The following is a 144,179-nucleotide window of genomic DNA, read 5'->3' on the forward strand; positions in this document are numbered from 1 at the left end:
TTTCCACTTTTATTTTAGAAAGGCGGCCTATGCAACTAACCATAACCCGCGTAAAAGGTCCGTCGAACGCAGGAATTGGCAACAAAGATTCTGGTTTTAGTCCTGCCTGGGGCTTACCGACATTTGGCAAGTATGACACATACACCAAAAAATAACCACGTCCTTGTGCATTCCAGGTCGTAAAAATGCTGTTGTACCTTAGCCTGAGTCTTCCAGGTGACCTCCTGCAGGTAGTTTATGTGATACCCGTAACACTTCCTGTCTGTATGCGTCCTCAAAAACAATCTGGGAAACTTTGGCCCATTTTTCCTCTTCACGAACCTGCCGTGGTCTCCATTTTCATTTAGGATTCTATCTTTAAATTGCTAACGCTCTACAATACATTCTGATTCCTTTTCTGATTATGCATCAATTTAGATAAATGTCTGTTGTAAGGCATAGTCTCTCAGGACTAAACACCTCTGCCTGTTCTGGTTTCTCCCTCAGTGTTACATGAAACAACAGGCCAGCTTATAAATCTTCCGCTCCTTTGCCTTTCTCTTTACTTTTTGCCTCTTACTGTAACTTATGACAGTGAGATCTTGATATTACACAGTCTGGACATTTGTTCTGGGTATTTATCTTTTAACACCTCAATTTCCTAGTCTTCCTTTGACTACAAAAGGTGTCACTCCCACCTGGGATCCTGCTAAATTGTTCTCAAGAATAAACCTGTATTTCTGAAACTGACGGTCTGTCACTCACTCCGACTGTCACGTCCCCAATCTTGATTTGGATCTCCAACCTGATCTTACACAGGGGAGCACTACATTTCTGTTCCCATTTCACAAATGATCAATCTCTCAGGTACCATGTCCGAAAGAGTGCAAATACTTTTATCACTAACTTTTAGAGGCTGAGAGAATGTGAGGATTACAGATGCTGAAGATCACAGGTGAAAGGTGTGACACTGGAAACGCACAGCAGGTTAGGCAGCAACCGAGGAGCAGGAGAATGCACATTTCAGGAATAACACTTTCATAAGGAAACTGGGGAATGGGGGAAAGGGTTATGAGAGATACATAGGTGGGTAGGGGTGGAGCAGGGCGGAAGATAACTTAGAATGCGATAGGTAGATGCAGATTGGGGGTGATGGTGAAAGGTCAGAGGGCAGGGTGAAGCGGATAGGTGGTAGGACAGCTGGGACCCTCCAACCACATGGCATCAACGTCTACGTCACCAGTTTTCAATTCACCCCTCTCCCAAACTCATCCCAGATCCAACCCTTCAACTCAGCATCGCCTTATTCAACTCTCCTGACTGTCCACCGTCCTTCCCACATGTCCACTCCACCTTCCTCTCTGACCAATCACGATCACTCACATCTTCATTTCTCTATCGCCTTACCACTGATCTGTCCCCAGCCCCACCTCTACCTTCCTATTTACTTTTTACCCCATTCCCTACGCCTCCACACCACTTTCCAGATGAAAGTCTTGTGCCTGATATGTCGATGTTCAGACCTGTTGTGACCTGCCTGACCTGTTGTGCTTTGCAAACGCCGCACTTTTCGAAAATTAGAGGCTGAGCAGATCCCGTATCTCGAAAAATTATACCTTGTTGTCCTTCTCCCCTGTTCTTCCTGAGTAAACTTTACCCATATTGATGAATTCCTTATGGAGATCAGTTACTAACTCCATCCCCAGACCCTGCCAAAGCTGTGCACTCTCCTGCAGCTCCTCAACTTTTCTTGGGGTTTCCTTTCCTACTTCCACTAACGCCACGCACTTAACCTCTTTTAGACAATAGATGCAGGAGTAGGCCATTCTGCCCTTCGAGCCTGCACCGCCATTCAATATGATCATGGCTGATCATTCCTAATTAGTATCCTGTTCCAGCCTTATCTCCATACCCCTTGACTCCACTATCTTTAAGAGCTCTATCCAATTCTTTCTTAAAAGAATCCAGAGACTGGGCCTCCACTGCCCTCTGGGGCAGAGCATTCCACACAGCCACCACTCTCTGTGTGAAGTAGTTTCTCCTCATCTCTGTCCTAAATGGTCTACCCCGTATTTTTAATTTGTGTCCTCTGGTTCGGCACTCCCCCATCAACGGAAATATGTTCCCTCCTGCCAGAGTGTCCAGTCCTTTCATAAGCCTATACGTTTCAAACAGATCCCCTCTCAGTCTTCTAAACTCAAGGGTATACAAGCCCAGTCGCTTCAGTCTTTCCGTGTAAGGCAATCCTGCCATTCCAGGAATTGACCTCGTGAACCTACGCTGCACTCCACCGTCCTTTACCACATCTTTTCCCACAGTGCCTTTTTACAATGACTAGCATTGTTGCTTTGTGAGCCCCACTTATGTCAGTGAAGACATCTTTTCTCGCTGCGATTCTTACATCACTGGCACTGTAATTCTGTGTGTTCCACTCGGTATTGTGAAAACACCTGAGGACTTTCACCTCCCTTCAAACCTCTTGTGCTTTTTTATTAACCTAAAGCAAACTATTCCCAGTGTGCTTAAATCTTTGTTTTGTAGAGTAAGATTTCCCCTTCTTCCAATTTCTATCCCTCACAGGAGGGAGATCCTACCAAAAGCAAAATTGCAGCTGATGCACCAATGCGTATATACCTGCCATCTCTGTAACTCTTCTCACTTCTTGAACTTCCTGTTCATTCGCAGGAACTCTGATCATCTCTGGAAGTGAGTGTTTAAATTCCTCCAGGAGATTGCTCTGTCTCAGAGCCTTACATGTCTTGTTTATTTTTCAGGCCCATGCCCATCTATCAAAATTACTATGCTTGACTCATTCAAACTCAATATAATTCTGATCTGGTTCCATCATTACGTTTCTGAACCCCTCTCTATATATTTCTGGTACCAATTCATTGGCACTTAAAGTAGCCAGTTTGACATCGACATAATCCTTCACCCCTCATCTGACAGCGCCATATATACCTCACTAGCTCTGCCTACCAGCTTTGTCTGAACTAGCATTACCCACATGTTCACTGACCACTCCATCTTTCTATCCAATTTTTCAAATGAAATGATAAAGGCAGACACATTTTTCTTATCAAAATATGGCAATATTTTAGCATATTTATGTATATACATATACATATATATGCCTACATTCTATTTTAATCTCTATCCTGTTAACTTGACTTGACTGCACAACTTTTCAAGTTCAAATTCTCTCTCTCTCTTTCCTCATCTCGCTTTCTCTTTCTCTTCTACCTCTCTTTCTCTTCTCTCTTTCTTTTAGTCTCACGTTTTAATCTTCTAACTCCATTACTGCATTTGCAATAAATTTTTTCTAACACGACTGCACTCACTGTCAGTTTCTCAAATACACTGAAGTGCTTGACCAACTTCATTCCAATTTCAGCTTTCCTTTTGTCCCTGGTTAAACCCAATTATAACCTATTTGCTAATACTAACTGGACGCCCTTCCTCTGTCTTTCTAAACTTTCTTGGAAAATTGGGAATCATTTTGAAACCCCAGAACCTCTTTAGTAATGTAAAGACACATTTCTCTCACTTCTCATTTGATCGTCCATAAATAACAAAAACGAAACAAATTTTCCGATCTAAGCTTTATTTAAAGATCTCGGAAAATAATTGCCAAGTGTTGGAATCTGCTGGGACCTTTTATACCCCTAATCTGTTCACATCTGTCCAAATCCTGAATGACAAGCCCCAAACTGTTACGACATCGATGTCGAACGCCTCTGTGAATAAAAACCAAACACCAAAAAAAGCTCACCTCGCCTCGTGATCTGTTAAAATATAAGTGACAGAGAACACCCAAATTCCACCATTCAAAGAAACATAACAATACATTTTAGTTACATTCGAAAGGAAATTTTTGCATTGCAAGTAAGAGTCCCAGCTATCTCGAATGGATGTGGTATATTAGGGGCATTCTTCTTTCTGGCCAGGTATGTTAGATATCGACCTCGTTTATCACCATCCTTAAATAATCTCTGTTTCGGAAAGGAGATTTCCCTCTTTGCTGTCTGGGTAATCGTAGCATTCAAAGTTGTTCTGAGCTGTAATCTGCTGCAACTTGGTTACAGATGGTCTGTCAAAGTATGCTGTCTGAGCTGCCTTCAGGCAAGCCTCGATCACACTGCTCTGCTCTGCTTTCTCCCGCCTCTGGGTCGCTGAGTAAGAAATAATCGAACCCCTTGCATTGGCCTTGTCAGTCTCCCAGAGCACCGATGGATTACTGGCAATAACCAAATTAATATCCCCACATTTTTAAATTCCCCTGAAAAATACTCAATAAAATAGCTCTCCTTCAGGAAGAAAGGAGGCATGCGGCAGTAGTGCGAGCCTGTCCCATCTCCACTGACCTTAACCTCCATGTGCACTGCTGCATGATCAGAAATGGCTATCTTCGCAATTCTTCAGCACAGTGCAGAATTAAAAATAACGTCAACAGGGCAAAAAAATGCCAATACCCTTACAGCACTTACGTGGTTGTGAGAAAGGTGAAGTCCCTCCCCTCAGGATGGAGACAACTCCACATACCCACAAACCCCACCTCCCTGTTCAGGTACACCAACTGGTTGGATTGCAGGGACATACCCACAAGACCCCAAGGCATCCTGTCCACTTTGCGGTTAATAAGTCGGTGAAAGTCTCCCGTTATTACTATATGACGGGCCCCAAGTGCCATCAACCTGGAAAGCACATCTGTAAAAAATTTGAGGGAATGTGCCAGGCGCAGCATACATTCAAATTCCTGTACATATCTCCATGTATTAATGCTTTAGGAATCAAAAACCGCCCATATTCATTCTTGATTTGGTCTCACAGTTGAAAGGGAAGATTCTTCTTGATGAGTTAGTAACCCCTCTGCATTGCGAATTAAAGGATGTGAAAAAACAAATGTCTGAACACTGAGACAGAGAGGCGAGGAGAGAAGGTGGAGGTAAGCAAGGGCTGCCGGGAAGGTAAGGGCTTAATTTATATTTAGGCAGTGGCTAAACCCGAGATAAAGCTAATGTAGTATTACCCTCCCGACGCGTCCGCTACACAGAAGCAGAAGACAGAGTAAGCTAAGAGTTCTATTTTTTTCTTTATGGTTCTTTCTCATTTATTTAAATGCGTTGTTTGGGTTCAGTTAATTCATATCAATCAAAGCTTACAATGGCAGCGGACTTCAGACACGTGACATGTGCCTCTTGCTTGATGTAGGAGCTTAGGAACGTGTGTAACATTCCGGACGCTTTCACTTGGAAGACGTGTGTCCAGCTGAAGCTCTTGATGACTGCATGATGGCTCTGGAGCTGCGGATGAACTCAATGCGGAGCATCCGGGATAATGGGGAGGTTGTAGATAGCACGTTTAGTGAACTGGTCACACCGCAGTTAGTGCTGCTGAGGGAGACAGCGAATGGGTGACCAAAAGATGGAAAAAGAGGAGGAAGGCAGTGCAGATGTGCCCTGCGGTCATCTCCCACCAAAACAGGTATACCGTTTTGGATACTGTTGGGGGAGATGGCTCACCAGGGGAGGGCAGCAGTTGCCAGGATCATGGCACCGTGGCAGGCACTGCTGTTCAGAAGGGTGGGAACAAGTCTCGTAGAGGCATAGTCAGAGGGGATTCTATTGTGAGGAAAGGAGATAGGCGTTTCTGTGGCCGAAAACGGGACTCCCGGATAGCATGTTGCCTCCCAGGTGCTCCAGTCAGGAATGTCACCGATTGGCTGCAGAGCATTCTGAAAGAGGAGGATGAACAGCCAGTTGTCTTGGAGCATATAGACACCAATGATATAAGTAGGAAAAGAGATGTGGTCCTGAAAGAAGAATTCAGGGAGCTTGGGGAGAAGTTAAAGAGGAGGACCTCAAAGGTAGTGATCACGGGATTACTACCAGTGCCATGTGCTGAGCAGTATAGAAATGAAAATTAGGCAGGATGAGCACGTGGCTTGAGAGATGGTGTCAGAGGGAGGGGTTCAGATTTGTTGGACAATGGGACCGGTTCTGGGGAAGGTTGGACTATTATAAAATGGACATTCTACATCTGAACCAGAACAGAACCAATATCCTTGGGGAGCTTTTGCTACTGCTGTTGAGGTGGTTTTAAACTAATGTTGCAGTGGACTCGGAACCAGAAGGGAAAACAAGTAGGCAGCGAGGTCGAGACTGGAGACTGTAGGAATTATGAGGATAGCATTAATAATGGAAAGAGTCGGCAGACAGCAGATGAACGCGAAAAATAAAACTGGTGGCATGAAATGCATCTACTTTCATGCAAGGTTTATAGTGTGTATGGAAGATGAAGTTAAGTCTTCGATTGGTACCTGGGAGTATGATGTTATTGCAATCATAGAGACTTGATTGCGGTGGGGGATTTCTTTGGGAACAGTGACCACAATTCTGTAAGTTTTAGAATGCTCGTAGATAAAGGAGAGAGTGGTCCTAAGGGAAGAGTATTAAACTGGATCAAGGCCAATTATATCAAAATTAGGCAGGAGCTTGGAAATGTGAATTGGACACAGCTATTTGAAGAAAAGTCCACATTTGGAATGTCGGAACTTTCAAAGATAGGTTAAAGGTAGTGCAGGATTGGCATGTCCCGTTGAAGGCAAAGGATAGGAAGGGCAAGTTTCGTGAACCGTGGGTGACAGGAGAAATTGTACGACTAGCCAAAACAAAAAGGGAAACATACATAAGGTCTAGGGAGCTGAGAACAGAATGGGCCCTGGAGGAATATCAGAAGAATCGAATAAATCTGAAAAGTGGAATCAAGCGGGAGAAAAGGGGTCATGAATTAGCTTTAGCAAGCAGAATTAAGGTGAATCCAAAAGCATTTTATTCTTATATAAGAAGCAAGCGGGTAACTCGAGAAAGGATTGGTCCACTAAAGGATAACCATCTGAGAGAATGGGTGAAATTCTGAATGATTACTTTGCATCCGTATTCACTGACGAGAGGAGCATGATGAATGTTGAGATTAGAGATAGAAGTTTGATTAGTCTGGATCATGTTGACATAAGAAGCGAAGATGTGTTGGGTCGGTTCGATGTTATGAAGGTGGACAAAACCCTATGACCACATGGAATCTATCCCATGTTCCAGAGGGAGGTCAGAGAGGAAATAGCTGGGGCCATGACAGATATCTTTGTGGCATCCTTAAATACAGGTGAGGTGCCAGAGGACCGGGGTGTTGCTCATCTTGTCTCCCTGTACAAGAAGGGTAGTAGGGATATTCCAGGTAATTACAGATCAGTGAGCCTGACATCGGTGGTGGGGAAGATGCTGAAGAAGGTACTAAGGGATAAGATCTATTTATATTGAGAAAAAAATGGGCTTATCAGTGATAGGCAACATGGTTTTGTGCGGGGAAATCGTGACTTACCAACTTGATAGACTTATTCGAGGAAGTGATCAATTTGATCGAAGGAGGAAGGGCTGTTGATGTCATATGCATGGACTTTAGTAAGGCATTTGATAAAGTTCCCCATGGTAATTAATGGAGAATGTGAAGTTACATGGTGTGCAGGGTGTTCGAACCAGGTGGATAAAGAATGGTTGAGCAGCAGAAGACAGAGAGTCGTAGTTGAAGGGAGTTCCTCAAAATGGTGAAAGGTGACTAGCGGTGTTCCACAGGGGTCAGTGTTGGTGCCACTGTTGTTTGTAATATACATAAATGATCTGGAAGACGGCACTGTTTGTATGATCAGCAGGTGTGCAGATGACAGGAAGATTGGTGGAGTAGCAGAAAGCATAAGGTACTACCAAAGAATAAATTAGGAGGTAGATAGACTGGGGAGTTGGGAGGAAAAAGTGGCAGATGGATTTATATCCAGATAAATGTGAGGTGATGCATTTAGGCAAGACTAATTCCCGAGCAAATTACAGAATGAACGGAAAAGCCTTGGGAAAAGCTGATGAGCAGAGACATCTGGGATTGAAGCTCTATTGTTCCCTGAATGTTGTTGCACAGGGAGATAGAGTGGTAAAGAAGGAATATACTATGCTTGCATTCCTTGGACGGGGCATTGAATATAAGAGCTGGCAAGTTATCTTAACATTGTGCAAGACATTGGTTCGGCCACATTTAAAATTCTTTGTGCAGGTCTGGTCGCCACATTACCAAAAGGATGTGGAAGCTTTGGAGAGGGTGCAGAGAAGATATACAAGGATGCTGCCTGGTATGGAAGGTGCTAGCTGGGAAGAAAGGTTGAGCAGGTTAGATTTATTTCACTAGAAATATGGAGATTGAGGGAGCACCTGATTGCAGTTTATAAAATCATGAAGGGTATAGACAGGGTGAATAGAGACAAGCTTTTTCCCACGGTGAAGGATTCAATAAAGAGAGGTCATGCTTTCAAAGTGAGAGGTGGAAAGTTTAAGGGGGAGACACGCAGCAAGTACTTCTCACAGAGGGTAGTCGGCATTTGGAATGCGTTGCCAGCAGAGGTGTTCGAGGCAGGCACGGCAGATTCATTAAAGATGCATCTGGACAAATGCATGAGTAAGTTGGGAGTATAGGGATACAGATGCTTTGGAATTCACCGACAGGTTTAGACAGTCCAGTTGCTTTGGTTCAGGCTTGGAGTGCCAAAGAACCTATTCCTGGGCTGTACATTTCCTTGACTCTTTGTTCTTCTTTGTACTGCCTGCTGCAAACTGAATTGCTCCATACTGGTTAGATGTGTTTCTTGCAGCAAGGCAGCATCGACCATCTTTTTTCTCAGGCTTGACAGCATCTTTTTACTCTTAATTGGTGAATGACTTCCCTTTACATTCCAGGTGCACCATTGAAATGAACTGTTAGCCATAGCCGTCTGAAATAGCCCGTGACCCCCTGGCAGGAAGAACTCCACTCATAGCGTGCCGAGTGAAAACAGCAAACAGTTCGTAGAAATATAAAAATACGACTTTCAAAACTACCAGATCAAAACTTCGACCACATATATCTACAACACACCAACATCTAACACAAATGAAAGGATACTGTGCCCCCTTACCCACAGGGGGCGCTCAGACTACCAACTAACCCCTTCATGGCTCCATCCAGCTGAAGCTGTACCCCAAACGCAGACAGTATCCTATAACAAGTAAATTAAAAGTGGGCGCTCAACCCGTCTTATCCATGCTTTAACCTTCTGTACTCCTTGTCAAAAAAATCAAAAAAAAAACACATCGCACTTCCACGAACCATATCCCCATCCCATATCAAGGGAGAGAAATGAAAAGGAAATGATAAAAATAAAAGCAAAGGACAACGGTAGGAGAGAGAGAGAAGGGAAAATATAGAGGAAAAAGAAAAAAAAAACGTAGGACACCCAGAAATATATATATATATATAAAGGATGTACAGGTAAACCACAGAGAAACAATAAAGCAAACATTATTGTCCACATTAATTGAGCCAGCCAGTCTCTTAAAAGGTGTCCAAGAAGTCCTTTGCCTTTTATGTTGAGTCAAAATTAAACATGGACCCTCCATGGCTGAAATGTAATATTGCCAGATATCTTACAGAGTACTGGATATTCAAGTCCCTCAGCCGCCTTTTTAAACTCACCAAACGCCTTTCTTTTGCAATCACGATTGCAGAAAAGTCTTGGAAAAGTATAATTGGCGATCCAGTGAATGCCAGGGCCTGTGGCTCCTTCCCCATCGCTCGAGAAACTTCCAGCACCGTTTACATCCATCTATATCTGCTGGTGTCACACTGCGACCGGGTGAGGGCGCGGGACCTTTTAGAGCCTGTGCACTGCGACGGTGGGCCCACTCGCCCGAACCCGGCATGACCCAACTCCCAGCTTCAATAACTGCGGAGCCATTGCTCCAAGAAGCTGACCAGCTGGCATCCATCTTCCTGTTCCTGCAGCCAGATCAGATAGATGTTGTTCCGACAGTCTTTCCTCTTCCAAAGCCTGTGCCTGCTATTCTGTTCCAGGGCCTGGACCTGACACGACAAGGATTCCACCGCAGTTTCAGAGGCTGCAGTCCGTGGCTCCTCCTCCATACTGTGCTTGCTGAGATGCTGGACCTCCTGGCCATGCTCCTGCAGCATGACCGAGATCGTTTCAAGCTTGGCCCCAGTCTCCTCCACCGCTGAATCGATCTTCTCTCAGTTTCACACACTCCAAGGCCAGGCTCTGCTCCACAGCTGAGTCCCTGGGAGCGCATGATGAGGTCGATGATGCGTTCGCATACATGTTCCTTGCTGCCAGGGAGTTCCCTGCTTGTTGCACACCTCGCAGTCCCCTTTAGTGATTTTTCTAACAATTTTAAACTCACACACAGCAATTCTGGGCGTCAAAAACTAATGATTTCGACCGCAATGGGTAATGAAGGGAGAGTAAGTGTCCCATTTTATCTGGGTTCTGGTGCAGAGCTCAGCAGGTGAGTCCAACGAAATCGCCACCATCTTGAAACCCACCGTATGCCTTCTTAAAAACCCTCTCAACCTGGGTGACAGCTTTCAGGGATCTATGCATATAGACACAGGGAGCTCTCTGCTCGTCCTCATGACCATGAATCTTTCCATTAGCCCAGTACTCTTTATTCCTGTTGCTCCTTCTGAAATGCATCACCTCTCACTTTTATGCATTAATCTCCAATTGCCATCTGTCAGCCCAGCTGTGCGTAATATCTATGCATCTGTGTAACCGGCAGTATTTTTCAGTACGATCCACAACTCCAACAACCTTAGTGTCACCTGCAAATTCACTTAGCCATCCTCCTCCTCCATCATCTAGGAAATTTATAAAAATGACAAACCAGTCACCACCAGTAACTGAACATCAGGATGAAAATTTCCCATCAACCTCCACCCTCTGTCTTCTTTTAACTAGCCAATTTCTGATCCAAACCCCTAATTCGCCCTCAATCCCATGCCTCTGTATTTTCTGCAATAGCCTCCCGTGGATAAACTTATCAAACGCATTCCTGAAATTCATATACATCACATCAGCCACTTTATCCTCATCCACTTGTTTGCTCATCTTCTCAAAGAATTTATAAAGGTTTGTGAGGCACAACCTACAGTTTACAAAACCGTGTTGACTATCCCTAATCAACTTAATCCTCTCGAGATTTTAATAAGTACTATCTCTTGTAACCTTGCCCAATACTATACCCACAAACTAAGTAAGGGTCACTGGTCTATAATTTCCAGGGATGTATCTACTCCTCTTCTTGAGCAAGGGGACATTTGCTCTCCTCAAGTCTGCTGGCACTACCGCCGTTCCTTTGCAGTCATTGGGTCAAAATCCTAAAATTCCCTCCTTACTGGCATAATGTGTCAACCCACAGCAAGTGGACTGCAGTGATTGAAGAAGGCAGTTCACGACCACCTTCCCAAAGGTAAATCGGGATCGGGTATTAATGCTGGACAGCCATCGATTACAAGTCCCACAAATATATTTTAAAATGCTCTTGAATAGATATGATCTGCAGTCAGATGAAGGAAACGGAGTTTGTCACCGTAGCAGAAGGCAGTGACGCCCATGCTCCCAATATATAAGTAGCAAGGGCAGTGGGGTAATAGTTCACTACTGAAACTCAGTTGGTTAGCATGGAGACCCACGAGCAACACTGCCAGAAGCAACGAGGGAGACAGTAATTGAACAAGTTCACTGGTGCAGTTTGTAATAGTCTGCAAAGTAAATATCTGAATTCAGAGTCTCAACAGGAACAATAATGGTGGGAAGAAGTGAAGACTGTATGAAAGAACAGTAATGCAGTCATAACTGGTTTATAGAAAAAAAATCGGGAGAGTGAGACTTACCAGGGTGACCAACTATAGAAAGACGAGGATAATAAATGTATTGAATAATGCAAAGAGCATAATCGATGCGCAATGGTAATGACAACCAATCATAATATGTAGAAAGAATAGAAAATCATAGGATATACTACGATCCATTGTTGGAACTTTCCAGTCGAATGTTCGCAGATCCTGATCCATTGTTGGAACACTCCATTCTAATGTTATCAGATACTGACCTCTCCTCCCCTTCTCTCTGGGGATGCTGATCTCTGTTGGTTCTGTCGGTGATACTGCAACGCATACAATGGAATAGCACATTGAACGGAGCCCATTTATCATTAAAAGACGGAAACTCTCCACTAGGATAATTAGAATCCATGAAGATTGGTATCCATCACAGTCACTGAACAAACAGGCTCAGTTACATCTTCGTTACATGTCTTTTCATTCCAAAACAAAAGTGAGCATTTACTTAGTTTGGATGGAATGGACGATCGTTACGGACGGATGAACCATTAATCTTTCAATTTATTGAAGAGTTTTCCTTGCATGTGGGTGTATTGCTGGAACACTGCAGGGTTGTATATGTCCCTCCCTGTTTATAAAAGGAGACAGGGATAACATAACAAAACAGCTACAAAAAAAGACTGGTCGGGGTATTTCTGGAGATTTTAACCAAAGGTACGATATTTATTGCCAATTGACGTTGTGTGAGGTTACTCTGGGGAATAGGTGCCCAGTTCTAAAAGCCGTTGATATATTTGAGACAAATCATTGGGACAGTTACTCAGGAACGGGGAAAGCAATTCTCTCCCAATGTTCCTGTAACAGAGGGATAGCCTGAGGCCATTCAGCCCACTCTAGCCTCGTCCCAATTGAAGCGGTGGAAAGATGGAATTTTGATAAGTTTTACAAAGGGAACTATTCAAAACAGAGAGAGTGTTACTGGAGCTGTATGAGGTGTTGCTGAGAGGGCACCTGGTACACTTAGTTGTTTGATTTTCTGTAACTGGGAGGGGAGGGGCCTTCATTCTATACAGTTTACCAGCCATTCATAATCTACAGGCTTCTGTGTCATTTCATGTCTCTGATCTATTACAGAGGGATAGGAGCAGGCCATGTAACATCTTGACCCTGTTTCAGAGGGACAGGTGATGATTTGACACCTGAATGCAGGCTGAGGTGACCAATTGTAGTCAGGGGCCACAATTTAACAGATGCTCTTCATAACCTAAGTGGCAACAAGTTAGCATCTTGGTGCAAATAACATGACAAAATGGCTTCTAGGCTGCAAACTGACAATTCTTCTAAAGCTGCAGAAAATGGCTTTCATGTTACTGACTGCTAATTCTGTATAAATGACAAACCACAGTCTGCTACAGCAGTGATTAGCAGACAATGAGCTATTTAAAGCATCTAAATATTTCAGCTAGATGAGATAGATTTATCCGGCTTTTAGGTGCAGGTGCAATGGTTCAGTTAGTGATACAAGAATGTCCTGAGTTTTGGAAAATAAAGTTGGTTACCAGAAGATATCTTTGGACAACGGAACTGTCACATAAAGCAATATCGAGCATTGATTGGTAATTGTCTGAATGTTCTATTCGATCATGGCCTGAACCTTCTTCAAGAAAAGTATTAAAAAAGTCTTTGTTTTCAGCTTTGTGCATTATTACACCAAGGAACACGGAAGAAACCTTTGTGTTTCTGCACGCTCTGTACTCGGCCGTATGAAAAATAAAGAGTGCAGTCCTAACAGTCAGACTAGTCCTGCATTTTCATTCTCAGCTTCCTGCTTCCTCTTCCCCTCAACCATGCTGACTTCATTATCTGGTTCCTTAGGCTTGAGTTAATAGCCCCTTTCTGTTCACCAACCTCCTCATTTGTTTCCCGATCCCCTGCCGCATTCGTTTAAACCTGCATCAACAGCGTTAGCAAAAGCACCCCCAGCACATTGGGTCCAGTCCAATCCAGAGGTAGACCATCCAATGTGTAATAGTCCCACCTCCCCCAGAACTGGTCCCAACGTCCCAAACATCTGAACCCTTCTCTCCTGCACCATCTCTCCAGCCACATATTCTTAGTGATTGTTCGAACATTCATACTCAACCGAGCAGTTGACACTGTTAGCAAACCTGAGATTACTACCTCTGAGTTCCTACTTTTTAAATTAGTTCCTAACTCCCAAGTTTCGTCTTGTAGGACCTCAACCGGACGGTACATTAATGTGGGGAGATTTCATTTAGGCATATAATGTATTAGGAATACTATATTAGACGAATGAATGAGCTATGTAACTCCAAATACTGTTGATCTTGTTCATGCTGATCGTGTTTTTGAGTGTCCTGCACATTGGAACTTCTACACCTTACTCTGTCCAAGTTTATTTTTCACCCTATGATCTGTGTGTCCTTGCTTACTGTCATCTGCTTGCAATGCACGCAAATGAAGCTTTCGCTGGACTTAGGCACATATGGCAATATATCTACTAAGGTAATTATATCTCACCCTAACTGTGTCGATTTTACAAATATGTGTTCGTCGCTAACCCTCACGTTCCAACGTAACCATTCCTCCTTAGAACATAGAACATAGAACAATACAGCACAGAACAGGCCCTTCTGCCCACGATGTTGTGCCGAACATTTGTCCGAGCTTAAGCACCTATCCATGTACCTATCCAATTGCCGCTTAACGGGCACCAATGATTCTGACTCTGCCACTCGCACAGGCAGCGCATTCCATGCCCCCACCACTCTCTGGGTAAAGAACCCACCCATGACATCCCCCTACTTTTCCACCCTTCACCTTAAATTATGTCCCCTTGTAACACTCTGTTGTACCCAGGGAAAAATTCTCTGACTGTCTACTGTATATATTCCCCTGATCATCTTATAAACCTCTATCAAGTCACACCTCATCCTTCGTCGTTCCAATGAGAAAAGGCCTAGCACTCTCAACCTATTCTCTAACGACATATTCTCCATTCCAGGCAACATCCTGGTAAATCTCCTCTGCACCCTCTCCAAAGCTTCCACATCTTTTCTAAAATGAGGCGAGCAGAACTGCACACAGTACTCCAAATGTGGCCTTACCAAGGTCCTGTACAGCTGCAACATCACCTCACGACTCTTGAATTCCATCCCTCTGCTAATGAACGATAATACTCCATAGGCCTTCTTACAAACTCTATCCACCTGAGTGGCAACCTTCAAAGATCTATGAACATTGACCCCAAGATCCCTCTGCTCCTCCACATTACTAAGAACCCTATTGTTCACCCTGTATTCCACATTCTTATTTGTCCTTCCAAAATGGACAACCTCACACTTGACAGGGTTGAACTCCATCTCCCACTCCTCAGCCCAGCTCTGCATCATATGTAAGTCCCTTTGCAGCTGACAACAGCCCTCCTCACTATCCACAACTTCACCAATCTTCGTATCATCTGCAAATTTACTGACCCACCCTTCGTCTCCCTCTTCCGAGTCACTAATAAAACATACAAACAGCAGAGGACCCATAACTGATCCCTGCGGAACTCCAATTGTAACTGGGCTCCAGGCCGAATATTTACCATCTACCACCACTCTCTGACTTCGACCGTTTAGCCAGTTTTCTATCCAACTGGCCAAACTTCCCACTATCCCTTGCCTCCTGACTTCCGCACAAGCCTACCATGGGGAAACTTATCAAATGCCTTACTAAAATCCATGTACACTACATCCACTGCTCTACCTTCATCCTCATGATTGGTCACCTCCTCAAAGAATTCAATAAGTCTTGTAAGGCAAGAACTACCCCTCACAAATCCGTGCTGGCTGTCTCAAATCAATCAGTGCCATTCCAGATACTCATAAATCCTATCCCTCAGAACCCTTTCCATTACTTTTCCTACCACCGAAGTAAGACTAACTGGCCTGGAATTCCCGGGGTTATCCCTCTTCCCTTTTTTGATTAGGGGCACAACATTCGCCACATCCAGTCCCTTGGCACTACCCCCATTGACCGTGAAGACGAAAATATCACTGCCAACGGTTCTGCAATTTCCTCTCTTGCTTCCCACATAATCTTAGGATATATCCCGTCAGGCCCGGGGGACTTGTCAATCCTCAAGTTGTTGAAAATGCCCAACACATCTTCCTTCCTAGCAAGTATCTCTTCTAGCTTACCAGTCTGTTTCATACTCTCCTCTGCAACAATACGGTCGCTCTCATTTGTAGATACTGAAGAAAAGTACTTTATTCACTTGTTAGCAACAATGTACAAAAAGTATTTAGCAAATTCAAAAACACCACTCCCACTGGTTGTCTTTTGTGGATGCATCAACTAACAGAAACTCCAAAGGTTTATCAACGATGATTTCCGGTTTCTAAATGTAAGCTGACTCTGTCAAGTCACATTGTGATTTCCCAAGTGTCGAGTTATAAAATTTCTCTCAGAAGGTTCTAATATTTTCCTCAGACGTGACATCAAAGTCCCTGGTTATTTTTTTTTGTTTCCCCTCTCACTCCGGTTTTAAATATTTAGGATTACAATAGCTACTTTCCAGTCTGCAGGAACCAGAATTTCCAGAGGCTAAGAATTTTGAAGGGTAATCAACACTCCGTTCTTGTCATTACAACATTTAAAAGACATTTGGAAAGGTACATGAAGAGGAAAAGTTTGCAGGGATATGGGCCAAGTGCCGACGGGTGGGACTAAGTTAGTTTAGAATTGGAATAGTCAGCATGGACTGGTTGGACTGTTTCGGTCCTGTATGACACCGTAGCTCTTTCACTCGCTGTAATGCCACTTCCCTGAAAACTCTGGATTGGAGCTCATTTGGTGCTTTAACTTGCCAACCTTCAATTTAATTAGTTTTTTGAGGATGTTCTCTTCATTGATTCTAATCAAGCACAGTTTCTTAATTTCACCAGTCAGTCTGTCCCACAGTATTTCTGGAAGATTTTCTTTACCTTCTGGTTGTGGAGACAGCACGAAGGTATTACCCTCAGCAGGAGGCAGAGATGGCTTCCGTCACTGTGTGAATACATTGGAGCAATGCAATTGTGAGATGATGGACGTGGCAACCACTACAGCTCAGAAAGTTCCAGAATCAAAACAGTTCAATGAAACTGTCACTTCCTGGTCACTGACAGAATAGTCCTCTCCCTCACGCGAGGTGACAGGTTGTGCTGAAACAGGTGATACAAAACTGTGACCACCTCATTTTAGAGTCAAACTATCTTCACACTTTTCACCTGTCCTAGGTCGAGGTCGAGGAAAGAAAAGGTTTGCGATCAAAATATGTGTAACGAGAAGAGTTGCCAGATGAGAATTCCATCTGGAAACGTGTGGATGATAGTTTATTGAGAAACTGCATTGTCACAGAAGTGAAGACTGGGGATATTGGGAAGGTGGTCGTGGACAGATTTTGTGGTAGACAGAATATTGAGATATAAATCAGTTCAGGACATAATGTGGTAATCGTGGTTATGGACACTTTTGGATATTTGTAAGTGAAGGATATGAAATTCATGGAATAGAAATTGAGCTGGTAATTGAAAGTGAAGACAATAATTTGGATCTTTGCCAAATATACATTACAGAGAAAATGATGATATTCACAACGGGTTAGATAATTAGTAAATGTGCAGAGATGTGTTCACCAGGAACACCAACAATAGCGAGGATGGGATAGTAACCTGCCTGAATAATCATCAGTACACAGAGACATTTGAGATGTTGTTACTTCACTTATGTTTCCCCCACCACAACAACTTCCAACATAAAAATTGTCTCTGTGCACAACTGCCCTGAACATACACAAGAAATGCCGATTTATCTGGATTTTACTCTCACAGCGCTTACCAATTAATTGTTTATTATTAATACAACGCAATTCGATAATCTGCTTGGAAAGATGCAAACATCTTATTGCACAGTTTGTATGCCTTTTCATTTTTAGATTTTTTTTGTAGCCTTAGCGCAAAAGTAAATGTTCTGTTTAAAATTGACCTGTTTAGCTGAGATATTCTGTTCCCCTTCTCTCAACAGACCCTCTGCCTCCTGGTCCTTTCTGGCTTTCCCTGATCTAATCTCTCATTCTCAACGTGATGTATGTTTTAAATTCCAACTTGTTTCAGTTAATCCATTTTTCCACCAGGAAACATATACATTGGCCTGCTGTGTTCTGTCAACAGTTGGTGCCTGTCATATTTATGGAGATAAATGTTCTGACATCAATCTCAGAATTTCAACATATTAATCTGTTGCACATACACTGTAAAAAGGACAAAGCACACAGGAAATATCAAACCAAATACAGAAGTACATCTACTTCCATCACTCATGTCGACTTCTCTATTTTTTTGCATTTCCAGGTCTATATTCTCTCTCTCTCTCGCTCTCTGTCTTTCCATCTAGTTAGTAAATCCTCCAATCGTTCTTCGTTTCTAATGTCTCAAACATACCTCTTTCAGTTTACATTTATTGCTTACTTTTCGATGAGATGGCTTATAATTGAGTAACGTAACTAACAAGACATGAAGGATTACTTGTCCAGAGATAATTGGAAGGGGAGCTGAGCATGAGAAGATGGTAAAGCAGCAATGGCAGTAGTTTCTGAAGCTAATTCAGCAGCACATCAGAAATTCATACCAAGTAAGAAGAAAGATATTCAGCGGAAGACAAGGCAGCCATGAGTGACAACGAACTCAGGGATAGCATAAAAACAAAAGAAAACGTGCGCAATGTGGTGAACATTATTGAGAATCTTCTTTGAGCAACTCATCTCGTATTCTTCTTATATCGTTGGTGCCGAAATGAACTGACTGTTCATCCTCACCTTTTAGGACGCTCTGAGGCCTTTCAATGACTTCCCTGAACAGAGCACCTGGGAGGCAACATACCATCTAGGAGCCCCGTTTACGGCCACAGAACCGCCTATCTTCTCCACTCACAACAGAATCGCCGATTAAAATGGTCATGCAAGACTTTTTCCCGCCCTTCTGAACAGCAGTGCCTGCCACGGTGCCATGATCTTGACAACTGCTGCCATCCCCTGGTGAGCCATCACCCCCAACAGTATCCAAAACAGTATGCCTGGTTTGGACGGAGATGATCGCAGGGGACATCTGCACTGCCTTCCGACTCTTTTTCTGCCTTTTGGTCACCCATTCGATTCCTCCCTGACCAACTCTAACTGCTGTGTGACCAGTTCACGAAACGTACTATCCACGACCTCCTCAGCATCGCAGATGCTCCACAGTGAGTCCATCCACAGCTCCAGAGTCGTCATGTGTTCAAACAAGAGCTGCGGCTGGACACACTTCTTGCTAGTGTAAGAGTCAGGAACGTCAGCCACGTTCCTGAGCACTCATATCAAACAAGATGCGCAGGTGACGGATCTGAGTCAACCATTGTAGTTTGCTGAAAGGTTGTCAAAGTACAATGGAAGTTTATAGTATCCATTTGCCGAACAGACATCTTACATTTCAAGATTTTCCCTTATCCATGGTGCGCGTGTGTGTGTGTGAGAGAGAGAGAGAGAGAGAGATCGAGGCTGACGAGAAAACTGTTGTTATTTTGGTATTCTCTAATTAGATTCAGGGGCTCAGAATTTTTTACATGATTGTTCGCGTTTACTTTGGTGTTTGTTTGGAACTCAGAATTAACCGGAGTTCAGAATTTTTAGATCATATAACTTGAGGCGCCATTTTAATCAAATCTGTATCTGCTCAAATTTTCCAAATATTGACCACACAGTCCATGACATACGAAGGAATGAATATAAATCTGACATGACAAGTAAAGGTTAAAAAATAACCACAGAGGACATTGGGGTGCGATAGATAAATATAGGTTATTTGAGTCGTCAAAGAGCTGTCAAATAGAGGTTTACGTTGTTAAATGTGAAGTTGTCCATTTTGTCTGGAAGAAAAGATTTTGTATTAAATAGAGGGAGACTCCATAACTCTGAGATGCAGTTGGATCAGAGTGCAACATGACCTAAATCACAAAGTGCTGGCATACAGGTACACTACGTATTTAGGAAAGTGAATAAATGTTTTCCTTTTATCATGGGGGAATTTAAACACAAAGTAGAGAGCACTGTTGAGCTTTTATCTTGAATGCTCTAATTCTTATTGGTCACCCTGATTATGGAAGGAAGTAAATACATTGCATGCAGTTCGGAGAATTCTTACGAGAATAATACCGACTGAATGACTTGTCATACAAAGGGAACTCGGATATTCTAGGCTTTTGTCAGTTTGTGTTTCGGAGAGAAAGAGGCAAATTCAAAAAGAAGATGTTTCATCTTACAGAAGAGATGAGAATGAAGAATTACTGTCTAAATGTCAGTGGTTGTCCATTTAAAACAGATCGAGATGATTTGTTTTATTTCAAAATGTAGAAGCTCTGACACGTTATCAAAGCAGAGCTATGGAATATTTTAAAGGCAGAGATAAATAGTTTATTGTTGAGAGAGGGGTGGTGAAAGGTTTTCAGGCTAGGCAAGATTGCGGATTAAAGTTACAATTAATGAGACATACTCATGTTGAATATCTAACTCATCCCTGTTTGTATGGGATGTGGCAGGTTGATTAAACTGCCAAATTGGAATTTCAATGTAAAGATTCAACAAACAAGTTTATAATGCTGAAATCCTCCATCTTCAGAGCTTTTTCAATGGTTGAATTTTCAAGCGTTTATTTGAAATCACTTAATTTGTGCTGTAACACCAATTGCAGATATGGAAACTGTGACACTCCCAAGGTAGAAGAGATTCCAGTAATGAATGCAGTGATCACAAGGAAAGTTTTAGCCCAATGTGTGAGTTAATTAAATTTTATCTAGAACACAACAATGTGAAAGAAAATTAGTACCACTTCCCGATAGTTCTATGGAGGGGCTTCTGTATGAGTACATGCCACAGGAATGCAACACACATCAGCCGACAGCAGTCACATTAACAAAGTTGCTTTAATATGTCTATAATGCTTGCATATTTCTGAGAGATTAGAGATTTTGTTTGCTTAAAAATAGTTGCATCAATACAAAACCTTCAAAAGTGGTCAGTCGAAAATTGCTTGCCCATTCAATATTCTGATCTCATTTTGTGGTCGGACATTTAGATAGTTGAGCTCTGAAGAAAGAATAGATGTATTGAACGACTGGGTTCCTATCTCCTCTGCTCCCCTTATTCTGCCTGTCGTCTCTTTCAAATCCCCTATGCATGTTTTAAAGAAAAGAAAACTACTGATTTCCATTGTCCCACTACCTCTGGAAGTTGACCTACTTAATAAATACAGTTGATCAAAGATTATAATACTGAATCCCTGAGCATCAGCAATTTTATAACAGCCATAAGCCAATTGTGCATACAAGACCGAACTTAAAGTGTCTTCTTTCATGACTAATTTCAGCTGCATATCCTGTGAAGAACCAGGAAATCTAATTTCTCCAGGAACAGTTACAGAAAATAAGTTTGCTCCAGTTTGAGTATAAATGTTCTCTGATTCAGAATTCAAAGACGTGAAAGGATATTGCTAGAGAGCTGCTGTTTAGATTGTTCAGGGGCTTCCTCTTGAAAGTATGTGACAGCAGTGCAACAAACACCTTTGCAGACCAGACCACAGCAATCGCACCAAATTTGCATCTCTAATGCTTGCTTTGTTCCTACAGATTGAAGATCTTATTTCACTATAACAACAGAAAGAATCAAAATAAAATCCGGAACAACTGCGAATGCTGTAAATCAGAAAGATAAACAGAGTTGCTGGAAAAACCATTGCTTTAAAACATCCAAATCTCTTCAGTGAAATTTTTCCCCATCATCAGCCCAGTCCTCCCAGTGACCTCTCTGGCCTATACTGCAAGGAAAAATTCCATCTCCCCGATATTCTCTGCCTCTCCCCCTTCCTGTGCTCTGATTTCTTGAAAACCAGTTTATGCAAGTTTGACAAAAAAATCACCAACTCATGCAGTCATCCTTCTGTCGTGTGAGCAGTTTTTTTTTAAAAAAGCAGCTGAATAAGTGCTACAATACTGAATCCAGATCCTTCAGCCATTCCAGCAGCTGGCACACAATTGTCTATGCAGGCGCATGCGGATTTCAGTGACTAAACTTGCCTGTTCAATTGCACGTCTGGTAAACCTGACAGCCTAAATGGTGATGGACATGAAATGCCGTGCCTTCCAAATCTAAGGCGGTCTCGAAAAAGTATGTTTGATATGATATGTGATGATGAGTTTGCTTCATTCACAGTACATGAAAGTGAAAGTAAATTGCCGGTGGGCAGACAAGTTGCGGTAAGATAACGTACAGACCCCTCATGAAAACACCACACAGCAGTGCAGAGATTATCATTCCTGACCATAGCAATCACATACTGCCTCTCCATTATCTACGTTGTTCTTTGGGTTGGAGAGTTTTGTCTAAACAGACAATTTTAAGAGAGGACTACAAGGAAGCTTGAATTCAAATTGCTTGCAAATTTGGATTACTTATCCCTGATCATTTTCTCACTTAAAATGAATATATTCAAGAAATACGTACCCCATCGCATTCTCACCCTTATTACCAATTATAGTGTCCATCAAACCTGTGAAAGTGGTTGAAGAATAAAATCAGTATTGATCGCAGTATTCGTCTGGATTGTAAGAAGTTGAACAAAAGAAGCTGAACTCAAGCTGAATCCAAAGTCTGCAGCCATTCAGTCAATACTAGCTGGCAGTCAATACTAGCTGGAGGCAAATGCTAACGTAAACTCTTAATTTATCTTGCCTGACCAGTTACCGTCATGGCAAGGTTGACAATCCAAACTGCATGGGATATGGAAAATATAGTTCTCCAGGATTGTTTGCAATAACTGGAAAATATGTTTGATGTTTTGTGTAATTCATACTTCATTGGATATTATATTCTCCAAGGCAATTACTGGAGAACAAGCGGTTCCTGTGAAGTTATGTAGATCCTTCCTTCTGCATCCAGGAATCATGTAGCAGGCCCTAGTTACCTCAGTAAGCTTAACCCACAAAATATGTATTGCAACCAGAAGTTGATAGATAGTGTTATTTCTTACACAAGACTTCTACAGTCATAATTTTATGAATTCTGGTGAAGCCCTGCTGGTGAACTGAGAGCTGGATTTTAACGCGATGGTTGGCAGTGCCAAGGGTGGCATGGTACTGACAGTAGTTAATACAGAAGTTGTTGCCTGGTCACAAACCATTATTAAAATGCCATGATCCCAGGAGACAACAGCAATAACAGAGTGAAGGCAGAGCAGTAACCTTTACTTTGCTGCCATTAGTGGTGGGTGTTGCTGAGCCTGCACAAAAGAGATTGGCAGGCCAAAGCCCACTGTGGTAGTTGAGGGGTTCTATTGCTCACAACACAGACAAACATGAGCGTCTCTCAATTGGTGCCTTCATTTGCCCACCACTGACAAGATAACATAATGGTGCAGAAAGGAATTGGGCTTTGCCCCTGAACTCCCCTCTACTTGGACTGACTCATGAGAATCTTGACAAGGGCCAGTTGACATGGAAAATTCAGCCCTGTACGTCGAGACAGTACCAAAGGTCCTCATTGGAGATATTGGAAAATTGGTTGCCTAGTCTCCATTTGGGACTGGAGCTCTTTATTTGAGATATTTTGAGACGTTGCAACAAGTATCAAGTATTAAAGCATGGTGTCTCCCTTTCTTTGCTACCACACTCCAGCCTCATTATCTTGTCTTGCAAATAACCAATGAGGGTTTTGGGTAATAAATCATCACCTACTGCAATTGTTTCTTGAACTAATTTACAAAACTAGCTGTCAATTTCTTGAAATACTTACTCACATTTTCAGGTTTATAATGATGATTTTATTATGGATGTAGATGTTCGCTTAAAATGACTGAATAGCACTTTTCTGACTATTTGCAGATCACCTGACAGTCCAAAGTACCAGGTCGATGGAAAACTGTACACTCCAAAATCTATCATGTAAACGTAAGTTTTAAAACAATATGTGATTAATGTTTGCTTCATTCAGAGTACACAAAATAGAAAGGAAATTATTTTCTAGGTACTTTCAGGAAACATCACACAAAAGCGCAGGGAGCATTACTCTAGGGAAGAGCATTTGCATTACTGTCTCTCTGTTATCTGCATTAGAATTAGGGCTTCAGAATTTTGGTTAAAAAATATTGTATTAGGAGAGGACATCAAAGACACTTCATTGTAAGTTTGCTTGCATTTTGTTATTAAAGTTTCTGAACGCTGAATATGAAAATATTCAAGAACTTGATATCCAATTTCTGTGTTGTGTTCGCCGAGCTGGGAATTTCTGGTGCAGACGTTTCGTCCCCTGTCTATGTGCCATCCTCAGTGCTTGGGAGCCTCCTGTGAAGCGATTCTGTGATCGTTCCTCCGGCATTTGTAGTCGTTTGAATTTGCCGCTTCCAGTTGTCAGTTCCAGCTGTCCGTTGCAGTGGTCGGTATATTGGGTCCAGATCAATGTGCTTATTGATTGAATCTGTGGATGAGTGCCAAGCCTCTCGTAATTCTCTGGCTGATCTCTGTTTGGCTTGGCCTATAATAGTAGTGTTGTCCCAGTCGAACGCATGTTGCTTGTCGTCTGCGTGTGTGGATACTCACGTTAGCTGGTTGTGTCGTTTCATGGCTAGTTGGTGTTCATGGATGCGGATCGTTAGCTGTCTTCCTGTTTGTCCTATGTAGTGTTTTGTACAGTCCTTGCATGGGATTTTGTACACTACATTGGTTTTGCTCATGCTGGGTATCTGGTCCTTTGGCCTGGTGAGTTGTTGTCTGAGTGTGGCTGTTGGTTTGTGTGCTGTTATGAGTCCTAGTGGTCGCAGTAGTCTGGCTGTCAGTTCGGAAATGCTCTTGATGTATGGTAGTGTGGCTAGTCCTTTGGGTTCTGGCATGAACTCGTTCAGTTTTCTTTCCCTTAGGCATCTGTTGATGAAATTGCGGGTGTATCCGTTTTTGGCGAATACATTGTGTAGGTTTTCTTCTTCCTCTTTTTGCAGTTCTGGTGTATTGGCAGCTAACTTTAAAAAGTAATACAAAAGTCATCATTAGTCACAAACAGTGAAAGGGTAGCAAAACAATGAGTGGGGCCAATTATCATAAATCCCCTGTTTAAACTTCATAGCGGCAGGGGCCTGGCTGAGGTAAAATGAAGAGGAAGTTGATGTCCAGTTCAGGGTTAAAAATATATAGTTGAGACTTGGGTGAGATGAAGATTGACAGAATTTTAGAAAGGCTAAAATAAAGCAAAATTGCACATGCTAGAAATCTGAAACAAAATGAAACTGCTCGTGAATCTCAGCAGGTTTGACAGCATATGTGGCAGGAAAGCAGAGTTAATGTTTTTGTGTCCTGTGACCTATTGAGCATCTACAGCTATTTCTGCTTCAAGTAGAAAGGCTGATTGTCATTGAGTGTTGGTAGCTGATAACAACTGATTTGGAGACGCCTGAGGATACAGATAAAAGTAACATTGAAGCTCCTGTGGTAATATCCACAACAACCTAATTCTGTTTCAAATGCAGACATGGAATCAGAGACAGGAGATTCACAACATTTAAAATACAATTGCTCAAAATTGTGTGGATAAATCCAACAACCAGATTCATCTCAGTGGTGGGAAAGCTTCTAATTAACTATGATCTCAGCCTCAAGCAATGATACCGGGAGATCATATGGACTAACTTGATATGCTGACTAAAACATCTAATGTGTAACCTGTTTGCCTAAATCATCCGATGAAGGTTTATAATTCTGATTCTTCAGTTTTCTTGCGCATTTAAGCCGGTTTAGAAACGTTGAAAATAGGAGCAGGAGGTGGCCATGCAATTTTTCGAGCCTGCTGTGCCATTCGTTACAATCCTGACTGATTGGATTATCACCTTGTTTCATTAAATCAGCTGATCAAGGCTTGAAATGCAGCATTGTGAGACTCCTGTTTTTTTTTTAAGTCTGGCAACAAATTATAGACCCAGACACCATTTTTGTTTGTTTTTCATTTTGTGGTTATTGATCAATTGCACGTTAACATTTAAAAAAAAATGATAATCTCAATTCTACAGAAACGAAAGCAGTGAAGAAGAAGTAAGTTTGATTTTTCATGTGGCTAAATTATATTTTTAATGTGGAATCTAACAACATGAGATAGATTGCTGGAGAGTCAGAATGTCCTGTAAAATAATGTAGAGTCTTTCTCATGAAGACATGCCCCGAAAACCAGTCTATAATGTTTGTCCTTAAATTTCTCCAAAAAACATGAATGGATTATGTTCAATATGTATGGTTGCCTGAGATACATTACTGGCAAATGTTGTAACGCCAATACCAAACTTACGGTCTCTTTCTCAACAGTCAAATGTTCCTGTTGATGAATGTTTAGCGTCCTGAGAAACAACTGATAAGTCTTTTTATTTTCTTGTTGTTTTCTTGTAAGAGTACAGCACCAACACTTTTATCACTTGCATCAATAACTACCTGGAATAGCTTTGCGTTATTAGTTCTCGCTAATATTGGGGCAGTAGTTAACACAACTTTCAGGCTGACAAATGCCTTCTGACAGTTTTCCATCCATTGAAACTTCCTGCATTTCTACAGCAATTCAGTGAGTGAAGCAGCCACACTGCTAGGATTCCGTACAACTTTCTGATAAAACCCAATGGTAGTACTACCAAATGCAGAACAACCTCAGTTATCTGAAGGTCAATTATCCTAATTTCAGATTATCTGAACCAGATCACAAGATCAATCAGATCAGTAATCTGAGCAATGAGTTATCTGAACAATCAGTTATCCAAACATTTAGTTATCACCACCCGTCTCATTTGGATAATCAAGATAGTTTTGCCGTCGTACTGCTCTTTTGTCGATGGGGCCACCTGTCCATGTTCAATAACATGGTCCAGGAGAGTGATTGGTGTTTTCTTGAATTCGCTGTTTGCCACCAAGCCTGCCTCCAAAAGTCGAATGAATAATTTTGAGAAATTCTGCAAATTTTCCTTCCATGTGTGACTAAAAATCAGGTATTCAATGTGTACCATGCAATTGGGTAACGAAGAAATTAGTTCATTGTTTAGTCTTTGAAATGTAGCTGGCACATTCTTCATACCACATGACATGACTGTAAACTGGTACAGTGCATTTTGGTTTCACGGAAGCCGGAATTATCTTCACCTTTTTGAATAAAAGGAAGTAGCTACCAGTATCCTTTGAGTAAGTTGTAGTGAGAAATATAAGTTTCTTGTCCCATTTTCTCAATATGGTCTTCCAAACTTGATTTAGGTCATGGATCAGATTTAGTAACTGCAAGGGATTTGCGTAGGTCAACACATAATCATTGGATATTTTCTGGCTTTGGTACCACTGATGTCGGTGATCTCAATTCACTCCGACTGATTTTGATTATATTGTCTTTCAGCATGTGTTCAGTCTCTTTCTGAACCTGTGCCAACCTTCAAAGGAAAAAATCTATAGGATGTTGTTTGATTGGAAAAGCATTTCCTCATTCCTGAAGAAGGGCTTATGCCTGAAACGTCGATTCTCCTGTTCGTTGGATGCTGGCTGACCTGCTGCGCTTTTCCAGCAACACATTTTCAGCACAGCATTTTCTCAATCAATATTATTAGATTAGATTACTTACAGTGTGGAAACAGGCCCTTCGGCCCAACAAGTCCACACCACCCCGCCGAAGCGTAACCCACTCATACCCCTACATCTACATTTACCCCTTACCTAACACTATGGGCAATTTAGCATGGCCAATTCACCTGGCCTGCACATCTTTGGACTGTGGGAGGAAACCGGAGCACCCGGAGGAAACCCACGCAGACACGGGGAGAACGTGCAAACTCCACACAGTCAGTCGCCTGAGGCTGACTGAATTGAACCCGGGTCTCAGGCGCTGTGAGGCAGCAGTGCTAAGCACTGTGCCACCGTGCCGCCGTGTAGCAAGATTAGTAATTCCCAGGTTATTCCCACATATCTCCCCATGTGATTATATTAATTCTTCCAGGTCATTTCGATTTTCAACTGGAAGGTAATTCAGCAGTTTATCCCAGTTTTCCAGAACTTCCTCATTGTTCAATTTCATTTGAGGAGACCAATTCACAATCATCTGAAATTGTTTCGTCACTCTGTGTTGTAACCAGTAACGCATTCTCTTCTGTTATCCTATCAAAATAGCTTTTGAATAAAACACATCTCTTCAAGCCACAGACTGTTCACAGAAATAGGTGGAGCAGTTAGCTATTCAGCCCTTTAAGCATGCGCTGCTGTTCAAAATGATGACGGCTGATTACCCAACTCAGTATCCTGTTCCATCATTCTTTCTGTAAGCTTTGATCCCTTTAGCCCGAAAAAAAAACTATTACGTTTTGGGCTCAATCAATTTCTATGACAGTGAATTCCAAAGACTCACTACTGTCAGGGTGAAGAAAGGTTTCCTCATCTCAGTCCAAAATGCCCGAGCCTGAGATCGTGAGCCCTGTTTCTGGACTCTCCAGCCGTGGAGAACATCCTTCCTGGTTATCCAATTCTGGACATAAACACTGACTTGTGCTGCATCTTGTGATCTTAGCCTGGGTCAATATGGAATGGTTGTTCTCAGTATTGCCACACTTTGACATTGTAAGTTAATCTCTTGCTGACCGCAGGCTGGAAGCAAGGTAGCCATTTGTTGCTAAAAGAGAGATAGGACTGAGTGCTCACTGCCCATATTCAAAAGGGAAGAAGACCCATTGAGGAGAGGTATTAGAGGTCTTTGTGTAGGTGTAACGGTGGACACTGATAGAAATTACTGACTCCCGTATAAGACAAACAGAATCAGCAAAGGTGACCCATTGTGCTGATTCCTAATTACACATGTTGCACTTTCCAAAAGATAACACACACACATTTTTTCATGCACCCATGCACACTCTCGGACACGTGCACTCTCTTTCTCTTACACACAGATCACTCTTTCTTGCACTCACGCACAGTCACACACATGCACTCTCTTTGACTTACACACACACTCCCGCTTTCTTGCACCCACGCACACTCTCATACACATGCACTCTTTTTCTCTTACATTCACTCTCACTCTTTCTTGCACCCATGCACACTCTCACACACATGCACTCTTTCTCTTACATGCACACACTCACACACTCTTTCTTGCACCCACGTGCACACTTACACACATGCACTCTCTTTCTCTTACATTCACTCTCACTCTTTCTTGCACACATGCACACTCTCACACACATGCACTCTCTTTCTCTTACACGCACACATGCACACACTCTTTCTTGCACCCATGCACACACTCACACACATGCACTCTCTTTCTCTTACACGCACACGCACACACTATTTTTTACACCCATGCACACTCTCATACACTCATTCACATGCACTCTCTTTCTCTTATGCGCACACACACACACACACACACGATTTCTAGCACCCACGCACACTCTCACGCACATCGAATCTCTTTCGCTTACACACACACAAACAAACACACACACACACTATTTCTTGCACCCATACACACTCTCGGACATGTGCATTATCTTTCTCTTACACAGACACATCCCTCTTTCTCGTACCCATGCACCCTCTCACACACATGGACTCTCTTCACTTACACACACATCACTCTTTCTTGCAACCATGCACACTACTTCACACATGCACTCTCTTTAACTTACATACACACTCCCTCTTTCTTGCACCCACGCACACACTCTGAGAGAAATGCACTCTATTTCTCTTACACACACACACTCACACAAATACACACACACAGACTATTCTTGCACTCACGCACACTCTCACGCACACAGACTCTCTTTCTCTCACACACACACTCTTTCTTGCACCCATGCGCACTCTCGAACACATGCACTCTCTTCCGTTACCCACGCACTCACTTCTCCTTCCACCCATGCACACCCTCACCCATGCACTCTCTCTCTTACACACACAGTCTTTATTGCACCCACACACACTCTTACACAGATGCACTCTCTTTCTATTACACACACACACTTTCTTGCACCCACACACACTCATGGATACGTGCACTCTCTTTCTCTTACACACACACTCTTTCTTGCACCAACGCCCACTCTCAGACACATGGACTCGCTTTGTCTTACACGCACACACGCACACACTCTTTCTTGCACCCACGCGGACACACACATGCACTCTCTTTCTCTTACATACCCTCTCACTCTTTCATGCACCAACGCACACACTCTCACATATATGCACTCTTTTTCTCTTACACACACACACTTTCTTGCACCCACGCACACTCATGGATACGTGCACTCTCTTTCTCTTACACACACACATTCTTTCTTGCACCCACGCACACTCGCGCACACATGCACTCTCTTTCTCTTATACACACTCACTCTTCCTTGCACCCACGCACACTCGCGCACACATGCACTCTCTTTCTCTTACACACACTCTCAGTCTTCCTTGCACCTGCGCACACTCTCACACACATGCACTCTCTTTCTCTTACACACAAACAAACACACACACTCTTTCTTGCAAACACACACACTCTCGGATACATGCACTATCTTTCTCTTACACACACGCACATTTTTTCTTGCACCCACGCACTCTGTTGCACACATGCAATCTCTTTCTCTTACACAAACACTCACTCTTTCTTGCACCGATGCACACTCATACACATGCTCTCTCTTTCCCTTACATACACATTCACTCCTTCTGGCACACACACACACAGAGTCTCACACACATGCACTCTCTTTCTCTTACACGCACACACTATTTCTTACACCCATGCACACTCTCACACGCTCATACACATGCACTCTCTTTCTCTGATGCGCACACACACACACAATTTCTTGCACCCACGCACACTCTCACGCACATCGAATCTCTTTCGCTTACACACACGCAAGCAAACACACACACATACTATTTCTTGCACCCATACACACTTTCAGACATGTGCATTATCTTTCTCTTACACAGACACATCCCTCTTTCTCGTACCCATGCACCCTCTCACACACATGTACTCTCTTCGCTTACACACACATCACTCTTTCTTGCAACCACGCACACTACTTCACACATGCACTCTCTTTAACTTACATACACACTCCCTCTTTCTTGCACCCACGCACACACTCTGAGAGAAATGCACTCTATTTCTCTTACACACACACACTCACACACACAGACTATTTCTTGCACCCACGCACACTCTCACGTACACGGACTCTCTTTCTCTTACACACACACACTCTTTCTTGCACCCATGCACACTCTCGCACACATGTGCTCTCTTCCTGTTCCCCATGCTCTCACTCCTCCTTGCACCCATGCACACCCTCACACATGCACTCTCTTTCTCTTTCGCACACACACATAGACGATTTCTTGCACCCACGCACACTCTCACACACTTCGACTCTCTTTCGCGTACACACACACACACACACACACACACAAACACACACACATACACACACACACACTATTTCTTGCACCCAAACACACTCTCGGACATGTGCATTATCTTTGTCTTTCACAGATACATCCCTCTTTCTGGTACCCATGCACCCTCTCACACATGTGCACTCTCTTTACTTACACACACATCACTCTTTTTTGCACCCAGGCACACTACCTAACACATGCAATTTCTTTCTCTTACATACACACTCACTCTTCCTTGCACCCACGCACACCCTCAAACACAGGCACTCTCTTTCTCTTACACACACACTCTTTCTTGCACCCACGCACACTCACGGACACGTGCACTCTCTTTCTCTTATACACACTCACGCTTCCTTGCACCATGCACAACCTCACACATGCACTCTCTTTCTCTTACACACACATTCTTTCTTGCACCCACGCACACTGTCACACACATGCACTCTCTTTCTCTTACACACAAACAAACACACACACACACTCTTTCTTGCAATCACACACACTCTCGGATACGTGCACTATCTTTCTCATATGCACACACACACACACGATTTCTTGCACCCACACACACTCTCACACACATCGACTCTCTTTCGCTTACACACACACACACAAACACACACACACACACTATTTCTTGCACTCATACACACTCTAGGACATGTGCATTATCTTTCTCTTACACAGACACATCCCTCTTTCTCGTACCCATGCACCCTCTCACACACATGTACTCTCTTCACTTACACACACATCACTCTTTCTTGCACCCACGCACACTACCTCATACATGCACTCTCTTTAACTTACATACACACTCCCTCTTTCTTGCACCCACGCACACACTCTCAGACAAATGCACTCTATTTCTCTTTCTCTTATGCACACACACACCTGATTTCTTGCACCCACGCTCATTCTCACGCACATTGACACTCTTTTGCTTACACACACACACAATATTTCTTGCACCCATGCACACTCTCACACACATGGACTCTTTTTCTCTTACACACAAACCCACACACACTCTTTCTTTCAGCCATGCGCACTCTTGCACACATGCGCTCTCTTCCTGTTATCCACGTACTCACTCCTCCTTGCACCCATGCACACCCTCACACATGCACTCTCTTTCTCGAATACACACATGCTTTATTGCACCCACGCACACTCTCACACACATCGAATCTCTTTCGCTTACACACACACAAGCAAACACACACACACACACTATTTCTTGCACCCATACACACTCTCGGACATGTGCATTATCTTTCTCTTACACAGACACATCTCTCTTTCTCGTACCCATCCACCCTCTCACACACATGCAATCTCTTCGCTAACACACACATCACTCTTTCTTGCAACCACGCACACTACCATACACATGCACTCTCTTTAACTTACATACACACTCCCTCGTTCTTGCACCCACGCACACACTCTGAGAGAAATGTACTCTATTTCTCTTACACACACACACACTCACACACATACACACACATAGACTATTTCTTGCACCCACGCACACTCTCACGTACACGGACTCTCTTTCTCTTACACACACACACTCTTTCTTGCACACATGCGCACTCTCGCACACATGTGCTCTCGTCCTGTTACCCACGCACTCAGTCCTCCTTGCACCCATGCACACCCTCACACATGCGCTCTCTTTCTCTTTCGCACACACACACTCTCACACACATCAACTCTCTTTAACTTACACACACTTACACACACACAAGCACACACACGTACACTCACACACTATTTCTTGCACCCATACACACTTTCGGACATGTGCATTATCTTTGTCTTTCACAGACACATCCCTCTTTCTCGTACCCATGCCCCCTCTCACACACGTGCATTCTCTTTACTTACACACTCATCACTCTTTTTTGCACCCAGGCACACTACCTCACACATGCAATTTCTTTCTCTTACATACACACTCCCTCTTCCTTGCACCCATGCACAACCTCAAACACAGGCACTCTCTTTCTCTTACACACACACTTTCTTGCGCCCACGCACACTCGCACATACATGCACTCTCTTTCTCTTATACACACTCACTCTTACTTGCACCCATGCACACCCTCACACATGCACTCTCTTTCTCTTACACACACTCTCACTCTTCCTTGCACCCACGCCCACTCTCACACACATGCACTCTCTTTCTCTTACACACACATTCTTTCTTGCACCCACGCACACTGTCACACACATGCACTCTCTTTCTCTTACACACAAACAAACACACACACACTCTTTCTTGTTAACACACACACTCTCGGATACGTTCACTATCTTTCTCATATGCACACACACACGATTTCTTGCACCCACGCACACTCATACACATGCTCTCTCTTTCTCTTACATGCACATTCACTCTTTCCAGCACCCACACACACAGTCTCATACACATGCACTCTCTTCCTCATACACACACATGCACACACCATTTCTTGCACCCACGCACACTCTCACGCACATGCACTCTCTTTCTCTTACATGCGCATGCACACACTATTTCTAGCACCCACGCACACTCTCACACACATCGACTCTGTTTCGCTTACACACACACAAGCACACACACACACACACTATTTCTTGCACCGATACATGTGCATTGCCTTTCTCTTACACAGACACATCCCTCTTTCTCGTACACATGCACCCTCTCACATACATGCACTCTCTTCATTTACACACAAATCACTCTTTCTTGCACACATGCACTCTCATTCTCTTACATACACACTCCCTCTTTCTTGTACCCACGCACATACTCTGAGAGAAATGCACTCTATTTCTCTTACACACACACTATTTTTAGCACCCACGCACACTCTCACACACATGGACTCTCTTTCTCTTACACACACACACACAGTCTTTCTTGCACCCATGAGCACTCTCGCACACATGCACTCTCTTCCTGCTACCCACGCACTCACTCCTCCTTGCACCCATGGACACCCTCACGCATGCACTCTCTTTCTCTTACAGACACACTTTTTATTGCACCCACGCACACACTCACACAGATGGACTCACTTTCTATTACACACACACACACTTACACACACACACACTTTCTTGCAAACACACACACGCTCGGATACATGCACGATCTTTCTCTTACACACACACATTTTTTCATGCACCCACAAACACTCTTGCAAACATGCACTCTCTTTCTCTTACACACACACGCACTCTTTCTTGCACCCACGCACACTCTCGGGCACGTGCACTCTCTTTCTCTTACACACACATCACTCTTTCTTGCACCCACGCACACTCACACACATGCGCTCACTTTCTCTTACACACACTCCGGCTTTCTTGCACCCACGCACATTATCATACATATACACTCTCTTTCTCTTACATACACTCTCACTCTTTCTTGCACCCATGCACATAGTGTCACACACATGCACTCTTTTTCTCTTACACACACACTCTTTCTTGCACCCACGAACACTCTCACACTCATGCACTCGCTTTCTCTTCTACGCACACAGGCACACTTTCTTGCACCCACACATGCACTCTCTTTCTCTTGCATATGCACTCACTCTTTCATGCACCAACGCACACACTCTCACACACAGGCGCTCCCTTTCTCTTACACATGCACTCACTCCTCCTTGCACCCTCGCATACCCTCACACACATGCACTCTCTTTCTCTTACCCACACACACACACTCTTCCTTGCACCCGCGCACACTCTCAGCTACGTGCACTATCTTTCTCTTACCCCAAACATTCTTTCTTGTACCCACGCACACATGCACTCTCTTCCTGTTACCCACGCACTCACTCCTCCTTGCACCCCATGAACACCCTCACACATGCACTCTCTTTCTCTTACACACACACTCTTTATTGCACCCATGCACACTCTTGGGCACGTGCACTCTCTTTCTCTTACGCGCACATCACTCTTTCTTGCAACCACGCATACTCCCAGACATGCACTCTCTTTGTCTTACACACACACTCCCGCTTTCTTGCACCCACGCACACTCTCATATACATGCCCTCTTTTTCTCTTACATACACTCTCACTCTTTCTTGCACCCACGCACATAGTGTCACACACATGCAGTCTCTTTCTCTTACACACACACTCTTTCTTGCATCCACGAACTCTCTCACATTCATGCACTCGCTTTCTTTGCCACGCACACAAACACACTTTCTTGCACCCACACATGCAATCTCTTTCTGTTGCATATGCATTCACTCTTTCATGCACCAACGCACACACTCTCACACACATGCACTCTCTTTCTCTTACCCGCACACACACACTCTTCATTGCACCCATGCTCACTCTCGGATCCGTGCACTATCTTTCTCTTACACACACACATTCTTTCTTGCACCCACGCACACTCTCGCACACATGCACCCTCTTTCTCTTACACACAGTCACTCTTCCTTGCAACCACGTAAACCCTCGCACACATGTACTCTTTGTCTCTTTCACACACACACTTTCTTGCACTCACACACAAGCACTCTCTTTCTCTTACACACACACTCACTCTTCCTTGGACACACACACACCCTGACACACATGCACTCTCTTTCTCTTACACACACATTCTTTCTTGCACCACGCACACTCTCACACACATGGACTCTCTTTCTTTTGCAAACACACACTCTCTTTTTTGCACCTATGCACACTCTCGCACACATGCACTCTCTTCCTGTTACCCAGGCACTCACTCCTCCTTGCACCCATGCACACCTCACACACATGAACTCTCTTTCTCTTACATACACACTCACTCTTACTTGCACCCATGCACACACTCGCACACACATGCACTCTCTTCCTCTTACACACACTCACTCTTCCTTGCACCTACGCACACCCTAACACTCATGCACTCTATTTCTCTTAAACACACACACTTTCTTGCACCCACGCACACACTCACACACGTGCACTCTGTTACACACACACACTGTTTCGTGCACCTACGCACACTTCACATACATGGACACTCTTTCTTTTACAGTCACACACACACACTTTCTTGCACCCATACACACTCTCACACACATGCACTCTCTTCCTGTTACCCACACACTCACTCCTCCTTGCACCCCATGAACACGCTCACACATGCCCTCTCTTTCTCTTACACACACACATTTTTTCATGCACCCACGCACACTCTCGCACACATGCACTCTCTTTCTCTTACACACACATTCTCTCTTTCTTGCACCCATGCACACTCTTGGGCACGTGCACTCTCTTTCTCTTACACACACATCACTCTTTCTTGCAACCACGCATACTCACACACATGCACTCTCTTTGTCTTACACACACACTCCCGCTTTCTTGCACCCACGCATACTCTCATACACATGCACTCTTCTTCTCTTACATGCACTCTCGCTCTTTCTTGCACCCACGCACATAGTGTCCCACACATGCACTCTCTTTCTCTTACACACACACTTTCTTGCACCCACGAACACACTCACACACGTGCACTCTCTGTTACACACACACACACTGTATCGTGCACCCACGCACACTCTCACATACATGGACTCTCTTTCTTTTACAGCCACACACACACACTTTCTTGCACCCATACACACTCTCACACACATGCACTGCCTTCCTATTAGCCACGCACTCACTATTCCTTGCACCCATGCACATCCTCACACATGCACTCTCTTTCTCTTACACACATCACTCTTTCTTTCACCCTCGCAGATACCCTTGCACACATGCTCTCTCTTTATCTTACACAAACACTCTCTCTGCCTTGCACCCCCGCACACCCTCAAACACATACACTGTCTTTCTCTTACACACACACACGTTCTTTCTTGTACCCACGCACACTCTCACACGCATGCACTCTCTTCCTGTTACCCATGCACTCACTCCTTCTTGCATCCCATGAACACCCTCACACATGCACTCTCGTTCTCTTACACACACACTCTTTATTGCACCCATGCACAATCTCGCAAAGATGCACTCTCCTTCTATTTCACACACACACACACACACACACACACACACACACACACACTTTCTTGCAAACACCCACACTCTCGGATACATGCACGATCTTTCTCTTACACACACACATTTTTTCATGCACCCACACACACTCTCGCACACATGCACTCTCTTTGTCTTACACACACTCCCGCTTTCTTGCACCCACGCACTCTCTCATACATATGCACTCTTCTTCTCTTACATACACTCTCGCTCTTTCTTGCACCCACGCACATAGTGTCACACACATGCACTCTCTTTCTCTTACACACACAGACTTTCTTGCACTCACGCACACTCTCAAATACATGGACTCTCTTTCTTTTACAGTCACACACACACTTTCTTGCACACATACACACTCTCACACACATGCACTGCCTTCCTATTACCCACGCACTCACTACTCCTTGCACCCATGCACATCCTCACACATGCACTCTCTTTCTTTTACACACACGTCACTCTTCCTTTCACCCTCGCAGATACCCTTGCACACATGCTCTCTTTTTATCTTACACCAACACTCTCTCTTCCTTGCACCAACGCACACCCTCAAATACATGCACTCTCTTTCTCTTACACACACACATTCACCCTTTCTTGCACCCACGCACACTCTCGGGCACGTGCACTATCTTTCTCTTACACACACATCTCTCTTTCTTGCACCCACGCACACTCATCACATGCACTCTCTTTCTCTTACATACACTCTCACTCTTTCTTGCACCCACGCCCACAGTGTAACACACATGCACTCTCTTTCTCTTCCACACACACTCTTTCTTGCACCCACGAACACTCTCACACTCATGCACTCGCTTTCTCTTCCACGCACACACGCACACTTTCTTGCACCAACACACACACTCACACACATGCACTCTCTTTCTCTTGCATAAGCACTCACTCTTTCATGCATCAATACACACACTCATACACAGGCACTCTCTTTGTCTTACACACACACACTTTCTTGCACCCACTCACACTTTCACACACGTGTACTCTCTTTCTCTTACCCGCACACACTCACACACATGCACTCTCTTTCTTTTACAGTCACACACACACACACACACTTTCTTGCATCCATGCACACTCTCGCACACATCCACTTCCTTCCTGTTACACACGCACTCACTCCTCCTTGCACCCATGCACATCCTCACACATGCACTCTCTTTCTCTTACACACACATCACTCTTTCTTGCACGCACGCACACTCTCTCACAGAAGCACTCTCTTCTCTTACACTCTCACTCTTTCTTTCACCCTCGCAGATACCCTTGCACACATGCACTCTCTTTATCCTACACAAACACTCTCTCTTCCTCGCACCCACGCACACTCTCACACACATGCACTCTCTTTCTCTTACACAGACACACTCACTCTTTCTTGAACCCACACACTCTCATACACATACACTCTCTTTCTCTTACATACACTCTCACTCTTTCTTGCACCCACGCCCACAGTGTCTCACACATGCACTCTCTTTCTCTTCCACACACACTCTTTCTTGCACCCACGCACAGTCTCATACACACGCACTCTCTTTCTCTTTCACACTATCTCACCCTTCCTTGCACCCACGCACACCCTCCCACACATGCACTCTCTTTCTCTTATACACACATTCTTTCTTGCACCCACACACACTCTCATACATATGCACTCTCATTCTCGTACACACAAACACACACACACACCCACACACTCTTTCTTGCAAACACACACACTCTCGGATACATGTACTATCTTTCTGTTACACACACGCACATTTTTTTCTAGCACCCACGCACTCTGCCGCACACATGCAATCTCTTTCTCTTACATAAACACTCACTCTTTCTTGCACCCACGCATACTCACACACATGCACTCTCTTTCTCTTACAAACACACTCCCGCTTTCTTGTCCCCACGCCCACTCTCGCACACATGCACTCTCTTTCTCTTACACACAGTCACTCTTTCTTGCACCCACGTAAACCCTCACACACAGTTACTCTCTTTCTCTTACACACGCACTCACTCTTTCTTGCACCCACGCACACAATCACACACATGCACTCTCTTTCTCTTACACGCAAACGCACACACTATTTCTTACACCCACGCACACTCTCACATGATTATACACATGAACTCTCTTTCTCTTACACACACACATACGATTTCTTGCACCCACGCACACACTCACACAAATTGACTCTCTTTCAATTACACGCACATTCCTTCTTGCACCCACGCACACTCTCACACACATGCAATCTCTTTCTCTTACACAAACACTCACTCTTCCTTGCACCCACGCACACTCTCATACACATGCACTCTCTTTCTCTTACACAGACGCACATTTTTCTTGCACCCACGCACTCTGTCGCACACATACAATCTCTTACTCTTACACAAACACTCACTCTTCCTTGCACTCATGCACTCTCTCATTCACATTCTCTTTCTCTTACATACACTCTCACTCTTTCTTGCACCCACGCAGATAGTGTCACACACATGCACTCTCTTTCTCTTACCCGCACACACACACTCTTCCTTGCACCCACGCACATTCTCGGATACGTGCACTCTCTTACACACAGTCACTCTTTCTTGCACCCACGTAAACCCTCACACACATTTACTCTCTTTCTCTTACACACACACTCACTCTTTCTTACACCCACGCACACTCTCACACACATGCACTCTCTGTCTCTTACACGCACACGCACACTCTATTTCTTACACCCATGCACACTCTCACATGCTTCTACACATGCACTCTCTTTCTCTTACGCACAAACACAAACGGTTTCTTGCACCCACGCACACACTCACACACATTGACTCTCTCTCGCTTACATACACATTCTTTCTTGCACACACGCACACTCTCACACACATGCACTCTTTTTCTCTTACACAGACGCACATTTTTTCTTGCACCCATGCACTCTGTCGCACACATGCAATCTCTTTCTCTTACACAAACACTCACTCTTTCTTACACCCACGCACACTCTTATTCACATGCGCTCTCTTTCTCTTACATACACTCTCACTCTTTCTTGCAGCCACGCACATATTGTCACAGACATGCACACTCTTTCTCTTACACACACTCTTTCTTGCACCCACGAACACTCTCACACTCATGCACTCGCTTTCTCTTCCACGCACACACGCACACACTCTTTCTTGCACCCCCCACGCAAATGCACTCTCTTTCTCTTGCATACGCACTCACTCTTTCATGCACCAACGCACACGCTCTCACACACATGCACTCTTTTTCTCTTACCCGCACAAACACACTCTTCCTCTCACCCACGCACAATGTCGGATACGTGCACTGTCTTTCTCTTACACTCACACATTCTTTCTTGCCCCCACGCCCACTTTCGCACACATGCACTCTCTTTCTCTTACACACACTCACTCTTTCTTGCACCCACGCACACTCTCACACACATGCACTCTCTTTCTCTTATGCACGCACACACACGATTTCTTGCACCCACGCACACACTCACATACATTGACTCTCTTTCGCTTACACACACATTCTTTCTTGCACCCACGAACACTCTCACACACATGCACTCTCTTTCTCTAACACAGACGCACATTTTTTCTTGCACCCACGCACTCTGTCACACACATGCAATCTCTTTCTCTTACACAAACACTCACTCTTCCTTGCACCCACGCACACTCTCATACACATGCACTCTCTTTCTCTTACATACACTCTCACTCTTTCTTGCACCCACGCACATAGTGTCACACACATGCACTCTCTTTCTCTTACACACACTCTTTCTTGCACCCACGAACACTCTCACACACATGCACTCACTTTCTCTTGCATACGCACTCACTCTTTCATGCATCAACGCACACACTCTCACACACATGCACTCTCTTTCTCTTACCCGCACACACACTGTTCCTTGCACCCACGCACACTCTCGGATACGTGCACTATCTTTCTCTTACACTCACACATTCTTTCTTGCCTCCACGCCCACTCTCGCACACATGCACACTCTTTCTCTTACACACAGTCACTCTTCCTTGCATCCACGTTAACCCTCACACACATGTACTCTCTTTCTCTTAAACACACACACTTTCTTGCATCCACGCACCCTCTCAAACACATGCAATCTCTTTCTCTTACACACATATTCTTTCTTGCACCACGCACACTCTCACACACATGCACTCTCTTTCTGTTACACACACACACACACACACACACATACACACTATTTCTTGCAACTGCGCACACTCGCACACACATGGACTCTCTTTCTTTTGCACACACACTCTCTTTCTTGCACCCACGCACACTCTCACGCACATGCACTCTCTTCCTGTTACCCACACACTCACTCTTTCTTGCAACCACGCACACACTTGCACACACATGCACTCTCTTTCTCTTACACACACTCACTCTTCCTTGCACCTATGCACACCCTCACACACATGCACTCTCTTTTTCTTAAACACCGACACTTTCTTGCACCCACGCACACACTCTCACACACGTGCACTCTCTTTCTGTTACACACACACACTGTTTCTTGCACCCACGCACATTCTCATATACATGGACTCTCTTTCTTTTACAGTCACAGACACACACACTTTCTTGCACCCATGCACACTCTCTCACACATGCACTGCCTTCCTGTTACCCACACACTCACTCCTCCTTGCACCCATGCACATCCTCACACATGCACTCTCTTTCTCTTACACACACATCACTTTTTCTTTCACCATCCCAGGTACCCTTGCACACATGCTCTCTTTTTATCTTACACAAACACACTCTCTTCCTTGCACCCACGCACACCCTCAAACACATGCACTCTCTTTCTCTTACACACACACTCACTCTTTCTTGCACCCACGCACACTCTCGGGCACGTGCATTCTCTTTCTCTTACACACAGATCACTCTTTCTTGCACCCATGTACACTCACACACATGCACTCTCTTTCTCTTACACACACACTCACTCTTTCTTGCACCCACGCACACTCTCGGGCACGTGCATTCTCTTTCTCTTACACACAGATCACTCTTTCTTGCACCCATGTACACTCACACACATGCACTCTCTTTCTCTTACACACACACACCAGCTTTCTTGCACCCACGCACTCTCATACACATGCACTCTCTTTCTCTTACATACACTCTCACTCTTTCTTGCACCCACGCCCACAGTGTCACACACATGCACTCTCTTTCTCTTATACACACACTCACTCCTCCTTGCACTCTCGCATACCCTGAAACCCATGCACTCTCTTTCTATTACACACACACACTTTCTTGCACCCATGCACACTCTCACACACATGTACTCTGTTTCTCTTACCCGCACACACACACTTTCTTGCACCCACGCACACTCTCGGATACGTGCACTACCTTTCTCTTACACACACACATTCTTTCTTGCACCCACGCACACTCTCGCACACATGCACTCTCTTTCTCTTACACACACACTCACTCTTTCTTGCACCCACGCACACTCTCGGACACGTGCATTCTCTTTCTCTTACACACACATCACTCTTTCTTGCACCCTTGTACACTCACACACATGCGCTCTCTTTCTCTTACACACACACACCAGCTTTCTTGCACCCACGCACACTCTCATACACATGCACTCTGTTTCTCTTGCATACACTCTCACTCTTTCTTGCACCCATGCCCACAGTGTCACACACATGCACTCTCATTCTCTACCACACACACTCTTTCTTGCACCCACGAACACTCTCACACTCATGCACTCGCTTTCTCTTCTACGCACACACGCACCCTTTCTTGCACCCACACACACACTCACACACATGCACTCTCTTTCTCTTGCATACGCATTCACTCTTTCATGCACCAACGCACACACTCTCACACACAGGCATTCTCTTTCTCTTACACACACACTCACTCCTCCTTGCACTCTCGCATACCCTGAAACCCATGCACTCTCTTTCTCTTACACACACACACTTTCTTGCACCCACGCACACTCTCGGATACGTGCACTACCTTTCTCTTACACACACACATTCTTTCTTGCACCCACGCACACTCTCGCACACATGCACTCTCTTTCTCTTACACACACACACTTTCTTGCATCCACACACACTCTCACACAAATGCACTCTCTTTCTCTTCCACGCACACATGCACACACTCTTTCTTGCACCCACACACACTCACTCACTCTGCCTTGCACCCACGCACACCCTGACACACATGCACTCTCTTACTCTTACACACACATTCCTTCTTGCACCCATGCTCACTCTCACACACATGCACTCTCTTTCTGTTTTACACACACACACAATATTTCTTGCACCCATGCACACTCTCACACACATGAACTCCCTTTCTCTTACATACACACTCACTCTCTCTTGCACCCACGCACACACTCGCACACACATGCACTCTCTTTCTGTTACACACACACATTGTTTCTTGCACCCATGCACACTCTCACATGCATGGACTCTCTTTCTTTTACACACGCACACGCACACACACACACATTCTTGCACCTATGCACACTCTCGCACACATGCACTGCCTTCCTGTTACACACGCACTCACTACTCCTTGCACCCATGCACATCCTCACACATGCACTCTCTTTCTCTTACACACACATCACTCTTTCTTGCACCCAGGCACACTCTCTCACACAAGCACTCTCTTCTCTTACACACACATCACTCTTTCTTGCACCCTCGCAGATACCCTTGCACACATGCTCTCTCTTTATCTTACACACACTCTCTTCCTTGCATCCACGCAAACCCTCAAACACATGCACTCTCTTTCTCTTCCACACAATCTCACTCTTTCTTGCACCCACGCACAGTCTCATACACATGCACTCCTTCTCTTCCACACAATTTCACTCTTCCTTGCACCCACGCCTACACGCACACACATGCACTCTTTTTCTCTTATACACACACTCTTTCTTGCACCCACACACACTCTCATACACATGCACTCTCTTCTCTTACACAAACACTCACTCTTTCTTGCACACACATATACTCTGATACACATGCACTCTCTTTCTCTTACACAAACACTCACTCTTTCTTGCACCCATGCACAGTCTCATACACATGCATTCTCTTTCTCTTACAGTCACACACTCTTTCTTGCACCCATGCACACTCTTACACACATGCAATCTCTTTCTCTTACACACACAAGCACGCGCACACACTATTTCTTGCACCCACACACACTCTCACACACATGGACTCTCTTTCTCTTACACACACACACATTTTCTTGCACACACGCACACTCTTGGACATGTGCACTATCTTTCTCTTAAACAGACACATCCCTCTTTCTTGCACCCATGCACCCTCTCACACACATGCACTCTCTTCACTTACACACACATCACTCTTTCTTGCACCCATGCACACTCCCTCACACATGCACTCTCTTTATCTTATACCACACGCACTCTTTCATGCTCCCACGCATCTCTCGCACACATGCACTCTCGTTCTCTTTAACACACTTACGCCTTCTTGCACCCACGCATCTCTCGCACACATACACTCTTTCTTGCACCCGCGCACCCACTCACACACATGCACTCTCTTTCTCTCACACACACGCTATCTTATACTGTCGCATGCATGCAATCTCTTTCTCTTACATACACTTACTCTTTCTTGCACCCACGCACACAGTCTCACACACATGCACTCTCTTTCTCTTACACACACACTCACTCTTACTTGCACCCACGCACACCCTCACACACATGCACTCTCTTTTTCTTACACAGACACATCCCTCTTTCATGCACCGATGCACCCTCTCACACAAATGCACTCTCTTCACTAACAAACATATCACTCTTTCTAGCACCCATGTACACACTCTCACAGACATGCACTCTCTTTCCCTTACATACACACACACACACACACACACAAACACTATTTCTTGCACCCACGCACAGTCTGACACACATGGACTCTCTTTCTCTTACACACACGCACACTCTTTCTTGTGCCCATACACACTCTCACACAAATGCACTCTCTTCTTGTTACCTACACACTCATTCCTCCTTGCACCCATGCACACCCTCACACATTTGCACTCTCTTTCTCTTACAGACACACTCTTTTTTTGCACCCATGCACACTCTCACACAGATGCACTCACTTTCTCTTACACACACACACTTTCTTGCAAACACACACACACTCACACACATGCACTCTGTTTCTCTTACACACACACACACTTTCTTGCAAACGTACACACTCTCACACACATGCACTCTGTTTCTCGAACACACACACTCCCGCTTTCTTGCACCCACGCACACTCTCATACACATGCACTCTCTTTCTCTTACATACACACTCACTCAATCATGCACCAATGCACACACTCTCACACACATGCACTGTCTTTCTCTTACACACACTCACACACACTCTTTCTCGCGCCCACACACACTCTCGGATACGTGCACTATCTTTCTCTTACACACACACATTCTTTCTTGCACCCACGCATACACTCGCACACGTGCACACTCTTTCTCTGACACACACTCACTCTTCCTTGCACCCACGCACATCCTCACATACATGCACTCTCTTTCTCTTGCACACACACTCTTTCTTGCATCCACGCACACTCTCACACACATGCACTCTCTTTCTCTTACACGCACACATGCAGACTCTCTTACATGCACCCACACACACACTCACACACACGCACTCTCTTTCTCTTACACACACATACATTCTTTCTTGCACCCACACACACTCTCGGATACGTGCACTACGTTTCAGTTACACACACACATGTTCTTTCTTGCACCCACGCACACTCTAGCATACAGGCACTCTTTTTCTCTTACAGCACACGCACTCATTCTTGCACCCACGCATCTCTCGCACACATGCACTCTCTTTCTCTTACACACACACGCTTTCTTGCACCCACGCGCACACTCACACATTTGCACTCTCTATCTCTTACACACACACACACACACTTTCTTGCACCCACACACACTCTCGGACATGTGCACTATCTGTCACTTACACACACATCACTCTTTCTTGCACCCACGCACACTCTCGCAACCACACACACTCTTTCTGATACACACTCACACGCACACACTCTTTCTTGCACCCACACACACACTCGCCCATATGTACTCTCTTTCTCTGACACCACACACACTCGTTCTAGGCCCCATGCACACACACATCACTCTTTCTTGCACCCACGCACACTGTCGCACACGCATGCACTCTCTTTCTGATACACACTCACACGCACACACTCTTTCTTGCACCCACACACACTCTTGCACACATGCACTATCTTTCTCTTAGACACACTCACTCTTCCTTGCACCCACGCACATCCTCACACACATGCACTTTCTTTCTCTTACACACGCATTCTTTCTTGCACCCATGCACACTCTCGCACATATGCACTCTCTACCTCGAACACGACACACACTCTTTCTTGCACCCATGCACACTCTCACACACATGCACTATCTTTATCTTACACACGCACTCTTTCTTGCACCCACGCACACTCTCACACACGTGGACTCTCTTTCTCTTGCACGCACACGCACACACACTCTTTCTTGCACCCACACACACACACACGCATGCACTCTCTTTCTCTTACACACACACTCACTCTTACTTGCACCCACGCACACCCTCACACACATGCACTCTCTTTCTCTTAAACACATACTGTTTCTTGCACCCACATACACTCTCACGCATACGCACTCTCTTTCTCTTACACGCACACTCACGTTCGTTCTTGCACCCACGCACCCTCTCGCGCACATACACTCCCTTTCCCTTAAACCACACGCACTCTTTCTTGCACCCACGCAACTCTCGTACACATGCACTCTCTTTCTCTTACACACACTCAAGCTTTCTTGCACCCACGCACACCCTCACACACATGCAGTTCCTTTCTCTTACACACGCGCGCACTCTTTCTTGCACCCAAACACACACACTCACACACATGTGCTCTCTTTCTCTTACACACACACTCACTCTTCCTTGCACTCACACACACACTCACACACATGCCCTTTCTTTTTCTTACACACACATTCTTTGTTGCACTCATGCACACTCTCGCATATATGCACTCTCTTTCTCGCATCTATGCACACTCTCACATACATGTAGTCTCTTTCTCTTACACACACTCACTTTCTTGCACCCATGCACACCCTCGCACACATGCACTCTCTTTCTCTTACACGCACACACACACACTCTTTCTTGCACGCACACACACTCTCAGATACATGCACTAAATTTCTCTTGCACACACACACATTCTTTCTTGTACCCACGCACACTCTCGCACATATACACTGTCTTTCTCTTTCACACACACACGTTCTTTCTTGCACCCACGCACCCTCTCGCACACATGCACTCTCTTTCTCTTACACACACTCACGCTTTCTTGCACCCACGCATACTCTCACACACTTGCACTCGCTTTCTCTTACACACACACACACACACTCTTTCTTGCACCCACACACACATCTCGGACATGTGCACTATCTGTCTCTTACACAGACACATCCCTCTTTCTTGCACCCATGCAGAGTCTCACACACATGCACTCTCTTCACTTGCACACACACATCACTATTTCTTGCACCCACACACACTCTCTCACACATGCACTCTCTTTCTGTTCCATACATATGCACTCTTTCTTGCACCCACGCACGCAGTGTCACACACATGCACTCTCTTTCTCTTACACACACACAGACACTCTTTCTTGCACCCATGCACACTCTCGCACACATGCACTCTCTTCCTGTTACCCACGCACTCATTCCTCCTTGCACCCATGGACACCCTCTCACATGCACTCTCTTTCTCTTACACACACACTCACTCTTCCTTGCACCCACGCCCACACTCACACACATGCACTCTCTTTCTCTTACACACACACTTTTTCTTGCAAACACACACTCTTGTATACGTGAACTATCTTTCTCTCTCTCACACACATACACACACATTTTTTCATGCACCCACGCACACTCTCATACACACGCACTCTCTTTCTCTTACATGCATACTCACTCTTTCTTGTACCACGCACGCACTCTCACACACATGCACTCACTTCCTTTTACCCACGCACTCATTCCTTCTTGCATCCATGCGCACCCTCACACATGCACACTCTTTCTCTTACACACACACTATTTCTTGCACCCACGCACACTCTCACACACGGACTCTATTTCTCTTACACACACACAGACACTCTTTCTTGCACCCATGCACACTCTCGTACACATGCACTCTCTTCCTGTTACCCACGCACTCATTCCTCCTTGCACCCATGGACACCCTCACACATGCACTCTCTTTCTCTTCCACACACACTCTTTCTTGCAAACACACACACTCTTGTATAAGTGAAATATCTTTCTCACTCACACACATACACACACATTTTTTCATGCACCCACGCACACTCTCATACACGTGCACTCTCTTTCTCTTACAGACGCTCACACTTCCTTGCACACACGCACACCCTCACACACATGCACTCTCTTTCTCTTACACACACACTTTCTTGCACCCACGCACACTCTCACGCACATGCACTCTTTCTCTTATACACACATACACTCTTTCTTGCACCCACACACTCACAGATACGTGCACTATCTTTCTCTTACACACACACGCTCTTTCTTGCACCCTTGCACCCACTCGCACACGTACTCTCTTTCTCTTACACACACTCCAGCTTTCTTGCTCACACGCACACTCTCACACACTTGCGCTCTCTTTCTCTTACACACACACACACACACACACACACACACACACACATACTCTTTCTTGCACCCACACACACTCTCGGACATGTGCACTATCTGTCTCTTACACAGACACATCCCTCTTTCTTGCACCCACGCACACCCTCACACACCTGCACTCTCTTTCTCTTACACACACACACACACACTCTTTCTTGCACCCATACACACTCTCACACACATGGACTTTTTTTCTCTTACACGCATACACACACACTCTTTCTTGCATCTACACACACTCTCGGATACGTGCACTATCTTTCGCTTACACACACACTATTTCTTGCACCCACGCACACTCTCACACACTTGGACTCTCTTTGTCTTACACGCACACGCACACACACTCTTTCTTGCACCCACACACACTCACACACATGCACTCTCTTTCTCTGACACACACTCTCTCTCTTACTTGCACCCACGCACACCCTCACACACAATGCACTCTCTTTCTCTTACACACACAATCTTTCTTGCACCCACGCACACTCTCACGCACATGCACTCTCTTTCTCTTACACACACACGTTTTTTCTTGCACCCACGCACCCTCTCGCACACATAAACTCTCTTTCTCTTACACCACACACACTCTTTCTTGCACCCATGCATCTCTCGCACACATGCACTCTCTTTCTCTTACACACACACACACACACGCGCACACACACACACACACACACTCTTTCTTGCACCCACACACACATTCGGACATGTGCACTATCTGTCTCTTACACAGACACATCCCTCTTTCTTGCACCCATGCACAGTCTCACACACATGCACTCTCTTCACTTGCACACACACATCACTCTTTCTTGCACCGGACGCACACTCTCTCACAGACGCACTCTCTTTCTCTCACATGCATACTCACTCTTTCTTGTACCACGCACGCACTCTCACACACATGCACTCACTTCCTTTTACCCACGCACTCATTCCTCCTTGCATCCATGCGCACCCTCACACATGCACTCTCTTTCTCTTACACACACACTATTTCTTGCACCCATGCACACTCTCACACACGGACTCTATTTCTCTTACACACACACAGACACTCTTTCTTGCACCCATGCACACTCTCGTACTCATGCACTCTCTTCCTGTTACCCACGCACTCATTCCTCCTTGCACCCATGGACACCCTCACACATGCACTCTCTTTCTCTTACACACACACTCTTTCTTGCAAACACACACACTCTTGTATACGTGAAATATCTTTCTCACTCACACACACAAATACACATTTTTTCATGCACCCACGCACACGCTCGGACACGTGCACTAACTTTCTCTTACACACACACTCACTCTTTCTTGCATCCCCACACACACACACACATGCACTCTCTTTCTCTTACACACACACTTCCGGTTTCTTGCACCCATGCACACTCTCATACACATGCACTCTCTTTCTCTTTCACACACACTCACTATTCCTTGCACCCATGCTCACCCTCACACACAAGCACTCTCTTTCTCTTACACACACTCTTTATTGCACCCACGCACACTCTCACACACTTGCACTCTCCGTCTCTTACACACACACACGCAAACATTCTTTCTTGCCCCCCCACACACATGCACTCTCTTTCTCTTACACACACACTCACGCTTTCTTGCACCCACGCACACTCTCAGACACATGCACTCTCTTTCTCTTTCATACACACTCACTCTTCCTTGCACCCACGCACACCCTCACACACATGCACTCTCTTTCTCTTACACTCACACACACACACTCTTTCTTGCACCCACGCACACTCTCGGATACGTGCACTATCTTTCTCATACGCACACACATTCTTTCTTGCACCTACGCACACTCTTGCTCACATGCACTCTCTTTCTCTTACACACACGCACTCTTCCTTGCACCCATGCACACCCTCACACACATGCACTATCTTTCTCTTACACACACACTATTTCTTGCACCTACGCACACTCTCACACACATTGACTCTCTTTCTCTTAAACACACACAGTCTTTCTTGCACCCACGCACAATCTCACATACATGCACTCTCTTTCTCTTACACACACACACGCACACACTCTTTCTTGCACCCACACACACTCACACACATGCAGTCGCTTTGTCTTACATACACACTCACTCTTCCTTGCACCCACGCACACCTTCACACACATGCGCTCTCTTTCTCTTACACACACATTCTTTCTTGCACCAAACGCACACTCTCCCACATATGCACTCTCTTTCTCTTACACCACACGCACTCTTTCCTGCACCCACGCACAATCTCACACACATGCACTCTCTTTCTCCTACACACACACACTCTTTCTTGCACACACGCACACCCTCACACACATGCACTCTCTTTCTCTTACACGCACACACACACACTCTTTCTTGCAATCACGCACACTCTCACGCACATGTACTCTCTTTCTCTTACACGCACACTTTCTTTCTTGCACCCATGTACACTTTCGCACACATGCACTCTCTTTCTATGACTCCACACGCACTCTTTCTTGCACCCACGCACCCACTCGCACACATGCACTCTCTTTCTCTTACACACAAACACTGTTTCTTGCACCCATGCACAATCTTACACACATGTACTCTCTTTCTCTTACACGTACACTCACTCTTTCTTGCACCCACACACACTCTCGCACACATGGTCCAGAACTAGAGGGCATAGGTTTAGTGTGAGAGGGGAAAGATATGAAAGAGATCTAAGGAGCAATTTGTTCACTCAAAGGGATGTTCATGAATGGAATGAGCTGTCAGAGGAAGTCGGGGAGGCTTGTACAATTGCAACATTTAAAATGCAGCTCAATGGGGTATATGAATGGGAAGGTTTGGAGGGATCTTGGCAAAGTGCTGGCAAAAGAGACTAGAGTGGGTTAGGATATCTGGTCGGCATGGGCGGGTTGGACCAAAGGGTCTGTTTCCATGCTGTACATCTCTATGTATGTATGACTCCACGATATTGTGACCCATTCCCGGATATCTGTTATTCTGTATGGGAACCACCCCAAACTCCTCGATAAGATTCCAGTCTGTAACTCACTCCTGGGTATCTTATATGCTGTATGTAAACCATAAACCATTCAATTAGAAACCAGTCTGTCCCCCACTCCTGGGTATCTGATATGCTGTATGTAAGCCCTAAACTCCTTGATTAGATTCCAGTCTGTCCCTCACTCCTGGGATTCTGTTATTCTGTATATAAACCATAAACAACTCAATTAGATTCCAGTCTGGAAATCACTCCTAGTGATCTGTTATTGTATCTGTGAAGTGATCCTTGTTGGATGTTAGACTGAAGACAAGATAAACTAAATGGTCAAATGTTACATTAGGAGCAAGAACACAGAAAGCTGCTGGTACATTTCTGTTCTGTGACATATCTCCAAGTTCCAGATTGGGGCTGAATTTCTGTCACAATGGGGAAAGTCTCAAAAGCTGTTTACTGTCCAAGATGAATGCATCATCATAACATGAATTCTCTTGCAAGATAGGAAATGGAGACAGCTCCTGGAAGTTGTCTGTATCTGTGTGTGTGTGTGATTCTGTGTGTCTGCGTATGGCTGTTTGTGTGTGATTCTGTGCGCGTGTACAATGTTTTATATATTTTCAAACTATATTGATATTGCCAGTCTCTCTTGCTTTTCCTTATTTATAAACTCAATGTCATCGTTTTGCTGATATAAAATGGTGGCTGTGGACAAATCTAAGATATCTGCCTGACTGATTTTTGTCAGGAATACTTTCAGCAAGGGAGAGGGGCAATGTGTCAACAACAATTTCCATTCATTGATGCCAGCAGAGATAGGAAATGGAGACAGCTCTTTGAAGGTGATTAAAATGCAAATCCCAGAACCTGTTTACAGTGAATGTGGAGAGACAATGTGACTTTCCAGTAAGGTCTGCCTTACTTTCCAAGCTCCTAGCATATGAGAGAAACATAATATGCAAAACCTGAAAGAGCTCAGCCACTGAATTGTAGATTTGCAGTGTTGGATCAGAAGTCTACCTGGCTAGACCTCATCCCAAATTGAAGGGTTTCCCAAATCCCACGCTGATCTTCTGCGGGTTCAAATTGTGAACCCTTTGACTAGATTTTAGTCTGTAACTCACTCCGGGGTATTTATTAGTCTGTATATAAAACATCCTGAATCCTTCGGTTAGATTCTAGTCTGTAACTCACTCTGGTCAATCTGCTATTCTGTACATAAACCACACTGAAACCCTCGATTAGATTACAGTCTGGAACACTCCCCGTGTTATCTGTTATTCTTTATATAAACCACCCTGAACCCCTCGAATACATTGAGTCTCTAACTCACTCCGGGCTATCTGTCATTCTATATCTGAACCACGCTGAAAACCTCGATTAGATTCTAGTCTTTAAGTCACTCCAGGGCATCTGTTATTCTGTATATAAACCACCTTAAACCCTGCGATTAGATTCCAGGCAGTAACGTGCTCCAGGGTATCTGTTATTCTGTAAATAAACCACTCTGAACCCTTCGATTAGAATCCAGGTTGTAACTCATTCCGGGCTATCTGTTATTGTATATCTGAACCACCCTGAACCTCTCGATTACATTGAAGTCTGGAACTCACTCTGGGCTATCTGTTATTCAATATCTGAACCACCCTGAACCCCTCGGTTAGATTCCAGGCTTTAACTCACTCTGGGGTATCCGTTATTCTGTATATGAACCACCCTTAACCCCTCGATTAGATTCCAGGCTGTGACTCACTTTGGGGTAACTGTTAATCTGTATATAAACCACCAGGCAGTAACACACCCCGGGCTATCTGTTATTCACTTTACTAACCTCCCTGAACCCCTCGATTAGATTCCATGCTATAACTCACTCTGGGCTATCTGTTATTCTGTAGGTAACCCACCCTGAACGCCTCGATTCGATTCTACGCTGTAACTCACACTGTAGTATCTGTTATTCTGTATATAGAAAACCCTGAACCTCTTGATTACATTCCAGGCTGTAACCCAATGCGGGGTATCTGTAAGTCAGTATATAAACCATCCCGAACCACGCGATTAGATTCCAGGCTGTAGCTCACTCCGGGTCATCTGTTATTCTGTACATAAACCACATTGAACCCCTCGATTAGATTCCAGTCTGCATCTCACTCCAGGGTATCTGTTATTCTGTGTATAAAACACCCTGAACCTCGCGATTAGATGCCAAGCTGTAACTCACTCCGGGCTATCTGTTATTCTGTATATAAACCACCCTGGACCACGCGATTAGATTCCAGGCTGTAACTTCCTGTCAGGGTTGAAAGGAAAGGCTGGTCGTTATAGGGAATGCTGGCTGACTAAAGAAATTGAGGGTTTGTTCCAGAATAAGATGGAAGCATATGCCAGGTATAGATCGAGTGAATTCTTGGAAGATTTTAAAGGGAGTTGGAGTATACTTAAGAGGGAAATCAGGAGGGCAAAACGCGGATATGAGATAGCTTTGGAAAATAGAATTAAGGAGAATCCAAAGTGTTTTTACAAATATACTAAGGACAAAGGGTGACAAGGGAGAGAATAGGGTCCCTTTAAGATCAGCAAGGCGCCCTTTTTGTAGAACCACAGAAAATGGCGGAGATATTAAATGAGTATTTTGCATCAGTATTTACTTTGTAAAAGGATATTGAAGATATAGATTGTAGGGAAATCGATGGTGACCTCTTGCAAAATGTCCAGATATACAGAGGAGGGAGTGCTGGATGTCTTGAAACGGTTAAAGGTGGATAAATCCCCAGGACCTGATCAGGTTTACCCGAGAACTCGGTGGGAAGCTACAGAAGTGATTGCTGGGCCTCTTGCTGAGATATTTGTCTTATCGATAGTCACAGGTGAGGGGCTGGAAGACTGGAGGTTGACAATCCTTGTTCCACTGTTTAGGAAGGGCAGTAAAGACCAGCCAGGGGGCAATAGACCAGTGAGCCTGACCTCGGCTGTGGGCAAGTTGTTGGAGGGAATCCTGAGGGACAGGATGTACATGAATTTTGAAAGGCAATGACTATTTAAGGATAGTCAACATGGCTTTGTGCGCGGGAAATCAGATCTCACAAACTTGATTTAGTTTTTTGAAGATTAACAAAGAAGATTGACGAGGGCAGAGCAGTGGATGTGATCCATATGGACTTCAGTAAGGCATTCAACAAGGTTCTGCATGGGAGACTGATTAGCAAGGTTAGATCTCATGGAATACAGGGAGAGGTAGCCATTTGGATAAATAACTGGCTCAAAGGTAGAAGACAGAGGGTGGTGGTGGAGGGTTGTTTTTCAGGCTGGAGGCCTGTGACTGGTGGAGTGCCACAAGGATCGGTGCTGTGCCCTCTAGTTTTTGTCATTCTCATAAATGATTGAATGCGACCATAAGAGGTACAGTTAGTAAGTTTGCAGATGACAGCAGAATTGGAGGTGTAGTGGACAGCGAAAAGGGTTTCCTCAGATTACAACAGATCTTGACCAGATGGGCCAATGGGCTGAGAAGTGGCAGATGGAGTTAAATTTGGATAAATGCGAGCTGCTGCATTTTGGGAAAGCAAATCTTAGCAGGACTTCTACATTTAATGGAAAGGTCCTAGGGTGTGTTGCTGAACAACGACACCTTGGAGTGCAGATTCATAGCTCCTTGAAAGTGGAGTCGCAGGTAGATAAGGATAGTGAAGAAGGCATTTGGTATGCTTTCCTTTATTGGTCAGAGTACCGGGTACAGGAGTTGGGAGGTCATGTTGTGGCTGCACAGGACATTGGTTATGTTACTCGTGGAATATTGCGTGCAGTTCTGGTCTCCTTCCTATCGGAAAGATGTTGTAAAACTTGAAAGGGTTCAGAAAAGATTTACAAGGATGTTGCCAGGGTTGGAGGATTTGAGCGACAGGGAGCGACTGAACAGGCTGGGGATGTTTTCCCTGGAGTGTCAGAGGCTGAGGGGTGGGCTTATAGAGGTTTACTATATTATGAGGGGCATGGATATGATAGGATAAATAGACAAAGTCTTTCCCCTGGGATCACGGAATCCAGACCTAGAGGGCATAGGTTTAGTTTGAGAGGGGAAAGATGTGAAATAGAGACCTAAGGTACAACATTTTCACACAGAATGTGGTACGTGTATGGAGTGAGTTGCCAGAGGAAGTGGTGGAGGCTGGTACAATTGCAACATTTAAGAGGCATTTGGATGGGTATATGAATAGGAAGGGTTTGGAGGGATATGGGCTGAGTGCTGGCAGGTGGGACTAGATTGGGTTGGGATATCTGGTCGGCATGGACAGGTTGGACTGAAGGGTCTGTTTCCATGCTGTACATCTAAATGGGTCTATGACTCTGAACTCACTCTGGGCTACCTGTTATTCTGTATATAAATCACTCTGAAACCCTCGATTAGATTCCAGCCTGTAAGTCACTCTGGGTATCTGTCATTCTACACATAATCCCATCCCAAAACCCCTTGATAAAATTCCAATCTGTAACTGACTTCCAATTTTAAGGGACTCTGTACATTAGCCAGCTCAATCGTTTGATTAGATTCCAGTCTTTATCACACTCCTGGGTATCTGTTATTCTGTATATTAACCATCCAATCCAAACCCTGTTAAAATTGCCCCAAGTGTTCAGGGATGTGCAGGTGAAATGCATTAGTCAGGGGTAAATGTGCGGAAATGGGTCTGGATGAGTTATTCTTCTGAGGGTCAGTGTGGTCTTGTTGGGCTGAAGGGCTTGTTTCCCCACTAGCGGGATTATATGAATCACCCGGAACCCTCTCGTTTAGATTCCAAAGTGTAACTCACTTTCATGTATGTGTGACTGGCATGTTTCAAAAACACCCCAAAACCTTCGATATTCCACTTCGATAAACACGAGGTGCTCCATTTTGGGAAAGCAAATTTGAGCAGGATTTATACACTTAATGTTCAGGTCCGAGGGAGAGTTGCTGAACAAAGAGACTTTGAAGTGCAGGTTCGTAGCTCCGTGAAAGTAGAGTGGCAGGTGGATAAGATAATGAAGGCAGCGTTTGGTATTATTTCCTTTATTGGTCAGAGTTTTGAGTATAGGCATTGAGAGGTCATGTTGTGTCTGGACTGGACATGGGTTAGGCCACTGTTGGAATACGGCATGCAATTCTGGTCTCCTTCCTATTGGAATGATGTTGTGAAACTTGAAAGGGTTCAGAAAACATTTACAAGGAGGTTACCAGGGTTAGAGGATTTGAGCCACAGGGAGAGGCTGAATAGGCTGGGTCTGTTTTCCCTGGAGCATCAGAGGCTGAGGGGTGTCTTTATCGTGCTTTATAAAAGCATGGCGGGCATGGATAGGATAAATAGGCAAAGTATTTTCCTTGGGGTGGTGGAGTCCAGAACTAGAGGGCAGAGGTTTAGTGTGAGAGGGGAAAGATATGAAAGAGACCTAACGGGCGACTTGTTCACTCAGAGGGTGGAACTTGAACGAGTGTGTCAGGAATACTTTCAGCAAGGGAGAGGGGGCAATGTGTCAAAAGCCATTTCCATTCATTGATGCCAGCAGAGATAGGAAATGGAGACAGCTCTTTGAAGGTGATTAAAATGCAAATCCCAGAACCTGTTTACAGTGAATGTGGAGAGACAATGTGACTTTCCAGTAAGGTCTGCCTTACTTTCCAAGCTCCTAATATATGAGAGAAACATAATATACAAAACCTGAAAGAGCTCAGCCACTGAATTGTAGATTTGCAGCGTTGGATCAGAATCCTGCCTGGCTCGGCCCCATCACAAATTGAAGGGTTTCTCAAATCCCACACTGACCTTCTGTGGGTTCAAATTGTGTCTACAAATTAAAAAAATGCACCTGCAATTAAACAAAGCTCTTTCTGGAACTTTGTGCGTCTGTTGGTTTAAGAATCTTTCAACAGGATTGAAGATAAATGAGACAGTGAGAGACAGGCAGCACTGTAACCAGAATGGCAGTGCAGTATAAAAGATATTAATATTTTTAGTGAAAGGAGAAAACAGAGGAGGATAGTCCTCAAACTAGGACCGTGAGGAGTCAGTAATGTCATGTCCCATCATGTTAACTTCCTGATGTTTCAGTGCAAGATCAGCCAGACCCCCTGGACAAAAAGATTCAGAATTTCTCACAAATCTAAACACAAACATTGTGCTTTTTCTATTCTTACTGCAAATCGCATTCCAGAATATTCTCTTGTACCTGCCAATGTTTTCAATATAATTCACAAAACACTGACAGCAAAGTAGATGACATGATGGGATGTAGCCAACTGTTACACTCGGTACCTTCATGTTGCAATGTAATAATACCCAGTCAGAAACCTGCCCTGGGTCAGGAACAAAACCTATTTGGGACTGGGCAGAGAACGGGGATTTTGTCTGTCACTGAGTTAGTTTGGAAATCTGTGCTGCACATGGACATTTCTCCACATTATATTCATTTTCTATGTGTGGGTGTGTGTGAGATGGAGAGAGTTTAAACTGAGTTTTACTCTGCGTCTCTGCTTAGGGATTCACTGTCCTTCAGATATTTGACTGCAACACAGAGAGAGAGGGACAGAGAGGGAGCGAGAGAGACACAGAGACAGAGGGATAGATAGATAGGGACGAGAGAGAGAGAGAGAGAAAGAGGTACAGAGAGAGAGAGAGACAGAGACATAGAGGGACAGAGAGAGAGGATCAGAGAGGCAGAGAGAGAGGGACAGCGAAAGAGGGGGAAACAGAGAGAGAAGAGACACAGAGAGGAAGAAAGGGACAGAGAGTGAGAGGGAGAGAGAGACAGAGGGACAATTCGAGAGACAGAGACACAGAGAGAGAGAGGTGGACATAGAAAGAGAGAGAGGGACAGAGAGACACACAGAGAGAGGGACTGGGACAGAGAGAGGTGGACAGAGAGAGGGACACTGAGAGAAATAGGGACATAGAAAGAGAGAGAAGGACAGAGAGACACAGAGAGGGGGGGGGACAGAGGGACACATAGAGAGAGAGAGTGATAGAGGGACAGAGAGAGAGAGTGGGACAGAGAGAGAGAGTGACACAGAGAGAGAGGGAAGTAGAGGGACAGAGAGACAGAGAGAGAGGGACAGAGAGGAAGAGAGGGAAACAAAGAGAGAGAGAGACAGAGAGCGAGGGACAGAGAGAGAGAGGGAGAGGGACAGAGAGAGGGACGGAGAGAGATACACACAGAGAGGGACACAGACAGAGAGAGAAGGACACAGAGCGAGTGATGGACAGAAGGAGAGACACAGAGAGAGAGAGAGGGACACGGAGAGAGAGAGGGACATTGAAAGAGACACAGAGAGAGGGGGACAGAGAGAGGGACACAGAGAAAGAGAGACAGGGACAGAGAGAGATCGAGAGAGAGAGAGGGATACAGAGAGAGTGACAGACAGAGAGATTGAGGGACACAGAGAGAGTGAGGGACACAGAGAGAGCGGGACAGAGAGATTGAGGGACACAGAGAGAGTGACGGACACAGAGAGAGAGGGAGGGACACAGAGAGAGTAAGGGACACAGAGAGGGAGAGGGACGCAGAGAGGGAGAGAAACGCAGAGAGAGAGGGACGCAGAATAGAGAGGGACGCAGACAGAGGGGGACGGAGAGAGAGAGGGACACAGAGAGAGAGGGGGACACAGAGAGAGAGGGGGACAGAGAGAGAGCGGGACACAGAGAGAGGGACAGAGAGAGAGAGGGACACAGAGAGAGTGATGGAGATACAGAGAGAGAGGGAGCGACACAGAGTGAGATGGAGGGACACACGAGTTTGAGGGACGCAGAGAGAGAGAGAGACGCAGAGAGGGAGAGGGATGTAGAAAGAGTGGGACACAGAGAGAAGGACACATAGAGAGTGAGGGACACATAGAGATTGAGGGACACAGAGAGTGAGAGAGGGACAGAGAAAGAGGGACAGAGAGAGAGGGTCAGAGAGAGAGGGAGGGACACAGAGAGATAGGGACACAAAGAGTGAGGGACGCAGAGAGAGTGAGGAAAACAGAGAGAGACAAGGCTAGAGAGAGAGGAGAGAGTGGGGCACAGAGAGAGTGTGGGACACGCAGTGAGAGGGAGAGAGAGGAGGACAGAAGAGAGAGAGGGACAGAGAGAGACAGAGGGACAGAGAGAGTAAGATAGAGATAGGGACAGAGAGAGAGGGACTCAGAGAGAGGGGGGGTCACAGAGCGAGAGAGGGACACAAAGAGAGAGGGGGACAGAGAGAGAGGGAGAGGGACAGAGAGAGGGACGGAGAGAGATACACACAGAGAGGGGCACAGACAGAGAGGGAAGGACACAGAGAGAGTGATGGACAGAAGGAGAGACACAGAGAGAGAGAGGGACACGGAGAGAGAGAGGGACAGAGAAAGAGACACAGAGAGAGGGGGACAGAGAGAGGGACACAGAGAAAGAGAGACAGGGACGGAGAGAGATCGAGAGAGAGAGAGGGATACAGAGAGAGTGACAGACAGAGAGATTGAGGGACACAGAGAGAGTGAGGGACACAGAGAGAGCGGGACAGAGAGATTGAGGGACACAGAGAGAGTGACGGACACAGAGAGAGAGAGGGAGGGACACAGAGAGGGAGAGGGACGCAGAGAGGGAGAGAAACGCAGAGAGAGAAGGACGCAGAATTGAGAGGGACGCAGACAGAGGGGGACAGAGAGAGAGAGGGACACAGAGAGAGAGGAGGACACAGAGAGAGAGCGGGACACAGAGGGAGGGACAGAGAGAGAGGCACACAGAGAGAGTGACGGAGATACAGAGAGAGAGGGAGCGACACAGAGTGAGAGGGAGGGACACACGAGTTTGAGGGACGCAGAGAGAGAGAGAGACGCAGAGAGGGAGAGGGATGTAGAAAGAGGGGGACAAAGAGAGAAGGACACATAGAGAGTGAGGGACACATAGAGATTGAGGGACACAGAGAGTGAGAGAGGGACAGAGAAAGAGGGACAGAGAGAGAGGGTCAGAGAGAGAGAGGGAGGGACACAGAGAGATAGGGACACAAAGAGTGAGGGACGCAGAGAGAGTGAGGGAAACAGAGAGAGTCATGGGTAGAGAGAGAGGAGAGAGTGGCGCACAGAGAGAGTGTGGGACACGCAGTGAGAGGGAGAGAGAGGAGGACAGAAGAGAGAGAGGGACAGAGACAGAGGGACAGAGAGGGTAAGAGAGAGATAGGGACAGAGAGAGAGAGACTCAGAGAGAGGGGGGTCACAGAGCGAGAGAGGGACACAAAGAGAGAGGGGGACAGAGAGAGAGGGATACAGGGAGAGAGGGGACACGGTGAGAGAGAGGGACAGAGAGAGAGAGGGACAGAGAGAGAGGTACAGAGAGACAGAGAGAGAGGGATAGAGAGTGAAAGAGAGAGATGGACACAAAGAGAGAGAGAAGGGCAGAGAGTGAGAGGGAGACAGTGGGACACAGAGAGAGAGGGACACAGAGACAGTGAGGGATAGAGAGAGAGAGGGACACAGAGAGAGTGAGGGACAAAGAGAGGGAGAGGGACGCAGAAAGGGAGAGGGACACAAAGAGAGAGAGAAGAACACAGAGAGGGACAGAGAGAGAGAGAGGAACAGAGACAGGGAGGGACACAGCGAGATAGGGACACAGAGAGAGCGAGGGACAGAGAGAGAGAGAGGGACACAGAGAGAGTGAGGGACACAGAGAGGGAGAGGGGCGCAGAGCGGCAGAGGGACACAGAGAGAGAGAGAAGGACAGAGAGAGAGAGATAAGGACACAGAGAGTGACGGAGACAGACGGAAAGAGAGACGAAGGGACTCCGCGAGATGGGGACACAGAGAGAGCGAGGGACACAAAGAGATGCAGAGAGAGAGGGACAGAGAGTGTGATAGAGAGACAGAGGGACACAGAGAGAAAGAAGGATAGTAAGAGAAAGAGAGGGGGGGACAGGGACAGAGAGAGAGCGAAATTCAGAGAGAAAGGGACACAGAGAAAGAGAGCGACAGAAAGAGAAAGGGACAGGGACAGAGAGAGGGAATGAGAGAGAGACACACAGTGAGGGACACACAGAGAAAGCGAAGTACACAGAGAGAGTGACCGATAGAGAGAGAGAGAGACTCAGAGAGAGAGGGACACGGAGAAGAGAGTGACAGAGAAAGGGACACAGAGAGAGAGGGGGACATAGTGAGGGTCACAGAGAGAGAGAGGGACAGGGACAGAGAGAGATCGAGACAGAGAGGGATACAGAGAGAGTGACTGACATAGAGAGAGAGATGGACACAGAGAGAGTTTCAGACACAGAGAGAGTTGGGGTCACAGAGAGAGTGAGGGACACAGAGAGAGGGACAGAGAGAGAGAGGGACCCATAGTGAGTGAGGGACACATAGAGAGAGAGAGACAGAGAGAGAGAGGGACACAGAGAGTGTGACGGACACAGAGAGAGAGAGCGACATAGAGAGAGGGGGACAGAGAGAGAAAGGGACAGAGACAGAGAGAGGGACAGAGAGAGAGAGTGAGAGACACAGAGAGTGTGAGGAACACAGAGAGGGACACATAGAGAGAGGGACACAGAGAGTGAGGGACACAGAGAGAGAGGGACGCAGAGAGAGGGAGGGACACAGGGGGAGAGAGGGACAGAAAGAGAGGCACAGAGACAGAGGTACACAGAGAGAGTGTGGGACAGAGAGAGAGAGAGAGAGACAGAGAGAGAGGGGGGACATAGAAAGTGGGAGAGGGACAGAGAGACACAGAGAGTGAGAGGGACTGAGGGACAGAGAGAGAGACAGGGACAGAGAGAGAGATGGAGATAGAGACCAAGGGACAGAGAGAGAAAGGGACAGAGAGACTGAGAGAGAGGGAGAGAGGGGGGGGGGAACAGAGAGACAGAGAGAGACAGCGGGACAGAGAGAGAGAGAGGGACACAGAGATAGGGAAGGAGAGAGACAGAGCGAGAGGGAAATAGAGGGAGAGAGTGACACAGAGAGAGAGAGGGAGACAGAGAGAGAGGGAGGGACAGAGGGAGAGAGAGAGAAAGGGACAGAGAGAGAGGGACAGAGAGACAGAAAGACGTATATAAAGGACAGAGAGAGCGAGGGACACAGAGAGAGAGAAACTGGGGCACAGAGAGAGGGACAGAGAGAGAAGGGGACACAGTGAAAGAGCGAGGGAGTGACAGAGAGAGAGGGGGACAGGGAAAGAGAGCGAGGGAGGGACAGACAGAGAGGGACAGAGAGAGACAGAGAGATAGAGGGACAGAGAGAGAGAAGGATAGAGAGACAGAGAGAGAGAGATGGAGGGACAGAGAGAGAGGGACAGAGAGAGGTGGAGAGTGACAGCAACAGAGAGAGGGACAGATAGAGCGAGAGGGACAGAGAGAGAGAGAGGGTGACAGAGAGAGTGAGAGGGACAGAGAGAGAGAGAATCAGAGAGAGAGATGGGGACAGAGAGAGAGTCAGAGAGGGACAGAGAGAGAGGGACAGAGAGAGAAGGTCACAAAGATAGAGGGTCACATGGAGGGAGATGGTCACACAAAGAGGGAGAGGGACAGAGAGAGAGAGGGAAGCAGAGAGGGAGACGAACACATGGAGAGAGACACAGAGAGAGAGAGAAACAGAGAGGGACAGAGAGAGAGGGACAGGGACAGAGAGACGAAGGAAGACAGAGAGAGAAGGACACAGAGGGAGAGAGAGACACAGAGAGGAAGAGAGGGACAGAGAGTGAGAGGGACGGAAACAGAGAGACGGACAGAGAGAGAGGGACAGAGGGACAAAAAGGGACAGAGAGAGAGAGAGAGAGAGAGAGAGAGGGACAGAGAGAGATTGAAAAAGACAGAGAGGGACACAGAAAGGGAGAAAGGGACAGCGAGTGAGAGGGACACAGAGAAAGAGGGAAAGAGGGACACAAAGATTGGAAGAGAGAGAGAGACAGAGAGCGAGGGACAGAGAGACAGAGAGAGATAGGGACAGCGAGAGAGAGGGACAGGGACAGAGAGAGGGAAAGAGAGAGAGAGACGCACAGAGAGGGACACAGACAGAGAGAGAAGGATACAGAGAGAGTGATGGACAGAGAGAGAGACACAGAGAGAGACACAGAGAGAGAGAGGGGGGGACACCGAGAGAGGGAGAGGAACAGAGAAAGAGACACTGAGAGAGAGGGGGACAGAGAGAGAGGGACAGAGAGAGAGAGAGAAGGGCAGGGACAGAGAGAGATTGAGAGAGAGAGGCATACAGTGAGAGTGACAGACAAAGAGGGTGAGGGACACAGAGAGAGTGGCACAGAGAGAGAGGGACACAGAGAGAGTGACGGACAGAGAGAGAGAGGGAGGGACACACAGAGAGAGGGAGGGGCACAGAGAGAGTGAGAGACAGAGAGGGAGAGGGACGCAGAGAGGGAGAGGCACGCAGAGAGAGAGAGGGACGCAGAGAGAGGGGGATACAGAGAGAGAGAGGGACAGAGAGAGAGAGGGGGACACACAGAGAAAGAGGGACAGAGAGAGAGGGACAGAGAGACAGTGACGGACACACACAGAGAGAGGGAGGGACACAGAGAGAGAGTAAGGGACACAGAGAGTTTGAGGGACACAGAGAGGGAGACAGACTCAGAGAGGGAGAGGGACGCAGAGAGAGAGAGGGACGCAGAGATGGAGAGGGATGTAGGGAGAGGGGGACACAGAGAGAGGGACACAGAGAGAGTGAGGGACACATAGAGATTGAGGGACACAGAGAGCGAGAGAGGGACAGAGAGAGAGAGAGGGACAGAGAGAGGGACAGAGAGAGAGGGAGGGACACAGAGAGATAGGGACACAAAGAGAGAGGGACAGAGAGAGACAGGGAGAGACAGGGAGGGACACAGAGAGATAGGGACGCAGAGAGAGTGAGAGACACACAGAGAGAGGGACAGAGAGAGAGAGACAGAGAGAGAGGGATAGAAAGAGAGGTACAGACAGACTGAGAGAAAGAGATATAGAGAGAGAAAGAGAGAGAGAGGGACAGAGAGAGAATGAGGGAAACAGAGAGAGTGAGGGACACAGAGAGAGTGACAGACAAAGAGAGAGTGGGGACACAGAGAGAGTGAGGGACACAGACAGTTTGATGGACACAGAGAGAGAGAGGGACACATAGAGAGAGAGGGACACACATAGAGAGAGGGACACAGAGAGAGTGACCGACACAGAGAAAGTGAGGGACACAGAGAGAGACGGATACAGAGATAGAAGGGCAGAGAGAGAGACAGGGAGAGAGTGGGACACAGAGAGAGAGGGACACAGAGAGACAGAGAGAAAGGGGGCACAGAGAGTGTGGGACAGAGAGAGAGAGTGGGACAGAGAGAGAGGGACAGAGAATGCGTGAGGGATCGAGAGAGAGAGAGAGGGACGGAGAGAGAGGGACAGGAAGTCAGAGAGAGTGAGGGACAGTGAGAGAGAGAGAGACAGAGACAGAGAGACAGAGACACACAGACAGAGAGAGAGAGAGACAGCGAGAGAGACAGACCGAGACAGAGGCAGAGAGGGAGAGCACGAGAGGTACAGGGACAGAGAGAGGGACAGACAGACACGCAGAGAGAAAGTGTGTGCGAACATCTGAGTGTACATGTGCGAACGTGAGAGAGCATGTGAGGCGATGAGAGAGAGGGTGATTGTGCAAGAGTGTGTGGGGGTGCAACAAAGTGGGTGCATGAGAGTGTCTTTGAGAGTGTGTGTGGGTGGAAGAAAGAGTTTGTTTGTGTGGGTGGAAGAAAGTGAGTGTGTGTGTAAGAGAAAGAGAGTGTATGTGTACGAGAGTGTGTGTGGGTGCAAGAAAGAGTGAGTGTGTGTGTGTGTAAGAGAAAGAGAGTGTGGAGTCACAGAGAGGAAGTGTCTGTGTGTATGTGAAAGAGTGATTGCAAGCGAGTGTGTATGTGCATGTGAGCGAGTGTGTGCACAAGGGAATGAGAGTGAGTGCGCACGTGAGAGAGTGTGTGCACGAGGGAAAGAGAGTGAGTGCGCACGTTTGAGAGAGGGTATGTGTGAGCGAAAGAGTGTATGCATGTGGAAGAGTGTGCACGAGAGAATGTGTGTGTCCAAGAGAAAGCGTGTGCACATGTGCAAAAGAGTGTGAGAGCATGAGAGTGTGTGTGTGTCCGAGAGAGAAAGATAGCGCATAGATGTGAGAGTGTGTGTGTGCATGCGAGAGAGTGCCTACATGTGAGAGGAAAGTTTTGTGTTCACTCTTTCTGTGTGAGTGTGTGCCAGAGAGACGGGGGATGGAGAGAGAGAGAGATTGTCTATGTGAGAGAGAGAGGGGGGAAAGACAGTATGAGTCTGCGTGAGAGAAATACCGATTGTGCCTGTGAGAAAACGTGTGTGTGTATGACAGGAGAGTGTGTTAGAGTGTGTGTGAGAGACTTTGCAAGTGTTTGTGAGAGAGACAGAGTTTTAGTGAGAGAGAGTGGGTGTGTGAGGGTGAGAATATATGAGATGGTGAATGTGAGTGCGTGGGGTTGCGTGTGTTAGGAAGTGTGTATGAGAATGTGTGTGTATGAGTGTGTGTAACTGAGAGAGTATGTAGAAGCAAGTGTGTGAGAGAGAGGACGAGTGAGTGAAAGTGTGTATGTGTCTTGTCTGTGTCTGTGTGTGTCTGTGTGTGTCAATGCCTGTCTGTCCGTGTCTTGTCTTTGTGTGTGTGTGTGTGTGAGTGTGTGTATGTGTGTGCCTGTTTGTGCGTGTGTGTCGGTGTCTGTGTATGTGTCTTTGCGTTTGTCTTTGTGTGTGTGTGTCTGTGTGTGTGTGTCTGTTTGTGCGTGTGTGTCGGTGTCTGTGAATGTGTCTTTGCGTTTGTCTTTGTGTGTGTGTGTGTCTGTGCCTGTGTGTGTGTCTGCGTCTGTGTGTGTGTATGTGTTTCTGTGTGTGGGGGAGTTGAAGGCAGGGGAGCAGAGAGGGTGAAATGTGGGTATTGAGGGGCAGGCACGAGATCCATGATTTAAAGTCCCAAACTCTGCCAATATTTTTGAGAAAGGGAAAGGAAATTCAAGAATGAAAATCAAGTTAGAAATGGCAGGATGTAGAGCAGGGCAGGGAGAGACAGACAGACAGACAGACAGACAGACAGATCTAGAAAGAGAAACACTCACAGGGACAGAAAGAGAGAGACAGAGAGAGAGAGAGAGACAGAGACACAGAGAAGAGAAAGACACAGGGACAGAGAGAGAAAGAAACACAGAAGGTAGGACAAACAGGGACAGAGAGAAAGCGATAGAGACTGATAGAGACACACACACACAGGAACAGAGAGAAAGAGACAGAGAGAAAAAGAGTGACAGAGAGACACACACAGAGACAGTCAGACAGGGACAGAGACAGAGATTAATTCTAGAAATCACACATACAGCAGAAAAATCCCAAGAAAACCTCCGCAAATATCCCCCTTTCCATTCCCAGCCCAGTGTGTGTGGGTGTCTCAGGAAGCCGACCTACAATCAGGCTCTGAGACGCTAGTGTGGGAGTAACCTTTAATATTTTCAAACTGCACTGACACAACTAATAAGGCTTCAAAAAAAAGAGTTGTAGCAACTGGGAAAGATGACACGTTGTTGCCCCAAATTTAGCATCTCAGTGGGCAGCAAGATCCCACAAGGCTGCTGTCCTGGGAATTAACATATCAATCAGACAGAGCCCTCCCCAGGGAGCAGACTGACAGACGATGCAACGTGTCAGAGAGGGCAGGGCTGGACTCCACTAACCCTTCACCCAGAATAAATGTGCGCAAGGAATTGGTCAGATTCATTCTCAAACCCTGTTCTCTCTCTTTATGGAGAATGAGCAGCCCTCCCTGTCTGGCTGAGACAGAGTGTGTGTGCGCACGTGTGTGTGTCTCTGTGTTTAATAATTTTTTCAGCCTCTGGTTAATTGCTTTCTTATGATTTGTTTGTATTTTGATGTTGCTGCGAGGTTACGAAATTCATTGGGGATGGGGGAAAGGATTGATAGGATTCTGTTTAAACTGGGATCTTGCTGTGTAATTTTGCATCACACTGCTCTCGCTCCCCCAGTCCCCCACCAACTCATCTCTTCTCTCTCTAATCCCGAGGAAAGCAGGAAAGTGAACATCCAAAATGCCTGTGGGCCAGGAAAGCCTTGGACAAGAACAACCTCTTGGGGGGAGAACAGGCCTGAGGCCTGAGGCCTGTTGGCCAGGCTGCAGCCCGTGGGGCCCGGGTGAGTGGAGGTCCGTTTCTTCCCCCGAGGTTTCATTCCCTCTGGGGGTGTGGTGGGGGTGGGAGCTTGGTTTGTCGGGGCCTCTGGTTAACTGGGACCTCTCAGAACACGGGTTTGAAGCCTGGGGTTAAAGTAACCGGGGCATTGGTGACACAAACAGGTGAAACCCCCAGGATCTGGGAGACGGGACTCCCTCAGGAGAGAACTGTAACCCAAAATATCTGATCCTCTGGAAAGAATTGTCACAATATCAGAGGAAAGTGGGTCACAGAGAGGGCAGGGTGATCAAATTGGACACAGAGAGAAAGAGAGTGAGAGAAAGAAATGGAAAATGGTGAGAGCAAGAGAAACAGAAGAGAGAGAGGGGAGCAGAGTGAGTTTGTGAAATAGTTGCAATATTTGATTCTGGGGTGACAGGAAATAATTAAACTGGAAATACAAATGATCAGATTTTTGAGCTTCTGCAGCACAGTCACTTGTGGGATCTTGCTGTGTGTCAATTGCCCTAATGCCATCGTTGCAGGCAGTGAGTGGTTTTAAGCAGTTAACCCGTCATTTCAAAAACTTTTCAACATGAAAACTCAACTCATCACCCGACGTGTTTGTGTTTGGATGTTGATAAGAAATTATCTATTTCACTGCGAGGGGAATAGCTGGGATCTTGCTGTGCTATCTCTCTGTGAAAGATTTTCCTGCTCAGCCTTCCCACTAATGCTGCCTCTTTCCTCCCAAAGGGATCTTCCTGGGCACTTGAGGATTTGAAAAGTGTGTGTTTGGGAGCAGGAAACCTTCAAACAAGGGCTTCCTCCAGAGGGGGGATCGCAGTCCTGAGGCCTGTTTGACAGGCTGCAGCCTGTTGGGCCCAGGTGAGTTTTGGCTGTGTATTACCCCCGAGGTTTAATCTCCTCTCTCTGGGGAAGGGGGGGGCTGGCTTTTACCGGGACCTCTGGTTAACCAGCTCCTATCGGATTGCGGCCTTGTCGTTTTTGAACAGGTTTAAAGCCTGGGGCTAAGGTAACTGGAGCCTTGGGATTTGACCCAAATATGTCAACAATTAGCCAGCATCACCCACGACGTGTGTGGGGTTAGATTGCTGCTTGTGCGATCTCGCTGTGCATATTAATATTTATTAATATTTCTAGCCTCTGGTCAACTGCTCTGCGGTGATGTCTGTATATTTCAATGTATCTGTGATGGTCAGCAATTCATTCATTCTGCAATAATTAAACTGAACCAGTGTAACGGAGGAGATTGGGGAAGGCAGAGAGCTGTGGGATCTTGTGCTTTTGGTGCCACTGTTGTATTTTATTTCAAATTGATTTGTTTTTTTTCTCAGTGTGTTTCCCCACACCTCGCTCCCCCTAACCCTGGGCGTGAGGAGGAGATTGGATCCAGGAGCTAAGGCTCGGGACGACGCAGAGACAGAGAGAATTAAATCACTTCTGCCGCGAGGAAACATCAGACACAGAGAGAGAATGATCAGAAACTGTCCTGTCTCCTTGTCGTTCATTTACACACATACACACGGAAAAGAATTGTACGGTTCAGGTTCTCTCTGGGATTGTTACCATAAGGCGAATGGGGGTGTGAAGGGAGTGAGAGAGATGGAGAGAGACCGACAGCGCTGACTGTACCGTTGAAAGTTCACTGGTTTAAAATGGATTTGAGGCCTGGGGTTAAAGGGACCGGGGCCTTGGGGTTGTGACACAAACTGGTTACACCCCCAGGGTCTGGGAGGAAGGACCCTCGGAGTAGGGAATTAATACCTTAACATGATAAACTCTCTCCAAAGCCCCATTCTAATGTCAGAGTCATGTGCATAGGCAGGGCGATAAAATGTGAGAAATCTGAGAGAGAGAGAAAGATCTTCGAGATGGAGGCAGCGAGAGGCGGGAACACAGGGGAAGAGATTTCAGAGATAGAGGGAGAGAGGGGAGGAACAGAGACATCTCGGAGATGGAGAGAGTAAGAGGGGGAACAGATAGAGGTTAGGATGAGAGATCAGAGATGGAGACAGCGAAAGGGGGAACAGAGAGAGAGAGAGAGAAAACAGAGAGAGATCTTAGATGGAGAGAGCACAAGACGGGGATCAGAGAGTACAGGGCACAGAGCAGGAAAGGGGAAATGTTTGGAATTTGTTCAACAGGAGGATTTCACCCTCTTGTCCAGGAGACAGAAACAAACCCTTAACTAGCATCAGGGACACACACGATCTGTGTGTCGTTACACTGCTGCTCGTGGGATCTTGCTGTGTGCTTCAAGCAAGAATCTGGTTAAACGCTCAATGGTGATCTTTATATTTCGATGATGGAGATGCCAGTGTTGGACTGGGACAACGCCAGGTTATAGTGGAACAGGATTCTCTGAAAGCTAGTGTTGTGTGATGTTTGATGTTATATATCGATATATATGGACACAGAGGGGAGGAGGGGATTACGTGTTTTTGGGGGCGTTAATGTGGGGGTCCTGTTGTATTTGGATGGAGAAAGAACGTGACATTAAAAGAGATTTTTAAAAATCTGTCAATCAATCCTGGGGGAATGTTGAGGGGGGAATTCTGTGGGGGAAAGACGAGGCGGCGGAAATTCGAGGGGGGAAGGCGAGGGGGAAGTCGAGGGGTGGAAGTCGAGGTTTGGAAGTCGAAGGGGGCAAAGTCAAGGGGGTGTCGAGGGGAGAAAGTCGAGGGGGGAAGGGACAGAGAGAGAGAGAAAAGGGACAGAGAGAGAAAAAGAAACAAAGAAAGAAAAAAGAAACAGAGAGAAGAGAGACAGCGAGAGAAGAAAGAGACAGAGAAAGAGAAAAGAGACAGAGAGAAAGAAAAGAGGACAGAGAGAGAGAAAAGGGACAGAGAGAGAGAGAAAAGAGACAGAGAGAAAAGAGACAGAGAAAAGGGACAGAGAGAGAGAAAAGGGACATACCACAGAGAGAAAAGGGACACAGAGAGAGAGAGAGAGAGAAAAGGGACACACAGATAGAAAAGGGACACACACACACACAGAAAAGGGACAGAGAGAGAGAAAAAGGACAGAGAGAGAGAAAAGAGACAGAGAGTGAAAATGGAGAGAGAGAAAAGAGAGAGAGAGAGAAGAGACATAAAGAAAAGAGGATAGAGAGAGAGAAAAGGGACAAGGAGAGAGAGAGAAAAGGGACAGAGAAAGAGTAAAAAAGGGACAGAAAGAGAGAGTAAAGGGACACAGAGAGAGAGAGAAAACGGTCAGAGAGAGAAAAGAGACAGAGAGAGAAAAGAGACAGAGAGAGAGAGAAAAAGAGAGAGAGAAAAGAGAAAGAAGAAAAGAGATAGAGAAAAGGAAAAGAGACAGAGAAAGAAAAGAAACAGAGAGAGAAAAGAGAAAGAGAGAAAAGAGACAGAGAGAGAGAAAAGAGGACAAAGAGAGAGAGAGAGAGAGAATAGGTACAGAGAGACAGAAATGGAAGAAAGGCAGAGAGAGACAAAGAAAGTGAGTTAGAAGGAGAGAACACAAGACAGACAGAAAGGTGGATGGAGAGACACAGAGACAGAGAGGGAAGGGGGAAAGTGAGGTCGAGAGAAAAGTGAGGCAAGGGGAGACATGGAGATGGTAAGGAGCCCCATACTCATCATCCCCCCAGCTGCTCTAGGCTCTATCTCCCCAAGGTCTCTCTTTGTGTCCCATCAGGGACTGAGGCTGATTAAAGTGTTAACCCCCTGGGATTGAGATTCAAACACAACTCACACATTCTCTCACTCACAATCACACAGAGTGACATAGAGACACGAACTCCCCAATACTCACCCCTCGGCACGCCACATGACAAAAGGAATGATGGCTTCCTGAGCCTGGTTGAAATAGCCCCAGGTCTATCACTCAACCCCCATCTCCTCACAAATCCCAGCCGATCCAGTCAGCTCCCAGCTCCATTACCTGGAACCCACCCCATCCAGGTATGGAACACACCAACTACCATCTTTGTGAGATTGCAGGGGGGTCTGGGAGGAAACAGCAGGTCAATGGGTTAGATCAGGGCTGACCCAGTCTGTTCCTGTGTCTGTACAACCCTCGCCCCCCCCCCCCCCCCAACCACCCACTCAGCCCAGCCTGGCTATGCACACACAGGCACAGACACAAAGCTGCAGTTTCAAATCCTAAACAATCCCAGACACACACAACACAAAACTACACAATTTTCCCCAACAAACTGATACAAGACGTTTGTCCAATTTAACACACATTCTTTGGACAAATTCATCCAACATTTTTGCCTGGCTGAGCACAGCCTTATTGCACGAATTAAGACAAGAGTTTTGTGCAGATTGATACAACAGTTTTGCCCAAATTAATACAAGTTTATTCCACATGTTTACACAAGGTGTTTGCACAGACAGATGCAATTACCATGAACTAGTGAGCTATGCTGAGTTTCAGTTTGATCGGAATGAGAATACATCTTCTCTGGATGAACACAGTCCCTTTCCTTTTCTAGGTTTAAGCATCGGTCCTGTCGCATTTGGATGCTCCTGAAAGAAAAAGCCGCATTACATTAACGTCCAGTTGAAGATATCGTCTTTTTAATCTGTAATTCTCTCCAGAAGCTGTTTGGTTTGGATTGCTACATAATGCCTCTTTTCTCCTTCTCATTCCAGCGTGCTTTACCAAGATGTAAAATGTTGGGAACTTTATACCGCTTCTTGTCTTCAGCGCATACATTTAATGTAATTTTATTCTGATCTCTGTCTGGAATCTGCTTGACTGCCCCAAGGGTAGTTTACAATAGTCTGCCCTCTTGTGGGGTCAGAGCACATTGCTGTGAGTCTGTCTGACTGCTCCACGTGGTGTTTACAATAGTCTGCCCTCTAGTGGGGTCAGAGCACATTGCCGTGAGTTTGTCTGACTGCTCCATGTGGTGTTTACAATAGTCTGCCCTCTAGTGGGGTCAGAGCACATTGCCGTGAGTTTGTCTGACTGCTCCATAGGGAATTTACAATAGTCTGCCATCTGGTGGGTTTAGAGCAGACTTCAGAATCTTCACTGAAATGCCAGTGAAATTTTAAAAAAATCAATTCTGTTGTTCATTCAATTATTTCTAAACTGAAGTCCCTGTTCCCAGTCCAAACAAATCCAAACAACACTGAAGGGAAACAGGGATGGACATATACACTCCAGATTATTCTATCTTTCTAACTTAGTATAAAATTTTATTTTATTTGGTTCAACTGTAAAAACATGTCGTTTCTTTGATTAATCACTTCTTAATGAGATTGAGGAAGGGTTTAAGTGAAATGTAACTACTCTATCTGACACACAAGACAAATGTGCTGTTGCTGATGTTATCGGGCCCATCGAATTGAGCAAAAGCTTTTGATACAGCGAGTTGTTCTGGTCTGGGATATAATTCATATCAATTCGAATCCACAACAATATTTATGAAAAACCATGAACATCTCCAAAACAAAACAGGATTTAAATATAAACATGAACACTTCCCATCCACAACAATATTTGTATTTATAAACAAACAGTTTTTTTTACAAAAAAAGACTTCTAAATAAACTGAGATAGTTCGATGCACAGTAATATTTACATGTAAACAGATCAGCTCCAATAGTTATGCATAGACGAATAGCTCTATGCAACAATGTATATGGTGTATTGTATGTACTGTATAATACAAAACCTGAAATAGCTCAGCCATTGAATTGTGGATTTGTAGCGTTGCCCTCCCTTCCCTGAGGACCAGGACTTGGGGCTGAGTCTGTCCTTCTCCTGCTCAGCTTCTCCAACATAAAGACACACAACAACATCGGTAACTCTGCTGCTCAGCACGCTTTAATCAACATTTTTATTGTTTACAAATGGAAGTGATGGACACAGTCAGTGGGATGGTGCCTTTTCTCACTGGCCCCTGAGTTGTGAGAAACATTGAAATGTTTCCCTGTAACACCCCTGTGGGATAAGGATGGACAAACCAGCGCTACCCTCAGTCTGTTACCATAGTGATAGGCTGCTCCATCGCTGAAACACTGAACTGAAATGAAAAAATTCCGGATGGATTGATTAATGAGGGAATTTGATGGATGGATGGATTTGGGTGAAGGGATATTTCAGCACATTCTTCAGCTGCTGCCTGAAATTAGTCTGGGTCACAGCATAAATCGCGGTGTTTGTGCAGCAACTGAGGAGCTGCAGCATGAAGCCCAATTCCAGCACAAAGCGATGGAGACACAGAGAGGAATGCACAATATCAGTCATCCGGTACCATATAGAAAACAGCATTAACGCTGACCATAACAGGATGAAATTGGCCGAGATCACAAACAGTAAAATGATCGATCTTTTTTCGGTTTCTCATTTCAGTGACAGACTGACCGTCCCCATTAGTGTGAGCGCAGAGTCTCCTGCGGGCTCTGCTGGTCACTAAAGTGTGTCTGTCGGTGAGGACATTGAGCAGCAGAATCAGGAGAAATGGGACACACGGGGTTAGAATGTGGTGGAGGGACTCGATTTTGGCCCAGACACTGGAGTAACGTACAGCATCTGTTATATCACAAAACCAGGGGAGGTTCCACAGCCAATACCGAGCCGTGAGCATAAAATACCAGAAAATGTTCTTTAAACAGCTCAACACAGTCACTGCTCCCAGAACCACAGCCGCCGTTTTCTCACAGCAAAATTTACTTTTCAGCTTCTGACAACAAATGGCCACAAACCGATCAAAGGTGAAAGTGACGGTGAACCAGACAGAGCAGTCAGTGGCTGCATAAATCAGGACGGCGTGGATATTACACACGGGGACAGCGTCCATCAGGAAATAAAACTGTTCCAGATAAACAATGGGAATGTGTCTCAGGATCAGGTCGAGGATAATGACCAGGAGATCCGCCGATGCCATGGCCCCCAGGTAACGTCTGACACATGGAGACAATCCACAATCTTTATAAAGCAGGACGTAGATGGTCACTACATTAACTGTGAGGAAGGAAAACAAACCCATTATCCATCAGCCTGGAGGCAAAGGGACCCGTTTGATTGGGGACCCAGTGAGATTTTCCAATGTGTCCCTGTATTCAGGGAATTATTAAAATAATTAGATCAGGAATAACAACAGTAATCTGAATTACTGACAAAAATGAGACATAAACCACTCGAAACCCTCCCTCCCCAAACACACAGAGACACATCCATAAGGACATTTGGTTTCTAGAACATTCCCACACACTCGATCACTTGAGAGCAGACACAGGTCACTCCTTCCCAGTTCCTAATACGGAGGGTGGGAGTGTTGTTGCCCTGAAGGATTCTGTCCCGGTTTCCTGAAGACAAACGGAGTTTGGGAATTCCTGTATTTTGGTCTAAATTGTGGTCGATCCTGTGTCATGAAGAAATGTAAATGCAGGGAATATGTATTCACCGCTTTAACTGCCTGAGCGGCCTTTTGAACAGTGTCTCCTTCTGCCTGGAACGGGATATCTTCCCTCGGGATCTTATCGTTTGTTCAATTCACTGACGTCCGGCCGTTCACAAACAATGTCAGGGACAGAACGTTCCGGGGAATGTCAGTTATAATGCCGGGGACAGACGTTCCGGGGAACTCCGTGACCTGTCCAACATCTTTCCCCACTATCCACCCCACCAACATGATGTACTGTGCCTGGGAACACTGTCACATTAATGGGGTGAGAGATGGAGGGACAATCACAGGAATGGGATCTAAAGGCATTGCCAGAACAGCTGAAATTGTTAGATTGACCACATTCTCAATTCACCTCACAGAACCAGCCCAGACACCATACACCCAGGTAACGTCTGACACATGGAGACAATCCACAATCTTTATAAAGCAGGACGTAGATGGTCACTATGTTAACTGTGAGGAAGGAAAGCAAACCCATTATCCATCAGCCTGGAGGCAAAGGGAGCCGTTTGATTGGGGACCCATTGAGATTTTCCAATGTGTCCCTGTATTCAGGAAATTATTAAAACAATTGGATCTGGAATAACAGACAGGAAGGTATGAATTACTGACAAAAATGCGACATTAACCACAAGAAACCCTCCCTCCCCAAATCCACAGGAGATGTCTATTCACCGTGGAACACTGTACAGACCAGGCCAGTGTACTGCTCAGTACAACCCAGCAATCTGTCCAAATTCATCCATTGCATTGGTCAATACGATCAGGGAATCTGTCCAGAGTGAAACACTGCACAAATCATGTCAAGGAACTTATCTTCAAATGCAGACAAGACGTCTGTGTACTATGGGAAGCCTGGGTAGAGACAGAAAATCTGCAGACGCTGGAATCCAAAGTAGACAGGCTGGAAACTGGGAGAACACAGCAAACCCGGCAGTATCAGGTGGTGGAGAAGTCGAAGTTTCTGGTGTAACCCTTCTGCAGGAGCCCTGAAGGAGGGCTACACCCGAAACATTAAATTCCGCACCTCCTGATGCTGCCTGGCTTGCTGTGTTCCTCCAGCAAGAATTCAGCAGGTTAAGGTGTGCAGATCACAGCAATGCATGGATCTTCAATCCCGGGTTAGATATCTGTCCAGCATGGAGAGCTGTGCTGACCACAGCAGGACACTAATGTGTGAACCTTAAACAAATACCCATCCAGCATGGGGAGCTGCACAGACCACATCATTGCATTATCTATAAACCTCAACCAGATATTCTGACCATTACAGCGAACTGTGCAGTGATCACTTGTTTAATTATCAGTAAACCAGGGGCAGTTACCCTCCCAGCATGTAGGGCCGTGTGGACCACCCCAGTGCATTGATGTGTAAACCAGGAGCAGTTATCCTCCCAGCATGTAGGACTGCGTACCCCACCCCACTGCATTGATCTGTAAACTAGGAGCAGTTACCCTCCCAGCATGTAGGACTGTGTACCCCACACCAGTGCATTGATGTATAAACCAGGAGCAGTTACCCTTCTAGCGTGTAGGACTGTGTACCCCACCCCAGTGCATTGATCTCTAAACCAAGAGCAGTTACCCTCCCAGCATGTAGGACTGTGTACAGCCCCGCAGTGCATTGACCTGTAACCCAGGAGCAGTTACCCTCCCAGCATGTAGGACTGTGTACACCACCCCAGTGCATTGATCTGTAACCCAGGAGCATTTACCCTCCCAGCATGTAGTACTGTGTACCCCACCCCAGTGCATTGCTCAGTAACATTGTGTTAGATCACTGCCCAGCGTGGGGAAACTTGCAGCCCATGCTGGAAGTGACAGGATATGCAGCTCCCACCATTTACAGTTCCATATCTCCCTTGTTGCCCTGACAAGGAGGTGCTGTGGGTGTGAACATCACTGCCAGAGAGAGATGGCGGGGAATCAATTTAAATAGCACCACATGGGAGGGTTTTGGGAAATAGACAGAGAGGGGGGAGACTGAGAGACAGTGTCATGGAAGGAAGTGTTCTCAGGTTTCAGAATGCTCAAATATAGACACATTGATAGCATTCTGTAACATGAGCCAGTCTTCCCAGGAAAGCTGGGAAAAGGGGATATCAGGTCAGATGAAACAACAGCTGCTGTGTGGTTTTCAAACTAAGTTTATGTAACTAAAATAAGCATTTTATTCAAACAGTATATTGGTATATAGCTGGAGTCGGGTAAGAAGCAGTTAAGAGAAAGGGGTCTCAGAGTTGTGAATAGTTGATGTAAAATGTTCACTTTAAAAGTGAAAAAATAAATTCATGTTTTTATTTAAACAGTGGAATTTAGGAATTCTCTGTCACTCATATTTTAACAGTTGACGGTGTGAATTGAGCATTTCTTTATGTTTCGTTTAAATTCCCAGATGAGCTTCACGCCGTGTCCTAACAATTGCTATGTGTATATGTGTGTGTCTCTGTGTGGGGCAGGTTTGGCTGTCTCTGTGATCCATAAAGTGATGCAATTCCACCCTTTGCTAGCCTGCACACGCCACTGCACAGACATTGGCAGAGGGAGAAAACCAGCAGGGATCCATTCAGACGGGGGGAGGGAGATGGCAGCTGCTCACAGCACCATCCAAACTGATGCCTTATCCATGGACTGATGTAAATGTCCTTTAAACGTTGTAACTGTCCCTACTTTCACCACTTCCTCTGAAAGTTCATTCCACACACAAGCCAGCTTCGGTCTAAAATATTTACCTCTCATGATTTCTTTTCATCTTTTTCCTCGCACCTTAAAATATCCCTCAGTTTGGAATCCCCAACTCTTGGGAAAAGACGTCACAGCTTCAGCTTTTCTGTGCCCCACATGATTTTATAAACCTCTGTAAATTTACCCCTCAATCTCATACTCTCCAGTGAAAAAAGTCCCAGCACATTCAGCCACTTATCATAGCTCAATCCCTCCATTCCCAGCAACATCCAGGTTAATCTCTTCTGAGCCCTCTCCAGCTTAATAATATCAAGGTCCATAATATCAAAGTGAATAGTCAAGGTATTCTCTAAGTGTAGGGGAGGCCAAAACTAGAGGACATAGCTTTAAGGTGAGAGGGGAACATTTAAAAGTCACCTAAGGGGTAGCGTTTTCAAGCAGAGCGTGGTTGCCTATGGAATCAGCGGGCAGGATGACCAGACTGGACACAGTATTCCGGAAGAGTCCTCACCTATGTGCTGTACAACCTCAACATGATGTCCTAATTCCGATACTCAAAAGTCTGACCAATGAAGAAATGTGCTAAACACCTTCTTAAGCACACTATACATATGAGATGCCAATTTTAAAGAATTATACCTGATGGCCTAGATCTCTCTTCTACAACACTGCCAAAGGCCCGACTTTTAATTGTATAGGTCCTGCTCTTGTTTGACTTACCAAATCCAATACCTCGCATTAATCCAAACTAAACTCCATCTGCCACCACTCAGCCCAGTGTAATGTATTACTGCCACGTCACCCTCGCCCTTCAATTTAAAATGTCCATCCCTCTCCAGGAAGCCTACACACTCCGGCCTTGATGTTCACAAAGACCCCGAGCTTGGTTTGCCTTCTGTGATTAGCGGAAGCAGGGACAGATTGCTGACACAGTCTTTGGGGAGGAGAGGCTGGACAGTAATCAGCGGTCTGGTATCTTTTCATGGTTTTTGGAAGAAGGCAGTCGCACGTTAGAGTTGGGTAATTCTGATCCTTTTTTTTGGGGTGTTAGAAATTAAGATCTCCCTTCGCCTCTGGTGTTGAGTAATAAATATCTATTTGAGAGTATTCATTGGGCAGAATGTGTCTGCAGGACTTCTTTCCCTAATATTGTGCACTACAGATAATAGCAATGAAAGATATTCATAGTTATAGGTGTAGGCTTGCTCGCTGAGCTGTAAGGTTCATTTCCAGACTTTTTTTTGCCTTACTAGGTAACACCTCCAGTGGAAGATGGATCCAACACACCACGCTTCTACGGATTACCCAAAATTCACAAACGAGGAGCCCCCCCCCCACCCGCACCCCCCCCCCCCCCTCAGACCCATAGTCTCGCTACCTGGAACACCAAATTACAGATTGGCCAAGGAGCTACACAAAAGACTAAGATAACTTAGTAGAAGGATCACGCCACTCCATTCACTCCACCCAAGAATTCCTGAGGACCATTAAAGACACTAAAACAGAAGAGGATGAAATAATGGTTTCCTTTAATGTAACAGCCCTGTTTACCGCAATCAGCATTAACCTGGCCAAGGAAACACTGGCTACACTATTAGAAGACCCAAAGATATAGACACCAAACACCACTAACTTCATCAAAGAGAATATCATCAACCTAGTGGACACATGCCTTACCACACTTGACCTTCAACAACAAAACCTACAGACAAACCAATGGAACACCCATGGGATATCTGATATCAGGGTTCTTAGCAGAGGCAGTAATGCAGAGACTTGAGAAAACAGCTCTGCCAACCATCCAACCCAAACTCTGGCCCACGATGTAGATGAGACCATTGTCATAACTAAACGAAACCAGTTAGAAGAAACTTTTAAGACCATCAATAATACCCTTACTGGCAAAAAAATGACTAAAGAAGAGGAAAACAACAACAACAAAACTGCCATTCCTAGATTTCACAGTACAGTGAATAGCCCATGGGGATCTTCAACCCAGCGTCTACAGAAAAACAACACATATGGACCAAATGTCGAACTACAGAGGCAATCGTCCCAACACCCACAAACGAAGTTGCATCAGAACATTACTTCAACGAGTCAACCCACACTGCAGCACAGACGTACTACACAGAGTCGAGGAAAATCACTTATACTGTGTATTCAAGAAAAAATGGGTACCCAATGAACACAGTCCGCCGATTTCTTAGAAACAAACCCAAAACAGCAGACAAAACACGTCCAGAATCCCTAGCCACTCTCCCCTACATCTAAGACATCTTGGAAATGACTGCCAGACTACTCAGAACCCTTGGCATAATTGTAGACAACAAACCCACCAACAGACTAAAACAGCAGCTAATGACCTTGGAAGACCCTTTCCAGAAAATGAGCAAAACTAACGTCATTTACAAAATACCGTGCAAGTACTGTAACAAATAATACATTGGATAAACAGGCAGAAAACTAGCATACATGAACACCAACTAGCCACAAATGGACATGACCGTCTCTCACTAGTATCATCACATACAGATGAGGAAAGACACCACGTCGACTGGGACAATACATACATCCTAGAACAAGCCAAACAAAGACATGCACTAGAATTCCTAGCAGCATGGCATTCCAACCAGAACTTTATCAACATTCACTTCGAGTTATACCTCATCTACCATCACCTGAGAAAAGGAACGCGAAGTGACTTCACTACAGGAAATAATATCATCAAAGGAAATGACATCACCAACTCAAAGAAACCCAAACATATAAATAGAAAGCAGGAGGTTTCAGCATTGCTTTGCGAAGTGACTTCACTACAGGAAATAACATCATCAAAGGAAATGACATCACCAACTCAAAGAAACCCAAACATATAAATAGAAAGCAGGAGGTTTCAGCATTGCTTTGCATAAAGTCCACTGAAGATGTTACCTAGTAAAGTAATGAAACGTCTGGAAATGAACATTTCAGCTCAGCGAGCAAACCTACATCCAAATCCTCAACCTGAGCTACAAATCTTCTCAAAACACATTATGTTCATAGTTAATTTCGATGGCAAAGCACGTGCACTCAACATCCTATAGTTGAGACAAATATCTTGCACTTGTTTAACAATACGAAGTGATTTTTTTTTGTAATTCCGTAATGGTAACCTGATTATAATAAATCCACACCGAGCTGAAAGATTGCACTTAAAATATGATCCAAAATCTGGGTATGGTAGTGTCGTGGGTAGTGTCCCTGTCTCTGAGCCAGAACTCTGGATTTGATTCCAATTCCTGAACTTGTATAATAGTGTTCCTAGCTCTGGACTAGAAGGTCTGGAATGCAAGTCCGACCTGTTGCAGAGGTATGTCACATCATGTCAGAACAGGCTGATGAGCAAACACACACGAGAATACTGTTACAGCTTTTTGGGTATTGATGAGTGGTGCGAGTGTCCCTACCTTCGGGCACAAAGGTCGAGGTACAAATCCCAAAGAAGTATTTCATAATGCATCTGAACAAACTGATTAAAATGGATTGACAATTGTGACCTGATGGAGAAAGAAGAGGTGTCAGTATTGAATTTCAGAATGTAGGACCAGGATGACTGAAAACACAGCTAATCGTGTTGATTGGAGTCACAATTCGCAGTAGTAAAGGTTTATAAAATCAGAACGGGCATGGGTAGGGCGAGTGGTCAGGGTTGTTCCCCAGGTTAGGGGCATCTAAACCTAGAGGGCATTGGTTGAAAGTGAGAGGGAGGTGTGTGTATGGAATGAGCTGCAGAGGAAGTGGTGCAGGCTGGTACAACTACAGCATGTAAAAGGCATCTGGATGCTGACAGACCTGCCAAGCTTTTCCAGCAATTTCTGTATTTGTTTAAAAAAATTCATTCATCTTAACACAGGTATTCTGAATACATGAAACATTTTACTTTTTAATGACGCAGGGACATATAGTCATATCTTCAAATCGACCGAGACCATTTTCTGCTAAGGGTATGACTCTGTGCATGACAGCAGCAATGATGCACCTACATGGAACAGGGAATGTGATGGAGACAGTTTGGACAATGTACAAGGAGACATCACATGGTCCAGTTTGGGAGAGGATGACATTATTGTGTGATTCAGCTCAGAGAGGGAGGAAAATGTAATCTGCCGAGAAGGAATGGCCTGTTGCACTCTCTCTCCTTCATTGTTCCTCATCACAGCAATGTGTGCGAGCTAAAATAAGAATAAGAGCTAGAATCCCTGCAGTGTGGAAACTGCCCAATAAGTCCATACTAACCTTCCAAAGAGTAACCATCCCAGACCCGTTCCCCTACATTTACCCTGACTAATGTAACTAACCTAAAAAGCCCAGAACACTATGGTCAATTTAGCATGACCAATTCACCTAACCTGCACAGATTTGGACTGTGGGAGGAAATTGGCGCACCAATTAGAGTCTCACGCAGACAGGGGAGAATGTGCAAACTCCACGCAGATAATCTCCCAAGGTTGCAATTGAACCCAAGTCCCTGGTGCTGTGAGGTGGCGGTGCTAACCACTGAGCCACTGTGCCACTCTTTGGGTTATCCCTGACCAGAATTCATTGGAATCTCGTCACTGTCTAATGGAAAGGGAATTCAGCCAAATCCAACTATTCCAGGATGAAATCCTATTGTTAGCAGCTTGTGTGAGTAGAATGTCTTCAGAAGCAGAATAACATTTTGGACAATCTCTCAGTTTTTCCTTTTATCATGAGTTGCACTAATGTCTGGGCAAAGTTCTTTCAACTTGAATTTGCAGAGATTTTGTTTATTGTGTGCGCGTGTGTGTGTCCGTGTGCCTGTGTGCGTGTGCCTGTGTGTGTGTGTGTGTGTGTGTTTGTTTGTGTGTGTGTGTGTGTGTGTGTGTGTGCACAAAGAACAAAGAAAATTTACAGCCCAGGAACAAGCCCTTCATTTGCCACTTTTCTGCCCAACTCTCCAGTCTAAATATATCCTTCTGTATTCTCTGCCAGTTCCTTGTGCTTTCTGCAACTCCACCAATCTTCGTGTAATTTGCAAACTTGATAATCATACCAACAGTGCCCTCTTCCAGATCAGTTATATATATTACAAACAACACTGGCCCCAACACTGACCCTTGTGGAACACCACTGGTCACCTTTCTCCATTTCGAAAAACTCCCTTCAACTACTCCTCTCTGTCTCCTGTTTCTCAACCAGTTCTTTATCCACCGAGCTAGAATACGCTGCACACCATATGACTTCAATTTCTCCATTAGTCGACCATGGGGAACCTTATCAAACGTCTAACTAAAGTCCGTGTACATGCCATTAACAGCCCTTTCTTCATCTATTAACTTGGTCACTACCTCGAAGAACTCTATTAATTTGGTAAGGCAGAATCTCACCCACACAAAATCATGTTGCCTATCTCTGATAAGCTCATTCCTTTCTAAATATAAATAGATCCTATCTCTCAGTACCTTCTCCAGCAACTTTCCCACCACTGACGACAGGCTCACTGGTCTGCAGTTATCTGGAATATCCCTACTACCCTTCTTGTACAGGGGGACAACATAAGCTACCCTCCAATCCTCTGGCACCTCTAGCACCTCACCTGCATTTAAGAATGCCATAAAGACATCAGTCATGGCCCCAGATATTTGTTGTCTCGCCTTCCTCAACAACCTGGGATAGATCCCATCCGGTCCTGGGGATTTGTCCACCCTGTGTGTGTGTGTGTGTGTGTGTGTGTGTGTGTGTGTGTGTGTGTGTGTGTGCGCGCACGCGCCAGTGTTTTTAGAAAGGGAAATTTTGATTCTTTATTTCCATTTTCCAAACCTTTGCCATTCATCTTTCCATCATAGTTTGAGTGACATTGCTCTGGATCATAAACGTGCTATTTCAGCAGATTAAACAAACTAGCCTGACTTGTTCCTAAAACTGACCCTGACACAGTCTGAGACTGATATCATGGGCCATCTCACCAACCTGGTTATATTTAACATTTGTTGTGAGCAGTGGAAGATTGGGACTATAAAAGGAAACAGTGACCCAAAAAGCAGGGCAACTATAGACCGATGAGCCTGATGTCAGTGGTGAGTAAGTTGTTGGTGGGGATTCTGAGGGAAAGGATTTACATACATTTGCTAAGGCAAGGGCTGATCGGGGTAGACAACGTGGCTTTCTGCATGGGAAATCATGTCTCATTAATTTGGTTGAGTTTTTTGAAGAAGTGACAAAGAAGATTGATGAACGCAGTTTGGTAGACATTGTCTACATGGACCTCAGCAAGATGTTCATAACATTCCGATTGATAGACAAATTTGGACGTTTCGGTCACATGGGATACAGGAGAAGCTAGTCACAATTGGCTTGAAGGAAGAGGGGTATTTTTCAGACTGGAGGCTTGTGAGCAGCAGTGTGCTGTAAGAATCAGTACTGAGTTCACTGCATTTCATCATTTATGTAAAGGATTTAGATGTGAATATTTGGGCCATAGTTAGTAAGGTTCCAAATGACATCAGAAAGGTGGTGTAGTAGATTATCTCAGGGTACAACGAGACCACAATTAAATGGGACAAAGGGGCAAGGAGTGAGAGATGAAGTGTAATTTAGATAAATACGAGGTTTTGCATTTTGGGAAGGCAAATCAGGGCAGAAATTATACGCTTAATGGTAAGATCCTGGGACATGTTGTGGAACAATGGGACCTTGGACTGCAGGTGCATTGTTCCTTGAAAGTGGAGTCACAGGTAGACAGTGTGGTGCAGAACACATTTGGCACATTTGCCTTAATCAGTCAGAGCATTGAGTATAGGAGTTGGCGTGGCATGTTGCATCTGTATAGGATACTGCTGAGGCCACTTTAAGAATACTGCATACAATTCGGTTAGCTGCAGAAAAGTTTTACACGGATGGTGCAGGACTGAAAGATTTAAGTTTTAGGGAAAGGCTGGTTAGATTAAGGTGTTTCCCCCGGAGTGCTCGAAACTGAGGGGTAACATTATATAGTTAAATAAAATCATCAGGGCATGGATATTCTGAACAGCCACATTCCCAGGATAGGGGAGTCCAGAACAAGAGGGCATAGGTTGAAGGGACCTTAGGGTAAATGTTTTATACAAAGAGTGGTGTGTGTCCGGAAAGTGCTGTCAGAGGAAGCGATGAAGGCGGTTACAATCGCACATTTAAAAAGTATCTGAAAGAGGAGGGATATTGGCCAAATGTTGGCAAATGGGATGAGATCAGATTTGATATCTGATCGGAGTGAACAGATTGGACTAACGGGTCTGTTTTCGTTCTGCATGGCTCTCTAATTCTATGAGGGAATACAAAACATTCTGAAAGGACATTTCAGAACGAAATACTGTTCACTGGAAGTTTATCGTGCCTCTATGTTCACATTGATAGAAAGCTGCGTTAGTTAAATATTTGACAGGGAAGTGAGTCACAGATAATGGGACACACACATGAAAGTGGGGCTGAGATCCCAACCTGATCAGCCACGATATTAGTGCCTGGTGGAGAATGTTCAAAGTATCTAATTACCTGCTCCTGTTCTTCAGTCCCATGTTTCTGTGTTCCATTCAGCCCCTCAAACCTGCTAGACAGGAGGAGTTGGAGGCTAATTACTCCTATAACCTGGTGCACAGAAACAGAGGAGACCATTTAGCCCCTCAGTACAGTCCCACACGCTTTGAGGTGATTTGGGAAATGTAATTGGAAAACCCAGGCAGGGTATGAAAGTGGCCCCTTATCTCACTTTACAGAGCTTCCCGTCTCTGCAACTTGTGCTTCATTTGTTGGTCATGTTGCAGACCCAGATTCACTGTGAATACAGCCAACTCCACACCCAGGGATGGCTCACAAAATCCTCTGGTCTCCCTACTACAATATTCAATAACAGAACATTCATGAAAATAACACCCACTAACTTTCCAATAACAGAATGGGAGAACATCAGAAACAGGGGTATGTTGTTCACTGACAAGCCTGACAGGTCAATTTCCATCTACCTCCTCTTCAAATACTTTCAGTCATCGAGTTCCACGAACACTCTTGAGAAAAAAAAATCTTGACATTCAACACCACCTGTTTGAAGAAAACACTTGCTGCTCCTATATTATGGCTTATTGATATGAACAAAAGAGGTTGACTCAAGGGTCCAGGTAAAACTGACTGGCCCTGACATCAAGGAGCTGAACAAAACTGGACTTAATGGAAATCAGAGTAAACTCTCCAGTGTTTGGAGTCAAACATGGCAAAAAGGAAGCTGTTCATCTTCTCAGTCCTGGGTCACCTCTGTGGGAGATCCTCAGGGTAGCATCCTCTTCACAAACATCTTCAGCTGCTTCATCAATGTCTCCCCACCCTCACCTCCCCACCAGAATATCAGAAGAGAGGATAGTCACTGAAGATTACACAATGTTCAGAACATTTGTCCCCTGTCAGCTCCTGAACTGGTATGTGTCCATGAGCAGCAAGACCCAGACTCCATTCAGGCTTGTGCTGTTAAAGGGTCAGTAACATTCACGTAACAGTACTGATAGATTATGCACATTGCCACAGTGAGATGAAGCGTTCATTCAGCACCTCACGCTGGTTTCACAGGAATATTAGGAAGTCATTTAGCCCATTGCCACTATTGGAGAAGAATAGGGACAGACTATTCAATGCCTCCAGCCTATTACTCAGGAAGAGAAGGAGGCCAGTGTAATGGACCACACCAGAGACCTTCGAAAATATCTGTAGGTGGTAGCCGAGACTCTAATGTTTTCTTATTTTAAAGGAAATGTAAAATGTCTGTCGCAGATGCAATGTGACTGGTCAATCTACTTGGTGTGAAGCAAAACACCATTTATTTAAACATGAAAGATAAAATGAAACCAAAGAAAGAGGAATTTAGAATAACGTAATTCTATCGGACAAGTTAACAGAATAATAGATCTAGGAACTATTACCAATGAACTATTCCAATATAGGAAAATCCCATAAACACAGCCCCTGGCAGAAAGGAAATTTCAGACACAGAATGTCACAAACATTTCTCCAATCCAGGAATTAAAAACTGCATCAAGAGAAAATTCAGAGAGAGTAACAGCCAGGAGATAGTCACTGAAGCTTCCAACTCTATTGAGACCCCAATAGTTTCTGATGTTAGTGAGAAGCCAAAGCCCAGAGATCCTAATCTGTGATTACTGGCCACACTTATTCAGGCTGCATTAAGATAAACCTAAGGCCTCGCTAGCTGTTTTCTCAAGTGGTCTTAACTAGACAGCTTGGTAACAAGCGTTCAATCTCTTTCTGAAAAGAAACCAGGACAAAGTAACCTCTTAAAGCTGCTGCATTGTCACACTTGTCAGCACATCGAATTATCAAACAGGAACCAGGGGTAACCCAGTTAGGCCCTTGGCCTTGTCCAATCGGACAAGGAAGAAGCCAGTCAGTCCGTTGAGTCACTGACAAAGCAATAAGATGAGGCCATTCAGGCTCTTGAGTCCCTTACACAGGAACAGGAGGAGGCCATTCAGCCCCTTGAGTGTCTTACACAGGAACAAGAGGAAGCCATTCAGCCCCTTGAGTCAGTTGTACAGGACAGGAGGAGGCCATTCCCCCTCAACGCACATACAAAGGGACAGAATGAGGTAACTGATGCTGATTCCTGATGAATTGCTTATGATCAAAACGTGGATTCTCTTGCTCCTCGGATGCTGCCTGACCTGCTGTGCTTTTCCAGCAATCCACTCTCTACTCCAATCTCACATGGCAGGCTGCTCAGGAAGGTTACATCGCGTGAAACTCTGGCTGAAATGGCCAATTGGATATACAGTTGGTTTGATGGTAGGAAGCAGAGGGTTTAGTGGAAGAGTGTTTGTCAGACCGGAGGCTGGCTCCATTGCTTTTTGTTATCCATGTTTGGGTTGAGAATGTTCAAGGCATGATTTGTAAGTTTGCAGATGACCCTAAAATAAGTGGTATCGTGATCAGTGAGGACGTTTCTCAGAAATTGCAGCAGGACCTTTATTAGGTGGGGATGTAGGTTGATAAATGGCAAATGGAGTTTAATATAGAGGTGTGAGGTCTTGCATTTCGGAAACTCAAATCAAGGTAGGAGTTTCACGTTGTATGGGAGGGCCTTAAGGGGTGTAGTGGACAGAAAGACCTTAGCGTTCTGGTGCACAGTTCTCTGAGAGTGGAGTCACAGGTAGACAGGGCAGTGAAGAAGGCTTTTGGCAAAGTGGCCTTCATCAGGCAGGATATTGAGTATAGAAGTTGGGAAGTTATGTTGCAGTTACACAGGACTTTGGTAAGGCCTGATGTGGAGTATTGTGTTCAGTTTTTGTCACCTTGTTATGGGGAGGATGCTGTGAAATTAGAAAGAGAGCAGAAGAAATTGACAAGGACGTTGCCAGGACCCAACGGTCTGAGTTATAGGGAGAGGCTGGAGAAGCTAGGACCTTTTCTTTAGAGTGTAGGAGACTGAGGGGTGGAACGTTATAGATCTGTATAAGATCACGAGGAGTTTTGATAGGGTTAATGCTCTGAGTCTTTTTCCAAGATTTAGAGAATTGATGATTAGAGGGGATCAGTTTAAGGTGAGAGGGGAAGGAATATAAGTGAACCTGAGGGGTCACGTCTTTGCACAGAGGGCTGGTACGTGGATGAGCTGCCAGCAGATGTGGTTGAGGGGGATACATTAACAACATTTCAAAAGCATTTGGATAAATATGTGGATATGAAAGGACTAGGAGGATATGGGCTAACTGCAGGGAAATGGGATTAGCGAGGATGGATATTTACAAGGTGGAGTCGAACCACTGTCTTACTTAAAACCAGAAAAGCTCGCTTCATTGCATAGTCTGTTAAAATATGAGCCACACAGATCTCCTACATTCCACTATTTAAACAAAAATTAACAAGTTAGTTTCTTAATAGTGAACACGAAACAACAATTATTCACATATGCAAGCTCGTCTTTTCTTAACTACTTACTATCTCACTCCAACTTTGTAAAAATATGCTGTTCCCACAACCCACATATTAAACATTACAATATCAAGACCACACAGTCTCAATCTTCCCTGCTGTGTTCACTCTTCCAGCTGCTGATCTCTCTGGGTCATGATTCTTTTTTACTGCAAGTGGATTTGGCATCCACATTTGATAGAGAGTGTTTGGGATGGCCAGTTAGCACTCCTGCTCTACAGCAGTTACTCTGTTGTTCAATGGCAGTGGCTCTCCCTCTCGAGTTCAAAATGCTGGGTTTATATACTCCCCAAGATACAGTATATCACATAAATTGATTGCTTTCCAAGTATTCAAATAATAATATTCAAATTCCGTTGGCTTCTGGTATCCTGAACGTTACTTAAACTCTTTGGTAATATTTGAATTGTTGTCAACACAGCAAGCAAAACTCAGGTATCCATTTCGCAGCTAATGGTGACATGTGAAACAGCCTGACCTTTAGCTGGTATCTGTGGCTATACTTTCTATTCAGCAAAACCCATTCTGTCTTAAAGTGACAAGACATTGTTTCGGCTTCATAACATCTCCCCACTTCAGAAAAGAAAATGAACCATTAGAATGAAAAGATGTCATTATTCCTTTTCCTCTAATTCTTATTCCCATTGTTATGAAATACAAAAGCATTAATCTTAGCTTTCCCATTCATATTAGTTATGCACACATATATAACATTGGAATAAGTCAAATCTTATCGAAATGTTTTCCTTTGAATCCACGATAACACATCTGCTATCACATTTTAGAACCCACAACATGTACATTTTTGTCCACAACCATCTCCGACAATTTGTTTTTCATATAAATATAAAAATATTGTCAGGCCAGTACGAAACTCAATCATTCTTTTTCAATAATGGAGATTTTTTCTTCCGTGGATATTGAGTTTTTTCGACCAGTAGCCAATTGGCCATTCTATTCCATTATCCTCTTTGTGTATCAATACATTTCCGACTCCTATATCCCGAGCATCAGACACAATTTTCAAAGGGTTTCAAAATATTTGGTGCAACTAAAACTGGTGTGCGGTGATTAATCCTGCTTTAAAATTCTCAAATGCCCCCCGGAATTGTTCTGTCCACCACAATTCTGTGTTCATCTTAAATAAATCCATCAGTGGTGCCAATACGCTGTGGACGTTTGGAACAAGCTTCCGATACAATACACTCAGTTCCAACAATCGAAGGTCCTCTTTCTTCAAGGATGGTCGTCGAAATTCCTCAAAGCCCTTCGTCTTTGTGTTCGTGCGGTCAACCTTCCATGTCCAATGTAATGTCCCAAGAACGTCACCTCTGCCTTCGCGAATTCAGTTTTCTTTAAGTTTATTACCAAGTTTGCTTCTTGCAATCGTTCAACATGCTCTGCCAACTGTAACATGTGAGCTTTCAATCACTTGCTAAAGATCACTGCATCATACAGATAAACTACATAATTTTTTCCTCTGGCCACAACTCTGTTCCTGAATGTGGATGGTGCATTATACATTCACATGACACACTCGATAACGTTTTTGTCATATCCGGTATCTTTACCAGATAGTTTAACTGACTCTGCACTTTTTTTTTATTTGAAAGGTGCCACTAAATCTGGCTTTGAAGGGATTTCGTACCACTGGTGGCAATACTAATGCATCATCCCAGGGGAAATCCTCAAAGTTTCAGAGTTTTTATCTGCCACCTGCTTCACTCTATGCTGTGCCCTCTTCAGATGCTGTTTAGTTAACTCACCTACTCGATCGAATCTCTACCTCACCTCATATACATGATCCAAGTGTGAGATCGCTGACTTTATATTTATATTATATTATATTAATTTGAAAGGACCTCTCAATTCACGTATGAATATTAATTCAGAGGAAGTAAACTGAGTTGATTTATTTGGGATATCTCCGATGGCAAACAATATAATGGGGCATCTTTATCCCAATCATTCGGGTAATCCTGACAGTACGCTGTTAACATGGCCTTCAGCTTCTGATGCTAACTTTCCAAGGCTCTCTGGGATTCAGGATGGGCCGCACTGATTTGAAGTGCTGAATACGTAATCTATCCATGACTTCCTACTGTAACCTATGACAGTGGGATCTTGTTACTACACTATCTGGAAAAATTCCTGGGCATTTTTACATTTAACTCCCCATTCCCTTAGTCTTCCTTTGCGTTCTCCACCACAAGGGGTGTCTCTCCCATCTTGGATCTTAACTACAAGAACAAACTGTATTCGTGGAACTGACACTCTGTCGCTTACTCTCACTGTTACTTCCCCAATATTGATTTGGCACTCAAACCTGATGTTACACAAGGGAATGCTTAATTTCAGTCACCATTCCACAAATTATCACGCTCTTGAATAACATGTCAGAAAGAGTGAAAATACTTCCATTTCTTACTATTAGAGGCTGAAAGAAAGTGAGGAGTGCAGATGCTGAAGATCAAAGTTGAAATGTGTGTGGCTGGAAAAACACAGTAGGTGTGGAGAATCCGAGAGGTCGGAGAGTTGACGTTTCAGGCATAAATCCTTCATCAGGAAAGTGGGGGGGGGTAAGGGGGGTGGCTGAGAAATAAATAGGAGGGTGGGGCTGTAGCTGGATGGGTGGGAGCTTGGAAGGCGATAAGTAGATGCAGGTAGGGTGTAATGGTGATCGGTCGGAGAGGAGGGTGAAGTGGATAGGTGGTAGGATAGCTGGAATCCTCAAACTATATAGCATCAACATCAACTTCACCAAATTCCAAATCACCACTCCCCAAACCTCATCACAGGTTCAACTTAGCATCGCCCTGTTGAACTGTCTTAATTGTCCATCTTCCTTCCCACCAATCGAGTCCACCCTCCCCTCCGACATATCACTCTCACTCTAAACTACATCTTCCTATCGCCCTCCCAGTGACCCTCCCACCAGCCCAGCTCCTACCCTCCCATTTATCTTTCAGTCCCCCTTCCCCGCCCCCTCCCCGCCACATTCCTGATGATGGATTTATACCTGATATTTCGACTGTCCTGCTATTAGATTAGATTACTTACAGTGTGGAAACAGGCCCAACAAGTCCACACCGACCCGCCGAAGCGCAACACACCCATACCCCTACATTTACCCCCAAACACTACGGGTAATTTAGCATGGCCAAATCTCCTGGCCTGCACATCTTTGGACTGTGGGAGGAAACCGGAGCACCCAGAGGAAACCCACGCAGACACGGGGAAATTCCACACAGTCAGTCGCCTGAGGCGGGAACTGAACCCGGGTCTCTGGCGCTGTGAGGCAGTAGTTCTAACCACTGTGCCACTGTGCCACAGTGCCGCCCACATTAGGATGCTGCCTGATGTCTTGTGCTTTTCTGGCACCTCACTTCTCAACTGTTAAAGAATGAGCAGATCCCGTATCTCACAAAATTATAATTTATTGTCCTCCCCGCCCACCTTCTGAGTAAACTTTATCCACAGAGGCTAATTCTTTATAGAGACCAGGCACTGACTCTATACATAGGCTGTGCACTCTCCTGCAGCTCCTTGGAAACTTGGGGTCTTCTTTACGAGTTTCACTGATGTCACTGGCTTTACCTCTTTTACCGCATCTTTTCCCAAAGTGTCTTCCTTCAATGCCCACCACTGTGTCCCAGCTTACTGCAGTGAAAACACATTTTCTCAGTGCCCTTCTTAAACCATCAGCACTGTAATTCTATGTGTTCCACCCCCTTATAGTGAGAACCCATGAGGTTTTTCACCACTTTTCCACCCGCTGAGCTTAATTTTCACCTGTGGTAAACAATTGCCAGTGTGCTTTACACTATGTTTTGCAGTGTAGGATCTCCCTTTCTCCCAATTTCTATCCCTCAACAGGATGAAAATCCTCCCAGAAGCTAAATTTCATCTCATGCACCAATGCATATTTACCTGCCATTTCTGCCACGTTTCTCACTTCTTGAAATTTCTGTTCATTCTCATGAATTTTTTACATCTCTGGAAGTGAGCCTTCAAACTCCTCCAGCAGAATAATCTCCCTTCGAGCATCACTGGTATTATCCATTTTTATGGCGCAAACCCATCTATGAAAATGACTGTGTTTCATTCTTTCAAACTCAAAATAAGCCTGACCTGGCTCTCGCTCTATTTTTCTGACCCTCTGCCTATATTCTCCTAGTACCAATGCATAACCACTCAAAATAGTTAGATTTACATTTGCATAATCTCTTGACCCGTCATCTGACAGCGCTGCACATTCCTCACGATCTGTGCCCACCAGCTTCGTCTGAACTCCCATCAATGCTTCCTTCTCCTTGCTGTTTTTACGCTCCACCTTACAAGCTTCTGTAGAATCTGAGCGACGTGGGCTTTGGGGAGATTAATGCTAGAAATTAATCTCGCCACATCATTTATGATCTTCTTAAGCATCATTGTGACATTTTCTCCAGATCTCCCGTTATGTTAATGGAGTAGAGAAGGACAATGATCGTTCAACAATGCTCTGTATTTCCCCAAGAGAGCTTACATTGCTCTAACCTGTGTGGGAACCTTACAGCAGGGTGACAAAGCATTGCTGTTGCTGTACAGGATCTTAGTGAGATCACATCTAGAGTAGTGTGTACAGATTTAGTCTCTTCAATGAAGAAAGGATGTTGATATATTGGAAGCAGCTCAGAGATGGTCCCCTCAACTGATTCCTGCAATGAAGGTGCTAGCGTATAACAAAAGGATGATCAGGTTGATCTAAAAGGCATTGGAGTTTACAAAAATGAAAGAAGGTCTTATTAAAAATAGATGACAGGAAGGAGTTAACAACTGAAGCGAATTGCACAGATAGTGGAGGAATCAATTCCGTTCTCCAGCCTGTTACACAGGAACAACATGAGGATATTCAGGCCTTTGACCCTGTTACACCAGAATAAGACGAGGCTGTTCAGCCCCTGGAGCCTGATGTATATTTACAGGAGGAGGACAATCAGCCCCTCAATTCTATAACACTGGACCCAGAGTAGGCGATGCTGCACCAGTATCCTGTTACACAGCAACAGGATCAGTGCATTCAGCCACCTCAAGTCTGTAAAATAGGAACTGAAAGCGGTCACACAGTGACTGGAGATTGTTACACTGGAATAACAGGAGGCCTTCAGACCCACCGAGCCTGTTGCAAGGGAATTGTATAACGATAAAAAACTATCTGAGACTTCTTTCATGAGAAAGGAGGAGGTAATTCAGACACGTGTTTGTTGTATGGGAACAAGAGAAGACCAATCACTCCCTTGGTCCCATCTCTGGGATACATGAGGAGACCGTTCAGTATCTCCACCTATTATGGACAATTATGAGAAGACCCATCAGCCCATCAAGATGAGACACAGTAACGGGAAGGTTCCATAATCCCCCAATCCCTCTAATGCATCACCAGGAGGTGGTCATTCTGGCCTTGGAGACGACAACATGGGAACGCCAGAAAGACTTCATCCCATCGATTTTGTACACCAGCAGGATGATGAGTCCAGTCAGCCACACATACCGCTTATGCAGCAATTGGAGCACATCTCTTAAAACCTTTTGCCCATCAAACAGGAATTCAAAGAAAACGTAAAGGTTTTCGAAAGGGAATAACTGAATACATTAGGGAGTAAAATGTAACAATAAAATATTATTATTTAAGGCAAATTATTAGAATGCATTGTTGAGGACATGTGCAAACTTAAAACACAATCCATCGGACTCAACATGGTTTTACAAAAGATAAACCATGATTGAAGTGTTTTCTTGAGTTATTTAAAGATGTGACAAACAAGGTGGATAGTGGGAATCCTGGAGATGGAATATATCTGGTCTTCGTGAAGGATTCAGATATGTCGCTTCTCCAAAATGTGAGTGGTAAGATCAGGAAGCATCGGTTTAGGAGTAATTTATTGGCTTGGATTGGTTAATCAACGAAGTGCAGTCAGATTAATTAAATGTGTCATTTTCTTTTGGAAAATGCAATTTATGGGGTGCCATAGATTTCAGTTCTCATGCCTCAATCGTTTGTGATCAATATTATTACTTGGTTGACGGGATAGAAAATAGCTACATTTTCAGATGACACTAACATTGATGGGAAATTACTTCGGAATGATGATGCAAGAGATTTAAAAACTATATAGATAGGTTGGGTGAATGGGCAATCATACGGCAATGAAAATCAAAGTTGGTGTATCTGGGGTTATTCAAGTTGGCCAGACTAATACAAAGGCAAATTATTATCTAAATGGAGAGAGAATTCAAAGTGCTTAAGTGGAGATGGATCTGGGTGTCTGCTTGCAGAAAACCTGCCTGTGGGTACTTCAAATACTGAGAAATGCAAGTATAACTTCATCCTTTATTTGTAAAAGGATAGAGTAGAAAGATAGGGAGTGTTGCTGTAGCTATGCAAGGCATTAGTGAGGCTGCAACTGGAGTACAGTTTGGGTGTCCTGCAGAATCAGGTATTTGCATTGGAGGCAATTCGGAAGAGCTTTATTAGATTGATTCCATATTTGAAGTGTTTGTCTTATGAAGAGAAATTAAGCAGTTCAGGCCTATACTTTCGAGTTTATAAGAAAGAAAGGAGAGCTCATTGAGGTCTGTAAAATGCTAAGCGTAATTGAAAGTGCAAATGTGGAGTGGATATGTTTTCATGAGCCGCAATCAACATCAAGAGACTAGAGTTTGAGGATGGAGAAATGGCAGGAGTATGGAACAGAGGCCACGATGGCATGATTGTATTCAATGGTGGAGCAGGTTCGAGGGGTTGGATTCTTGATGGATTCTCCTCGTTCATATTCAGATTTTCGACTGTATTACACAGTAATGGGGGAGGATTGTGTATCAAACAGGAAGCAGGCACTCCGGAAAATCAGTCTTAATCAGTTTGACAGAACGTCACCAGTGGAGTCACACAGTGACCAGTGCTGGGTCCTCCACTATTTACAATCTACATCAATGATCAGGAGGATGGAACAGATATACAGATACTGAGTTTGGTCATGTTGCTGTGATAAGCAAGAAATTAAATTATCAAGCGAGGGCGGAGGGTCTACAGATAGATACAGAGAGGTAAAGGCAATGGAGAATAATTTGGCAGCTGCAATATAACATGATATAATCTGTCATTTCATTTACAGGAATAATGGAAGGCAGTATGTTACTGAAATGGAGAGGGATTACAGGGCTGAATGATACTGTGTACTGGGTGGGGTTCACGCAGACACGTTCATACATGGGAGGTTTTGCACCATCCCTGATCGTCTGCTCCTCGACACTCCAAGTGACCCCATTGCTCTCCGTACACATGGAATGTTTTGAAGTGTTTGGTTGGTGATGGGGATGCTGTTTACAAACATGTATTAAGAGGACGGCCTTTATCCAAGATACATTCATTCCTTTCTACATGGAGACCCGAACACGAGGGGAATGGCTGCCTGCTTGTGAATGAAGAGGCTGTGGATGCTGTCAGGACAGGGGTATTCATCAACATGGTGTACTGTGCATCGGCACGCTACAAGATTAATAGAGAGAGAGCTCCTTCAGTTCCTCTACCTCTCCCCATTGACATGGCTACTCCGCAGATGCCATGTACACCATCGGGAATCCCACGATACTGGACACACCCGGCAGCTCCCTGCTTAGGGAGAAACAATGTATTTACCTCATCCACCAAATATATCCTCCGTCACCGAAAGTTTACATTGATGGCAACATATTGGGAGATGACGGATATGTAACCCAGTCCTGTTTGGAAAGTTCCACAACATAGAAGCTGAATGAAACAGTGACCCTAAAAGCCACTGGCAGCACCGTCCTTCCCCATGGTGTGAATCTGCAGGTCGTATTGAAGAAGGTGACACTGCTCTGTGACCAGGTCCTTGTTCAGTCAGATTCCCCTCACACTCTGATCCTGGGTTACGTGTAGTTTGCGAAGCTGTTCATGGAAAACCCGGGGTGGATACAGCAGATCCCTTTCCCTACACACTCTCACTGCGTGGTTTCAGAGCTTCCCCTCTCTGTAACCTCTGCTCCATTTGTTGCTCATGTTAAAGGCCCAGATGTTGTAACTACAGTCCCGAGGCTCCATCCAAACTTGTGTCAGGAAATCCTTAGGCTCCTTGAATGTCTGAGGCAGCTCACAGCACAACCTCCAGCAAACCATCCCCAGCCCCTCCACTAACTATTCAATAACAGGAGTTATTCAGAAACCCCTCGTCTATAAGTGTTGTGGAATAGACCAGATCCTTGCAAAATATTTTAAGAAGGTCGCTTAAACCCAAACCTTTCCTTATTTTAAAAATAGGTGTGAAGAGTGCTTTCCACTGTGTTGTGATTGGTCAAACCACTCGACATTAAGCAAAATATAATCTATTCAAATGCTTTAGTTAAAATACAATCAAAGAAAGGAACATTTCGGGATGGCTTATTTGTTGTAACACTTACACAAACAATAGACACCGTACCTTATTAGTATACACTGCTTGGCACAAAGATAAATTCAAATACAGATACTTACGTGCAGTTTTCTGATCCAGGAGAAATCAACGTCAAAAGAGATCTCAGAGAGAAAGGCAGCGAGGGATCATGAATTGATCAGCCATGATCATATTGAATGGTGGTGCAGGCTCGAAGGGCAGAATGGCCTACACCTGCACCTATTGTCTACTGTATTGATACTTCCAACCATTCTGTGACCCAGAGCAGCTACTGAATGCTGCACCTAAAAACAAAACGACAAAACCTGGTCTGTGAGAACTGGACACTGTCCTTCCATTGTTACCACCGTTTTAATAAAGCTAAAGGCTTTCTCAATTATTTACTTAACCTGTTTTCAGACAACAGTTCTGCACTTCTGCCTTTAAAACCACTCTTCAAAAAAAAGAAGAGAAAATAACCTTTTTACAGAGATAGTGTCCTCACAACCTGTAATAAAATGATACATCAATATACAAAGATGGATACATTTTAGACCTCCTCATCTTCCTCTTATAGTAGACTGCAATGCATATATATTACATTGACTTTGAGCATACAAATGTTCACAACGCGATTCGATTTCAGACGTTTTACTCCTGCTCAGAATGCCTTTGCCTTTCTTCATCCAACTCTCAACAAAGTATCAAACCTTAGTTTTTCTCGCCCTGTCAACGTTATAATTTCAAATTGAAATAATAAGCTCAATCGAAACAAACTGGTACTTTTCTCCCTGAACCTCTCCAAAAACCTTAAGGGGTCACGATCAGTGATAAAGATTTGTCTCATGTATGTTATTGGCAATTTAAATGCTGAAATGTTGTAACGCCAACACCAAGCTCAAGGCCTCCTTCCCCATTGTGGAATAAATCTGTTGATGTTTCCACTGGACACTCTGACCACACGTTACATAATGGAGCACTTCTCATCTCTCCAATAGCCCTTCTGAATGACATAGCTCCTCATGTTTCAGCATAAAAGAATGACACACTTCTGGACCTCTTAATGCTGTAACCTCTTTACCTGCTACTCCTGGCCTATGCCAGTAAACGTTACTCTCACAGGTACATGTTTTCAGAAGGTCTCACACATTCTTCTCAATCCCTCACAGAAACCAAAGTTGGATTTCTGAACCAAATCATCATCAGCCATTTCAGCTTCTAACCTTGCCATTGTTACTCTCTGCTCTTCCACACGAGTTCTCACGACTGCAAGAAGTGAATTGTTGAACTTCTCCAAAATACAAAATTCTCTCAGAGTGTCATAGGTTTGCTCTGTTTTTAATACCCTTCCCAATCTTTCAAAATTTCTTTGTTTGATTCTTTCAAACACAACGTCTGTTTAACCAGGGATGCTACTTTCGATTCCTGAAACACTGTCTGTCAGCTTCTGGCACAAGCTCATATGCACCTCAGATGGCTTTCTTCACTTCCTCATACTCAGCAGATACCTCCACTGATAGGGATGCAAATACCTATCAGCTTTGTTTGGATCAATTAAATCCACATGTTCTCTGGCATCTTCACTTGTTTAGCCACTTTCTGAAATGAAATTAAAACGGCTCCCCCGTCATTCTCATCAAATTTAGATAATGCCTGGATGTATATAAACAGATCCCCATCAGGCCTTTGGCTACTATAGGGCTGCTCATCCTCACTATCCTCCTTATCCAGCCTACCGTCTGCCTTCAACTCCGCCTTCTATGTCAACGTTCCTCTCTTATTACTAACTTTTGAAGTTGAAACCCTGCTTTTCTTCTCTCTTTCTTCTTCATTTCCTTTTCTTTTATTTCTACTTTTCATCATAAGTCAAACTGTTTCAATTCCTTTTCATGTTCAAGTTGCCTCATTTGAAATTGAATTCGGGCCATTTCCAAAGATTCTGATGGCATTTCCAGAAAATGTAATTGCCGAGCTATAGCTGTAATTAACTATCATTTTCTCACAGAAACACAACCCCAGCTCCAATTTGTCTGCGAATTCCTACAGCTTTGCCTTCATGACCTTTTGTAAAACCCCTAACTTTACTTCTTCCACACCCAGAGAACTCTTACTGACTGAAATAATATTTTTACACAACACACTGTTTAAACCAACCGAATTCAGTGCCCAGAATAAAATACGCTAACCACGACCATACGCGAACTTTGAACCCAATAGCCCCCGATTCATACTTTCCAGTGTCTGCAAGAAATTATTTTGGATTCTCTGGTTTCCTCCCACAATCCAAAGATGTGCATATCACGTGAATTGGCCATGCTAAATTGTTCATAGTTTTCAGGGATGTTTGGGTTTGGTGCCTTATCGGGGTAAATGTGTAATCACAGGGTAAAGCAATGGGTCTAGGTAGGTTACTCCTTGGAGGGTCGGTGTGGACCTGTTGGGTCGAATGGCCTGTTTGCACACTGTAGGGATTGTAATTCTAAACCCAATTTGGTATTACCGATTTAGAACCAGACAAGAGACCCCAGTTTGTTATAGACTAACCAGACTGCCTCAGACTAGTTTAAGAAGGTAGCTTGGAAACCAACCTTTTCTTATTTTAAAGGTAAATGTGAGTTGGGTGTTCCACATGTGATGCTACTAGTCAATCCACTCACCATTAAGCAAAACACAATATATTTAAACACTCTAATGAAAATCCAAACAAAATGAAGAGGAATTTAGAATGACTTAACTATTGGAAAACTTAACGGAATAATGGATACAGTACCTTCTACAAATGAATTGTTCCAATATACTAAAATAACCTAAACAGTCCCTTGGCAAAAAGGAACATTCAGATATGCATTCTTGCCGACAGTTCTCCAATCCAGGAGAAAACAGCATCAAGTGAAGTTACAGAAAGAATAGCAGCTAGGGATAATTTACTAAAACTTCCAACCCTTCTGGGACCCCAAGCACCTGGTAACTGTTACATCTACAAGGAAAAACTTAGAAAGCCTGGTCTGTATGAGCTGGTCATTGTTACTATTATTTATTAAAAACCTTAAAAGCCTCGAAAGTTATTTACTTGAGCCGTTTTCAGTAGACAGTTTGGCCTTTAAGACCTCTTACTAAAAAAAAGAGAAAAAAACTTTTATTTAAAAAGTGACAGCATTGTCACACAATTTAGATGCCTGGTCCTTCACTCAGTGGGCTTCCTCGTGTTTCTTATCGCAAGGTCACCTGAGAGGGACAACCATAGGTACAGACCAAGTTACAAGGATGTGTCTCATAACTTCTGAATCACACACACACCGAGCAAACCTTCCCATTGTAGACAGTAATCTGAGGCGAGCATAGTTAGCATATCATAGTAAAGTTTGCAATACTCTCCAGATGTGCAGTTTACTGAGCAATACACTAGCATGGCCTGTCCATGGACCATCACATGGGACATACCGTGAAGTGAACAACAGCCTGACATTTACCGTTTCATTATTTCTGAGCTACGCAATGCCAGCACTCGATACACTAGGGAGACAAAACCCAAGGCCAGTGAAAGATGCAGAGGGATAGAGAGATTCACATTAAAGACAGAAACATTAAAGGGCAGAGGGACTAACTGGCGAAGTGAGATGTTGGAGTGAGGTGTTGGAGGGTGAGAGTTACAGGAGAGTTTGAATAGGCTAGGGCTATTTTCAAGTGTTGAGGCTGAGGGGTGACCTTAAAGACGTTTATAAAATCATGAGAGGCATAGATAAGGTAAACAGTCAATGTCTTTTTCCAGTATTGGCGAGTCCAAATTTAGAAGACAAAGGTTTAACTTGAGAGGGGAAAGATTTAAATAGGGACATGAGGGACAACATTTTCACATAGAGTCTGCTGCGTGAATGGATGGAACAACCAAAAGAGGCGGTAGAAGCAGGTATAGTTACACCATTTAAAATGCATTTGGATGGATAAATGCATGGGAAGTATTTAGAGGGAGATGGGCCAAGAGCTGGCAAGGAGGACGAGATTTATTTAGGATATTTGGTCGGCATGGATGACCGGAATGAAAGGTCTTTTTCTGTGCTGTACATCTGAGACTTCATTGCCTCTTGAGTGTTTAACACAGGATCAGAAGGAGGCTATTTTGCTTCTGAATTCTGTCAGTCAACTTGTTTGCTCATTTCCTGAGAGTAAAATACAAAAATACATCATTCAGATTTTGATGGTGTTTTACAGAAGCAAGAGGAAAGCTTTTAGTCAAGAAAAGCCGTAAAGCATGTGAAGAGGCGATGTTGCACGGAGTGTGTTCTGCATATGGACTGAGCTGCCAGTGGAAGTGGTTGAGGTGGGTACAATAACAACATTGGAAAGGTATTTGGATAAATACATGGATAGGAAATGATTAGAGGGATACAGAGCAAGGACAGGGAAATTGAGCGAGTGTGGATATACATTTTGGTCCGCATGGACCAGCTGGGCCGAAGGGTCTGTTTCCATGCATTAGAACCGTTTGACTGTAAATATGTGTTTTTCGGGATTGAGACAGAGAGGGACAGACTGAGAAAAAATGTCATGGAAAGATATGTTCACAGGTTTCAGAATGCTGAAATGAAGACATTTCTATAGCATCATGCAACACGGGTCAGTATTATGAAGAATTATGAGTGAATGGAATATTGCTGCGAGCTCAGGCGATAGAGAGTTTTGTTTGAGCCCTTGTTCTGCAGCTTTGTAACTGGGAGTAAGGACAGCAGAGTCTTCGGCTTGTTGAGCTGTATAAATCAGTAATTTGTCTCAGTGTCATTTTCATTGAGTGTGACAGAGGGATTGTCTGTACGAAGCTGAGCTAGTTGCCTGGTGCTATCTTATCGAACTCACCTCATTAAATACCACCCACCCGACCCACCTCTCATTGAATGCCAACCCGATTCTCCCACCCATCATGATTGGAGGTACTCACAGTCGACCGGATGCCCCTTGATATCTCTGGCACTGTTGCCATCTTTAAAGGGCCAAGGTGCACACAGCTGATCTTTCTCAGTTTGGAGCTGCCCTGTACAGTTTACCCCGAGCATGACAGATAAGGGGTAATTACACTACAGTTTGTTGACGGAGCATGGTGTGCATAGTGAATGGGCTAGTACAGAGGGGGACAATTCCCTTTCCAGGGTGGGCCATACCACCAGACCTACCGAGTATGGTCTGTGCTCACCACCCAACTCGGTGCAGTATCTGCGATCTGAAGAATTGTCCAGCAATACAGGACAAGCATCAATTACCTTCCCCGCTCTGTCAGTGTAAAACTTACCGTATTCTGTCTGCTCCCTCACACTCACTATATATCTGTTATAGCACCTACCCCCGATCAAGGCACATACTCCAACTCTCTCACTGCCGCATGCAGCAGCTTCGCTCTCTCTCTCTCTATCTCTCGCCTTTGCAATACCCCCCACACACTTAGAAAATATTCCAGAGAATACCGATTATGGAATGTTCCAGATAATGTTCCAAATAATGCCCAGTTTCACGAAAATGGCAGTGCCCCAGTGTGTGACACATAAGAGGAAGGAGTAGAGATGCACGTCTTCCAAAGCACTCACATTTCAAACCATGTTGAGGCTATTCAGCCCTTCAAATGTGCTCTAGCATTTAATATGTTCCCGGCTGATCTGATGCTTTTCTCAGCTCCATGTTACGGGAACTTTCAGTCATTCTACCCCCCGGGTTCCTGTCACTGTCCAGACAGCACTCAGGCACTTTTACCCCAGTTTTCTTCAAGCGCCTGTTTGAGATCATTTCCCATGGAACGCAATCTCCTAACAGTATATTCTATCAGCTACATACTTTCATGCAACGGTAGCATGCTTTACACAGACCAAACAAAAAAACTACACTAATTTAGTGGTTATAGATATCCAATCACAATTAATGATATTAAACCAAAGACAGCTTCTAAACACGTCTTGTTTTAAAATAGAATTTCGGGCAGAAAACATTTTTACCGACAGCAGTTATTTTGACCGTTATCTGAATTGTACTACTTTCCTTGTTCTGAAAGTTTCTCTTGCCCTCTGTAACAGTTACACAGTCTCCTACACAGTTAGCTGGACGGCAGGTTTGTGTTGTAGAGGGAGGCCTGCAGCACAGGTTCAGTTCCTCACAGTGATAGAGATTACCATGAAGGGGACGCTCTCTCAACCTTACCCCAACATCCGAGGTGTGGTGATCCTCAGGATTAACCACCATGAGTGGTCTCTCTAATGAGAGTTCTTTGGGACTCTATTCTATCAATATTATCATTTTAATTTTAAAAAATTGAAAAGGAGACTTTTAATATTATTATAATCCAATAACAACACAACTCAAATAATTGATCAAAATTACATTCAATGTTAGCATTTGATAAGGTTCCCCATGGTAGGCTCATTCAGAAGGTCAGGAGGAATGGGATACAGGGGAACATAGCTGTCTGGATACAGAATTGGCTAGCCAACAGAAGACAGCAAGTGGTCGTAGAAGGAAAATATTCTGCCTGGAAGTCTGTGGTGAGTGGTGTTCCACAGGGCTCTGTCCTTGGGCCTCTATTGTTTGTAATTTTTATTAATGACTTGAATGAGGGGATTGAAGGATGGGTCAGCGAGTTTCCGGATGACACAAAGGTTGGAGGTGTCATTGACAGTATAGAGGGCTGTTGTAGGCTGCTGCGGGACATTGACAGGATGCAGAGATGGGCTGAGAGGTGGCAGATGGAGTTCAACCTGGATAAATGCGAGGTGATGCATTTTGGAAGGTCGAATTTGAAAGCTGAGTACAGGAGGAAGGATAGGATTCTTGGCAGTGTGGAGGAACAGAGGGATCTTGGGGTGCATGTACATAGATCCATTAAAATGGCCACCCAAGTGGACAGGGTTGTTAAGAAAGCATTTGGTGTTTTAGCTTTCATTAACAGGGGGATTAAGTTTAAGAGTCGTGAGGTCTTGTTGCAGCACTATAAAGCTTTGGAAAACAGCATCCAGTTCTGGTCGCCCTATTATAAGAAAGATGTGGATGCTTTGGAGCGGGTTCAGAGGAGGTTCACCAGGATGCTGCCTGGACTGGAGGGCTTATGCTATGAAGAGAGGTTGACTGAGCTCGGACTTTTTTCATTGGAGAAATGGAGGAGAAGAGGGGACCTAATTGAGATATACAAGATAATGAGAGGTATAGATAGAGTCGATAGTCAGAGATTATTTCCCAGGGCAGAAATGACTAACCAGAGGGGTCATAGTTTTAAGCTGGTTGAAGGAAAGAATAGAGGTGATGTCAGAGGCGGGTTCTTTACACAGAGAGTTGTGAGAGCACGGAATGCGTTGCCAGCAGCAGTTGTGGAGGCAGGGTCATTGGGGACATTTAAGACACTCCTGGACATGCATATGGTCACAGAAATCTAAGGGTGCATACATGAGGATCAGTGGTCAGCACAACATCGTGGGCTGAAGGGCCTGTTTTGTGCTGTACTGTTCTATGTTCTATGTTCTATCTATGTGCATGTACGTACAAAACAAGTTAAAAACACTAAACGGACAGAAGAAAAACAAAAATAAAGAATAAATAATGAATAAATAATACTGCTCAGCGTAACAAAATGATAGCACTCGTTCTTCAAGAGTATTAACTGAATCACATTTTTATGTTCATTATTCTTCCTCTCTGGATATGAGATTCATTAGATAATATGTCTAATGCCTGTATAAAAGCCTTTCTGATAGTGATAGATAAGCCTGTATCAGGGTAATCCAAAAAGGTTTGCCATGTCATATATAAATCTCTGTTTTTAGGTGCAGCATGCTAGTGAAAAAGTCCAAAGGTCTATTCGTCATGAAGAGCTTAGGATGACCCAACAGACCTGGGGAGTTTTCAGACATCCAACACAACAGAATGCTTTTCCTAGCACATAAAGTAATGCTATTTTTCCCATATGCATCTGTGTAAAGTACCCTGGGCAGGCCAAGGCAAAGAGAAACCAGGTCCATCTTCAATTCAGTCCCCTAGACCCACTGTATCACACCGGACATAGTGCTCCAATATATATGAAGCTTGCAGCAGGACCACAAGCATTGAGTAAGAGTGCCTGTAGTCATTCTGCATTTAGTACATGCTAAAGGTAACCCCCACTTTGAATTTTGAGAGATAATCTGAGGTCAGATAGAGTCTATGAAGAATTTTGAATTGCATGGAATGAATCCTTATACAGATGAAATCTTTTGAGCATTTTCATAAGTATCCTCCCATGTCTCCGAAGTTTTCTGAATCCCCAACTGTCACTCGCAGACATCACAACGCAACACAGTCTCGTCTGAGGGGACACTCTCCAACTAATGATTAAGGGTACTGACAGAGAGTGCAGTCTAAGCAATAAGCACCCTCTTCTCTCAACGGATCTGTAAGAGTCTGTAAAAAGTGTGTGTTTTTTAAATCAAATCTTGGATCTGGAAAAAAAAAACAGGAGAGGTCTCTACTAGGTAGTCCATACATACGAGTTATTTGATCAAATGACATCATTGTTTCTCCCTCAAATAACACGTGGTGTCTCAAAGATGAGCATTGGTGCCTCACAGGACCAGGATCCGGGGTTTGGTTCCAGCCTTGGGTGACTGGTTGTGCGGAGTGAACATATTCTCGCTGTGTCTGTGTGGGTTTCCTCCCACAGTCCAAAGATGTGCAGGTTCGATGAATTGATAAATCACACATTGTGTTCAGGGATTTGTAGGTTTGTCATTCGTCAGGGCAAATATAGGATGGATTAGTGGTGCTGGAACAGCACAGCCGTTCAGGCAGCATCCAATGAGCAGCGAAATCGACGTTTCGGGCAAAGGCCCCCATTCCTGATGAAGGGCTTTTGCCCGAAACGTCGATTTCGCTGCTCGTTGGATGCTGCCTGAACTGCTGTGCTCTTCCAGCACCACTAATCCAGTATGTGGTTTTCAGCATCTGCAGTCATTCTTTTTACCTAAATATAGGATGGTAGCGGAATGGGTCTGGGTGGGTTACACTTCAAATGGTCGAAGTGGACTTGCTGGGCCTAAGGGCTTGTATCGACACTGTATAGATTATAATAATTCTGAATCACTCAAACAAGGCACACCCCTGGCTGCCCACAGTTTAAACCTGGAATCCATTATCCCTGGTTGACAACCCGGTATACCAATTACAGGGGTAATAAAGATGGTTTTGGCTGTATCGCTCTTGATCTGACGCATTGTCATTCATGCTTTAGCAGTATTGGTAATTATTGGGTTATGACAATACTCCATAAATATTGTCATTTTGTCTAAGAACAGCAAGGGTTCTCTTTGTATGAGAGCGTTCAATATCTAACCGTTTTGACGCTGAATCCTCAGCAGCTCAAGCACTGATGTAGGATAAAAAGAGCTTAATTGATAGCTTTTAATCTGGGAGATTACTCCCCACAATCTGTGGGGTAGTTGCAGTTTGGTTAGTGTGATAAAGAGTTGCTCATGCTGCCAAATATAAGAGCTAAACCAGCCATTACGTCTCCTAAATCCTGTCTGGGAAACATCAAAGGAAGCATTCACATGCAAATGAGGAAGGACATTCATTTAATAAGAGCTATCCGACCTAGCAAGGATATTGGAAGTGGCTCCCAACTTTGAAGATCTTGTTTAATTTTGTCAAACACATAGACATAGTTCACCTTATATAAATTATCAAAGGCGGATGCAATGAATATACTAAAATAGAGAAACAACCTGCCCCTCCATCCCGTTACCATTTCAAAGGAAACCAGGATTTGCCCTCAACATCAGGTATTTTCCAAAGGCCGCTCATAGGCATGGCCTCCAACGTCATAAAAGTTATCTTATAGCCCGAAAATGCGACAAATGAATTAATGCATTACATCACGTGAGCTGCCGAAATTGTGGGATTTGACAAAAACATAAGACCCTCATTTGTATGCAATATAATCTTATGTGACATCTATCCAACTTCTGGGCAGGTATGTTGTGGTAATTTTCCCAATTGTGCAGGATCCCTCTCAATCTAAGACTGTTGCAGAGATGGGTAAGAGATCAACCCTCGTGTGGCATTTCTGTGTGTTAAAGAAGAAAATATAATCCCTACTTGTTAGGTAGATCTGCCTCGAGACATCTAGTCCTGCACACAAATTCACTAATTGCTTACATTATAACGACGATATTGGTGGACTTTTGGATATTCTGCCTACTTTGTCGCCCATAAGAGCGTTGAAATGTCCTTCTACAGTAATGTGCCATGTTGCAAGATAACTTAATTTGGAAAATGCAATTACCAGGATTTTAAGAGGGTGCGCCCGGGGTTGGGGGGGGGGGGGGTGGTGAGGGGGGGGGGGAGTGGTGGGTGGGGGAGGCAATAAACATTCAAAATACTGTACTATTTCCATACTTCAAGGCTTTGGGGATTATGATCCTCCCGTGAATGTCTAATACAATCTAATAATTTAAATGGAAGATTCTTCCTGTCCAGTATGGCTTCTCCCCTACTCCTAGTATCAAAAGACGAGAAATAAAAACGATCAAACCCGCCCTGCTGTAACGTCAAATGTTCTTTCTCATCGAGGTGCATCTCCTGCAATAGGACAACATTGATCCTCTCCTTTTTAAGATTAGAAAGTGTATTTTTGCACTTGACTGGCAGATGGCTTCCCTTAAAGTTCCAGGTACACCACTTAAGCACATCATTATCTATAACACACTGTAGCAACATTTCACCCGACAGTTTCACATCGAATTATACATCGCTGATCATTAATGAAAAAACACTGATAGAGCCAAAAAACTGTACAAACTAAAACTGCTACACGTAACCAGCTCTCAAAACTTTCCAAAGCTAAACACATAAAGAAACCAAAGAACGAAACAAAGTCCAAAGTGCCAATGACACTTGATAGAGTAATTTACCCCACATCACTCCCGACCACTGGTGACGCTTACATATCACAAATCTTTATCTCCTGCCCGCTGCCAATATGGCATCCAGGGCAATTAACAACAAAAATCGGGCTTTAACTGCCCTTAGGTGGGCACTTAGTCATCACAACCACATTTGTAACTCGCTCCAGCTTGAGCCACATCCCAGACACAAGCAAAGAAAGAGGAAATGAGTAGTAATATTAATGAAAAAGTTAAATTGAGTACTCTACCCATCCGCGAATATAATTAAGCACTGGTTACTATGAGAAAAATCCAATAAAATTTCTTTAAGAGAGAAACATGATTATCTAAACATCCAGCTTACTTTAAAATATCCACAACGATTTTGCTTTCTCTGGTGAGTCAGACGGTTTCACGGATCCATTCAAAGCAATACGGAACACCGCTGGGAACCGGAAAGAATACTGAATCCTGAGTTTCCTTACTCTTCTCTTGAAAAGATTTTCTTTCCCAAATCACTGCCTCTGAAATGTCCTGAAAGATCATAATACTGGTGTCCTCGTGAATTAAAGCCATCGGATCTTTCCACTGTGTTCTGGAAGTTTCCATCAGTCTTTGTTTGTCCCTATAACTCTATAACTACACATGGACAAGGCGAGGGCGCTCTTCTGAGGCTGACCTCTGCACCATAACCTGATGCACTCTCTCAATCTTCACCCGTCCCTCTTCAGCTTCGAAGTGATGGAATTATGGCAGCCAGTTCATTACAAATACTCACTGGCTGACCACCTGCCGTCTGGTCCAGCAGACGACGATGTGTACATTCTTCATCCTGCCCCTGTACTCAAGGTCATGATCTTGTTCAGTTAAGGTGCAGACCTGTTTTTCAAGGACGAGCATCCGCTCCATCGAGGAATCAATTGTGGTCTCTGCCACTGCAGTTCGGCGCTCAAAATCATCCGTTCGGTTTCCAAGGCTTTCAAGTCATGTTTTTGGAGCACGGCTGAAAATGGCTCTACCTTACTGCTGAACTTTTCTTTAATCGTGCCTTCAGTCATTTCACATAACTTGGTGAACTCAGTGACCAAGGCCGAGTGAGTAACTGGGTCTATTGAACGAGCAGAGTGGGTTGCAGCTGCGGCCTCAGGCCATGCTCGATGCTCCTGACAGGTGCACAGCGTGAAGGAACTTACTCGATTCTTTCCTGCGTTTTGTCATTTCCACTTGACAAAACGCGATTAGTAAAGATTCAATAGCTCTTTTATCGTTTGATATTAAGTAAATGGCTGTGATGGAGTCGGTGAGAGTACCACTTTGCACGTTCTGTGATGCAGAGACCAGCAAAGCAGACCTTCTGGATTGTGGCCATCTTGGATTCCCCCTTAAAGTTTTATCAATATTATACATTCATTCTGCATTATATTCATGGATGTTCTGGAGCTGTGTTATTTGGTACAATTGCCTACATTTCCCTCCACACCGCACATTCCTGACAATCCCCGATAATCCTCGACTCCGTTGTTATTTATGAAATTTCTATCCGTCCCTCAAAAATATCCAATATCTCTGCCTCCAATGCTATGCGTGGATGAGAGATCGAAAAACCTACAATGCTGAAAAATACAAAAATAAGCCTCAAGACCTGAGTTTGAGATTAGTTTTCCTTTGTCTCCTTATCTGGGAAAGCATATAATTACATTGTACGATGTTTGGAGATGTTTCACTTCACATATTCCAGGGATGATGGCCTTACATTATGAAGTCTTTAACAGGTTACTCGTGATCTTATTGAAACTTACAAGACCTAGAGGAGAGTGGATCAGATAGATATCAACTGGGTATAGACCGAATTTCTTGTCATTTTTATAGAATCTCTACAGTGTGGAAGCAGGATATCCCATCCAGCAAGTCCACACTGACCCTCCAAACAGCATCCACATGGGCCTGCCCTCCCCCACCCTACCCATGTAACCCTGCATTTCCTATGACTAATCAACACATCCGTGGGCACTATGGGCAATTTAGCATTGCCAATCCACTCTCAGCTTCATATCTTTGGACTGTGGGAGGAAATTGGCGCATTGTGAGGATACCCACATAGATACCTGCGAAGAGAATGCTCAAACTCCATACAGAGCATCGTCCGAGGTTGGGATTGAACCCAGCTCCTTGGTGATGGGAGGTAGCTGTGCTAACCACAGATCCAACGTGCGCATCCGTTAGTTCTATTAGTTACTTGTGGCTGACTAAAGAAATCTTCCTGACTTGGTCCTGTCACAGAACCTGACCCAGTCTGAGACCTTTATCATTGGCCATGTCACCAACCTGGTTACATTTAAAATTTGTTGGGAGCAGTGGAGGAGTGAGACTTGAAAAGGAAACAGTGACACCCTCCAACCTCAGTCAGAATAGGAATTAGGAAAATTCACCATGTGGGAATTCATTCAAGTGGGAATTCTCTTACCCAGAAGGTTGTGATGGCCGAATCTTTATATTATATTGAGGTTGGCTTCGTCTGTTTGTCCATAGACGGCGAATAAGAGATAATAGTACATGAAGATAAAAGTGCAGCTGGGATCACAATGAGATGAGCCACGACCTTATTTACTGGTGGAAAAAAAGCAAATAGTGAGGTACTTATACGAGGAAAATACCTCACTACTTCTCCCCTTTATGTTTAGCTTTGACAAAGAGTCAGTTAGACTCGAAACGTCAGCTGTTTTCTCTCCTTACGGATGCTGCCAGACCTGCTGAGATTTTCCAGAATTTTCTCTTTTTATTTAATGGTGGAGTAGTTTCAAAGGGCCGAATGTCCACTCGTGTCCCTCAGCCCTGTGTTCTGATGTTCCATTCAGCCCTTCAGACCTGCTATACAAGGGTAGATCGAGATCACTCCGATGGTTAGATGTAGTTTTGGAAATGTATTTGGAAAATGCAGGCTGGGTCAGGAAGTGACCCTACCTCCATTCTGTTTCCAGATGTGGGTCATGTTACAGACCCAGTTACACTGGGGATACAGCCCCATACCCCACCCGGGGTTAACTCAAACAATTTCTCTGCTCTCCCTGAATGCATCATTGCACAACACAGCTTCCAGGAAAACAACGAGTTACTTTCCAAAAGCATAACATGTGAAATGAATAAATAGGAACAGGAGTAGGCTATTCGGCCCCTCAGGTTTGCCCTGTCATTGAATAATGAACATGACTGATCTACTCCAGGGCTCAACTCCACTTTCTTGCCGACTCCGTGTATCCCTCTATACCTCTTTGGGTTATGGAATTCCGGACATTTACTACCTTCGGAGAGAAGACATCACTCTGTGTCTCAGATTGAAATCGATATTCCATATTCGGTATCTATATCCTCGAGTTTGAGATTCCACCCAGGAGTGGGACTTGTCAATATCTACCTTCTCAAGCCCCTTCTGTATCTTGTATTTTCCAGCCTCACTCTTCATTCATTTAAACCCCAATGAATAATCGCCTCACCATCTTAGAGGTTCTCAATAACTCAACCCTTTCAGCCCAGGAAGCCACCTAATGAACCAACCTAGTTACTTGCTACATCAGCATGCTGACTTTATGGTTCATACACAGGAACACCCCAATCCCTTTATACTGTACCTTTTCTGGAAGTCCCCTCCATTAAATAACAGCCTGCCTTTTGGTTCACAGTGTCATCCACAACCTTGGATGTGTATTACACTCAGTTCCCGCCGTCAGGCTATCAGTATAGAATGTAAATAACTGATGCCATTCAACTGATATTTGTGGTATTCCAGCAGCTACACTTGATCATGAAGATCCATTCATTCTGACTCTCCGATTTCTATGTTTTAACCAATAACCATCACATGTTACCACATTATCCGCCATCCTATGAACATCTGTCTTGTGTAAGAACTTTTATTCTGTAATACCTTGTGGAAAATCTCTGGACAGCCTGGTTTCGACCAGACCCCCTTAATCAAGTCCACTTTTTACATTCTCAGGCATCTCCAGAAGTACTTTGCATGATTTTACAGGGCAAAATATAATTCCCTTTCACAAAACAACACTGACTCTACGTGAAGCTTTTCAAAATGTACATGCTGGCCAGGATTTCCAAATTAGGCTAGTCCCATCTGGTTTAATTTGGACCATATGCCTCGAAATGTTTCCCATTCATATGTTTGTCCAAATGACTTTAAAGTGTTGCAGCCATCCACGCATCTACCACTCTTCCTCTGGCAGTTCATTCCATACCCACGCCACCCACTGTGTAAAACTTTTGCTCCTTCGTTCCTTTTAAATCTCCCTCTTTCACATTAAAACTATGCCTTCTATGTTTGAACTCCCCCATTCCGTGGAAAAGACCGTGGCTATTCACCCTATCCATGCCTCTCATGATTTTATAAACTTCTGTAATGTCATCCCTCATCCTTCTACCCTCCAATACTAACTTCAAGAACAAGCATTTAAAGATAAGCACTGAAAATTTGACACTATATTAAACATGACAGTAAAACAATACTCAGCCAAAACTTCATAATGTTATTGATTTTTCTCCATATTACAATACTAAGACAGTAAGAAACGCTTACTCGTGCGAATAAGAAGTCAAACACCTGAATTCCTTTGTCAAAAGGGGGTGATGATCTCGACAGTGAAAACATAGTTATGGCCAGATCTACAAAATGTCACATAGTCAACATTCTCCCACCTGGCCTCCCTATGACCTTATGTGGTTGTGCCTTCTTTATCTTGCACTGAGCAGAGAGAATCCCTTTCCCCCAGCCACGTCTAAATTTAAATCCGTTCTTTATCATCTTCTTGTTCACCATTGTTAAAAGTCTGTTTATCTGTTCCATACCTTCTTTTCCCTGTCACCCATCCCCCACCTCGGTCAAGGGGTTAAAAATCCCAGTTTACAATCCTTTTCAGTTCTGAAGAAGTGTCACACTGGGCTTGAAACGTTAACTCTGTTTCTCTGTCTTTGCAGATGCAGACAGACCTGTTTAGCTTCTCCCGAAATGAATAGGCAAAGAACATTTTTTCAATTAAACAAATAACTATGGATACTGCAAATAAAAGTACAAAAATTGCTGGAGAAACTGGAAGCTTTGTAGAGAGTCACTGGACCTGGAAGTTTCACTCTGCATTTACTCCAGAAGATGCTGTAACATCGTCTGCAGTTTCTTCAGCAATTTCTGTTATTGAACAATTTCCAAAGAAGTATGTCAAAGATGCTCAAACATCCCATCCAGCCTGGAGCGCCGTAAACTGGGGACTGAACGATAACGCATGGTGACAAGTTCCTTGATTCTGAAACTGCATAAGACTGGCATCACTGACACTATGGACCTCTTAATCATGGTCAGGGAGAAAAACAGAGGGAAACATATTCACTTCGAACACAGAAGATGGCATTACGGATGAAATATTGTTGAGTGGGTGAAGCATCTCACCCTCTTCATGCTACCACAGAATCACAAATGCCAGTTTTCAATCAATTCGATTCGCTGCATGTGACATTAAGAAATAGCTGAACACAGTAGAAACGGCAAAGGCAATGATCCCTGACCCCATTCCGGCAAGAGGACTGAATATCTGTGCTGCACAACAAGCCGTGTCCCTGAGGAAGCTGTTTCATTTCAGATCCAACTCTGACATCCTCTTGGCAATCTGGAAAATTACTCAACTATGTCCAATCCCCAAAAGGGGAATAGTAAAATCTGACCATTTACCAACCCTTCAGTCCCATCATGGCAGTCAAATTGGTGGGAATTCATTTTGACAGAGCGGTCAAACAGCACAAAACTAACCAGGCCAGTGTGATTGCCGTTAGGTCTCCATGTGGAGATGGTGCTGTTGTGGAAATGTCAATGGATTACTAATCCAGACCAGACTAATAGTCTGTTAGCTGGTGGAAGTTAAAAATACTTAATAAAATATCGAGACCTAAAATCTGGTGTCAGTAATAATGATCTTGTGTCCAATGTTGATTGTTAAACATTGATCTTCTTCACCAATATGCTTTCAGGAAGTGAATCTCCCGTGCTTTCCTTGTCTGGCCTAAAAGTGACCCCAGACACACAGACATGTGATAAACTCTTCAATGGTCTCTGAATCTGCCAAGCAAGACACTCTATTGTATCAAATTGCTCCAATGTCTTAAAGGATTTCACCGGACAGAACACCCGACCGCAGCATGTGTTTTGCAAAAGGGAATGGGAAGCATAGTCCTGTTGATCCTGCAGAGGCCTCCTTCCTAACATCTGAGAGCTTGTGACAACATTTACAGAGCTTTCCCACAGACTGCACAGAAACATCACGAAAGAAGGAGGTCATTCAACACATTGAGCTTTCCCCATTCTATTTCATGGCCGAACATCTCCTCAATGCAGTTTTCCCCATATAGTGTTCATTTCTCTGAATATGTTTAAACATTGCGAAATATAAAATAGGAACTGCTGTAATCCCTTTGATGCATCAATTTTGCTCCTCCATTCAATATACAGACAGTTCTCTGACGACGCCTATTTATTAAATACGATATGGCTGTGGTCCCTTGTATTAGGCACCCTCGCCTGGGGAATTATCATCCCTGCTTCCAATTTGTCTCGCCCTGTCAGGGTTTTATGTATTTCAATGAGATCTCCACTCATTTTCCTAAAGCCCATGGAATACAGGGTCAGGTGCCCCAAAGTCTGTTCCCCAAACAAGCCTGTCATCCCAGAGAAGAGTCTGATCATCCTTCACTGCACTCCCTCAATGTCAGTTTTGTTCTTTATTAGGTAAGGAGACCAAAACTGCACACAATATTACACAATGTTAGGGATGGGGTCTCACCAAGGCCATGTACAGCTGCAGTAAATGACCCTTACTCTTGTATTCAAATCTCCCTGAAATGAAGGTCAATACACTATTTATCTTCCTAACTGCTTACTGCTCCTACAACATTGCTTTCAGTGACTGGTGGGAGATCAAGATTCTTTTCAATGTTACAGCTCCCCACTTGCTGGGTCTATATACACTGGTCAACGTGCCAATGCCATTCTCAATATTGACTTCCATGTTCAGAACTCACTGCCCTACATGGACTCAGAGGGCTACACAGAAATAAACAAAAACTCAGCTTAAGTTCCTTTATAGAGCAACATTTTCAACCAATCTCTTTTCAAATGATAGGCTGCCATTCTATTTTCCCATCAACGTACACAGCATCACATCTCTCCCATTGTTTTTCATCTGCCAGGTATTTGCCCAGTCACTCCGCTTGTATCAATCACCTTGGAGCTTTTGTTTACATCCTCCTCACTCACGCACAAGCTGATATCGTTTAGTACTGTCAATGACTTGGGAATATTGCATTTTATCCCCTCAACCAAAGATATGATGTGTACTGGGAATAGCCCGATCCCAAATCCCGATCCTTGTTATATCATCCAAGCCTTCCGTTCAAAAATCATGGTTTTATTCCTACTCAGTGTTTCCTGTCAGCTCTCCCATTCTAAAACCATGACCATATATTATCCCCAGTCCCATAGGATTCGAATTTGCACAACAGGCTTGGGGCTTTATCAAAAGTCTTTCTGAGATTCCAATCGTATGGCATTGATACCTTCTCCAAAATTTTGCGAAAAGCAACTTTCTCAAATATGATTTCCATTTCATAAATCTCTGTTCAATTTGTCCATACCCATTTATTTCAATCCAATACTTTCTCTAAAACTGTTCGTTGCTAATTCCATTCTATTCCCTTTTTCTTACCAATATAAAGTTCCCTAGTATTTCTAGGAAGTTTTCTTTATTGTTTTGCTTTGTTCTGTGAAGGCATAACTGAAGTATTTGCTCTATAATTTCTGCTAATTCCCTGTCCTCAATTATCCGGTAACAGACTGTAAGAAAGCTGCACCTTTTTGTCTTAATTTTGATACATTTCCAGAAGATATTAGAAGTTCACTCATGTCGGTTTTGATACGATATTCTTCAGAAACCCATCAATTCCTATCTTAAGCTACTCAATGATTGACCTTCCACAACCATACAATCACAGAAGCACAGACTCTGTACCATCAGACATACGGCACGGTCTACATTAGCCCTACTTTCCGACACAAGGCCTGCAGCCGTGAATCTTACGGCATTTCAAGTGCACAACCGTGCATTTTCTAATGGTTGTGAGGTTATCATAACAATTCCCATCTCAAACATGCGCATTCAGGACCCCAACACACTCTGGGTGAAAAACAGTCCTCAAATCCTCACGAAACCTCAAACCCTTCACGTTAAAATTGTGGGCCTTTGTCTGAAAGGAACAGCTGCTCTCTATCCACCCTGCCATTGTCCCCCGTAATCTTATTCTTCTGAATCACATCCCCCTCTACCTTCTTTCCTCCAAACTAAACAACCCGACCTTATCCAGCCTCTCTCCACAGCTGATATGCTCCATCCAGGAAACATCCTGGTGAATCCCCTCTGCACCCCCTCGAGTGCAATCACATCCTTCCTGTAATGTGGGTCCCAGAACTACACACAGTATTCCATCTTGGCATCCAAAGTTCCGCTTAGCTCTGATAATCTATGCTTCGGTGAATAACGGTCCACTATGCTTTCTCAAATTGTATATTAACTTGTCTGGTCATATTCAGGAATGTGTGGAGAAGCACCCTCTGACCTCCCTCATGTGCTGCCGTTCATTTAGTACTCCCTGTCTGGATCCTACTTCCAAAGTTCATCACCTCATTTTTATCAGTGTTACGTTCCATCTGGCATTGATCCACCCATCCGACCATTCCATCTGTATCTTCCTGAAACACAAGACATTCCTCCTCACTGCCACCACCCGGGGAATCATTGTATCAAACACTCACCACTCGTCCATATTCACAGCTGCATCATTTATGAATACCCCAAGTAATAAGGTTAAAAATCACCCAACATCAGCTTATAGTCTCACAGGTTATTTTTTTCCAGAAGCACGAGCATTCGAAGCGCTGCCTCTTCATCAGGTGGTTGTGCAATTTGATGAAGAAGCAGCGCTTCGAATGATTGTGCCTCTGAATAAACCTGTTAGACTGTAAGCTGGTATTATGCGATGTTTAACTTTGTCCACCCCAGTCCAACACCAGCACCTCCGAATGACAAATAATAAGGGCCACAGCACTGAGCCCCAAGGTAATCTATTGGACACTGGCCTTCAGTCACCCAACCAGCCTTCTACTACTACCTCCTATCTCCTACCACTAAAGTTGATTTGGATGCAACTTTGCAAGTCACAAATAAGTCCTAGCTGTTCCCTTGATATTCTGTTCCGCTTGACACACTTGAAGATTATCTGGGGATTCTCCCTAATCTTGCCCTGCCAGTAGGTTGCCATGCCCCTGTGTTAGTTACTCCCCTCCTAGTGAAGAATTTCCTCCTTATTGCAGTCTTAACTGTCCTGTCCCAATTCATGTCATTATTTTCCTTGAATTTGCATTAGACAGCCAAGGGAGCATTCTGCGAATTTCCAACTTGTCATATGTTTTGTGAATTTTCTAAATTTCACCTCATTCTTTGAAGCGCTAGAGAATACTGGCCGAGTTACCTCTTCAGGCAATCTCGCTATCTGAGGGATTAATCTGGACAATGCCCATTGCACATTCTCTGTGGTCAGTATATTCTTTCTGAGATTCGTCACCAAAACTGTGTACAATACTCCAGCTACAGTCCCACCAACACGCTGTGAAACTAATTCAACATGCTTTACATCAATGTTCTGATTCTCTTCAATGAAGGCGAACCAAACTTTAACTTTCCACTGACATATATTCCTCCGAGTACCCTTCACATCATTGCATTTACGAACTCATTATTTGAGTTCTTTTAGAAACCCTTCCGAAAATCCAATATATGCCACTTCTGTTAGTTCCTCATTATCTATGCTGTAAGAAACAGTTTCATATAATTCCAAAGTTTATCAAGTATGATTTCTCTGTCAGAAATTCATAACAATTCTCTCCATTGTTGCTGTTAATTTCGAAATATCAAAAATCTCATCCTGTGTAATAAATTTCAAAAGTTCCCCTACAGATGTCAGGTTAATTAGTCTGCAGTTATCTACGCTATGCCATCTTCCCTTTGCATCTGTTTGGATCCCTTCCATTCATCTAATGGATCATGTTTACTCACCTCCATGTATCCACAATAGCTTCCGGTCTCTGCAGAATGTGCAGGAAAATAGAACAGTCATCGATAGTGCAATTAATACTACTCTTGGTGATGTATTTCTGACATTTTGATCGGAAGTACATCTGTTTCTTCAGACTCAGCAATGCTCAATCCAGCTCCATGTTCAAGTACTACCTTATTACTGATATGAATTGACTTTCTGTCTTTAGCTCCAGGGGTCCGATATGATCACTTGGTATTATTGAGTGATTTCCTGGATCTTCCTCCATGAAGACAGCTGCAAAGTAACTGGTTGTTTTCTTGGCCATTTCCCTGTTCTCCACAATGACCTCTCCATTCCAGATTACAAATTTCCACATTTGACCTTGCTTTTATTCTGTTTCCTTTGAAATGTAGATCGTAGACTGATGCATTCTTTGTGTTCCTGTTTGTTAGCATGCATGTTCTCTTTTTGATTTCCTTATCAGTTTCATGGCCTTCCATTTCTGGATCGTTAAGTTCTGAGAAATCTCAGGTTTCCAGAATATCTGGAATTCTTCTGAAGTCACTTCCTATGATTAACATATTTTCAAACTTGTTATGTTCGCCATCATTGAGTCACTTTCGCACGCTTTCGTATTTGTACCTGAAATAAATAGACGTATTTTTCAGGCTTTGCCGTATTTCTAAAAACTCCTGGTCCTGACCAGATGCATTCAGGAACACTGCAGGAGGATAGGAGCACAGCAAAGAAATTGCGGGAGTCCTGCTTGACTCTTTTCTCTCATTGCTGGCCAATCAGTGAGGTCCTGGATGACTGGAGGGTAGAGGATGCTGAACCCATATTCAAGAAAGGCTACATAGATAAACCTGGGAACTGAAATCTAGTGGGTAGGATACTTGAGAAGATTCAGAGAGATTGGTTATATCTGCATTTGGAAAGACAGGGTCTGATTCAGAGGAAGATTAGAATGGTTCTGGAAATGCAGAGCAGGTCATGCAGCATCAGAGGAGCAGGAAAATCGATGTTTTGGGCAAAAGCACTTCATCAATTTTAGCACGGTTTTGTGCATTGGAGATCATGACTTTTAAATGTGTTGGAGCTCTTTGATGAAGTGACCAGCAAAGCTGAGGAGGGAAGGGTTGCTATACATAGTCTATATGGATTCCAGTACGGCCTTCAGTAAGGTTCCTTATGTTACGCTGCTCTGGAAGGTTAGATCGCATGGAATTGAGTGGGAGTTGGCAAATTAGGTACAAAATTGTCTTGATGGTAGTAAGCATACTGGAAGAATGCTGGTCAGAATGGAGGCCTGTGACTAGTGGAATGCCTCAGGGGCTGATGATGGGACCACTGCGTATTGCATATATCTATGACTTAGATGAAAATGTACAGGCAGCGTTTGTAAGTTTGAAGACGACACTAAAATAGGCGGCATCACGGAGAGTGAGGAAAGTTATCATAAATTTCAAAAATTACGGCAGTACCTTGATCAGCTGGGGAAGTGGCTGAGAAATGGCAAATTGATTTTAATATAGATCAGTGTAAGTTCTTGCATTTTAGAAAGTCAAATCAAGGTTGGAGTTTCATGGTGAATGGTTGGGAGCTAAGGACTGTAGTCGAACAGAGGGACCTTTGAATTCAGTTGCATGGTTCTCTGGAAGTTGATTCAGGGGTAGACAGTGCAGTGAAGAAAGCTTTTGGCACACTGGCCTTAATCGGCTTGTATCACTCAGTAGCGAAATTAGGGAGTTATGTTGCAGTTATACAGGACGCTGCTGAGGCCATATTGGGAGCGTTATGTTCAGTTTTGTTCACTTTGCTATAGGAAGGATGTTAATAAACTGGAAAGACTGCAGAAAAAAATTATAATGATGTTGCCAAGGACACAATAGACAGTTATAAGGAGAGGTTGGACAAGCTAGGACTTTTTACTTTTTTGTGTGTGAGTCTGAGGAGGGATCATTTTGAAATCTGTAAGATCATGACAGTCATGGATAGAGTGAATGTACCCAGTCTATTTTGCCCCAGGGTTGGGCAATCACAGACTAGAGAGCATCAGTTTAAGGTCAGAGGGGGCAGAGTAAAAGGGAACCTGAGGAATAACCTTTTCACACACTGGGGCTGGTACACATATGGAATGAGCTGCCAGGGGAAGTGATTGAGGCAGATACATTAACAACATTTAAAAGGCATTTGGACAAGTACACGGATAGGGAAGGATAAGAAAGATATGGACCAATGGCAGATGAAATGGGGTTAGCGTGGATGGACATTTTTGTTGGAATGGATAGTTTGGGCTGAAGGGCCTGCCTCCGTGCTGCCGGACTCTGACTCTAACAACCATTGCTTCTCTCCGACTGAATTTTATATTGTCCTTTCCCAATTCACTGGAGCTATCTGGAACCTTTAGCCTCCAGTCTTCCATGATGTTAAACTAAAACGTTCAAGCATTCTCTATTGTACGCAGACGCCGTGTAAAATGCACCTTATTACTGTTATTGTTCTTTAAAAGATGCTTCAGTACAAGGTTATTAATTCGTCATTCTGAGCACACAATACCAAATACAAAATAACCTGCTCTCTAGTTTGCTTCACAACACACTCTTCAACCCATCTCATATCCACTTACGGAATTTATTTTTCACAACATGTGCAATCACTTAGTTAATGCAGTTTAGATGCAACTTGAGACCATCCAATAAGATTGCAGTATCCACAATACTTGCCTATCTAATTTCCGGAGCATATGATGCTTAGATTTTCTGCGAGCGTTTTAGTTATGATATATAACACACCAATATTTCCTTCTCCTTGCTATCTGTAAGCTCTACCTAAACTGATTCTGTGGAAGCTGAGGGACAGTTTGTGTTGTTATTAGTGACGGATTTGAACAAGACATTCGGGGAGCCTCACCTCGACGCTGAGATGATCTGAAGAAATGTCCTGCAATACAGGACAGGCATTGATATCCTCCCCGCTCTGTCAGGATAAGAGGTACCGTATACTCTCTGCTCGCTCACACTCACTTTATATCTGTTATAGCACCTATCCCCAAACAAGGTTCACGCTCTCTTTCCAGATAAGGCTCAGACATTACCGTTATTGAATTCAGTAACTTTCTTCCTCATTTTCCCTGTCACCTACGCAATACCCCCCACATTAATAATAATATATGTATTCAAAACTGTCCACTGACTCACTCCAGACACCTCACAATTCCCCCCAATTACACCGGCACCAACAGCAGGGTCACCCATTCCCACTCTCCATCCCACCCTCCCTTTCTCCCATTTCAGGAGGAAGAGCCTGGAATAGGACAGAAAGGCAAAGCCGTGTGTTGGAGTGCCCGATACCCATTCCCTCACCCCCTACCCTTGCCACGTGGATAGGACACTGGTACAAGACAGAGAAGACAAGGACGCCTCGTGTGGAGATTCTGAAACATCCACGTCCCACAGACCGATTAAGGAGCAATGTTCAGTGAAAGACAACTCTCACTTTAAACCCACTGGCAGTTCCAACGACAGTCCTTTCATTTCCAAAAAGAAAAAGACACAGCTACCTCACTGCACAGAGAAGTAGACACAGAAATACACAGAAGTATTGGTGAACATCCCAATATACGAATACACACAATACTTACAAGGAGATAGGCATACACACAGAGACATATACAGTCACATACAAATAGACACAAACACAGTTAAGAAACATACAGGCTGATACACAGACAGACATAGACACAGAAACACACAGATAACAAGCACATGGACACACACGGATACATATAAGCACACACATACACACATACAGACACACGCACACATATACACACAAACACAGAGGCACACACATGCATACTGACGCACACACACAAACATAGACAGACACAGAGGAACAGAAATTAGTGTCATTAAGACGCAAATCGATATGCTTCGGATTTGTAAGGGGATCAAGGATTCTAGGGAGAAGGCAGAAGAATGAGGTTGAGGTACATATAAGAAATTATTGAACGGAATTTTACACTCGATGGGCTGAATGGCCTCATTCTGCCAGTTGTTTTCATGTTGTGGTGTTATGCTCTCAGGTATTCTCTTTCTGAGACAGCAGCAGAGGCTGTGTTTGACACATATTTGAGTGGAAAGGATAAGTGGGAATGTGGGACAGGTTTGAAGTGCAGAATGCTTTATGTTTATTCCTAATTATTGTGCCCTTATGTCTGAAAAGAAGTGGCGATTTGATGTTAGGTTGACACGGTTTAAAATAACGTGTCCCACAATGAAATAAGGACGTCCCTTTTACTTAAATGTTGTGCTATCTGTGGTGTCCTCATCCTCAGGGAGCAGTGAAGACTCGGGTTTTGAAGAAGTTCAACGCTGAGCTTGACTGACCTTTGCTGGGTAGGAGAGTTAATGTTTATTGCGAACAGACAGGAGACGGATAGTCAGACACAATCGGATTAGTTATGAGCATTCTGAATGGTGCAGCCGAATGGTCAACTTCTTCCCTACCCCATGCGCTGTGCCATCAATCAATCCTTGAGGCTGTTACAGAGATATACTGCTGCCTCTACACCATGTGTTGTTCCCTTAATACACCCTCAAGGCTATCACAGAGATACAACTGCTGCCTGTACCCCCTGTGTTGTTCTCTCAACCACACCCGAGGCTCTTACAGAGATATACTGCTGCACCTTCCCCATGTGTTTTCGCTCAATCCACCCCTCGATGCTGTTACAAGGTAGGGGACCACCCATTTCAGTCATGCAGGATCGTAACAATGAGATGGGAGAAGACCATTCTGCCCCTCGAAAGAGTTACACAGGAATAGAGAATGAAGTAATTCAGCTCGTTGAGTACATTACACAGCCCAGGAGGAGACCATTCAACCCACCTTAGGTGCTACACAGGAACGGGAAGCTGTCGCTAACAGGAAATAGAGAGTAGCGATATTTGTTTATTTTCAGGTTGCAAAGCTCTAACTAGTGTAGTGCTGCAGAGATCATTGTGGGATCATCAATGGCAAATAATCTGTATCAAAGATCTTGAGGAAGGGAACTGAATGGCACGAAGCTCAATTAGTGCATCACCAAGATGATCGTTCAAGATGTCGTCAAATGGAGGTAATGAGTCTGCAATGTGATACGGACAGGGAAGGTTAGTGAGCAAACATTCAGCAGAAAGAACATAAGGTGAGTTGTCTACTGTGGCAGGAAGGATAAAACAATGGCGAACAATATAATTGTAGAGAGATTGCAGAACTCTGTGATACAGGCCGTTTCCATGTTCCTGGGACATGAATCATATGAAGTCATTCTGCAGATGCAGCAAGTGATTTGGAAGGTAAGTGGAATGATGCTGTTTCTGGCAGAGGTTATCACGTTTAATGCATCTGAAACGGGCATTTCTGAGACCACATCGGATACACTGTGTGCAGTTTTGATCGCCTAAACTTAAAAAAAAGATATAATTCTTTCAGAAGATTTTTATAGACGTTTCCCTTCACTCATCCCTGAAAGGAAGGCCTTTTGGTATGGGTGATTATCAGTTTTGATCTGAGGTGAGAAATCTTCTTGAACCATACATGACTTTCTGAAAGGTGTTTCAGCTGGATGCATGTTTCTTCTTGTAAGGAGTTTAAAGCTAGAGAATAATTGGAAGAATAAGATGTATTGATATCAACACACGTATTATATAGACATCGACCGATATTTACAAATTACACAGACGCATAAAAACATACCATCAAAATTATCAATAAAATATCTATTAAATGTCATCAGATGATAAAGCAGGGATTTTTTTTCTAATGAAAGACACTGTATGAAACAACAGCGGTGACGCACCTGCATATCTTTAGATTAGATTACCTACAGTGTGGAAACAGGCCCTTCGGCCCAACAAGTCCACACCGACCCTCCGAAGCGTCACCCACCCATTCCCGTACATTTACCCCTTTACCTAACACTAGAGGCAATTTAGTATGGCCAATTCACCTGACGTGCACATCTTTGGACTGTGGGAGGAAACCGGAGCACCCGGAGGAAACCCACGCAGACACGGGGAGAATGTGCAAACTCCACACAGTCAGTCACCTGAGTCGGGAATTGAACCCAGGTCTCTGGCGCTGTGAGGCAGCAGTGCTGACCACTGTGCCACCGTGCCGCCCACGTTATCACCCGTTCCAGAGAATGCTCCAGGAGAGCACACATGGCCCAGCTTAATGTTCAGTTGACATTATTGTATGGTTCAACAAAGAGAGGGAGAAAAATGTTCCCTGCCTGAGAATCAGCAGCTGATTGATCCCTCTCTCTTACTTTGTCCACTGGATAGCAAAATGTGAGACAATAGAATCCCTGAGTTATCTTAACCACTTGTGAAAGATTCCTAGTGAGGACTCATTGGAATCTCTCCACTGCTGGAAGCAAAGGGAGTTCAGCCAAATCCAACTGTACCACAAATAAATCCATTTCCAGCAGCTTGTGTGAGCAGGATAATTTCAAAGGCAGAAGAACATTTGGGACACTTTATCTTTTACCATTTGTTGCGAGTTCAACTTCCTGCATCTCATATATTTCTCAAAAATGACCCAGTCTGAATCCTATACAATTGGTAATAACACTAAACTGGCTACTTTTAAAATTGGTTGTAACCAGTGGAGGAGTGGGACTGGAAAAAGACACAGCGACGCTCCAACATTTGTTGGAACACGAATGAGAAATTCTTATTGGACTGTTCAAGTGGGAATTCCCTTTTTCCAAACGTTTATGGTGCCTAAATGATTGCATTTGTTCAAAGTTGTGATGTGTTCAAACATTTGACAGACAAGTGCATGTAGGAAAACTGTATGCAGACACAAAAGTGCTGCTGAAACCACAATCAGAGTAGCTACGATCTTAGTGTCTTGTGGAGTAGTGACAACGTGTCTAATGACCCAATCCTGCTCCTTAGTCCTCTGTTCCTATGTTCAATTCAGCCCCTCAAACCCCCTGCACTCTTGCTGATGGGGGCATATTGCTCCAAATACCTGGTCCACAGTAACACAGGATCTCATTCATTCCCTCTAGGCTGTCACAGATAGTTTGGTGTGGGTTGGAAAAAGTTACTGCAAAACCCAGGCTGGGTTCGAAAGACAACTCTGGTCTCTTTACAGAGTGTCTCCTCTCTGCAACTTGTGCGTCATTTGTTGGTTATGGTATAGACCCAGGTTCACTGTGAATTCAGCCCCCAGACCTCACTAAGTGATGACTCATAAAGTACTTTGCTCTCTCTGATCGGAACATTTAATAACAGAACGTATGGGAAAATTATAATCATTAACTTTGTCATGAGAACATAAGGAACAGGATCAGGTAGTTCGGATAATCAAAAAATTGTATATGATCATGGCCAATCTACTGTTCGTATTAACTCATGTTTAATGTCCAATTCTTCACACCACCTCAGCTCTCTGACAGGTCAAAAATCCATCTACCATCTTTTTAAATACTTTCAGTGATGTAGCACCCCTAGCTCTCGAGACAAGATAAGTCCTGACATTCACTACCCTCTGTGAGAGGAAGACACTCCCCACACAGACACCGTCACCTATTGATATGAACAAGAGAGGAACACAGGGGCTCGGCAAAGAATGAGTAGCATTGATATCAAGGCAGTATTTGACTGAGAATGTCATCGGAAGCGCCATCTTATTTGAGCTTAATGGGAATCAGGTGTCCCCTCCCTACTGGCTGGGGTCTTTCAGAGCATAAAAGAAGATGCCTGTGGGTGGGAGCCGAATATCTTCTCAGTCCCGGGAAATCTCTTCAGGAGATCCTCAGGGTAGCTTCCTCAGCACAGACATCTTCAGCTGCTTCATCAATGTCTTTCCCCACCATTAAAATGACCGGGGGTGGGGATGGTCACTGAGGGTTACACAATGATATGAACATTTTGCCTCGCATCAGCTCCTGATGCAGCCTGTGTCCATGTTCAGTAAGACCCGGACAGCATTCAGGATTGTGCTGTTAAAGTGTCAGTAACATTCATGTAACAGTGCTGTAGACACAGTTAAAAGAGGAGCTCATTCAACATCTCAAGCTGGTTACATCCAGAAATGTGGAAGCCATTCAGCCCATCAAAACTATTGAACAAGGAGAGGGACAGCCCATTCAATACTCCTGCTTGTTCCACAGGAAGAGAATGGGTCTGGTCAGTACATCGAACTGTTAAACAGGATCAGGTAGAGTCCAATCAGACCCTTGAACCTGTTCCATGGGACCTGAAGGAGGCCATTCAGCCATACGAGATTGTTTCCATGAACAGAAGGGTGTCATTGATGCTCCAATATGACAAACCAATGGAGCAGAGACTGCACTCATGGATGGCTCTACGAGTTTCCTCGTGGGTCCATTGCCAGTGGAACGTCTGCTACTTTAACGTGGTTTGCTGGCAGTGAGGAGGGAAGCCAGATTTTTTGTGTCAAGTCTCAAAGAGGCATCTTCCATCTCTGAGTATGTGCTCCATGGAGGTCAGAAGATGATGGGAATAGTTAACTGTTTTAGAATGAAGGCGTTGTGGCTGCTGTCAGGATTTTGGATAATGTGATGTTCAGTGTCGGATCACACACCAAATGCACTAAATTCAAAGTCTGACGCTCTGTCTCTCTCTCTTTCTCTCTCTCTCTTTCAATATAGGGAGTGGGGGTGGGGTGAGGAGAACTTTCTCAGAGGCTCTTGTAACTCGAGCAAAACAAGCCATGGTTTTATCACCGTATCAATGTCTGTTTCGAACATCATGAGAGACTGTCCATTCCCCTTAAATTTCAATGCAATCATCTTTCATTCTCTCACAGCGCTAAAGATTAATCTTCAGTCAACCCTCATTTAACCACCATCCCAGGGATTAGTCTGGTGAAAAACCTTTGCGCTCTCTTTTTGGCAGGGTGATTATTTCTTATAAAGGCAAGAAAATCTGTCCACAATTTCCCAAGACTGGCTCAACAACACTCTCAGGTTTGATCACAACAATTCCTTTTCCTCGCTGAGACAGCTCCGTTTCTTTCCTGTGGCGTAAAAGACCTTTCCTTCTCGCTACACTGCGATTGACGTGGAATTTAAAAGCTCCTTACATCTATATGTGAGCATCAATACAGCCAACACCAGAGATGCTTCGGGAGATGAACATCACACTCAGGGAAAGATGAAGAAGGAATGCACTTGAAATAAGGAATGGTCACCACATAAATGGAAATGAGCTGTAGGAATATGGGAAACAGGCAGAGGAAGGGAGTTATCTTTCCTTTTGTTCTTCCCTCATAACAGGCCAGCATGTTAAGCCTATCTTGAACTGAGTGGCTAGTTCAGCTGTTGGACAGGACAGTAAATAGTAAAACACATTGCTGTGGGTTCACAGTCACACAGAGACCTGATCAGGGAAGGATGACTCATTGCCTTCACTAAAGGACATGATGCAAGCAGATGGGCTGTTTATACTTATTGATGATGGTTTCACTTCAGTGCCACCAATTTCCTTCATATTAACAGATTATTATTCTATGGCTCTAGATCATGAGTCAATGACTTGACACCATGCATTACCTTCCCGTCAGACAGTTTCTGTGCATAGAACAAGTTAAACGTTTCAAGTGCAATTATTTTGCGATTGACATGTGGTTAGAAGGGGCGTAAAATAGATGATTCCGGATTTAACAGAGGCTCAAATGATGGTTTACTCAGAAGGTGCACTGTGGCTGAGGAGGAGATGGGGATATCATGATGGTGGTATTGGACAGAATTAGTTTAGTGGGGGGGATATGGAGATATCAATCTGTGCAGGGCTAGAAGGATTATGGAGTTTTAGAGTTTCTCTTCGTATACTGGTGAGTCATTTGAAAGTAGTAATTTCTAAGGAATGGAATTTTTTATTGGAGCTGAATACAATGACTTCCACCTTTCCTAATTTTAATAATATGAACAACAATTCAGTTTAACCTGCTTCAATATACAGTTAGAATGACTTACCAGGAACACCAACTATAGCGAGGATGGGATAGTAACCAGCTTGAAAAACAATCAGTACATCAAAGATCCTCCATACTAATGGTATCGAAGGTTGGTAAAGCCAGTCAAGACTAGTGGATAAACTCCTGTCCATGTTGGATCATTCCAGTCAAATGTTCTCAGATTCTGATATCTCCTCCCTGTCTCTGTGGCGCTGCTGATCCCTGTTAGTACTGTCGGTGATGCTCCCACTCATACTATGAGATAACACATTGAACTGAATCCTTAATTAATAAAAGAGGCAAGCCCTCCAGTGACACATTTAGGATCCATGGAGACTGACATTAATCACAGTCACTGAACAAATAGCTCCAGCCAACGCCTTTCAATTCAATACTGTTTTATTACAATTAAGAATAAGGATGAACATTTACACAGTCTGGATTGGATATGCGAGGATGACTGATGGAACGAATGTTGAGTATGCTAGATTAATTGTGTAACCATTCAGTCTGCATTGGATATGGAAGAAATGCCAGACGTTTATTTGAACATCAACATGCTTCTCTGCTTATAAATGGAAACATTGACCCTGTAACTACTGCTGAGGCATGAAAATATCAGTAAGAGATTGAAAGAATTTTTATAGGCCACAATCTGAGTGAAAATGTACCTGAGACAGCGTGGGGTTATAACAGACAGACGGCATTTCACCTAAGTAACAATGGGGACTCCAGATGTTGGAGAATTCAGAATAGGTAAAGTATGAAAATGGAGAAGGCATTATAGGTCAGGCAGCATCCGAGGAGCAAGAGAGTCAACGTTTCAGGCAGGACCCTTCTTCAGAACTGCGAAGGGGCAAAAGGGTTGAGAGATAAATGGGTGGTGTGGTGGGGGAGGCTGCGGAAAGGTTAGTATAGGTGAACGAAGCTAGGAGGCGATAGTGATAGGTCAGTGGGGAGTTGGAGAGGATCGATGGGAAGGAAGACGGACAGGTAAGTTCCCACAAGAGGGCGGATCTGAGTTGGAGGGTTGGATCTGGGATCTGGATCGGCGAGGGGAGATTTGCAAATTAGTGAGTTCTTTGTTCATGCCGTGTGTTTGTCGGCCCCCGAGGCAGAAGATGAGGTGTTCCTGGCGACATCCTGGGATATCCCTTCTGAACCCTCTTCAGCTTAATAATCTCCTTCCAATAACAGAACTGCACACAGTACTGCAGAAGACGCTTCATTAATGTCCTGCACAATCTCAGCATGACTTCTCAACTTCTAACCACAAAAGTCTGAGCACAGAAGTAAACTTAAACACCTTGTCTATAAGTGTCACAAACTTCTGGGAATTCGATCTGGATCTGTGGGTCCCTCTTTTCTACAACATTACCAACGCACTACTATTAATTGTAAAGCCCCCCCCCCTCCGCTTTTTATTTTACCAAAATGCAATAGCTCGCATTTATCCAAGTTAAACTCGAACTGCCACACCTCAACCCAATGAGCGATATTACTTGCCCCTCACCCTCCTGCTTCAGGTTTAAAAGATCCTCCCCTCTCCAGAAAGCCTACAAACAGAGGTCTTGAGTTTCCTAAAGACCAAGAGCTTGATTTGCTTTGTGCAAGCAGTGGGAGGAGAGGATAACAAGAGGCTGGAAAGTAAACCGATGCCTTGGATCACTTAATAATTTCAGGAAGAGGGAAGCCACATGTGAGAGGTTGGAAATAGTGGCCAGTGTTTTTTGACCAGAAATTGTGCTCTTTCTTCATCTCTGGTGTTCAGTATTGATATGTATTCGAGATCCCTCATAGTGCAGAGTGTTCCTGTAAGGTTTCGTACCCTAATATTGCAGATTACAGATAATAGCTACTTAAGCTGGAAATCATAGCCAAGCAATTAAAGAAGTACATTGTTCATCTCGATGGCAGAGCACATGCACTCATCATCCTTTGGTTCAGGCTAATACATTTTATTTGTTTAACAATGAGAACTGTTGCCTGTGTTTTTCAGCAATGTTAATCAGAATTTAATAAATCCATATTGAGCTGAAAACTGACACTGAAAATATGACTCAAATTCTTGGCATGGTTTAAGTCTTGTGTAGTGAGCATCCCTGCCCCTGGGTCAGAGCTTTGGATTCGATTCCCTTCCATGAACTTGTGGTAGTGTCACTTTCTCTGGAACAGATTATCTCAATTCTGTTGAGGGGGTGTGTCACAGTATGTTCAAAGAAAGCTGATGAACAAACACACAGGAGAATCATGTTGCAGCTTTAGGGGCTCTTGTTGATTGGTGGTAGTGCCGCGGCCTCTGAGCCTAAAGGTTCACATCCCACAGAGAAGTTTCATTATATGTCTGAGGACGTGGATGAAAAAGATTTTTGAAATGTGACTTGATGGAGTGACCTGAAGCTTATGCCCGAAACGTCTATTCTCCTGCTCCTTTGATTGTGCCTGATCTGCTGCGCTTTTCGAACAACACATTTTTAAGCTTGATGGAGCCCATGCAAGGACTGCACAAAACACTACATAGAACAAACAGGAAGACAGCTAACGATCTGTATCCATGAATACCAACTAGCCACGAAACGACACGACCAGCTATCCTTAGTAGCCACACACGCAGATGACAAGCAATATGAGTTCGACTGGGACAACACTACTATTATAGGACAAGCCAAACAGAGAACAGCCAGGGAATTCCTAGAGGCATGGCACTCATCCACATATTTTATCAACAAACCCATCGACTTGGACCCAATATATTGGCCACTGCAGCGGACAGCTGGACCTGACAACCGGAAGTGGCAGAGACAAACCACTATAAATGCCAGATGAAATATCACAGAAGCGCTTCACGGGAGGCCCCAAGCAAAAAGGATATCACCGAGACAGGGGACGAAACATCTGCAACATAAATTCCCAGCTCGGCGAACAGAACCACAATAGGTATATACAGAAGCACAGACAAACCACCCTCCACCACCACGTAGTCTCCCGCCAGTAAACAGTTGCACACAGAAACACACACACACAATCCTACACCACCAAGCTGTTTCCTGCTATTGATCAGATATACATAGAAACACACACAATATCCCTCTACCACTCTGTCTACTGCCATTAAACAGAAATACACAGGAATGGACACACACAACCCTCTATCAACACGCTGTCTCCTGCAATTCGACTGATATGTGAATAAAACACACATGCACACACCATCCACCGCTATGATCTGGGGATATCGCCAAACCATAGCAACATGACTCCTGGAGGAATAGCGCCTCATCTTCCGCCGAGGAACCCTCCAACTACAAGAGATGAATGCAGATTTCTCCAGCTTTCTCATTTCCCCTCCACCCCACCTCATCTCAGTCCCAACCCTCGGACTCAGCACCGCCTTCTTAACCTGCGATCTTCTTCCCGACCTCTCTGCTCCCACCCCCTCTCTGGCCTATCAACCTCACCTTAACCTCCTTCCACCTACTGCATTCCGAACACCCCTCTCCAAGTCACTCCTCTCTACCTTTTATCTTAGCCTGCTTGGCATACGCCCTTCATTCCTGAAGAAGGGCTTATGCCCGAAACGTCGATGCTCCTGCTCCTTGGATGCTGCCTGACCTGCTGTGTTTTTCCAGCAACACATTTTTCAGCTATACACTGAAACACACAACACAACCCTCCACCACCACGTTGTCTCCCGCTATTCAGCAGATATATACAGGAATACACACACACGCACACACTCACACAAAACCCTCCACGACCACCCTGCCTCCCACCATTAAACAGGGGTATGCACAAACACATACACACCAAGCAGCACCAATTCCTGTCTCCTGTTGTTAAACTGATATAGACAGAAACACAAACACACAACCTTCCACCACCACCCTGTCTCCTGCCATAAAACAAATATATGCAGAAACACACACACAAAACCCTCCATCACACCCTGTTTCCTGCGATTAATCAGATGTACACTGAAACACACAACACAACGCTCCACCAACACGTTGTCTCCAGCTATTAAACAGATTAACACAGACACACACACACAACTCTCCACTAAAACCCTGCCACCTGTCAATAAAGAGATATGCACAGAAACAAACACAAAACTAAACCACCTCCGTCTCCTTCCATTACACAGATATACACAGAAGCACGCACACACATTCACACACACACGTCCACCATCACACACTCTCCGGCGATTAAGCAGGTAGAAATAGAAACGCACACACATCTAGACACCATCACCCTGTCCCCTGCCATTAAACAGGCACACACAACCCTCCACCACCACATTGTTTTCTGCCATTAAACAGATATGTACAGGAATGCACACAAACGCACGCACAACCGTTGATACCCAATTTGTTTCCTGTCATTAAGCTGATATACAGAGAAACACACACACAACACTCCACGACCACCCTGTCTCTTGCAATTAAACGGATACAGACAGAAATACACACACAAAACTCCAGCACCACCCTGTCTCCGGCCATTAAACAGTTATACACAGAAACACAAACTCACCATTCTCCACCACCACGCGGTCTCCTGCTATTAACAGAAATTTACAGGAAACTACAGACAACCCTCTACCACCACCCTGTCTCCTGTCATTAAACAGATATGCACTGAAATCCACACACACCCAACTGTCCATCACCAACCTGTCTCCTGCAATTAAACAGATATACACAGAAAATCACACATATTCCCTCCGCCACCACCCTGTCTCCTGCCATTAAACAAATATATGCAGAAACACACACACATAACCCTCCACCATCATGCTGTAACCTTCCCTTAAACAGATATACACAGAAACACACAACACAACCCTCCACCTCCACGTTGTCTCCCGCTATTAAGCAGCTATACACAGAAACACACACACACACAAAACGGTCTACTAATACCCTGCCTACAGTCAATAAACAGATATGCACAGAAACACACAAAACTCAAAACCATCTTCCTAACTCCTGCCATGAAACAAATATAACAAAAACACACAGACAAAACACTTCATGACCACCTTGTCTCCTGTGATTAAACAGATTTACACAGAAACACACACACACAACCATCCACGACCACACTGTCTCCTGCCATTAAACAGATATAAACAGAAGCATACACATACAATCCACCACGACCATCCTGTCTCGTGCCACTACACAGATCTACACAGAAACACGCACACACAAGCTTCCACGAACATCCTGCCTCCTACCTATAAACAGATATACACAGCAACACATATACAAATCCCTCCACCACCACCCTGTCTCCTGCAATTAAACATATATCCACAGAAACACACACACACCATCCTCCTCCACCACCCTGTCTCCTGCAAATAAGCAGATACATACAGAAACAGACACACATATTTCTAACACCTCCCTGTCTCCTGTAGTTAAACAGTTATACACAGAAACACGCACGCACACTACCCTCCACCGCCACTCTGTCTCAAGCCCTGAAATAGATGAAAACAGAAACACATGCACACAACACTCCACGGAACACCCTGTCTCCTGCTATTAAACAGGTACACACGGAAATACACACACAAATATACATCACCACCCCGTCTCCTGCCATTAAACAGATATACGCAGAAACATGCACACAAACCCTACATCACCACCCTGTCTCCTGTCATTACATAGAAATGCACTGAAACATACACATATCCCTCCACCATCAACGTGTTTCCTGCCTTTAATCAGATATACACAGGAACACACACTCAAGACCCTCCACCTCCACCAACCTGTCTCCAGCCCTTAAATAGATAATAACAGAAACACACACTCACACAACCTTCCAAGACCACCCTGTCTCCTGCCATTGAGCAGATACACACAGAAATGTACATACACCTTACCCTCGAACACCACCCTCTCTCCTGCCATTAAACAGATATACACAGAAACAAGCACACACAACTCTCGACCACCACCCTATCTCCTGACATTAAACAGATATACACAGAAACACATATACAACGTTCCACGAACATCCTGCCTACGCACAATCCTCCAACACCACCTTGTTCTCTTTCCATTGAGCACATATACGCAGAAATATACACACACAACCCTTGAGCACCACTCTTTCTCCTGCCATTATACAGATATACACAGAAACACACACGCAATCCTCCAACACCAACTTGTTCTCCTGCCATTGAGCAGAGATATACATAAATATACACACACACACAACCCTCCAGCACCACCCTGTCTCCAGCTCTTCAACAGATCTACGCAGAAACACACACACAGGCACAAACCTCCACGATCAATTTGTCTCCTACCCATAAACAGATATCCACAGCAACACATACACAAATCCCTCCACCACCACCCTGTCTCCTGCAATTAAACATATATCTGCAGAAACACACCCACAATCCTCCTCCACCACCCTGTCTCCTGCAAATAAACAGACATAGACAGAAACATGCACGCATATCTTCAACACCACCCTGTCTGAAGCCATTAAAAAGTTATACACAGAAACGCACACACAACCCTCCAACACCATCCTGTTTTCCAGCCATTGAGCAGATATAAACAGAAATACATTCACACAACCCTCAATCTCCACCCTGTTTACCACCCTTAAACAGATATACACGGAAACACAGACACATGCAGAACCCTCCACCACCACCCTGTTTCCTGCATTAATCATACATAGGCAGAAACACACACACGACCCTCCACGAACACCAGTCTCTCTCCTGTCATTAAGCAGATATATACAGAAAAACCCTGCACCACCACCTTATCAATTACCATTAGGCAGACATGCACTGAAAAAAAAACACACACAGACAATCCTACATCAACACTCTATCCTGGAATTAAACAGATATGCACAGAAAAACACAGCCCTCCACCACCACTCTGTTCTCGTGCCAATGAGCAGATATACACAGAAATGCGCACACCAAACCATCGACCAACACCCTGTCTCCTGCCAATAAACAGACATACATAGAAACACACACACAACCCTCTATCCCCACATTGTTTTCTGCCATTAAACAGATATACACATAAACACACCCACATACACACAACCCTTGAACAGCAATTTGTCTCCTGTCATTTAGCAATTAAACAGATATTTGCAGAAACATACAGACAACCCTCCATCACCACACTGTCTCCTGCAATTAAACATATATACACACAAACCAACCTCCTCCACCACCCTGTCTCCTGCCATTAAATAGATATACATAGAAATACATTCACAACCGAGCACCACCACATTGTTTTCTGCCATTAAGCAGATATACCCAGATACACATGCACAACCATCAACCGCCACCATGTCTCCTGCCATGAAACAGATGCACTCAGAAACAAAAACATGCCACCCTCCACCACCAACCTGTATCCTGCAATTAAACAGATATACACAGAAACGCACAGACACGACATTACACCACCACGTTGTTTTCTGCCATTGATCAGATATACACAGAAACACACACACAGCCCTCCACCATCACACACTCTACGGCGATTAAACAGATATAAACAGAAACACACACATCTCAACACCATCATCCTGTCTCCTGCCTTTAAACAGACCTGCACAGAAACACACACACACAACCCTCCACCACAACCCTGCCTCCTGCCATTAAACAGTTATACATAGAAATACACAAGCACACAACTGTTAAACATCAAATTATTTTCTGCCATTAAACAGATGTACACGGAAACGCACACACAAACACAAAACCCCCGACCAACATCTCGTTGCCTGCCATAAAGCAGTTATACACAACCCTCAACCGCCACCATGTCTCCTGCCATGAAACAGATATAATCAGAAACAAACACATACCACCATCCACCACCACTGTCTCCCTCAATTAAACAGGTATATACAGAAACACACACACAAACCTCCACCCCCAGCCTGTTTCCCGCAATTAAACAGATTTACACAGAAACATGCACACACCACCCTCGACCACCACCTTATCTCCTGCCAACAAACAGATATACACAGAAACACACATACAACCTTCCACGAACACCCTGCCTACTGACTTTAAACAGATATACACAGAAACACACATACATACACAACCCTCCACCACCGCACTGTCTCTTGCCAGTAAGCACACAGACACAGAAACTCAGACACTCTACCCTCTAACACCATCCTGTCTACTGCGATCGAATAGAAGTACGCAGAAACACACACAACCCTCCATGACCACCCTGTCTCCTGCCATTGAACAGGTATACTCAGGAAACACACACGCACCACCATGTCTCCTGCCATTAAGCACATATACTCAGAAACACACACACAACCCTCCAACACCAACATACCACCGACCAATAAACAGTTATACACAGAAACACACACACAGCACCTTCCACCACCACTCTGTCTCTAACCCTTAAATAGATATACACAGAAACACACACACACACAATCCACCACAAACAAACTGCCTCCTGACATGAAACAGATAGGCACAGAAACCAACTCAAAACCCTCCACACCACCCTGTCTCCTGCCATGAAACAGATATACACACAAACACACACACATCCCTCGACCACAACCCTGTTTCTTGCCGTTAATCAGAGACACACAGAAACACACTCACAACCCTCCACAACCACTCTGTCTCTAGCCCTTAAACAGATATACACAGAAACACACACACACAACCCTCCACAACCACCCTGTCTCCTGCAATTAATCGAATATACACAGAAACACACACACACACACAACCCTCCATTACCACCAGTCTGTCTCCTGTCATTAAGCAGATATATACAGAAAAACACACACAACCATGCACCACTCTATCACCTACCATTAAACAGGCATACACAGAAAATAAAACACTCAAACAGACACCCAACCTACCAACACTCTGTCTCCTGGCATTAAACAGATATACTCAGAAACACACACACACGCACACACTCACAACCCTCCACCACCGCCCTGTCCCCTACCAGTCAGCACATGGACACAGAAACACAGACAATCTACCCTCCACCATCATCCTGTCTCCTGCCATGAAACAGATATACGCAGAAACTCACACACACACACACACACACACACACACACACACACACACACACACACACACACACACACACACACACACACACACACACAAGCCCACACAACACTCCATGAACACCCTGCCGCCTGCCATTGGACAGACATACACAAAAACACACACACACCAAACTGTCTCGTGCCATTAACCACATATACATAGAAACAGTCACACACACAATCACTCACTCAAACCTCCTTCACCACCCTGTCTCCTTTCCTCAAACAGTTTTACACGAAAATACACACACACACACACACACACACACACACACACACACACACACACACACAGCTGGGGGAACGGCAGTTACGATGCAATTAGGCAAGATTTAGGAAGCATAGGATAGGGAAGGAACCTGCAGGGGATGGGCATATTAGGAATGTGGAACGTATTCAAGGAAAACTCCTGAGTGTCCTAGATAAGTATGTACCTGTCAGAAGGGAGGATGCTGTAGAGCGCGGGAGCCATGGTTTACAAAGGAAGTGGGATTTCTGGTCAAGAGGAAAAGGGAGGCTTATATTATGATGAGATGGAAAGGCTCAGTTAGGGCGCTTAACCGTTATAAGGTAGCCAGGAAAGACCGAAAGAGAGAGCTCAGAAGAGCCAGGAGGAGACATGAGAAATTGTTGGCGGATAGGATCAGGGTAAAAGCTAAGGCTTTCTATGTGTATTTAAGGAATAAAAGAATGACAAGAGTAAGAGTAGTGCCAATCAAGATTTTAATGGGAAGTAGTGTCAGGAGTCAGAGGACATAAGGGAAGCACGAAATGAATATTTTTCGACGGTATTCACTCTAGAAAAGGACAATGTTGTCGAGGAGAATACTGAGATACAGACTACTGGACTACGTGGGATTGAGGTTCACAAGGAAGAGGTATTAGAAATTCTGCGGAGTGTGAAAATAGGTAAATCCCCTGGGCCGGATGGGATTTATCCTAGGATCCTCTGGGAAGCCAGGGAGGAGATTGCCGAGCCTTTGGCATTGATCTTTAAATCGTTATTGTCTACAGGAATAGTGCCAGAAGACTGGAGAATAGCAAATGTGGTTCCCCTGTTCAAGAAGGTGAGTAGAGACAACTCTGGTCATGACAGATCAGTGAGCCTTACTTCAGTTGTTTGTAAAGTGTTGTAAAAGGTTATAATAGATAGGATTTATAATCATCTGGAAAAGAATAATTTGATTATGGATAGTCAGCACGGTTCTGTGAAGCTTTAGGTAGTGCCTCAGAAACCGTATTGAGTTCTTTGAGAAGGTGACCAAACAGGTAGATGAGGGTAAACTGGTTGATGTGCTATATATGGATTTCAGTAAGGCGTTCGATAAGGTTCCCAACTGAAGGCTACTCGATAAAATGTGGAGGAATGGGATTGTGGGAGATATAGCAGTTTGGATCAGTAATTGGCTTGCTGAAGGAAGACAGAGGGTGGTGTTTGATGGGAAATGTTCATCCTGGGGTCCAGTTACTACTGGTGTGCCACAAGGGTCGGTGTTGGGTCCGCTGCTGTTCGTCATTTTTATAAACGACCTGGATGATGGAGTAGAAGGGTGGGTTAGTAAATTTTCAGAGGATACTGAGGTCGATGGAGTTGTGGATAGTGACGTAGGATGTTGTAGGTTACAGAGAGACACAGATAAGCTGCAGAGCTGGGCTGAGTGGTGGAAAATGGAGTTTAATGCCAACAAGTGTGAGGTGATTCACTTTGGTCGGAGTAACTGGAATGCAAATTACTGGGTTAATGGTAAGACTCTTTGTAGTGTAGATGAGCAGAGAGATCTCGGTGTCCACGTACACAGATCCTTGAAAGTTGCCACGAAGGGTGACTGTGTTGTTGAAAAGGCATACAGTGTTTTAGCTTTTATTAATAGAGGGATCGAGATCCGGAACCATGAGGTCATGCTACAGCTGTACAAAACTCTAGTCCGGCTGCACTTGGAGTATGGTGTCCATTTCTGGTCACTGCATTATAAGAAGGATGTGGAAGCTTTGGAAAGGGTGCAGAGGAGATTTACTAGGATGTTGCCTGGTATGGAGGGAATGTCTTACGAGGAAAGGCTGAGGGGTTTGAGGCTGTTTTCGTTGGAGAGAAGAAGGTTGAGAGGTGACTTAATAGAGACTTACAAGATAATCAGAGGGTTAGATAGGGTGGACAGGGAGAGCATTTTCCCAAGAATGGTGAAGGCGAGCATGAGGGGGCATAGCTTTAAATTGAGGGGTGATGGATATAGGACATATGTCAGAGGTAGTTTCTTTACTCAGAGAGTTGTAAGGGTATGGAATGCATTGCCTGCAATGGTAGTAGATTTGCCAACTTGAAGTTAATTTAAGTCATCTTAGGACAAGCATATGGACATACATGGAATAGTGTAGGTTAGATGGGCATCAGATTGGTATGACAGGTCGGCGCATCATCGAGGGCCGAAGGGCCTGCACTGCGCTATAATGTTTTATATTCTATGAACACCCTGCCTACTGGTGCAGAAACGCAAATGCATACACAGCCCTCCACCACCACACTGTCTACTGCCAGTAAGCACATAGACACAGAAACACAGACACAATACTCTCCACCACCACCCTGTCTCCTGCCATTAAGCAGATATATACAGAAACACACACAAAGCCCTCGACCAACACCCTGTTTCCTGCCATTAATCAGATATACACAGAAACACACACACACAAAACCCTCCACCACCACACTGTCTCCAGCCCTTAAAACAGATATACACAGAAACACGCACACATCCCTCTACCACCACCCCGCCTCCTGCCCTAAAACAGATATACACAGAAACACACATACATGCATAATGCTCCACCGTCACCCTGTTTCCTGCAATTAAACATATATTCACAGAAACAGACACATACACAACCCTCCATCAACACCAGCCGGACTCCTGGCATTGAGCAGATAAATACAGAAAAACATACACATCCCTTCACCATCACCCTAACACCAGCATTAAACAGACAGACTCAGAAAAAAAAACACCCTTCACCGACACTCTGTCTCCTGCCATTTAACAGATATACACAGAAACACAAACACACAAAATCCTCCACTACCACCCTGTCTCCTAGAAGTAATCACTTAGACACAGAAACACAGACATCTACCCTCTATCACCATTCTGTCTCCTGCCATTAAATAGATATACCCGCAGAAACACACACACACTCACAATATTCCATGAACAACGTTCCTCCTGCCATTAAGCAGATATATGCAGGAACACACAGACAACCCTCCATGACCACCCTGTCTCCTGCCATTGAACAGATATACACAGAAACACACACACAACCCTCCACCACCACCCTATTCTCCTGCCATTGAGCAGATATACACAGAAATATGCACGCATAACCCTCTATCAACACCCTGTCTCCAGTCCTTAAATAGATATACACATAACCACACACACACCCCTCCACGATAACCCAATCTCCTGCCATTAAACAGAGATACACAGAAACACACACACACACAACCCTCCACCACCACCCTATTCTCCTTCCATTGAGCAGATATGCACAGAAATACACACACAACCTTCGACCACCACCAGTCTGTCTCCTGTCATTAAACAGATATGTACAGAAAACACACACAACCCTGCACCACCACCCGATCACCGACCATTAATTAGACATACACAGACAACTCTCCATCAACACTGTTTCCAGGCATTAAACAGGTATATACAGAATTGGCTAGCTGACAGAAAGCAGAGAGTGGCTGTGGATGGAGAGTATTCTGCCAGGACGACAGTGTTAAGTGGGGTCTCGCAGGGTTATGTACTTTGGCCTCTGCTCTTTGTATTTTTGACATATGACTTGGATGAGGAGGTTGAGGTGTGGGTTAGTAAATTTGCAGATGACACAAAGTTTGGAGATATCAGCGATAGTATAGAGGGCTATGCAGGCTGCAGCGCGACACAGAATGCAGAGCTGGGCTGAGAAATGGCAGATTGAGTTCAACCTGGATAAATGCGAAGTGATGCATTTTGGAAGGTGGAACTCGAATGCTGAATATAGGATTAAAGACAGGATTCTTGGCAGTGTGGAGGAACAGAGGGATCTTGGTGTGCAAGTACATATATTCCTCAAAGTTGCCACACAAGTGGATAGGGTTGTGAAGAAAGCATATGGTGTTTTGGCTTTCATTAACAGGGGGATAGAGTTGAAGAGCCGTGAGGTTTTGCTGCAGCTCTACAAGTCCCTGGTGAGGCAATAATTGGAATATTATGTCCAGTTCTGGTCGCCCGAAAGGACAGATACACAGGCTTAGCAGAGGGTGCAAAGAAGGTTACCAGGATGCTGCTTGGACTGGAGGGCTTGCTTTATGAAGAATGGTTGAATAGGCTCGGACGTTTCTCTCTGGAGAGAAGGAGGAAGAGAGGAGACCAGACAGAGGTGTACAAAATAATGAGAGGAACAGATAGAGTCAATTTTTTGAGGATTTTCCCCAGGGCAGGAATGACTGGTACTAGAACTCATAGTTTGAAAATATTAGGAAGAAGGTATAAAGGAGATGTCAGAGGTAGTTTTTTTTTACTGAGAGTTGTGAACGCATGGAATGCGTTATCACTGGTCGTGGTGGGAGCAGAGTCATTGGGGGCATTCAAGCGACTGCAGGACGTGCACATGCATAGCAGTGAGTTGAGGGGTGCGTAGGTTGCTCCTATATTTTACATTAGGATTAAATCTCGGCACAACATCGTGTGTGAAAGGGCCTGTTCTGCGCTGTACTTTCTATGTTCTGTGTTCTCTGGCAAGTGTGAGTCGACCTCTGACAAAACAATGCCAACTTCAAAAGATGTTTAAAGACTTCATTGAGTGCAAAATTGTCAGCACTACAAGTATGTTTTGGTCATTGTTGATTTTTTTTCCCTTGATGGGTAGAAGCTTACCCCACTTCCAAAGCTACTGCTAAAATTGTTGTGAATATTTTACTCAAGGTGATTATTACCTGCTTTGGCATTTGCTTTTGTCTACGTTCTGACAATGCCCCCCCATTATATTGGTGATATTAATGAGGAATTATGTTCATTTTGCTTCTTGCCCACAGGTTGCAGGGCTCGTGAAGCATGGTGCCCAGAGTCTGAAAACTAAACTTATCAAATGGACATATGAGACAGGTCTTTCCTGGGTTAGGGTGGAGCCTCTGGTATTGTTCCAGAGGAACTCCTGTGGGGAAAACTCGCTTGTCCGCAGCCGAAATCATCCGAGGTCGAGCTGTCCTCTCGCCTTGGGATGATGCTTTCTCCCCTATTCCTTTCAAACACATGACTGAGGATATGTCCTCCTGTGTTCTTTCTTTGACCAAAGTATTGGGAGATCTTCACTCGAAGGTCTGTGCTGCTCCCTTCCCTCAACAATATCCCAACTGTTGAATATCCCAACTCTTTTTTTCTCATCATGAATTGGACAAGCTGCAGCCTCCAATCGCAATGGCAAGGGCATTTCCAGGTTCTCCTCACCAGCCTGACTGCTGTTCAGGTCGCCAGGCATTCCACCTGGGTTCACCGTCATCATTCCAAAGCCATTAGATAAGCCCCTTCCAGGGAGGGGGGGGGGGGGTAGGGTGGATTGTGGAAGTGGTGATGATGGAGATGGAGACAATGGGGAATTGCAAGACGAAACGGAATCAGTTGGTAACAAAGCAAACTACTATGGTATAGCTGCATGCTTCGAATCGTAATTCTTCTTCTGTTTTACGTACCCTAATCTTTAATGCAGAACGGCCATTATGATGAAGATCGAACTTAGCCTGTTATGTGGACTCGTTGTCGCTGGCATTCGTGCTGAAGAAGGGGCTTTTTACCCGTGTGATCCTCAGCAACCAGAAATTGTGTACCATTTAAGTTGAAAATATGTCCTTATGTGCCTGAGAAACTGATTCCTTCGATGCATGGAATGTTACCAAGAATAACTGGCGCAATGGTCAACTGCACCAAGAAGATTGGACAGTTCATTTACAGAACAAGTCTCAATGGTCTTTACCCTGTCAAGTGTTTTGTGCCAGTTTGATTTCAGTTGTCCTTTCGGTGTTCCTCGAAAGAA

This window comes from Chiloscyllium punctatum, chromosome 13 (assembly GCF_047496795.1).
Source record: "Chiloscyllium punctatum isolate Juve2018m chromosome 13, sChiPun1.3, whole genome shotgun sequence".
Lineage (NCBI taxonomy): Eukaryota > Metazoa > Chordata > Chondrichthyes > Orectolobiformes > Hemiscylliidae > Chiloscyllium > Chiloscyllium punctatum.